Source organism: Phyllobates terribilis, unplaced genomic scaffold (genome assembly GCF_046119375.1).
Source record: "Phyllobates terribilis strain yellow unplaced genomic scaffold, ASM4611937v1 Scaffold_1__5_contigs__length_1240528914, whole genome shotgun sequence".
NCBI classification, from domain to species: domain Eukaryota; kingdom Metazoa; phylum Chordata; class Amphibia; order Anura; family Dendrobatidae; genus Phyllobates; species Phyllobates terribilis.
In genome coordinates this window covers 581,469,486-581,613,664 of record NW_027362761.1, presented here as the reverse complement: position 1 = coordinate 581,613,664, position 144,179 = coordinate 581,469,486, and the positions used below count along the sequence as shown (strand labels likewise).

Genomic DNA, 144,179 nt, shown 5'->3' with positions numbered 1-144,179 from the left:
GATGGAAATAAAGACACAAAGGTACAAGAAAACAATGTTATATTATGTACTGTACAGTCACAATTCCTAAAATATTGCTATCATGGGAATAACCATTCAATGCAGGTAGCCCTGGGATTTGTTTTTTATTGTGAATTTTCTTTATGAAAATAATAAAATAATGATAAAAGAGTATTTCCTTTAAGAAAATTTGTATGAAAAAACAGCGAAGTAGCTATTACTGCAGTCATGTAGTCTGCTATTAGAGGGTTCTTTAATGCTCAGTAACTTCACCATCTGTAAATTCTGCTTTTTTCGCCTGCAGCCGCTCAGATTTCCTGCCGCTTTCCAAGCATATACTGGCAGCTCTGTGCATTGGCCGGCGACTGTGTGTGTTTGTGACATTCCACGGAGGCACGAATCATGAATGAATACATATGAGTCAATGAACACATTTCCTAGGAGGCTTGAAAGGAAAGGATCATGGATGACATTAATGTAATACTGAACATGTATTTAATCTTATGGGGTCCTAAGACCGAGGGCCGGACTAGGACAAAAAGCAGCCCTGCCACACAAACCCAACCAGCCCCCATACTAAAACACTCCCCACCCCCGATCAGTGAGTTTTGCTTTTAGTAATGCCCCTCATCACTCTCTATTGAGGAGCCACATGTGAATGGCGCCACAGTGCGTATGATCGGCCACAACTCCATTTACATGGTGCTCTTCAGATCTCAGATTCTCGGGACCATGGAGCCCCAGCGGTCGGATACTGAACGATTGGAAAGTCATCGCCTATCCAGAGGTTTTCCAAGATCAGTGATACCGGGCAAATGGACGAGAGGCCGCAAATCTCGTCCCCGGCGGCTTTTGATCACCTAGCGCAACATCATCTATGCGTCCTGCTCATCTCTAATTGTGAATTATTTTTTGTTCCAACATTCACAGTCGGAGCCGCCAGAACTTTCTCATCTTTATGTAGCGTCACTATAGACATCGGGGTTCTGGTGTCTGTAAGGCCGTGTTCACACGTTGCAGAAATACTGTGTTTTTTGTTTTCTGCAGATGTCCGCAGCAAACTCCACAAGAACAATCTTCTCCCCTTTATTTGGTGCAGAAGTGAAGCCACATTTTGAATTAGCTTTTTATAGTACAGAAAAGCTTTGATTCTTAATAAAGTAACTGCAGTTTTTTTTACATACTTTGTTTTAGGCTCCAAATAGAAAACAAGAGGCAAAAAACACCAAAACCGCACAGATCAGTGGCGTCTTTAGACCACAGGGGGCGCAGTTCTTGTGAAATCACATCCACTTAGCTTGGACAGTTAAACAGTGGATGTGATTCCACAAAATCTCTGCCCACTGTGGTCTGAAGACGCTGCTGAACTCTGCGGTTTTGGTGCATTTTTTCTCTATAAGCTTCTTCTGAAAAAAAAAAAAAAAAACGCATGAAGAAAAAACGCTGTTGCATTTTTAAGTGCAGAATCAAAGCTTTTCTGTAGTATTAAAAAAGTGTTAAAAATGCGGTTTAACATCTGAACCAAAATTGCATCAAATGTGGGGAAAAAGGCATAAAAGAAAAGCAGCAAACACAATAATCAGAGAAGATTGTTATTGCGTTGTGTGGTGTGGACACCTGCAGAAAGCATGCAGGTGGCTCAATGGTTGTGACGCGCCCCCTGGGGCCATGGGGTACTCAGAAGCTGGGCCGGTCGGTTCTTTTGGGGTAGTCACGGCGGCAGTGATCCGGTCCGTGGCCCAGGGCGGTCAATAATTAAAGAAAAGGGGAATAAAGTTTTGGGGATAAAGTTTGTGACGCCACCCATGGTATGCGGCTATAGATGGCCGTCGCTGCTGTTCAGATCCACTGGAGCTGTTGGTGATGCAGCAAAGAGGGTTCAGCTCTCCACGGGTAGAGCTAGGCCTCAGGGCAGTTAAATGGGAGGATTTAGGATGTTGGTGTTGTGGTGCAAGGCAGGTGACGCAGCTATTAAGTCTAGGACACAGCGGGGTTTAGTCTTCAAGTGTTTACTCGCAGTTATTAAGATGCTCCAGGTAACAACTGCCAGATTATAACAGCCCGCCGAGTCCTGTGTCCTCCGGGGAAGTGATCCAGCCAACTCTCAGATAACTTGGGTGCACTTAATCGGGACCCCCTTCTTATGTAGCTTCCCGGGTCGTCTCTCTGCGCTGGCTCTCGCCCTCCTGCCCTGTGCCTGCCACACAGTGTACCGAGCCAGTGGCCGTGGGGCCTTGTTGGGCGACATCCTTTCTGTCTCCTTTGTCCTATATGGCCACCTTTTCAGCGAATGTGTGTGGTGGTTGGCTACGGCACATGAATATACCGCAACCTCCCGTTTGCTAGTTGAGTCTTGCAGTCCTCCACTAGTCTGGGGCCGGTCTCCTCCTGCGACCTGATCCCTTCATGGTCAGCGTGAACTCGGGCGCACGGGTGGACTCCGCACTTCCCGTGCCCCTAGGATCCTCTCTCTCTCTGGAGTCCTCCTCACTGCTCCGGTGTTCTCCTCACTCTGCTACTGGGCCCTACTCCTCTACGGTCTTCACTTACTGAACTCCTGCTCCAAGGACTGGAACCAGGAATGGCCCCTTCTAGAAGTTTCTACCCTTCTTTTATACTCTTCCTTCAGTGCTCCCCTAAACTACTTCCTCCACCCACCTCCTCTACTTAGTTCCACCTTCCAAACAGGGACCAGGTCTGTGCTCTCCCTCAGGAGCAATCTGGACCTTCCCTACTGGAGTTGTGTAGTGTTGGATGTGAGTGGTTGGGTCCCAGGTAGTGCTCCCTCCTTACCCGAGAGTGGGGTACCACACCCTTGGCTGAGATGCAGTACCTTTGTGGCAACTCGACCCCCAGGGGTGCCACATCCCAATTCCCCCCCCCCCCCGTAAAACACAGCACGTCCGCAGGCTGGAACAGAGTAGAAAACAAGAATTTAAGACATGCAAAATTTTTAGAATGCATTCACATAGAAGACAGTAAAACTTTTTTTTCCTTTATGGGAGGCACTTTCTCTTAAATGGTACATAATACTATGTGTCATATATAAAACAGCATATAAAACCCTTTGATCATATTAAATAACTCTCTTGCAAATATAAACCAATTAAATCAAATTCAGTAGACTTCAGTGAGATCCCTTTCTGGGTGTCCATCTCACTGGTGTAAGTGCAATGTGGGGGACCCGTCCACAAAAAACCCCAATGTAGGCCTTGGGCGTGGCTGCAGGGCACAGCTGATCCACTCGTTGGACCACGTGTTCGGCCACGCCCAAACGTTTTTTTTTTCAGTGGTCAATAAAACCAACAAGGAGCACCTTAAGAAGTGCTAACTTTTTTTACAAGACCAGTTTTTGGGTTGATCACCGTACTAAATCACAGCTTCCTTCTCCTTAACTGGGTACTATAAAAACTTTTCTGTAAATATTTTTACACACAGTACTTACACTAATACCCTTCCGGGTACCTATATACATTTCTTACTGATTATTAATTAGTTCAGTGGTGGTGCTCCCTCCTGGGGAGCATATGGTCACCACTAGATAGCCCTGCCGAGTCATCAGCCTCTGATGGCAGGGGTACGTCCTCCTCCTCCTCCTCTCTGTGCACATTCAGGGTGTACCACCCACATTCTCCACGCTGACGGGTGTGGGTTACCCTATCTCCGGGGTACAGATCCCGTCCCGGGTGTCCCTGTTGTAGGTGGGACTCCACATCACGCCGATTGACAAATAGGTCCATAGCTACCTGAGGCTCCCGGATAAAGCCCCAACCTCCTTCTAGATCGAATTTCACCACGGTACCTTCTGCGCGGATACTCTGCTTGGTGGGCTTAGCTTTGCGGGCCCGGGTCTTGGCCTGCATATTACGGGACTCCATCACCTCCCACTGCACCCGCCGTTCTCGCCGCTCCGCCTCTAGCTTCCTGAGTTGTCGCCGACAGTATTCCTCCCTCTGCAGGGCCTCCGCTTGGGTCTCCCTGGGGAATCCCATGAGGTCGCCCTAATGGTTGTCCCACCTGTACTTCTCTCCTCCGGCGCAGGCAACCCGGGGCGCTGGCGTGGGCACTAAGGGGGCTTTTTGTTGGTCCTTGACCCGTGCGGACCAGTCCCACCTTGCGCGCCCGTATACCCAGCCGGGTGCAGGGGCAGATGGTTCCTCTAGGGGGCCTAGGAGGGTGTCATCGGCGCTCAGGGCAGGGGCGCTGCTGTTACCTGCGCTTGCTGTTGCTCCGTTGCTGCGCGTCTCCTCTGAGCTCAGGATAGGCTCCGCTGGGGCTGAGGTGCTAGTGGCAGGACTGGGCATTGACCGCTGCCGGGTGAGCTCTTCCAACAGCTCGTCCTTCCACTGTGCGACTGCGACCGCCTCCTCCACCCGCCGGCCCAGCTCCTGCACCTCGGTGCGCAGGAACCCCATGTCCTCCGTGGGTAGTTGACTCAGGACCCCCCCCAGGTTAAGGGGGGAGTCTTCTGCCTGTAGGCCATGGGCAGGAGCCTGGTGATCACTTCCTTCCTTGGCGCCGGCCGGATGCATTCTGACTCCTCCGCCTGTGGCCCCGCCCTGTCTCCAAGGTTTTTCTTCTCCTCTCTCCTTTCGGGGGAGGTTCCACTCCAGCTTGCTGTCGGCCACACCAGGGGACGGCTCCCCCAGACTGATGGATATGTCTAAGTACAGTACAGACCAAAAGTTTGGACACACCTTCTCATTTAAAGATTTTTCTGTATTTTCATGACTTTGAAAATTGTACATTCACACTGAAGGCATCAAAACTATGAATTAACACATGTGGAATTATATGCTTAACAAAAAAGTGTGAAACAACTGAAAATATGTCTTATATTCTAGGTTCTTCAAAGTAGCAACCTTTTGCTTTGATGACTGCTTTGCACACTCTTGGCATTCTCTTGATGAGCTTCAAGAGGTAATCACCGGAAATGGTTTTCACTTCACAGGTGTGCCCTGTCAGGTTTAATAAGTGGGATTGCTAACCTTATAAATGGGGTTGGGACCATCAGTTGTGTTGTGCAGAAGTCAGGTGGATACACAGCTGATAGTCCTACTGAATAGACTGTTAGAATTTGTATTATGGCAAGAAAAAAGCAGCTAAGTAAAGAAAAACAAGTGGCCATCATTACTTTAAGAAATAAAGGTCAGTCAGTCCAAAAAATTGGGCAAACTTTGAAAGTGTCCCCAAGTGCAGTTGCAAAAACCATCAAGTGCTACAAAATAACTGGCTCACATGAGGATCGCCCCAGGAAAGGAAGACCAAGAGTCACCTCTGCTTCTAAGGATAAGTTTATCCGAGTCACCAGCCTCAGAAATCGCAGGTTAACAGCAGCTCAGATTAGAGACCAGGTCAATGCCACACAGAGTTCTAGCAGCAGACACATCTCTACAACAACTGTTAGGAGACTTTGTGCAGCAGGCCTTCATGGTAAAATAGCTGCTAGGAAACCACTGCTAAGGACAGGCAACAAGCAGAAGAGACTTGTTTGGGCTAAAGAACACAAGGAATGGACATTAGACCAGTGGAAATCTGTGCTTTGATCTGATGAATCCAAATTTGAGATCTTTGGTTCCAACCACCGTGTCTTTGTGCAACGCTGAAAAGGTGAACGGATGGACTCTACATGCCTGGTTCCCACCGTGAAGCATGGAGGAGGCGGTGTGATGGTATGGGGGTGCTTTGCTGGTGACACTGTTGGGGATTTATTCAAAATTGAAGGCATACTGAACCAGCATGGCTACCACAACATCTTGCAGCGGCATGCTATTCCATCCAGTTTGCGTTTAGTTGGACCATCATTTATTTTTCAACAGGACAATGACCCCAAACACACCTCCAGACTGTGTAAGGGCTATTTGACCAAGAGGGAGAGTGATGGGGTGCTACGCCAGATGACCTGGCCTCCACAGTCACCAGACCTGAACCCAATCGAGATGGTTTGGGGTGAGCTGGACCGCAGAATGAAGGCAAAAGGGCCAACAAGTGCTAAGCATCTCTGGGAACTCCTTCAAGATTGTTGGAAGACCATTTCCGGTGACTACCTCTTGAAGCTCATCAAGAGAATGCCAAGAGTGTGCAAGGCAGTCATCAAAGCAAAAGGTGGCTACTTTGAAGAACCTAGAATATAAGACATATTTTCAGTTGTTTCACACTTTTTTGTTAAGTATATAATTCCACATGTGTTAATTCATAGTTTTGATGCCTTCAGTGTGAATGTACAATTTTCAAAGTCATGAAAATGCAGAAAAATCTTTAAATGAGAAGGTGTGTCCAAACTTTTGGTCTGTACTGTATATGGCCGCAGGTGCATGGAGCATTTTTGGCGCCATTCCGGAACCCGGCCCACGATGGGAGGCTTCTTTTCGTCCTTTAGCACACACATAATGGCACCCGTTCTTCCGGGGCGGAAGCCACTACTCGGTAACAAGCACACTCTATAGGCGCACGAGACCCATTGTAACGGGTCGGTTCATCCTGTTCGTGACGCCAAAGTTGATGCGCCCCCTGGGGCCGTAGGGTACACGGAAGCCGGGCCGGTCGGTTCTTTTAGGGTAGTCATGGCGGCAGTGACCTGGTCCGTGGCCCAGGGCGGTCAATAATTAAAGAAAAGGGGAATAAAGTTTTGGGTATAAAGTTTGTGACGCCACCCGTGGTATGCGACTATAGATGGCCGCCACTGCTGTTCAGATCCTCTGAGGCTGTTGGTGACGTAGCAAAGATGGTTCAGCTCTCCACGGATAGAGCTAGGCCTCAGGGCAGTTAAATGGGAGGATTTAGGATGTTGGTGTTGTGGTGCAAGGCAGGTGATGCAGCAATTAAGTCTAGGACATAGCGGGTTGCAGTCTTCAAGTGTTTACTCACAGTTATTAAGATGCTCAATGCCAGATTATAACAGCCCGCCGAGTCCTGTTTTCTCCCGGAAAGTGATCCAGCCAACTCTCAGATAACTTGGGTGCACTTGATCGGGACCCCCTTCTTATGTAGCTTCCCGGGTCGTCTCTCTGCGCTGGCTCTCATCTTCCTGCCCTGCGCCTGCCACACAGTGTACCGAGCCAGTGGCCGTGGGCCTTGTTGGGCGATGTCCTGTCTTTCCCCTTTTGTCCTATAAGGCCACCTTTTCAGCGAATGTGTGTGGTGTTTGGCTACGGCACGTGAAGATACCGCAACCTCCGGTTTGCTAGCTGAGTCTTGCAGTCCTCCACTAGTCTGGGGCCGTTCCCCTACTGCGACCTGATCCCTTCACGGTCAGTGTGAACTCGGGCGCACAGGTGGACTCCGCACTTCCCGTGCGCCTAGGATCCTCGCTCTCTGGAGCCCTTCTCACCGCTCTGGTGTTCTCTCCTCACTCTGCTACTGGACCTCCATGACTGGGCCCTACTCCTCCACGGTCCTCACTTACTGAACTCCTGCTCCAAGGACTTGAGCCAGGAATGGCCCCTTCTAGATGTTTCTACCCTTCTTTTATACTCTTCCTTCAGTGCTCCCCTAAACTACTTCCTTTACCCACCTCATCTACTTAGTTCCACCTTCCAAACAGGGAACGGGTCTGTGCTCTCCCTCAGGAGCAATCTGGACCTTCCCTACTGGAGTAGTGTACTGTTGGATGTGAGTGTGTGGGTCCCGGGTAGTGCTCCCTCCTTACCTGAGAGTGGGATACCACACCTCTGGCTGAGATGCAGTTCCTTTGTGGCAACTGGACCCGCAGGAGCGCCAGAGTAGTGCTGCTGCTTGTGAGCAACAACTGCGGCTGTGAACGAGTTTGAGTTCCAGGAGACCTGATAGAAAGTAAAGAGAATAAATTTAATTTGATTTATGCACTTCGCAGGGAGGTGCTATGGAAGCAATGAAGATGTCGGAGAGGTAAGAGGGAGAACAGCTGAGACGTGACGGGACGCGGGACTGAGCCCTCAAAGCGGGACAGTCCCGCTGAATACGGGACGGTTGGGAGCTATGCATTAGAGGCTACCCCTGTATAGGATGAGCTCACTGCTTTGCTGTGTAAGCTACAGTAGATACTGTACAGGCTCCATGTACTGCCATACAAGTACTGTGCCAGTGTGTGCATAATATCCACCAGGAGCTTGGAGACATTGAATAAGATCATCTGCACTAAAGGAACATCAGTTCTGGAAGATGAAGCCAAATTGTCCTGAAGATCATTGCCAAATAGTAAGACCACAGGAATTGTTGGCATCACAATGGACGTTTTACAGGATGGAGGAAATGATGCCAAGAAGTCTGGAAAATGACCGAAATGACATAAGAGAAAGTATTAAAGGAAAAGTAGTGAAATAAACCTGAATATTACAAACTACATCCTTCCATATACATCCTGTATGTGGCATTTCCACCTGAGACTCCCTTTTTGCAGTGATCTGGAATCTCTTGGTCTACATTTGCCAATGAACAATGGTGTCTTCCATGTTGCTCTCACTGCAAATGTGAATAGAGGCCTGACTCTTTCCATAACCCCTTTACATCTCTGAGTGAGTCTTGTAGACTTTTACTGCATGAATTTTGTCCAGTCACTTGTACTATTGCCCAGCAGTAAAGGCAAGGTGAATGGTGGGCTAATCATCGTTCAATAGGTAGTTAAAGGGGCTAATGCCTTGGACAATGACCTCAGCAGTCTCTGTGATTTTTGTTGGTGTTTAATTTTTCTATAGCAGCCCCACAGGAGAAACAAAGAATTGCACTTTTCCATCAAGAGTTGTCCAAAAAAACAAAACATAAAATATATCTGCGGGATCTGTGTTAAATGCATGATAAATGGGGGATCTGACCACTGGGACTCCCATCTATCAACAGGAGTTCCAAAATCTCCTGTGTGAAAAGATTGGAAGTGAGCATGTGCGATCACTCCAGAATTCACTGTCTATAGCTTTGGTTGTCAGTCACACATGCTCATACCACTTGATTCATATAGAGCCTCTTGTTCTTGGGATCAAAGGACTTTTAGCAGCCAAGCTTCCAGGAAAGGTGATAATTATTGTTTACGGGACAACCCCTTTAAGATTGCTGGAGAGGGACCAAACTACTATTTTTAAAAAGGGGGTCGCACATTCATTTTTTCAAGTCTATAAAGAAATGTGTCTTCACTCTTCACCACTCCACTCCTTCTTATCTGAATAAGATCACATTAGTCATAGAATTGTGGCACCCCAGGGGTCTGGTTTTCACAGTAACAGCAATGTTATGTCTGAGAGCAGGTGGGAGGTCTCTTGGTCAGGAATCCCATGCATGCCACACCTCCTGCCCAGTCCTGGGAGGGGAAGAACTTCCCCTATATAAACCTGGGGCTGAGGCAGGGTTAGGAAGTTCAGAGGGAGAGTGCAGCCAGGAGGGCTGACAGGGAGCTGTGGCTCCGGCTGGGCCCAGCTCCTGGGCCATGCCAGAAGTAGAGACAGAGAAGAGAAGCAGCTATGGGAAGAAACAACAGGAGCTCTGTGGGAGCAGTGCTACAAGGAGTCAGGGGCTGGCAGCTGCAGAGCTCGCCCTGACTGAGAAGATTTCTTACCGGACCCGGAGTCCGAGGCTGTGGGGACTAACTCCTACCCAGCAGCAGAATCCGTCAGGCAGGGGATTGCAGGTCCTCTGGCCAAGAAACCCGAAGGCACGGTCACACGCATGGGACCAGCACCGCCGTCGTGGAGTGGAAGCTACTAGAAGGCCCCGAGTCACCGGCCATACGGGTGAGCACCACACGGTACACTCAGGGACGTGGGCTACTTATACCCGCCTCTAGCAAGGTAGCCAGAAGAGTACAGTTAGTTTGGGAGGCCTACAACTCCGCCTGGCCAGGGGAGATCCCATCTGCTCAAGGACTGACCAGGCCCCGATCGCTAGCAAGTACTCCGGGAGGGTCTATCTTTGTCACCAGTAAAGACCCTGAACTACACGCATCGTCTCTGAGTGGTTCCTGCTACCCCCATCATCCACGTCGGCTGCCCTGAGGCCATACCCCTCCCGTTGGGGGTTATACCATCCCCGCTGCACCATCCTTCCACCGGCCTCAGCGGTCTGCCCTGCAGCGGCAGCTCCAAAGCTGCATTCAACGGGTGGCGTAGTCATCCAACATCTACTGCTAATAGACTCGCCACTTAGTTTGACTCCCTGGGCACGGACCGGGTCACCGCCACGAGACTACAACCCTCAAGAGATCCGGCTCCGGGTAAGCTCCCGCGTGCGCAACGCAGCGCGACACAGGCCCAGGGGCGCGTCAACTTTTGGCGTAGTCGGCAGGATCTCGTGCCCGCAACCACCGGGTACTGCGTGCCTGAAAAAGACTGTTCAAACTTACCTGTGGTGAAGATTCCCGCCATCCGGCGCCATCTTCCGCTTCCTGCCCGCCATCGGTGGAGTTTTCCCGCCATCCGGCGCCATCTTCAGCCTTCTTCCCGCCACACGTGGAGTTTTCCCGCCATTGGACGCCATCTTGAGGACGCCGCGCGGGAAGAAGAGGGGCGTGGACTCCGAAAGCGCGCGAGAACTGAAGCCCCGCCTCACGTCCGGACGTTGCGTAAGGTCCTGGAAGGAGCCCAGCAGACGCCGACGTCACAGGAGCGCGACGGAAGGTCCTCAACCCTGACGATCCACTGCGGAGCCGCGGCCTACGGAAGAGGATCATCGCAAGGTAGGCCACGGTCCACTAGGGGGGAGAAGGATGTCGGATACGGAGGAGAGTTTCACCGCTTCAACCCCCGCCAGCGCCACCGCTGTTGCGGTCATGCCTTTCACCATGCCCTATATCCCGGGGGCAGCCTGGCTACCCCAGTACTCAGGGGAGTCACATACCCTGCATGACTTTAGAGAAAAGCTGGATAGCCTCTTCCAGGTGTACCCCTTCACAGAGGAGCAAAAAGTGAGCATCCTGGTGGCCCAATTAACCGGGGCAGCCCAAAGGGAGGTAAAGTCCTGGCCACCTGGGAGGAGGACTGTCGCAGAGATACTAACCCAGCTAACCGAGGAGGAGCTGCAGTACTACCAATACGAGGAAAGCCAAGAGGACCCGGACGGGTCTGAGGACTACCCTCAGGAGGGAGCACAAAGAGGACATAGCTACTGAAGGGAAGTAGCGTGAATAAAGAGCTGTAAATAGTTACCCGTAAGGGTACAAGGACTGCTGCTAATTAAAATATGGTCCCCGTTGGGATTAGTGAATTGTTCCCCGTGTGTCCCTATCCCTTACCAGGCTGAGGACTGTGAGCAGCCATCCCCTATCCCTTACCAGGCTGAGGACTGTGAGCAGCCAATCCTTATCCCCACTGGCCGAGGACTGAGAGCGGCCATATCCTGTAAATAATTATGTGTTTCTAGTAATTTATGGGAGTCTTTGGTGGATTTACCGGGAATCCTTTGTACATGGTTGGAGCGTAACCCAGGAATGGACTAAAGACTGTTAAGGACTCGGGGAGGACAGACCCCTACCTGGTTACGTCTCCCTGTTTTGGTGAAATGGACACCTTGCTTTTCTTCAAAGACTGCACCCGGTTGCGGACACGCCGTAACCATCTTTATGTGTTTTTCTTATTGTACTATTATTGTTTATACCTTGTTATGTTTAAAAATATGTTTAGTCCCGGAGTACTAAATTTCACTAGGGGGGAATGTGGCACCCCAGGGGTCTGGTTTTCACAGTAACAGCAATGTTATGTCTGAGAGCAGGTGGGAGGTCTCTTGGTCAGGAATCCCATGCATGCCACACCTCCTGCCCAGTCCTGGGAGGGGAAGAACTTCCCCTATATAAACCTGGGGCTGAGGCAGGGTTAGGAAGTTCAGAGGGAGAGTGCAGCCAGGAGGGCTGACAGGGAGCTGTGGCTCCGGCTGGGCCCAGCTCCTGGGCCATGCCAGAAGTAGAGACAGAGAAGAGAAGCAGCTATGGGAAGAAACAACAGGAGCTCTGTGGGAGCAGTGCTACAAGGAGTCAGGGGCTGGCAGCTGCAGAGCTCGCCCTGACTGAGAAGATTTCTTACCGGACCCGGAGTCCGAGGCTGTGGGGACTAACTCCTACCCAGCAGCAGAATCCATCAGGCAGGGGATTGCAGGTCCTCTGGCCAAGAAACCCGAAGGCACGGTCACACGCATGGGACCAGCACCGCCGTCGTGGAGCGGAAGCTACTAGAAGGCCCCGAGTCACCGGCCATACGGGTGAGCACCACACGGTACACTCAGGGACGTGGGCTACTTATACCCGCCTCTAGCAAGGTAGCCAGAAGAGTACAGTTAGTTTGGGAGGCCTACAACTCCGCCTGGCCAGGGGAGATCCCATCTGCTCAAGGACTGACCAGGCCCCGATCGCTAGCAAGTACTCCGGGAGGGTCTATCTTTGTCACCAGTAAAGACCCTGAACTACACGCATCGTCTCTGAGTGGTTCCTGCTACCCCCATCATCCACGTCGGCTGCCCTGAGGCCATACCCCTCCCGTTGGGGGTTATACCATCCCCGCTGCACCATCCTTCCACCGGCCTCAGCGGTCTGCCCTGCAGCGGCAGCTCCAAAGCTGCATTCAACGGGTGGCGTAGTCATCCAACATCTACTGCTAATAGACTCGCCACTTAGTTTGACTCCCTGGGCACGGACCGGGTCACCGCCACGAGACTACAACCCTCAAGAGATCCGGCTCCGGGTAAGCTCCCGCGTGCGCAACGCAGCGCGACACAGGCCCAGGGGCGCGTCAGAATCATAGAATCATAGAATGGTAGAGTTGGAAGGGACCTCCTGGGTCATCTGGTCCAACCCCCTGCTCAAAGCAGGATTCACTAGATCATCTCAGACAGATGTCTGTCCAGCCTCTGTTTGAAGACGTCCATTGAAGGGGAACTCACCACCTCTCGTGGCAGCCTGTTCCACTCATTAATCACCCTAACTGTCAAAAAGTTTTTTCTAATATCTAATCTGTGTCTCCTCCCATTTAGTTTCATCCCATTGCTTCTAGTCTTTCCTTGTGCAAATGAGAATAAAGATGATCCTTCTACAATGTGACAGCCCTTGACATATTTGTAGACAGCTATTAAGTCTCCTCTCAGTCTTCTTTTTTGCAAGCTAAACATTCCCAAATCCTGCAACCGTTCCTCATAGGACATGGTTTGCAGACCAGTCACCATTCTGGTCGCTCTTCTCTGAACTTGCTCCAGTTTGTCTATGTCTTTTTTAAAATGTGGTGCCCAAAACTGTACACAGTATTCCAGATGAGGTCTGACCAAAGAGGAGTAAAGACCGATAATGACTTCACGTGATCTAGACTGTATGCTTCTGTTAATACATCCCAGAATTGTATTTGCCTTTTTTGCTGCTGCATCACACTGTTGACTCATGTTCAGTCTATGATCTATTAGTATACCTAAGTCTTTTTCACATGTACTGTTGCTTAGCTCTATTCCTCCCATTCTGTATATGTTTTTTTCATTTTTATTGCCCAGATGTAGTACTTTGCATTTTTCCCTGTTAAAAACCATTCTGTTGGTTGCTGCCCACTGCTCCAGTTTATTTAGGTCTTTTTGAATCCTCTCTCTCTCTTCTCTAGTATTAGCTATCCCTCCTAGCTTTGTGTCATCAGCAAATTTAATCAGTTTACCCTCAATTCCTTCATCTAAATCATTGATAAAGATGTTGAACAACACAGGTCCCAGGACGGAGCCCTGTGGTACCCCACTTGAGACATTCATCCAGCTGGATGTGAAGCCATTTACAACCACCCTTTGAGTCCGATCACTAAGCCAGTTATGAATCCACCTAACAGTTGCCTGGTCCATTGCATACTTGGTCAGTTTTTCAATAAGGATGGTGTGAGATACTTTGTCAAATGCTTTGCTGAAGTCAAGATATACTATATCTACAGCATTTCCCTGATCCACCCAGTCAGTGATTCTGTCATAGAAGGAAATTAAGTTAGTCTGACATGACTTGTTAGTTACAAACCCATGCTGACTCTGGTTAATCACTTCATTCTTATCCATGTACTTACATACATGTTGTTTAATAATTTGTTCAAAGATCTTTCCTGGTATAGAAGTCAGACTCACCGGCCTATAGTGTTACATAATGGGGGCTCATTGGGTGAGGTGGATGCTCTAAGCAGCCCAAGGTCTAGGTGAGTGACGCGCCCCCTGGGCCTGTGCTGCTGCTGCTGTGCAGGGGGAATACCCGGAGCCGGATCTGATAGGGGTAGTAGTCCTCGTGGCGGTGACCCGGTCCGTGCCCAGGGTGTCAAACCAAGTGGCAGAACTTAGAATAAGATGTTATATTGTTCGACTACGCCACCCGTTGATTGCGGCTATGAAGCCGCCGCTGCAGGGCAGACCGCTGAGGCCGGTGGTACGGTTGTGCAGCGTGGATAGTATAACCCCCAACGGGAGGAGTATGGCCTCAGGGCAGCGGACGTGGATGATGGGGATGGCAGAATCGCACGCAGGCACTAGGAACCACTCAGAGACGGTGTGGTGTAGTTCAGGGTCTTTACTGGTGGCAAAGGTAGACCCTCCCGGGAGTACTGGCTAGCGATCGGGGCCTGGTCAGTCTGTGAGCAGATAGGATCTACCCTGGCCAGGCGGAGTTGTAGGCCTCCCCAACTTATTGTACTCTCCCTGGCTACCTTGCTAGAAGCGGGTAAAAGTAGCCCACGTCCCTGAGTGTACCGTGTGGTGCTCACCCGTATGGCCGGTGACTCGGGGCCTTCTGGTAGCCTCCGCTCCACAACGGCGGTGCTGGTCCCTTGCGTGTGACCGTGCCTTCGGGTTTCTTGGCCAGAGGACCTGAAATCCCCTGCCGGTCGGTTTCTGCTGCTGGGTATGGATCAGTCCCCACTGCCTCGGACTCCGTGTCCGGTGAGATCTCTTCAGTCAGGACGAGCTCTACAGCTTCCAGTCTCTGACCCCTTTTATCACTGCTCCCACAGAGCTCCTGATCTTGCTCTCCCTGTATCTGCTCCACTCCAGACCAGACTGTGTCTCTGTCTGGGACTCCTCTTCTTCTCCTCTAACCCCGCCTCAGCCCCAGTTTATATAGGGGAAGTTCTTCCCCTCCCAGGACTGGGCAGGAAGTGTTGCATGCTTAGGGTTCCTGACCAGGAAACCTCCCACCTGCTCTCAGACGTAATATTGCTATTACTGTGGTAACCAGACCCCTGGGGTGCCACATTCCCCCCTAGTAAAATTTAGTACTCCGGGACTAAACATATTTTTGAAAACATAACAGGGTATAAACAGGAACAATACAATAAAGAAAAACACGTTAAGGTGGTCACGGCGTGTCCGCAACCGGGTGCAATTTTTGAAACAAAAGGGTGTCCGTTTCACCAAGGAACAGGGAGCCATAACCAGGTGGGGGTCTGTCCTACCCCGAGTCTTTAGCAGTCTTAGTCCATTCCTGGGTTACGCTCCAAACATATATACAAAGAATTCCGGTTAATCCACAAAAGACACCTATAAAATAACTGGAAAAACATAATTATTTACAAGCAACAGTAAACAGGTAAATACCAATAAAACAGTCTGAACACTTTAGATCCTCCAACGTACTGGCAACTGGCCTCTAGTGGCCCTAGTAGACCTACGGAGCTTACTGACCGGTCCTAAGCTACAGGGTGTAGGAGCTGTCAAAGGTAAGCTGGGCAGCTGTCTACGGGTTCTTTGGCTCACTAGGGGCACGGCAGGCTCACTATAAGCAGAGGGTCGATTCTCCTGGTCTGCTTGTGTGGGGTCTTCTGCCTCCTGGACCGGCTGCTCTTCCAGCTCTACCTGTTTTTCCGTAGGCACTTGGGATGCTGGCTGGAGGAAGGTGAGGACGGGTACCACAACAGCGCCATTTACTTGTGTCCAAGACCGAGGGAAGTCTCTGAGTACAGTACTGACCATTTCTTCCCTTTCCTCTGCGGGTCGAGGGTTTTCTTGATCTTCTTCAGGGTTTCGTAGCTGCTCGGGACACTTCTTCAGGTGATCTCGGGAGACAATGGCTGTGGTTTCTCCTCCATCCTTACTGATTGTGCAGATTTTTGGGTTTTCATGGCTTGATGGCAGTACGGTGTACGGGTCCTTCTCCCACTGGTCGTCCAACTTGTGGAGCCGTCTCTTCCTTTTCAAGACCTGCTCTCCAGGTACCAGGGGAACAGCGGGAGCATACTGGTTGTAAGTCTTCTCCTGTCTTTCTCGTGCTTGACAGAGACTTCGCTCAACGCTCTCCTGTACTTTCCGGTACTGCTGCTGCCTCTCTGTGTCCCAGTCTGCTTCTGGTGAAGTGTCCTCGGGTGTCAGGACTCCCATATCCAGATCAACAGGCAGCTTACCAGGTCTTGCTCTCATTAGGTAAGCCGGGGTACAGTTGGTAGAACCTACAGGGATGTGGTTGTATAGGTCCACCAGATCAGGCAGTTTCTCAGGCCACAGACTGCGTTCTTCCAGGGGCAACGTTTTCAGAAGGTCTATCACCACCTGGTTCATCTTCTCGCAGAGTCCATTGGTTTGCGGATGATAGGGTGTTGTTCTTATCTTCCGGCAGCCATACAGAGTGCAGAAATCCTGGAAGACTTCCGCTTCAAAGGCAGGTCCCTGGTCCGTCAGCACCTGCTCTGGGTATCCGTGTGGACGGCAGAAGTGCTGCTGAAAGGCTCTAGCTGCTGTTTGAGCCGTTAAGTCCTTGACGGGGACTACAACCAAGAACCGGGAGTAGTGATCCACGATGGTTAACGCATAGACGTAGCCACTTCTGCTGGGGGTCAGTTTTACATGATCCAAGGCTACCAGTTCCAACGGCTGCCTGGTGACGATGGACTGCAGGGGAGTCTTCTGACTGGCACGGTCCTTCCTTCTTAGGTTGCATGGGCCACAGTCTCTGCACCACCTCTCGATGGTTCCTCTCATGCCTACCCAGTGGAACCGCCCGCGCAGCAGGAACTCCAGCTTCTTCCATCCGAAGTGCCCAGCTCCGTCGTGGTATGCCTCCAGTACCATAGCCGCGTCTCTTCTTGGCACCACTACTTGCCAGATCAGTTCATGCGTCCGGGAGTTAACCATTCTACGGCACAACTTCCCCTTGTAAAGGAACAGTCTACTCTTCTCAGCCCACAGTTGCTTGGTTTCCTCCGGAGCGTCTGGGTCAAGGCGAGCATCTGGCTGAGTCAGCATCTCCTTCACCAGTCGGACGGCGGGGTCACTATCTTGCGTTTCCGCCCAGTTGTAATGAGGTAAGGGGTTGAACGTAGCGGATTGCTTACCCCTTACGCGGTGGGAATACTGGGTATTCCCATGACGGTGGAACGCGAGGAGTTCAACTTCTTCCAGTTCCTCTGGATCTTCCCCTACGTCCGGTAGGTTTGGCATTCTGGACAAGGCATCTGCGTTGGTATTGGAGCGTCCTGCCCGGTATTTGATCGTGAATTCATAGTTGGACAGGCGGGCCATCCATCTCTGCTCCAGGGCACCGAGTCTTGCAGTGTCCAGGTGTGTCAACGGGTTGTTATCCGTGTACACGGTGAACCGGGAAGAGGCGAGGTAGTGCTTAAAGCGTTCGGTGACTGCCCACACCACTGCCAGGAACTCTAGCTTGAATGAGCTGTAATTCTCAGGGTTTCTTTCGGTGGGTCGCAGTTTTCGGCTGGCGTAAGCAATTACCCGTTCTCTCCCCTGCTGGATCTGGGACAGTACGGCTCCTAGCCCAATGTTACTTGCGTCGGTGTAGAGGATAAAGGGCTGGCTGTAATCAGGGTATGCCAGGATTTCATCCCCCGTGAGGGCCATCTTCAGCTGGCGGAAGGACTCTTCTTCCAGCTTCTCCCATCTGAAGGGCGGCTTCTGGTTCTTGGCCTTCCTGGACTGGCCTATCAGGAGGTCCTACATAGGAGCTGCCTTTTTGGTGAAACCGGGAATGAATCTTCGGTAGTAGCCTACCAACCCGAGGAACTGCCGTACTTCCCTTACGCTGGAGGGTCTTGGCCATTCCTTAATCGCGGTGATCTTATCAGGGTCGGGAGCCACTCCGTCAGCACTCACCACGTGTCCCAGGTACTGCACTTTTGGTTTTAGCAGGTGACACTTCGACGGTTTCACCTTCAGACCGTAGTTTGCCAGGGCTTCAAACACTTCCGCCAGGTGTTTCAGGTGGTCCGCGTAGGTTTTGGAGTAAACTATAACATCGTCCAGGTACAGCAGGACCGTCTCAAAGTTCCGGTGTCCCAGACAGCATTCCATCAATCGTTGGAAGGTTCCTGGTGCGTTGCAGAGTCCGAACGGCATGCAGGTAAACTCGCTAAGTCCCATCGGGGTGGTGAATGCGGTCTTCTCCCGGTCCGCCTCTGCTACAGGAACCTGCCAGTACCCGCTAGTGAGATCCAAAGTGGAGAAGAAGTTAGCAGATTTTAAAGCAGCCAAAGACTCCTCTATCCTTGGTAAGGGGTACGCATCTTTGTGTGTGATACGGTTGATTTTCCGGTAGTCTACACACATTCTCATGGTGTTGTCTTTTTTTTTAACCAAGACTAGTGGAGCTGCCCAGGGGCTACAGCTATCCCTGATTACCCCAGCCTCCTTCATGTCTCTAAGCATCCCCTTGGCGTGTTGGTAGTGTGAAGGGGGTACGGGTCAGTATCTCTCCTTTATGGGAGGATGGTCTCCCGTGGGGATGTGGTGTTCTACCCCCTTTACTCGCCCGAAGTCTAACGGGTGTTTACTAAACACTCTCTCGTACTCTTGAACCACCCGATAGACTCCCTGTTTCTGGTGTGAGGGAGTGGAGTCAGTACCCAAATGTAGTTGCTGACACCAGTCCTCCATTTGTTGCTTAGAGCCGTTACCTTCCTCTGGTTGAGATGGAGGCAAGGGTTCCACGGCCTGTACAGAATTCTGGTTTATGGTGAACAATTTGGCTAGCGTGGCATACCGGGGCAGGTGTACTTCTCTCTCCCCGATATTTATGATGCGAACGGGCACCCTCCCATGGCGTACATCGACCACCCCCCGTGCTGTCAAAATGGTGGGCCTACTGTCTGAGTAGACTGGTTCCACCATTGCCTGGTAATCTCTACCTCTCAGACCAATAGCTGCCCGGCACCAAATCATCATTTCACTTTTCGGGGGCATGGCAATAGGGAAAGGGTCACACATTCTCACGCTACCAATCTCACCACCGGAGAGTTCCACCTGTTGCCGTCGCATCAGTGCTCGGATCTCTTTTTGGAGCACTCGCTGCTGGCCGGAACTGGCGTTCTTGGCAACCTGCTGTAAAATGAGAATCACCTCTGCAAGACAATTTTCAATCACATTAGTTCCTAGAGTTATCTTTGGGTGACTCTCGCGCTTGTCAATGTCCACAATGATCAGTCCCTGTGCTGCCAGTTCGACTTTACCGATTTTAATGGTCATCTCTTTAAATCCGATCTGTGGCACGGGCTGACCATTGCTGGCGATGATACTCAAGTCGTCGTCAGGGTAGCGGGTTATATCCGAGTCATTCCAGTACTGCTTGAAGAGCACGTACGGGATGGTGGTGACCTGTGACCCGGTGTCCAGTAGGGCACTCATAGGAATGCCATCCAGTACCACAGGCAAGACTGGACGTCCTCCCACGTATTTGTCACGCCAGTTCGATGGGCCTGGTGATCTTATTCCTGGGGGTTGGCCCTCTACCCCAGGTTGTGCCAGTTTAAAGGACAGTACCTTGCCATATGTCCGGGTTGATTGCAGCGGCGGCAGATGGGTTGTCCGTCCTCGTTGTATCGGTCGCTGGGTTTTCCTCTGGCCGGTGGGGTCCTCCTTGGTCGGTGCCACGGGATGTCCTCCGGTCCGGATGCCAGCTGGATCTTCCCTGGAGTAGAAACCTGTAAAGACTGCACAGTTCGGGTTAGCGCAGCAACGCTTTTAGTTAGCTCTTGGACCTGATGGTGCAGGTCTGTAGCCGGGTCATTGTTTAAAGCCTGCGCATCAGCTCCCACAGGCCCTGCCGACAAGGGCGCCGTCTCCTGGTGGTAAGTGGTAGTAGGGCGTCTGTGGGTCACAGCGCCACCTGGTGCCGGTTCTCGGAGCACCCGGATGGCTCTGTCCTTGAACTGTGCAAAGTCCAGATGAGGGTCCTGTAAGGCCATTGCCCGCAACTGGGTTCGGTGGGCATTGCAATGTAGACCCTCTATAAATTGTTCAGTCAACAGCTTGTCTTCGTTTCCCACGCCGTCAGGGTCGGCCTGCTTAATGGCTCTCAGGGCCTCTTGTAGGTTTAGTGCATAGTCCCTTATATTCTCATGTGCTCGCTGCTTGCACCCGTAGAATCTAAGCTTGATCTCGGCTGAGGTACGGGTATCAAAGGTGTCCTTCAGCCGGGCTAGTATCTCTGCGACAGTCCTCCTCCTCCCGAGTGGCCAGGACTTTACCTCCCTTTGGGCTGCCCCTGTTAATTGAGCCGCCAGGATGCTCACTTTTTGCTCCTCTGTGAGGGGGTACACCTGGAAGAGGCTATCCAGCCTTTCTCTGAAGTCATTTAGGGTATGTGACTCCCCTGAGTACTGGGGTAGCCAGGCTGCCCCCGGGATATAGGGCATAGTGAAAGGCATGACCGCAGCAGCGGTGGCGCTGGCGGTGGCTGTGGCAGTGAAGCTCTCCTCTGTATCCGACATCCTCCTCCCCCCTAGTGGACCGTGGCCTACCTTGCGATGATCCTCTTCCGTAGGCCGCGGCTCCGCAGTGGATCGTCAGGGTTGAGGACCTTCCGTCGCGCTCCTATGACGTCGGCGTCTGCTGGGCTCCTTCCAGGACCTTACGCAACGTTCGGACGTGAGGCGGAGCTTCAGTTCTCGCGCGCTTTCGGAGTCCAGGCCCCTCTTCTTCCCGCGCGGCGTCCTCAAGATGGCGTCCAATGGCGGGAAAACTCCACGGATGGCGGGAAGAAGGCAGAAGATGGCGTCGGATGGCGGGAAAACTCCACGGATAGCGGGAAGAAGGCAGAAGATGGCGTCGGATGGCGGGAATCCTCACCACAGGTAAGTTTAAAAGTCTCTTTTTCAGGCACGCAGTACCCGGTGGTTGCGGGCACGGAATCCTGCCGACTACGCCAAAGTTGACGCGCCCCCTGGGCCTGTGCTGCTGCTGCTGTGCAGGGGGAATACCCGGAGCCGGATCTGATAGGGGTAGTAGGCCTCGTGGCGGTGACCCGGTCCGTGCCCAGGGTGTCAAACCAAGTGGCAGAACTTAGAATAAGATGTTATATTGTTCGACTACGCCACCCGTTGATTGCGGCTATGAAGCCGCCGCTGCAGGGCAGACCGCTGAGGCCGGTGGTACGGTTGTGCAGCGTGGATAGTATAACCCCCAACGGGAGGGGTATGGCCTCAGGGCAGCGGACGTGGATGATGGGGATAGCAGAATCGCACGCAGGCACTAGGAACCACTCAGAGACGGTGCGGTGTAGTTCAGGGTCTTTACTGGTGGCAAAGGTAGACCCTCCCGGGAGTACTGGCTAGCGATCGGGGCCTGGTCAGTCTGTGAGCAGATAGGATCTCCCCCGGCCAGGGGGAGTTGTAGGCCTCCCCAACTTATTGTACTCTCCCTGGCTACCTTGCTAGAAGCGGGTAAAAGTAGCCCACGTCCCTGAGTGTACTGTGTGGTGCTCACCCGTATGGCCGGTGACTCGGGGCCTTCTGGTAGCCTCCACTCCACAACGGCGGTGCTGGTCCCTTGCGTGTGACCGTGCCTTCGGGTTTCTTGGCCAGAGGACCTGAAATCCCCTGCCAGTCGGTTTCTGCTGCTGGGTATGGATCAGTCCCCACTGCCTCGGACTCCGTGTCCGGTGAGATCTCTTCAGTCAGGACGAGCTCTACAGCATCCAGTCTCTGACCCCTTTTATCACTGCTCCCACAGAGCTCCTGATCTTGCTCTCCCTGTATCTGCTCCACTCCAGACCAGACTGTGTCTCTGTCTGGGACTCATCTTCTTCTCCTCTAACCCCGCCTCAGCCCCAGTTTATGTAGGGGAAGTTCTTCCCCTCCCAGGACTGGGCAGGAAGTGTTGCATGCTTAGGGTTCCTGACCAGGAAACCTCCCACCTGCTCTCAGACGTAATATTGCTATTACTGTGGTAACCAGACCCCTGGGGTGCCACATTAGCACATGGGCCATGGCATTGTTATAAATATAATTGCAAATATATAAACCATCGCATAGTTATCATAGTCAATACTGAATCAAAGTTAGCAATTTTTTAAACTTTTTTAAACATTACATAACTCTTAGCTGTGGTTGGGACCACGTAGCTGCCTCGTCTGCAAACAGATAATTAAAGAGGATTTGCTAATGGATAGCAGATGTGAGCCCCATTCCCAGCTTGCCTAGGAATGCAGAGGGTGACAGATTTGTGGCCCTTGCCTGCATGTGTCTCAGAACTGCAAACAGATTGATGTGAGCTTCCTTGTTGCATTCAAATTATTATGGATATTGAGGTTTTTATTAACGGCATAAATATGATAGATATGAAAGTCATATTTTCAGAGTTGTGAAGTGGCGAACATAACGCATTTTCTTACGTCACTGGGCAGTAACCATAACACCTTCCAATTAAATAACGACAGATGAATGATGCTATCCATGCCATGTTTCCTATCTATATAATATCATGGTAGGAAACATGACAATAATATCTCCTGCCTGGGACCTCTAGGGGCGAAAATATCGTAGAATTTGGGAATATCCTAATTTTCTAAGACTAAGCCATATCCTATTGTTTTCTGAAGACCAGCCCTGTTGTGAGTCACCAGAGGGGAGGTATGTGGGCGTAACTTCTGTTAAAGCAAAAGCCAAATTATAATTTTTGCCAGTCCTGAAAGATGCAGTTTTCTGTAGTTCTGTCCGTTACCCCCCCAAAAAACGAAAAACTCCCCTTCATAAAAACCAGAGCCAACCCTGCGATATCAGGTATAGTATATTTCTTCTGTTTATCCTTTTTATTTTATATAATTGTTTATACTGTATTGTTTTGACCTTTTTGCAACATCTTTGTATACTTTCATAAACACTGCCTACTTTTTTCGGATTAAATATATAAAATTTAATAGCTCTGTTCTTCTTTGTCTGGAAACCACACCCCTGAAGCAACACATTATATTAATGGGTGTCCAAGCGATTGGTGGTGGCAGCTAGTTCCTTTTGTTATTGTGGAGGTTGGCAGTGATCGTACCGGGGTATAAATGATGTACTGTACAGTACAGACCAAAAGTTTGGACACACCTTCTCATTTAAAGATTTTTCTGTATTTTCATGACTATGAAAATTGTACATTCACACTGAAGGCATCAAAACTATGAGTTAACACATGTGGAATTATATACTTAACAAAAAAGTGTGAAACAACTGAAAATATGTCTTATATTCTAGGTTCTTCAAAGTAGCCACCTTTTGCTTTGATGACTGCTTTGCACACTCTTGGTGAGCTTCAAGAGGTAGTCACCGGAAATGGTCTTCCAACAATCTTGAAGGAGTTCCCAGAGATGCTTAGCACTTGTTGGCCCTTTTGCCTTCACTCTGCGGTCCAGCCCACCCCAAACCATCTCGATTGGGTTCAGGTCTGGTGACTGGAGGCCAGGTCATCTGGCGTAGCACCCCATCACTCTCCTTCTTGGTCAAATAGCCCTTACACAACCTGGAGGTGTGTTTGAGGTCATTGTCCTGTTGAAAAATAAGTGATGGTCCAACTAAACGCAAAACGGATGGAATAGTATGCCGCTGCAAGATGCTGTGGTAGCCATGCTGGTTCAGTATGCCTTCAATTTTGAATAAATCCCCAACAGTGTCACCAGCAAAGCACCCCCACACCATCACACCTCCTCCTCCATGCTTCACGGTGGGAGCCAGGCATGTAGAGTCCATCCGCTCACCTTTTCTGCGTCGCACAAAGACACGGTGGTTGGAACCAAAGATCTCAAATTTGGACTCATCAGACCAAAGCACAGATTTCCACTGGTCTAATGTCCATTCCTTGTGTTCTTTAGCCCAAACATGTCTCTTCTGCTTGTTGCCTGTCCTTAGCAGTGGTTTCCTAGCAGCTATTTTACTATGAAGGCCTGCTGCACAAAGTCTCCTCTTAACAGTTGTTGTAGAGATGTGTCTGCTGCTAGAACTCTGTGGCATTGACCTGGTCTCTAATCTGAGCTGCTGTTAACCTGCGATTTCTGAGGCTGGTGACTCGGATAAACTTATGCTCAGAAGCAGAGGTGACTCTTGGTCTTCCTTTCCTGGGGCAGTCCTCATGTGAGCCAGTTTCTTTGTAGCGCTTGATGGTTTTTGCAACTGAACTTGGAAACACTTTCAAAATTTTCCCAATTTTTTGGACTGACTGACCTTCATTTCTTAAAGTAATGATGGCCACTCGTGTTTCTTTACTTAGCTGCTTTTTTCTTGCCATAATACAAATTCTAACAGTCTATTCAGTAGACTATCAGATGTGTATCCACCAGACTTTTGCACAACACAACTGATGGTCCCAACCCCATTTATAAGGCAAGAAATCCCACTTATTAAACCTGACAGGGCACACCTGTGAAGTGAAAACCATTTCCGGTGACTACCTCTTGAAGCTCATCAAGAGAATGGCAAGAGTGTGCAAAGCAGTCATCAAAGCAAAAGGTGGCTACTTTGAAGAACCTCGAATATAAGACATATTTTCAGTTGTTTCACACTTTTTTGTTAAGTATATAATTCCACATGTGTTAATTCATAGTTTTGATGCCTTCAGTGTGAATGTACAATTTTCATAGTCATGAAAATACAGAAAAATCTTTAAATGAGAAGGTGTGTCCAAACTTTTGGTCTGTACTGTATATAGTCCTAACGTTGGAATCAGAGCAGTACATACCATACGCTCACTATGAATTCCCCAATAACTGGCCTAGTATTAAAGACATCTGTGACCTTGTCCATCACTCGTCGGTCAATTGCATAATTGTCCTGGAAGTTGGAGGCAGTGGAGTGTCTTCTTTGGCAGGCAGCAAGTGGGTGAGGCACGCAGGACATTGAAAGCAGACAGGAGACCATTAACAGAAGTACTAAAAACCACAGGCAAATTGCAGAGTTACTGAAGACCTCAGACAGACTGCAGAGTTACTGAAGACTGCAGACAAATTACAGAGATATTGAAGACCTCAGACAGATTGCAGAGTTACTAAAGACCGCAAACAGACTGGAGACTCAAGGAATGGAAGATGCAGGCAGACAGGAGGCATCATGGAGACCACAGACAGGTAGCAGACAAAACTCCAGAGTAGCAAGAAAGTCCAAATACTATGGAAGCTGCAGGTGGCCAGGAGACATCCTGGAAATCACCCAATATGCAGCAGAGGTCCTAGAAGACCGCGAACAGGCAGCAAACAAAACTCTAGAGTAACTAGAAAATCTGAAAACCATGGAAGCCGCAAGCAGAAGACGTGGTACTGAAAGTCATGTACTGTAACTCAGGGTCTGGAAACCACTAGGCATTTTGGAGACTGTGGATGGGAACTGTGCACAGACAAATTAAAAAGCTAGAAAGTCTTAATTGGAAGAACCTTGGGATGCCTTATATAAGCCTAAGAAATCAACACATGGGAGCATGCCAGGCTACTTGGAAAGCCCGAGGTGGAGCACAAGAAAGTCAGGAAGGCCGGGGTCAAAGAAGCAATGCATAGATCCGAGACAGGTGTGTAACACTTAGGCTCATCATGAAGGGTGGGTGTTGTGTTCTCTATAAGTCCCTATAGCAGAAGACAGTCTCTAAGGACCATAATACTCAAATAAATGACCTGCCTGAGAAAACATAAAAAAACTGTTTGCTATCCTGATGAAAATTTAAAACAAATATGTAAAAATTTGAGAATAATTGCTCATAATCCAATTATAAAAACTTTCTTATAAAGATATTAAAGAAAAAAAAAACTTCACCCTTGGTTCTGGTTATTTTCAGAAACCTTCACACTTGAGAAAACGCTTTTGAGAAATTCTTGGCCACCATAAAACCCGTCCTTGTTCCATCTCGTCCTTGTACAGACGAAAAAGCCATTCAATCTCCATGTCTAACGAGGGGCAAAAACCCATTTGTTCCATGGTCACAATTTCCCATCTTATGTGTATAAGGAGATGCGACATATCCGGAGAGGTGTGACTCCCATACACGTCCCGAATTATGACCGTGATACTTAGCGAAAGCCGGAGTGAAATCCATTTCCTCGGTCACAGTAGAAGGATGACTAATACTTTCCTTTAGGCTCGGCTGATTTTGCCGTCCTTTTTTTTCCCCCTCTCCAGCTGTCACCAGTATATAACTTGGTAGGAGCAGATTTTTCGGGAACTTTTTGACCCAAGCTTTATGCCTCTGTCTGGATTCTGTACCTGAATGGCTCCAAGGCGTCTTAGCATCTGGTGGCTTCTGGCTTTATTTGCTTTGCCGTGTTGTCTTAGTCAGGATGAAAACATGGAGGTGAGGAGAAGATCTAATAAACCACTGGCCAAAGTAGTTGGGAGTCATCATCAACGGACGGGCATTATATCCGGCAGGGAAGTAGTAGGAGAGCGGAATCTCCACATTGAGACATTTTCCTTTAATTCTGCTGCTCAAAAAGAGTTGGGGACCCCCGAGGTAGATGAGCTAGAGCAACCCTCACACAGAGTCCAGGTACTCTGCTTCCATCTTCTTCACCTCTACCTATCTTAGCTTTTCTAGATTATTTATTACTAGAACACTGGTGATATGTCCTGTTTCCTAGATGTAGCAGAGCCGACTGTGTCGGGGGGCTGCATTATTGGGACCTCCGTTGCCAAATATCAGACTCACCTCCACCACATCTGACAAGCTCCGCTCTGCTACATCTGTAATTTGTTACATTGAATCTGTCGTTGTCTTGCTCTGTTATTTTATGTTTCTTCATTAGGACGGTTACTGTATGTTTAGACGGGTTTCACCTTTTTTTGCTTGAACAGTCCTGAATACAAAGATGGAAATTTCTCATTTTTGCAGATTTGTGCTGATGATGGATTAACATGTGCACTTGGAAAGCGGCTGCTAGAAAGTTTGGTCACATTTGGCAGAGTTGTGTAACTTTTTTGTTATTAGATGCTCCTCATAGCCGTGCAATCTTATGTATTATTATTACTGTAAATGGAGATAGATTTATAGGATCACTGGAATGTAGAGACACCATAATTGTTATTAACAATTTTACTATATATTGTAGCAGTTTTATTTATTCACTATAGTGCACTATTAAAAGACTATTTAGGGATTTGGGTCTTGTAATATTGGCTTCAGCAGCAGAATAGTGAGTGCTGCTCTGGAATATAATACAGGATGTAACTCAGGATCAGTAATGTAATGTATGTACACAGTGACTGCACCAGCAGAATAGTGAGTGCAGCTCTGGAGTATAATACAGGATGTAACTCAGGATCAGTAATGTAATGTATGTACAGTGACTGCACCAGTAGAATAGTGAATGCAGCTCTGGAGTATAATACAGGATGTAACTTAGGATCAGTACAGGATCAGTAATGTAATGTATATACACAGTGACTCCACCAGCAGAATAGTGAGTGCAGCTCTAGAGTATAATACAGGATGTAACTCAGAATCAGGAATGTAATGTATGTAAACAGTGACTGCACCAGTAGAATAGTGAATGAAGCTCTGGAGTATAATACAGAATATAACTCAGGATCAGTACAGGATAAGTAATGTAATGTATGTACACAGTGACTGCACCAGCAGAATAGTGAGTGCAGCTCTGGAGTATAATACAGGATGTAACTCAGGATCAGTACAGGATCAGTAATGTAATGTATGTATACTGTGACTGCAGCAGCAGAATAGTGAGTGCAGCTCTGGAGTATAATACAGGATGTAACTCAGGATCAGTAATGTAATGTATGTACACAGTGACTGCACCAGCAGAATAGTGAGTGCAGCTCTGGAATATAATACAGGGTGTAACTCAAGATCAGTAATGTAATGTATGTACACAGTGACCGCACCAGCAGAATAGTAAGTGCAGCTCTGGAGTATAATATAGGATGTAACTCAGGATCAGTACAGGATCAGTAATTTAATGTATGTATACAGTGACTGCAGCAGCAGAATAGTGAGTGCAGCTCTGGAATATAATACAGGATGTACCTCAGGATCAGTAATGTAATGTATGTACAGTGACTGCACCAGCAGAATAGTGAATACAGCTCTGGAGTATAAAACAGGATGTAACTCAGGATCAGTACAGGATCAGTAATGTAATGTATATACACAGTGACTCCACCAGCAGAATAGTGAGTGCAGCTCTGGAGTATAATACAGGATGTAGCTCAGAATCAGTAATGTAATGTATGTAAACAGTGACTGCACCAGTAGAATAGTGAATGAAGCTCTGGAGTATAATACAGAATATAACTCAGGATCAGTACAGGATAAGTAATGTAATGTATGTACACAGTGACTGCACCAGCAGAATAGTGAGTGCAGCTCTGGAGTATAATACAGGATGTAACTCAGGATCAGTACAGGATCAGTAATGTAATGTATGTACACAGTGACTGCACCAGCAGAATAGTGAGTGCAGCTCTGGAGTATACAGGATGTAACTCAGGATCAGTACAGGTTCAGTGATGTAATATATGTACACAGTGACTGCACCAGCAGAATAGTGAGTGCAGCTCTGGAGTATAATACAGGATGTAACTCAGGATCAGTAATGTAATGTATGTACACAGGGACTGCACCAGCAGAATAGTGAGTGCAGCTCTGGAGTATAATACAGGATGTAACTCAGGATCAGTATAGGATAAGTAATGTAATGTATGTACACAGTGACTGCACCAGCAGAATAGTGAGTGCAGCTCTGGAGTATAATACAGGATGTAACTCAGGATCAGTACAGGATCAGTAATGTAATGTATGTACACAGGGACTGCACCAGCAGAATAGTGAGTGCAGCTCTGGGGTATAATACAGGATGCAACTCAGGATCAGTAATGTAATGTATGTACACAGTGACTGCACCAGCAGAATAGTGAGTGCAGCTCTGGGATATAATACAGTATGTAACTCAGAATCAGTACAGGATCAGTAATGTAATGTATGTACACAGTGACTGCACCAGCAGAATAGTGAGTGCAGCTCTGGAGTATAATACAGGATGTAACTCAGGATCAGTACAGGATCAGTAATGTAATGTATGGACACAGTGACTGCACTAGCAGAATAGTGAGTGCAGCTCTGGAGTATAATACAGGATGTAACTCAGGATCAGTAATGTAATGTATGTAAACAGTGACTGCACCAGCAGAATAGTGAGTGCAGCTCTGGAGTATAATACAGGATGTAACTCAGGATCAGTACAGGATCAGTAATGTAATGTATGTACACAGTGACTGCACCAGCAGAACAGTGAGTGCAGCTCTGGAGTATAATACAGGATGTAACTGAGGATCAGTACAGGATCAGTAATGTAATGTATGTGCACAGTGACTGCACCAGCAGAATAGTGAGTGCAGCTCTGGAGTATAATACAGGATGTAACTCAGGATCAGTACAGGATCAGTAATGTAATGTATGTACACAGTGACTGTAGCAGCAGAAAAGTGAGTGCAGCTCTGGAGTATAATACAGGATGTAACTCAGGATCAGTACAGAATTAGTAATGCAATGTATGTACACAGTGACTGCACCAGCAGAATAGTGAGGGCAGCTCTGGAGTATAATACAGGATGTAACTCTGGATCAGTAATGTAATGTATGTACACATTGACTGCACCAGCAGAATAGTGAGTGCAGCTCTGGAGTATAATACAGGATGTAACTCAGGATCAGTACAGGATCAGTAATGTAATGTATGTACACAGTGATGGCACCAGCAGAACAGTGAGTGCAGCTCTGGAGTATAATACAGGATGTAACTCAGGATCAGTACAGGATCAGTAATGTAATGTATGTGCACAGTGACTGCACCAGCAGAATAGTGAGTGCAGCTCTGGAGTATAATACAGGATGCAACTCAGGATCAGTACAGGATCAGTAATGTATGTACACAGTGTCTCCACCAGCAGAATAGTGAGTGCAGCTCTGGAGTATAATGCAGGATGTAACTCAGGATCAGTACAGGATCAGTAATGTAATGTATGTACACAGTGACTGTAGCAGCAGAATAGTGAGTGCAGCTCTGGAGTATAATGCAGGATGTAACTCAGGATCAGTACAGGATCAGTAATGTAATGTATGTACACAGTGACTGTAGCAGCAGAATAGTGAGTGCAGCTCTGGAGTATAATACAGGATGTAACTCAGGATCAGTACAGAATTAGTAATGTAATGTATGTACACAGTGACTGCACCAGCAGAACAGTGAGTGCAGCTCTGGAGTACAATACAGGATGTAACTCAGGATCAGTACACGATCAGTAATGTAATGTATGTATACTGTGACTGCAGCAGCAGAATAGTGAGTGCAGCTCTGGAGTATAATACAGGATGTAACTCAGGATCAGTAATGTAATGTATGTATACAGTGACTGCAGAAGCAGAATAGTGAGTGCAGCTCTGGAATATAATACAGGATGTAACTCAGGATCAGTAATGTAATGTACAGTACAGACCAAAAGTTTGGACACACCTTCTCATTTAAAGATTTTTCTGTATTTTCATGACTATGAAAATTGTACATTCACACTGAAGGCATCAAAACTATGAATTAACACATGTGGAATTATATACTTAACAAAAAAGTGTGAAACAACTGAAAATATGTCTTATATTCTAGGTTCTTCAAAGTAGCCACCTTTTGCTTTGATGACTGCTTTGCGCACTCTTGGCATTCTCTTGATGAGCTTCAAGAGGTAGTCACCGGAAATGGTCTTCCAACAATCTTGAAGGAGTTCCCAGAGATGCTTAGCACTTGTTGGCCCTTTTGCCTTCACTCTGCGGTCCAGCTCACCCCAAACCATCTGGATTGGGTTCAGGTCTGGTGACTGTGGAGGCCAGGTCATCTGGCGTAGCACCCCATCACTCTCCTTCTTGGTCAAATAGCCCTTACACAGCCTGGAGGTGTGTTTGGGGTCATTGTCCTGTTGAAAAATAAATTATCGTCCAACTAAACGCAAACTGGATGGAATAGCATGCCGCTGCAAGATGCTGTGGTAGCCATGCTGGTTCAGTATGCCTTCAATTTTGAATAAATCCCCAAGTGTCACAAGTAAAGCACCCCCACACCATCACACCTCCTCCTCCATGCTTCACGGTGGGAACCAGGCATGTAGAGTCCATCCGTTCACCTTTTCTGCGTCGCACAAAGACACGGTGGTTGAAACCAAAGATCTCAAATTTGGACTCATCAGACCAAAGCACAGATTTCCACTGGTCTAATGTCCATTCCTTGTGTTCTTTAGCCCAAACAAGTCTCTTCTGCTTGTTGCCTGTCCTTAGCAGTGGTTTCCTAGCAGCTATTTTACCATGAAGGCCTGCTGCACAAAGTCTCCTCTTAACAGTTGTTGAAGAGATGTGTCAGCTGCTAGAACTCTGTGTGGCATTGACCTGGTCTTTAATCTGAGCTGCTGTTAACCTGCAATTTCTGAGGCTGGTGACTCGGATAAACTTATCCTCAGAAGCAGAGGTGACTCTTGGTCTTCCTTTCCTGGGGCGGTCCTCACGTGAGCCAGTTTCTTTGTAGAGCTTGATGGTTTTTGCAACTGCACTTGGGGACACTTTCAAAGTTTGCCTAATTTTTCGGACCTTCATTTCTTAAAGTAATGATTGCCACTTGTTTTTCTTTACTTAGCTGCTTTTTTCTTGCCATAATACAAATTCTAACAGTCTATTCAGTAGGACTATCAGCTGTGTATCCACCTGACTACTGCACAACACAACTGATGGTTCCAACCCCATTTATAAGGCAAGAAATCCCACTTATTAAACCTGACAGGGCACACCTGTGAAGTGAAAACCATTTCCGGTGACTACCTCTAGAAGCTCATCAAGAGAATGCCAAGAGTGTGCAAAGCAGTCATCAAAGCAAAAGGTGGCTACTTTGAAAAACCAAGAATGTGAGACATATTTTCAGTTGTTTCACACTTTTTTGTTAAGTATATAATTCCACATGTGTTAATTCATAGTTTTGATGCCTTCAGTGTGAATGTACAATTTTCATAGTCATGAAAATACAGAAAAATCTTTAAATGAGAAGGTGTGTCCAAACTTTTGGTCTGTACTGTATGTACAGTGACTGCACCAGCAGAATAGTGAGTGCAGCTCTGGAGTATAATACAGGAGGTAACTCAGGATCAGTAATGCAATGTATGTACACAGTGACTGCACCAGCAGAATAGTGAGTGCAGCTCTGGAGTATAATACAGGATGTAACTCAGGATCAGTAATGTAATGTATGTGCACAGTGACTGCACCAGCAGAATAGTGAGTGCAGCTCTGGAGTATAATACAGGATGTAACTCAGGATCAGTAATGTAATGTATGTACACAGGGACTGCACCAGCAGAATAGTGAGTGCAGCTCTGGAGTATAATACAGGATGTAACTCAGGATCAGTAATGTATGTACACAGTGACTGCACCAGTAGAATAGTGAGTGCAGCTCTGGGGTATAATACAGGATGTAACTCAGGATCAGTACAGGATCAGTAATGTAATGTATGTACACAGTGACTGCACCAGCAGAATAGTGAGTGCAGCTCTGGGGTATAATACAGGATGTAACTCAGGATCAGTAATGTATGTACACAGTGACTGCACCAGCAGAATAGTGAGTGCAGCTCTGGAGTATAATACAGGATGTAACTCAGGATCAGTACAGGATCAGTAATGTAATGTATGTACACAGGGACTGCACCAGCAGAATAGTGAGTGCAGCTCTGGAGTATAATACAGGATGTAACTCAGGATCAGTAATTTTATGTATATACACAGTGACTGTAGTTTTTTATGTAATTAATTCACATGTTGCCGTTTACGCTGTCTCGATGTTCTGGACGCAGCTGTCAATGTCTGAAATTCTTCTGATGTCTTCGTTTTGGTTTGTAACAATTCTTCTTTATGTTATTCAGACTCCACAACAACCAGATTGCAGCAGCTGCTGTCGAGGAGAATTTGGATATAGATTTCAGCAACCAATTGCCGGACCACCAGGACTGCCTGGACCACCAGGTATCCCAGGTACTGTAATTATAGCTGAATTTATCGAATTCTGTAAGAACGCTGACAATAAAAGCCATAACACTAAAAAAAAAAAAACTGCTGGAGAAATAATAAATGTTACATGAAGCCTGAAAGAGAAATTCTCTCCCATTCTCTGCACATAATATCACATCGTGATGATATAAAATAGCAGCTCCACTATCAGCCAATATCTTTTCCCAGAATATCCCGTTTAACCCTGATGCTGCTGGGACAATTTTTACGTCTTTGATACACAGAAATAAAACCTGAATTCTAATACAGAATATCATGTTACGCGCTATCCTCGTATATTTTCTGGAAGTAAACACTTGTCGATGTGAGAATGCACTTTACACACATGAACACTTTTAAGCGGTTTTGCATTAAAATGTAGAGTTCTATAAATCATAAAATGTATGTCCATGTCTTTGTGCACATATGTTCATATGTTAATCAAAACTGAATACACAAAAAAATCCCTGATCCAGTTGTCAGTAAATATCTGAGTCAACAAATTGATACAGCTCAAAATAACAGCTCATATTTTGTCCCTTATGTAGAAAAAAAAAATACCTTCGACTGCCGAAACATAGCAGTCATACTGCACATATCCTTGCTACATGTTAGAATGGGTATTAACAGGCACAAAAGTTTCTGTATACCCCCAAGGTGTCACTGAGACCTATGTAGGGGAAAGAATAAAAGGCTGCCACTTGGCAAAAAGGGGATACAATGAAGAAATGATACTAACAGGGAGGTAAGGAGGGTGATACCATGAAGAAAAGCTCCTGAATCTGCCCTTTGGGTTACTGCAGGATGTACAGAAGCACAGATGATACTAAATAGGGTGATAAGGAGGGTGATACCATGAAGAAAAGCTCCTGAATATGCCCTTGGGGTCACTGCAGGCTGTAGAGATGCACAGATGACAAAGTGGTAAGGTGTGTGATGCCACGAAGAAAAGCTCCTTAATATGCCCTTGAAGTTCCTGCAGGCTTTACCGAACCATAGATGATACTAACAGGGTGGTAAGGAGGGTGATACCATGAAGAAAGGCTCCTGAATCTGCCCTTTTGGTTACTGCAGGCTGTTCAACACCTTTTTCCTGATTTTATTGTTTGCATCAAAATTGAGATTTAATAAAAATTTAAGTTTTATGAGATATTTCACTTTCAGTTCTTATTTACTAGGTTATACCTTATACCTGGTTTGTGTGATATATTTCATGTTATTTGAAGTTTTACCCTATGTACAGGCATATACAATTTATGTTAAGACTTTTATGTGATAAGCACGGAATAAATATATATACTCCAGTACGGTCACTGCCAAGCTCTGCAATAACCCAAGTAAACTAGCTGCCTCCACCAATCATTTGTACAAGCCGATTGGACACCCGTTACAGGTAGCGTATGGCTTCAGGAGTGTGGTTCATAGAGCAAGAGGCTATTACATTTTCTATATTTAATCCAAAAAGTAATTGTTTATAAAAATATAGAAAAGATGTTACAAAAGGGGACAAAACAATACAGTATATACAATTACATAAAATAAAAAGCGATAACAAAAGAAAAGTACTAAACCTGATGTCACGGAAATGGCGGAAATCTTGGAGGGAAGCACTCCTTTTAGGAAAATGGTACAGAACCACAGTGAACAGTGTCTTCCAGGACTGACAAAGATTATAATTCAAAATTTGTCTTTATCAGATAAAACAACCAACTAGCAACCACCTGCTTAACATACGGCAGGATACACCTCAGAATCAGAAACCACCAAGTACAGCCTTGAGGATTCTCTAAAACTTAACTTTTACTTGTTATCATAAAATATTGGCCTCAATTGCCATAAACTCAAAAAAACTTAACCAAAATGACCCTACTAAGCTCGGGACATTTAAGAGCTATATATAACAGGCATAGTAAACTCTTATATCTATAAATGTCATATGTTTTCACATGTAATGCCCGGACGGTTAGATATATACATGATCATAAACAAGTGCTCAAAAATAACAAAGAAGGAAAATGTATGGATCTCACCCATTTCGCTGGTATGCATTTCTCAGGGATATGTTCATAAGTTCATAAGTTCTTTTTTCTGGACTATTCTACCCTGTCATGCCCCGGTAATTGCTCCTGTCCTTACAAGGACAGTACCCAAGTATATCTTCAACTTAGTCCCATAAAAACCATCCCGACGCATTTCTTTCTCCTTTCGGAGAAGTCATAAGGGGAGTATGTTAGGCATTTGGGAAGGCATGGGTATTGTATAGAAAATAAGTGACTCTGTGCATAAAAAGTGCAAAAGTGCTTAAAAACGCCAAAAGAGCTTCCTCACGGTGGTGAGTGATCTCTCATAGTGGTGCAGAGTGCTGCCACCACTCTTTCCAGCAAAAAATAATAGGGATATAACCCACACCTATACCTACACTGTTTAAATAGGCTTGTATTCCCTCTTTTTTTTTTTTAGTTAAGTTTTACAGAATCCTCAAGGCTGCATTTGGTGGTTTATCAGATAAAAGTCACGCCCGCATACCTCCACTAGATGACCTGAGATTGGGGCTGGTCAATGGGATGTGCAGAGGTCCCAAAAATTATGGGATCTCTGATTTTCAGGATAGCTTCATACCTGGAGGTCCCAGGCAGGAGATATAAATGACATATTTCCTATCGTGATTTTAGCTTTCCATAGATAAGAAACATGGCATATATGTCATTATCCATCTGTCTGATATTAATTTAGATCTGATACGGTGACCGCCCAGTGATGTAAGTAAATGCGTTATGTTTGTCACTTTATTAAAGCGCCGAATATATCTCTCCCATAACTGTAGGACCTATGCCATTCATAAAAAAAAACCTCAATATTCATAACTGGACTTTGATGCCCTAATGTCTAATATTCTTGGCCAAATGTGGCTTTGAAGAGAGTAAACTTATTTTCCCTGGCGAGAAAACTCACACCTCTCAGCCTATTGTATGCAGTGAGCCCAGGCTTGGTGTCTGCTCTTCAGCAGATAACCCACTTCAATTACCTGTTCACAGCCGGAGCTCATAAACCGAGGTCAGATGCAGTGCTAGCTCTTGTTCCTTTCCCAAGTTATAATTATGCCATGCTTTAATATTCAATATGAGGGTGACATGTCCCCTCTTAAGGTATGGCTTTAAGGTTTTTGATCCAATTTTACGATTACACCTATGACAGGTTGTAATTAGTAAGATGGGTGATACCATCTTGAAAGTTCCTGTACAAGGGACAGATAGAAATTACAGGCTGTAATTTCTATCTGCTGATAATTGATTGTGAGCTGCAGCACAAGGCACAGGCAGGTGTTCTGATGAGCCACTATGTTTGTGCCAACTGAGAGGCCTCGGAGCTCCCTTCATTATACTGAATGCGGGGTGAACTGGAAAACAGCCTTGAGGACTGGAGTTGGGGAACCCTGGTTTAGACTACAGAAAGCAACAATTTCTGGAGGAAATGATGATAAAGTTGCAAGCATATACTACTGTGATGACAACTATATATATGTAACAGAAGTGTCAATCACCCACAGTACATGCTTCCTACATGTGACGTGCAGTGATTTCCCCAGACGCTCAGCAAGAAAATAATCCATTTATTCACTAGCACCTGTTTTGTTTTTATTCCTGCCTGAGACGGTAAAGCTGTTGTGCAGGGTTAAAAAACATAGCTGCTTTTTTTCTATATACAACGCGATGCAGGTAAATTATAACATTCTGTCTGCCTGAAGTCACCACTAGGGGGAGCTGAATGACAGTTGTATACAGTGGGTACGTAAAGTATTCAGACCCCTTTAAATTTTTCACTCTTTGTTTCATTGCAGCCATTTGGTAAATTCTAAAAAGTTCATTTTTTTTTCTCATTAAAGTACGCTCTGCACCCCATCTTGACTGAAAAAAAACAGAAATATCCATATAGTGAGCTCCCACTAGTGGTGGTTGTAGGGAGATAGAATGTTATCCTTTAACTATGGGTGTTTAAAGGGGAGCATAGGATTTAGAATTGGGTCACAAAAAAACACTAAAGAGGGATTGGCAATACTCTACTGCAGTGATGAGCTCCAGAATTGCCAGTATTAAAATACAGGGGGCGATTACAATAGGAAATCAGTAAGGCGCAGCTTCAGCCAATAGTTTCTGAGTAGGAAGTGATGTCAGAGAAAGGGGTGTGGCTTGGCAACCTCTGCTGCACAGTCACTTGCATCAGTAGTTATTATTTCCTCTGCTGCAAGGACCAAAATGTTACACCACCCTAGTAGATGCCTTTTACCAACTATGAATAAAATTTTCATTTTCTTACAAACAATTTTTTTGTGTGTAATGTTTAGGAAACCATGGAAATAATGGCAACAATGGAGGAACTGGGCAAGATGGAGCAAAGGGTGATAAGGGGGACAAAGGAGACCTAGGTCCAAGAGGAGAAAGGGGGAACATAGGCCTCAGAGGAGAAAAAGGCTACCCAGGCGTTCCTCCAGAGCTTCAGGTAAGAGTATGACATCACTTAAAGGGGTTTATCCACATTTTTTCCCTTTTTCTTAAAGGCGTGGTTCAAAACCCAAGGTGATTTTCGTACTAAATGTCCATGTATTTAACTTAATAATCTAATCACCTTTGTAATGAACTACAATTAAAAATTTCCTACCTTTCCCTCTCTGCTCTAACTTCCTGTCTGCTTTTTTTGTTACGTTCCATGATATCCAATTTGAGAATCCGCAGTGCATGCTGGGAAACTCAAATGGGACATCATCAGGGAGCCGGGGTTGCAGTTGCTGCCATAGCTGCTGTTCTCACCTTAAAACGAAGCATCATCGGTAACATCTGTTTTGTAGGCTGATCTCTGCTTCCTGTGTCTTGTTTTTTATAATATGCACTGACAGTGCGCTCTCTTGTCTGCTCGTCACTTCCCTTTAGAGCCGACAATGGAGCGAACTGTCACTGTGCATAACAAGGAATATAGCACTGTGAGCAGGGAGCTCATATTGAGCATGCTCAGTAAAACTGGGACCTGCCCAGCCCCTGAAACAGAGATCACTGATGACGCTTCGTTTCATCTCTTTAAATGCTTATTTTTGGCTTTAACTCTTTCACGACGCAACCAGTTTCCATTTGTATGCTTTTGTTTTTACTTCCCTTCTTTTCAGAGCCATAACTCTTATTTTTCTGCCCACGTAGCTATATGAGGGCTTGTTTTCTGCAGGACAAATTATACTTTTGAATGACACCATTCATTTTACCACATAGTGTGCTGGAAAATGGGGAAAAAATTGTACATGCGCTGAAAATAGCAATTCTGATATTGTTTTTTGAGAATTGTTTTTATGGCACACATTGTGTAGTAAAAATGACTTGAGAATATGATTCTTCTCATCAGACCGATTATGGTGATATCAAACATGTCCAGTTTTTTAAATTAGTTTAGTGGTGAAAAATAAAATCAAAAATTAATTATTTTTTTTTTTTCGCTTGTGTCACCATTTTTCAAGACCCGTCGATGCAGCAGTGTGAAGGCTTATTTTTTGAGGGGTGAGACGATGTTTCTATTGGGATAGATATGACATTTTGATAACTTTTAACAGTATTTTGCGGCAAAAAAACCCGCAATTTGGGTGTTTTAATTTTTTTCTGTTTACGGTGTTTACCGATCGGATTAATTGTTTTTATATTTTGGACTTTTCTGGATGTGTTGATGCCACATAAAGCGGGTGAAATAAGTATTGAACACGTCACCAATTTTCTAAGTAAATATATCTCTAAAGGTGCTATTGACATGAAATTCTCACCAGATGTCGGTAACAATCCACCCAATCCACAAAGACTTAGAAATCACCGTAGATGTCTATAAATTATGTGTAATAATGAGAAATGACACAGGGAAAAAATATTGACCACACTTACTGAAATGTATTTAATACTTTGTGCAAAAGCCTTTGTTGGTGATGACAGCTTCAAAATGCCTCCTGCATGGAGAAACTAGTGACTGGCATTGCTCAGGTATGATTTTGGCCCATTGTTCCACACAAACACTGTTCAAATCCTGTGGGCTCCTTCTATGAACCCTGAGCTTTAGTTCCTTCCATACGTTTTCTATTGAATTCAGGTGATCGGCCCGGCCATTATAGCAGCTTTATTTTATTTCTCTGAAACCAATTGAGAGTTTCCTTGGCTGTGCATTTGGGATCATTGTCTTGCTGAAATTTCCACCCTTGTTTCATCTTCATCACCCTGGTAGATGGCAGATTTTTATCAAGAATGTCTCGGTACATTTGTGCATTAATCCTTCCTTCAATCATATGAAGTTTTCCATTGCCGTATGTTGAAAAACAGCCCCACACCATGATGTTTCCACCATCAAACTTCACTGTTGGTATGGTCTTTTTGGGGTGATATGCAGTGCTTTTTGGCCTCCAAGCATGATGTGTATTATGGCATCCAAAGAGTTCAATTTTGGTCTCATCTGACCAGACTATATTCTCCCAGTATTTCACAGATTTGTCTAAATGTTGTTGAGCAAACTTTAAACTCACTTGAACATGCTTATTGTTCAGCAATGGAGTCTTGCATGGTGAGCATGCATACAGGCCATGGAGGATGTATGCATTGCTTATAGTTTTCTTTGAAACAATTGTACCTGCTGATTCCAGATCTTTTTGTAGATCTCCACAGATGGTTCTTGGGCAATTCTTCCGATAATTCTTTTCACTCCTCTATCTAAAATCTTGTGGGGAGCACCTGGTCGTGGCCGATTTATGGTAAAATTATGTTCTTTCCACTTCCGGATTATGGCCCCAACAGTGCTCACTGGCTCCTTCAGTAGTTTAGAAATTTTTCTGTAACTAATGCCATCAGTATGTTTTGAAACAATAAGGTTGTAAAGGTCTTGAGACAGCTTACTCGTTTTACGAATCATGAGATGTTTCTTGTGTGGCACCTTGGTAATGGGACACCTTTTTATAGGCCATCAGTTGAACCAGCTGATATTATTTTTCACTAAGTGACATGATTGCTTTCTAATTACTGATAGATTTCACCTGGTGTCATGACTTTCCATGGATTTTTTCATCATTCTTTCTTTTTGTGTTCAATACTTTTTCCCTGTGTCATGTCTCATTATTACACATAATTTATGGACATGTATGCTTTGATTTCTTTGCCTGTGTGGATTGGATGGGTTGTTGTTATTGACATCTGGTGAGAATTTAATGTCAATAGCACCTTTAGAAATATATTTACTTAGAAAATTGGTGAAGTGTTTAATACTAATTTCACCCGCTGTATTATTTTTATTTTCTTTATTTTTAAGGGGGGCAATTTGAACTTTATGGATTTTTTTTATATTTTTTAATGCTTTTTTTTTTTTTTTTTTACTCTTCTTGTTAGTGCCCTTGGGGGACTTGAACCTGTGATCATCCGATCGCTTGTTCTAGATACAGGAATATCACAATATTGCCACATATAGTAGAAATCACAGTCTCATTTGAAGGTTTCAAAGGAGCTCCACAATGACAAGCAGTGAGGTCTTCAGCAGATCCCCAGCTGTCATATCAACCCATTGGCGTCCCACAATCATGTGACGGAGGTGCCGATCGGAGCATAGTATGATGAGTCCCCAAGCCGGTGCGATGTTAATGCTGCTGTCACAGTTTGACATCGGCATTCAGGTTAAAGTCGCGGAAGGAGCTCTGTCCTAACTGCGGCTGTTAGAGGCAGTTCCTGGCTGTTTGTCACACTAATCAGCTCCATCAGCTCTGGCGGTTGTCAGATGTAAACAGTGAAATGAACTGAACAGCACAGCTCCATACACCAAATAGTGGCTGTTCTCGGTATTACAACCCCATTGAAATTCATTTCTTAGAGAGAGAGAATTGTGCGACACACATTTCCAGGCAGGAGATTACATTATATATATACAGTACAGACCAAAAGTTTGGACACACCTTCTCATTTAAAGATTTTTCCGTATTTTCTTGACTATGAAAATTGTACATTCACACTGAAGGCATCAAAACTATGAATTAACACATGTGGAATTATATACTTAACAAAAAAGTGTGAAACAACTGAAAATATGTCTTATAGTCTAGGTTCTTCACAGTAGCCACCTTTTGCTTTGATGACTGCTTTGCACACTCTTGGCATTCTCTTGATGAGCTTCAAGAGGTAGTCACCGGAAATGGTCTTCCAACAATCTTGAAGGAGTTCCCAGAGATACTTAGCACTTGTTGGCCCTTTTGCCTTCACTCTGCTGTCCAGCTCACCCCAAACCATCTCGATTGGGTTCAGGTCTGGTGACTGTGGAGGCCAGGTCTTCTGGCGTAGCCCCCCATCACTCTCCTTCTTGGTCAAATAGCCCTTACACAGCCTGGAGGTGTTTGGGGTCATTGTCCTGTTGAAAAATAATTGGTGGTCCAACTAAACGCAAACGGGATGGAATAGCATGCCGCTGGAATATGCTGTGGTAGCCATGCTGGTTCAGTATGCCTTCAATTTTTAATAAATCCACAACAGTGTCACCAGCAAAGCACCCTCACACCATCACACCTCCTCCTCCATGCTTCACGGTGGGAACCAGGCATGTAGAGTCCATCTGTTCACCTTTTCTGCGTCGCACAAAGACATGGTGGTTGGAACCAAAGATCTCAAATTTGGACTCATCAGACCTAAGCACAGATTTCCATTCGTCTAATGTCCATTCCTTGAGTTCTTTAGCCCAAACAAGTCTCTTCTGCTTGTTACCTGTCCTTAGCAGTGGTTTCCTAGCAGCTATTTTACCACGAAGGCCTGCTGCACAAAGTCTCCTCTTAACAGTTGTTGTAGAGATGTGTCTGCTGCTAGAACTCTGTGTGGCATTGACCTGGTCTCTAATCTGAGCTGCTGTTAACCTGCGATTTCTGAGGCTGGTGACTCGGATAAACTTATCCTCAGAAGCAGAGGTGACTCTTGGTCTTCCTTTCCTGGGGCGGTCCTCATGTGAGCCAGTTTCTTTGAAGCGCTTGATGGTTTTTGCAACTGCACTTGGAGACACTTTCAAAGTTTTCCCAATTTTTCGCACTGACTGACCTTCATTTCTTAAAGTAATGATGGCCACTCGTTTTTCTTTACTTAGCTGCATTTTTCTTGCCATAATACAAATTCTAACAGTCTATTCAGTAGGACTATCAGCTGTGTATCCACCAGACTTCTGCACAACACAACTGATGGTCCCAATCCCATTTATAAGGCAAGAAATCCCACTTATTAAACCTGACAGAGCACACCTGTGAAGTGAAAACCATTTCCGGTGACTACCTCTTGAAGCTCATCAAGAGAATGCCAAGAGTGTGCAAAGCAGTCATCAAAGCAAAAGGTGGCTACTTTGAAGAACCTAGAATATAAGACATATTTTCAGTTGTTTCACACTTTATTGTTAAGTATATAATTCCACATGTGTTAATTCATAGTTTTGATGCCTTCAGTGTGAATGTACAATTTTCATAGTCATGAAAATACAGAAAAATCTTTAAATGAGAAGGTGTGTCCAAACTTTTGGTCTGTACTGTATATGTATATAGAAAATTATATATTGTAAGATGGCCGCCGGACAGGTCCTTGAAGGGAGATATGCATCATCGAGGCTGGTAGCTTTGGTGATGTAAACCCGGGAAAGCATGCTCCAGCATGTATAGTGCTGAGAGGCTTAACAGGGCGTATCAGGGCTGTTTTTTACCAGCAGTCATAAGAGATGGGAGGGAATGGCTCATCACATATCCCCACCCCAGGGAGTGTTTTTTGTAAAAAAAAAAAGACCGAGTGTCTCATTCAGTGTCTGTGGCTGGAGGTATGGAGACCTCCAGCGTGTTTGTGCTAAAGGACACTGACCGTGAGTGGATGAACTCACCATATTGTATGGACTGTTAATTTTCTATTTGTTACTCTGTGCCAGACAAGGCTATATTTCATTTACTTCTAGAAGTGCGGTTTATAAAGTTGCAACAAACCTGCCTTGGACTTTTTAAAGAAGCCGCTTCCTGTGCCTACCTCAAAAGCAGCTGAGTGAGTAAAATCTTACAATTGGTGATAGAAGCACGGGCACAAATCCCAGGGGGCAGTGTGACAGCTACAGGAATCCGTTTATATCCTGGATGAAGGCCGCCAGCCAGCAAGGGACGCCCGGCAGCATGGAGGAGCTGATAAAGCAACTGGTGCAGGCAAATCTCCAGCAGCATCAACAGCAGCAGCTGCAGTAGCAACAGCACAAGCAGCGGATGGAGCTTCTACTGAGGTGATCTGTGGCAGGGCAACCACGCCACCCCCAAGTCCAGGTGATGACTCACATGTCAGGAAGACAGTAAGAAGAGCCTTAGAAAAGATGACCCCAGGTGATGACGTCGAGGCGTTCCTGACTATATTTGAAAGGGTAAAAAAGGGTCAAAGTTGCCTCCTAAATTGCTAAGAGTGATTGCTCTAAGACATTAAAACTGCATTACTGCAACAGAAACAGAAGCAGTTTCAATGTCTTAGAGCAATCACTGTTAGCAATTTAGGAGGCAACTTTGACCCTTTTTTATAGTTAGATTTTTTTTAGTTGGCTCCTGTTCACATTAGTTAGGATGTGCTGTCCATTTTCGCTATGTATTTGAAAGGGTGGCGGAATGGGAGCAATTGCCTTCAGAGCAGTGGGCGGAGGTTCTGGTGCCATATTTAACAGGGAAGCCACAGAAGGCCTATTATGAGCTGGCCTTGCAGGACGCAAAGGAGTACGCCAAATTGCAAACAGAGATTTTGGTGCGCTTGGAAGTGACTCTGAAAGTCAGGGCGCAACGGGTGCACCACTGAGCCTATTGCAATGACAAACCTCTCCAGTCCCAAATGTTCGACCTCCTACACCTGGTCCAAAGTGGTTGCAACCTGAATCTTCCTCCCCTGCACAGATAGTGGAGAAAGTTGTCATGGACATGACTCGCCCCCTGGGCCGTGGGGTACCCGGAACCGGGCCTTCTGGTGTACGGTGCTGATGGGGGTAGTAGTGGCAACCCGGTCCCGTGGCTCAGGGTGGTCAGACCAATGTTGTGGCAGTCTATTTATAGATTTGTGAATGTCCGACTACGCCACCCGTGGATTGCGGTCAGGGATAACCGCCGCTGCTAGGCAGACCGCTGAGGCTGGTGTTGGTGTGCAGCTCAAGGGTAGGATAACTCCCCACGGGAGGAGGGTGGCCTCAGGGCAGTGAAGGTGGATGCTGGGGGTGATAGTGCAGGCCGCAATAGTATAAGTTCAGAGCCCGTTTCAAAACAGTTCTGGGTCTTTATTGTAGATGTTATTCATGACCCAACAGTAGTACCGGTAAGGAATGGGCCTGGGTATCTGAGAGCATTCGGGGAAGCCCCACTGGTCAGGGTGAGTGTGTAGGCCTACCGTTCTCTCTATGCTCTTTCTGACTATCCCCCTCTTCGGTGTAATAGCCCACGTCCCTGATCTTGCCGTGTACTTCTCGCCTGTATAGTTTGCGACTCGGGCCTTGGGTACCTTTTGCTTTCTCCTCGCTGTACTGGTCCCTCTATGTGGCGGAGCCTCCAGGCTACTTAGGCCAAGGGACCTGAAATCCCTCGCGGGTTGGTTCTCTGCTGCTGGGAATGATAACCCTGACAGCCTCGGACCCCAATGTCCGGTTGTGTGATTCTCTCAGCCAGAACCGGCTCTCGCCGCCTCTGTCCCTGGCTTGCCGTCTCTCCTCTGCCTCACGGACTCCTCAGCTGCTGCTGACCTGTCCCTTCCTCTAAGAAACCCTTCTGGTCACTTCAGAAGTGGGTTCTGGTCTCTCTAACCCTGTCCCAGTTCCAGCTTTTATAGGGAAGCCAGCTCCCCCTACTGGCCTGGGACAGGAGGTGCTGCATGCTAATTGTCCCTAACTAGGGAACCTCCCTCCTGCTCTCAGACGCAGATTAATCACATTTGTGGCAACCAGGCCTAGGGTGCCACAGACAGGTTCATATACACCCTTCCGAGGTCGGTGCAATCCTGGGTTGCCCAGGGAGATTTGCGTAATGCCGATGACCTGGTGGGGTTGATGGAAAGGTACCAGACAGTAGAGAGTACTGTAGAGGCTGGACAGACATCTGTCTGAGATGATTTAGTGAATCCTGCTTTGAGCAGGGGGTTGGACCAGATGACCCAGGAGGTCCCTTCCAACTCTACCATTCTATGATTCTATGAGTTCCTTAGGGAAGCAAGGGGTCGTAGCATCTCCATATTGAGGTGTGCAAAGGGGGCAGACACCCAAAAAAGGGGAACTAGAGCCACATCTGAGGTGCATCTTAGAGTCCAGGAGAGGTCTGAGTTGCTGCCAAAGGCTTCATGCAATAGTGTAATTTGTTGAAGGTGTCACACACTAGGTCACATAGCTGCCCGTTGCCCCATGACCAATGAGCCAATGGACTGCAGCTCAGGACGGTGCTGCTCGTATTTTTCATATCCTGCCTGCACGGCTGTTCCTCAACGAGCCGAGGGACCTCAAGCATGCCCCGTGTCAGTGAATGGAGTGTCAATGACTGGCCTGTTGGACTCGGAGTTTGGTAGCCCTAGTGAGGGCCACAATTCCTCATCGACTGATTCCAGGGAAAAAGGTCGGCATCTGTTGCATCCATGGGGACGCTAAGGACTACCCTGTGGCCCGAGTGGTCATAGACACAAACTGTGGTGCCGAGTCCCATGAGGTGGGCGTAGTCAAGGATCTGTTGCACCCTGTTATAATAGGGTGGGACTTTGCTTTATTTTGGGACTTGTGGGAGAAAGGAAGGATGCCGGCTTGTTCAGACAACAACCAGGTCACTCCTAAAGACACCTCATCGCAGGCCGCAGCCAATGGGTTTCCTTTTTGTGTGTCTGTTGGGGATGAGGATGAGGCAGCATTCCTGGAGGCCAACATCCCTGAGCTGGAGATGTCCGGGGGAAACTTTTGAACCGCCCAGCTCAGAGACTTAAATCTAAAAGGGGCATTTGATAATGTCACTGTTTTGAATGGTGTTGCTCAAGAGCTGACACCCGATATTCAAACTTTGCCGTCAATGGGGAGATACTATATTGGGTCTCCAACCTCTGGGGAGAGGTAATCGAGCAGTTACTAGTGCCAGGGCTGTACAGGCGCAGTGTGTTAGATATGGCCCCTGCACATGTCTTAGGTGGTCATCTGGGGGTAGAAAAAACCCAGGAAAGGATCCTCCAGAGGTTCTACTGGCCTGGGTGTCACCGAGAGATCATGAATTATTGTAAGCCTTGTCAGCTGACCTCCCCGGTGACTCACTTCCGTAGCCCTTTATTGCCACAGCCTATCATTGAGGTCCCGTTCGATCGCATCGCCATGTATCTAGTGGGACCCCTGGTCAAGTCCGCTAAAGGACGTCAGTATATCGTGGTGGTACTAGACTATGCTACATGGTATCCAGAGGCCGTACCACTATGAATCTACTCCAAGTGTATAGCCCGGCAGTTGGTCCATATCTTTTCCAGGACAGGGTTGCCTAAAGAGATCCTAACGGACCAAGGGACTCCATTTATGTCAAAGGTGATTAGGGAGTTGTGCAAGACCCTGAAAATCACACAGCTCAAGACCTCAGTCTACCACCCACAGACAGATGGCTTGGTGGAGAGGTTTAATTAAACCTTGAAGGCCATGTTGAAGAAGGTCATAGAGAAAGACGGCCGGACTGGGACTGTCTACTGCCATACCTTCTATTCTCTATCAGAGAACTCCCACAGGCCTCTACTGGATTCTCCTCTTTTGAGCTGTTGTATGGCCGACACCCTGCGTACTCCTGGACATAGCAAATGAGACCTGGGAGGCGGAGTCTACACCCTACGGGAGTGTAATCGAACATGTGGCCCAGAAGCAAAAGACGATTGCAGAGGTGATGCCTATTGTAAAGGAACACCTTCTCAAAGCACAAGAGGCACAGTCGAGGATGTACAAGAGGTCGGCGAAGGTGAGACACTTCAACCCTGGGGATCAGGTACTGGTGCTGGTACCTACGGTGGAGAACAAATTTCTGGATAAGTGGCAAGGCCCCTATGAAGTAGTGGAAAAGGTTGGCAATGTTAACTATAAAGTCCACCATCCAGGCAGAAGGAAGCCCTACCAGGTGTAGCAAGTGAACTTGATTAAGCCATGGCGAGATAGGGAGCCCATGGAAGCTCCATGCTTGGGGGCGGAGGCTGAAGCCAACGTAGAAAAGGTCAGGGTGGCTGAGTCATTGTCAAGTGCCCAAAAGCAACAATGCCGAGAGTAGCTACAGCAGAACAGGGACCTGTTTTCCGAACTACCAGGTTGTACCCAGATCATAGAGCATGAGGTTCTTACCGAGTCTCATGTCTGGGTAAACCTGAAGCCGTATCGGATTCTCAAAGCCCGCCTAGAGGTTAACTCGAAAGAAGTGAAGCGGATGCTAAGTCTTGGAGTCATTGAAGAATCCAAGAGTGACTTTTCCAGTCCCATAGTCTTAGTGCCGAAACCAGATGGAGAATGGCGGTTTTACAACGACTATAGGAAACTGAATGAGGTCTCTAAGTTTGATTTGCACCCAATGCCCAGGGTAGATGAACTAATTGAAAGGCTAGGGCTGGTCAGGTACATTACCACCCTTGACCTCACAAAAGGGGTATTGGCAAATTCCTGTGTCCCAAGATGCCAAGAGGGAAGATTGCCTTTTCAACTCCAAATGGGGGTCTCCAGTACACCAAAATGCCGTTTGGGTTGCAAGGAGCTCCAGCTACCTTCCAGAAAGCCATGGACCGGATCCTAGCTCCAGCGTGTTTGTGCTAAAGGACACTGACTGTGAGCGGGTGAACCTGTCATATTGTATGGACGGTTTATTTTCCATTCTTTACTCTGTGCCGGACAAGGCTGTGTTTCGTTTACGTCTCAGAGTGCGGTTTATGAAGTTGCAATAAACCTGCCTTGGACATTTTTAAAGAAACAGCTTCCTGTGCCTACCTCAAAAGCAGCTGAGTGAGTAAAACCTTACTATATATATAAATATATATGTATATTTATTTATTTTTCTTCTTCAGATGATTATTGAATGTGGTTGTTTTCACCCATGAAAGCCTTGACTCTTCCTGTTATCTCTGTAGCCGCCATTACTTTAATAACGCGCAACGTGTTCTCTAAACATCTGACTATATCCTAAGTCCCAATAATTGAGTCCGGGAGAAAGAGGAACGTTTCCATGACGATGTGTCCGTTTTTCTTTCTTCTTTCATTTATCTGTTCTGTATCCTCTCGTTTCCGCATTGTCAAGGAGTTTGTTTTCTTAATTCCTGTAAGAAGTTTACAGCGTTTTTTTTTTTTTTATGGATCTTTAGATTCTTGAGTAAATTGGAGAATAAATAAATGTGGGAATAATTCACTAATAATAATTAGCACAGATGAAAGGATGCCAAACTATGGAAGCGCAGGGTCAGCTTCAGCAAATATTTAACCCGGTGACAGTCAAAAATTCTCTAAAGCAATCAATTTCTACTACAAACTATAGTCTTAAAATAAAAAAATCACAAGGGGGGGTCAATCCGTCAAGTGAGAAGATGGGGGCATTTATCGGAATGGACATTTTTCTATGCTTTTCTAGTGGTGTCTAAATTGTCACAAACTCACTATATAGTTGACGCGTCCCCAGGGCCGTGGGGTACTCGGCAGCCGGGCCTCTGGTTGCCAGTACAGGGCATATCACGGTGGCTGGCCCGGTCCATGGCCCAGGGCGGCCACTCAAAAGGGGGGGATATATATAGGGGATTTGGGGAAATTCGTGACGCCACCTGTGGTGTCTGGTGAGGATCACCAGCGCTGCAACAGTCCTCTGAGTCAGATGTTAGGGCAGCTTGTGATGGAACGGCTCCCCACAGGTGGAGCAGGCCTCAGGGCAGTGTAGTTGAAGAGAGTGGGTCGTGCTGGGCGATGTAGTGCAGGGGGAACGATAGTGCCGATGAAGAATGGACAGAGGCAGTGCAGTGCAGTCATCCAAGATTTTGCTCACAGTTCTTTAGACACTTCACAGGTGCACTGTACATGTAAAGGCCTCCCGCGTCGCGCTGCATTCACCGGGCAGAGGTTCAATCCTTCCTCAGGCAACTTGGAAATGCCTGGCAGAACCCCACTTTCTCGTGTTCCTATTTTGACCATCTTTACTCTGGCCCTTCTCCCTCCTGCTCTGCGCTTCCCACTCTCAATCCCGCTCGGGTGCTCTGGAGTCCTTCCTGTACGTCGGATCCGGTACCTACTTGACCCTCCTAGGGATTAGAGTGCCGCAGCGATCCCTCTGTCTTCTGACAGATGCGGGGCATGCGGGTGCCGTCCTGCACGTGCCGTACCCCCTGGGATCCTTTCTGTAGAACGGAGCCTACTCCCTGCTCCCCACCTGGGCCTCCTGACTTGGCCCTACTTGTGGAGCAGATCTCCTAATGAGACTCTGCTCCCGGACTGTTCCTCTGAACTGTCCCGAGCTGTTCTTCTGAACTGCTCCCACTGACTTAACTGTTCTCTTCAGACTTGAGCCTCACTGGCTAGGCCCGCCTCTGGAGCAGAGCTCCTGCAGAGGCTCTGCTCCTCTCACTCTCCTCCTCTGACTGAACACACTCTCTAAGATGGCTTCCCTATTTATATCTCCTTCTACAAGTGCTTCCTCTAACTACTTCCTCCACTCACACCCACTACTGGTTCCCCCTACCTTTGGTTCCCCCCACTCCAGCCAGGGACAGGGCTCAGCAGAAAACACATTGCATCTTGCCCTTCCAGCCGGCCTGGAGCAGTGTAGTGTTGGATGCAGGTGTTTGGGGTTCCGGGCAGCACTCCCTCCTTACCTGAGAGAAGGGAGACACCACACCTCTGGTTGAGGTGCAGTACCTCGGTGGCGACTGAACCCTCAGGGGCGCCACATTCCCCCCCCCGGAAAAACACAGCATGTCCTCGGGTTGGAACAGAGTAAAACAAGGTATATATGACATGCAAATTTTTGAATGCATTAGCATATAAGACTATAAAACATTTCTTCCCTTTATGGGAGGCACTTCACTTAAATGTTGTAGGTTACATTTTTTTTTTCAAACAGTATAAAACATTTTTCAGCAGTTCAATAATGGTGCTCCCTCCGGGGAAGCACCTGTCCACAATAGGCTGGCCCAGCCGGGTCATCAGCTCTAGGTGGTGAGGGTTTGCTCTCCTCCACCACCCTGTGGACATACGGCAGGGCCATGGGTATCAATGGAGTCACGACCCCTGCTGGTGGAGCGGTCGTTCCGGCCTGTGCAGCACCGGGTGCAAGTTGGGCATCAGGAGCGTTAACCGGTGCTCCGGCGGCTTACTGGTCGTCGGCCATGGTTAGCGAACCGGAGCCTACCCTCTTCACTTCCTTTAACAGGTAGGCCGCAGCTCCGCGGGTGACGGTTTTCTTCCAAGACCTTGCGTCGCTCGCGTCTGACGTCAGAGCGTCCTCAGGGCTCCCTCCAGGACCTGACGCTTCCTGGTTCGACGTCAGGGGCGGGGCGTGTCTTAGGCTTCGTGCGATTTAGCAGTTACGCCTCCCAGATTCTCGCGGTTACGCCCCTCTTCTTCCCGCGCTGCAGCGCGATAATGGCAGCGATCCTCACCGCAGTTTAAAACACAGTTCAGTTCAATAAAGGCGCACAGTACCCGGTGGCAACGGGCACGAAATCCTGTTTGTGACACCAGAAGATGACGCGCCCACAGGGCCGCGGGGTACTCGGCAGCCGGGCCTCTGGTTGCCGGTACAGGGAATATCACGGTGGCTGGCCTGGTCTGTGGCCCAGGGCGGTCACTCAAAAGGGAGGGATATATATAGGGGATTTGGGGAAATTCATGACGCCACCTGTGGTACCTGGTGAGGATCACCAGCGCTGCAACTGTCCTCTGAGGCAGATGTTAGGGCAGTTTGTGATGGGACGGCTCCCCACAGGTGGAGCAGGCCTCAAGGCAGTGTAGTTGTAGTTAGTCCCACCTCTGGAGCAGAGCTCCTGCAGAGGCTCTGCTCCTCACTCCCCTCCTCTGACTGAACATACTCTCTAACATGGCTTCCCTATTTTTATCTCCTTCTACAAGTGCTTCCTCTAACTACTTCCTCCACCCACACCCACTACTGGTTCCCTCTACCTTTGGTTCCCCCTACTCCAGCCAGGGACAGGGCTCAGCAGAAAACACATTGCATCTTGCCCTTCCAGCCGGCCTGGAGCAGTGTAGTGTTGGATGCAGGTGTTTGGGGTTCCGGGCAGCACTCCCTCCTTACCTGAGAGAAGGGAGACACCACACCTCTGGTTGAAGTGAAGTACCTCTGTGGTGACTGAACCCTCAGGGGCGCCACATAGTCAAAAATATTAAAACACCTCCACCAGCTTTCCTGACCTCCTGTTCTACATCCATAGACATTAGAATGGAGTTGTCCCTCTGCAGTTGTAACAGCTTTCATTCTTCTGGGAAGACTTTCTACAAGATTTTGATATTGTTGCCCCTTCATCTATAAAAGCATTTGTTCGGGGAGGCCGGACTCACAATCTCCATTATAGGATGGGGCTGAGGTCCGGGCTCTGTGCGGCCGCTCATGTTCCCCTCCATGTCTGTCTGGAGCTTGTGCACTGGGCACAGTAATGGGGACAGAAAAGGGCGAACCCCAAACTGTTCCCACAAAGCTGAAGCTACAATTATCCACAACATCTTGTGCTGTAGATTAAGATTTCCCTTCACTGGAGCTGAGGGTCCGCGGCCGCCCCCTGATAACAGCCCATAGCATTATCCTCCTCCATCTGTACAGCGGCACAATGCAATCAGGGGGTAACGTCGTCCTGGAATCACCAAACCCAGACTCCTCCATCAGACGCAGATAGAGAAGAGCGATCCATCACTGCACAGAACACGTCTCCTCCAGAGTCCAGTGGTGGTGGATTTACACCACTCCATCCGACGCTCGGCATTGTGCTTGGTGACGTACGGCTGCATGCAGCTGCTCGGCCATGAAGCTCCCAGTACGGGTGCAGGGTTTGTGCTGATATCAGAGGAGGTCTGGGCTCTGCAGTTTTGGGGTCAGCAGAGCGGTGGTGACTTTTCTGCCCTCTGCTCCTCAGCACTCAGCCCCCCGCTCTGTAACATTACGGGATCTCCACTTCGTGGCTGAGTTGCTGCGATTCCTTCCACTTCTCAGTAATATCCCTCACAGGTGATGGGGAAGGACTTAGAAGGAAGAAATGTCATGGGCGGACTTGTTACCTCCGTGGCTCCTATTACAGAACTGCGCTGGTATCAGTGAGCTCTGCCCCGCCGGCCGTTCTGTCAACTTAGTAAAGGCACATGGCATGGCGGAGGGCCGGAGGTTATACACCGGGGGCGAGGGGCAGGATGTTATCCGCCAAGGGCGGGGGGCCGGATGTTCTACACTAGAAGTCAAAAAGCCTTATTGTCATCTGCTGATTGACCGCAATCAAATGGAACCAAGATGCCTTAGGAATGTTGTAGGGGGAACAGATTTGAACATGAGACCCGGTCAGGTGACGTCCAGTGAGGAGCGCGCTAAACCTGAGGTGATTTCGGCGCCAAGCTGCAGAGAGAAGGAGACGTGCGCTGGATGAGCTGAGGAAACGAGACTGACAGGTCGGAGTCAGAGACCTACGAGGCAGCACAGGTGGACGCCGGTGAACAAATGCCGGATTCACCACAGAGGTCCCCCGAGTGCCGCGGCCGCTGAGGAGAGCCGGGATCTGCTTGTGGAACTGAGTGACTTCACAGTACCCGACATTGCCCGTCAACCGACAAGGTCTGGACCCCACTATCCAAGGCGCGAGAGACCGCCTCCAACGGCCGAGCAAAGAGGAGATAAGAGAGAACTGCGTCAGAGATGTCACGCCAGCAGAAACAGAGGAGCTGCATCATTGAACAGGGCAGTCACTTCAAATGATCATCCACGGTATCGGGGGCAGGGGGGTTTAGGATGTCAGGTTGGGAGGGGGATGGCGAAGTGGAAAAAGCCAAACTGGATTTAATTGACTTTGTTAGAAAAAGACTTGCGGCCAAACGGGAATAACCGGTGACCCCCGCTAGGGCCTTTCACAGAGTTAAAGAACTGACGTGGTGACTCCCACGCCAGGACGCATCACATTATTTTGGGAGATTCTTCATTGTTTTTGTAAATTACCTATTCATTCTTGTTACTAACTCCTTGTTTAAAGCCTGGATATATATATATATATATATATATATAAGTTGTTTTTAAACATCTCTGACTGCCCTCAATTCGTTTCTCTGCGCATTGCATTTCTGACACCTGCATTACACATGTGCAATTGTTACCGCCGCAGCTATTCCAGGACATTATACATTTTATCCATTTCATCTAACTTCAGACATGGCCTCTTCTTTCGTAGGTCGCCTTTATGGCCTCCATGGCCACTCACTTCAGCAACATTAACAGTGGGATTATCTTCAGCAGCGTGGAGACAAATGTCGGTAACTTTTTCGACGTCATGACTGGAAGGTTTTCAGCCCCCGTAGCAGGTATGTAATTATAGGTAATGTTGTTTACTCTGATGATAGTTATTAGGCCTTCTTGAGTCAATGGTCTTTATATACTTGGCTTTGAATTCATGCTCTAAAATTAAGGCAAAGCCGATATGGACTGAACTAGGGATTTTTACATTTTGTGATTAGAGTAAATTTTGATTTGACTTTGTGAGAAGAAAGCAATAAAAGAAGATGGCCAATATGGTCACAGAGATCCACCGAGTCAAAAGGGACATTCATTTTAGACCAATTATTACTAAAGGCCAAAACAAGATTCAAAGCAACTAAACTAAAGGACCAAGTAAAGATTTTACCAAGAAAGTTGTTATAAATCCATAATAATGAATGTGACTCGCCCAGGGGGATGGGGACGACTCGGTACCCGGGCCTTTGCCTGGCCTTTGGGGATGTCGCGGTGGTCAGCTCCCAGGCCCGTACCCTGGGGTCAGCTTTTAAAAGGGGATTGTTTGTTAATTTTATGAAAGTTCGTGACGCCACCTGTGGTTTCTGGTGAGAATCACCAGCGCTGCGGCAGTCCACTGAGGCCGGTGATAAGGCAGCTCAATGGTATAGCTCCCCACAGGTGGAGCTAGGCTTCAGGGCAGCGTACGGAGAGGGAGATGCAGGACAGGCGAGACCCAGCCGGGTCAGAGCAAGAACGGGAACGGACACGGTAGTCACTTCAGTACCTTTTACTGTTGGAAATTCAGGCACGTCCCGGAGCACTGTAGGGTGAAGGGTGCATATCAGGAGCCTCCCCAATGAGCGGATGTAGGGCCTCCTGTTTCTTACCTCTGCGTAGTAAGTTTCTGACCTGCCTGGAGCTAGGCCTAACTTTATCTCTGTCCTGCACCGGCTGACGTTGTGGTAGGGCCTTCTCTTGGAGTGCACGCTCCCAGCTTACGGGGCCTATGCGTCTCCTGGCTCTGTTACGTATCAGCTGTCTGGTGAACCTGGGACCTGTAGTTCTCCAGGGATTCCGGTTATGCCTTACTGGGTCGTAGAGATCCCGGTAAGCTCGGACCCGGTGTCCGGTATATGTTTCGAGGTGAGCTGGGTAAGCTCCTCTGCCCCCACTGCTACTCACTTTCCACTCACCTTCGGCCACGCTCGGGCCATCACCAGGCTACTCACACTAACGGCAGCTTGCCGCGCTTCACCGCTCTTATGGCGTTAGCACACCTTAAGCTCTAACTGAGCTCCCTGAATCTAACTTGGCCTACCTCTGCAGACCGACTTCTGCAGGAACCGAACTGAGAACTCTGTCCCTCTCTGGCTGTGAGCAGGAACTCTGTTCTGGCTAGACTGAGCTGCCTAGCTCCACCTTCCCTATTTATATCCCTAACGGGCTCCCTCTGCTGGTCTGAGGTGGAAGGTGGATATGTGTGAATGTTTATGGGGGCCTCTTGTGGAGGATTCCATCAATACACCCTTCTAGGATCTGTGGTACCAAGCGCAGCTGGGCGCCACAAATGTAACATTAGATGTACAGTAACTATAAAAAAAAGTTCAGTTCTGCAAGTTTCTTTCTAACACCTTAAGTAACGTTACGATGACTGGTGTAATGAAAACTTTGGATACTTTGATGCAATTTTACTATACTGTTAACAAATGATGCAAAGTTTATGAAGAAAGAACACAGTCCACAAATTAATGGCAAGTGATAAACTTAAGAAGTGAAATAGAGGGAACCTGTCAGCCTGATCTTACTATTAGTGGTGTTGTCGGTACACCAGGTGCCCTCAATGCCATAAGGTTTTTCTGTCATAACTTGTATTTACTAACTTCACTGCTTTTTTTTTGTCCAATCCAAACTCTCAGTCGACAATAAAGAGTTCTGTCCATCTTTCCAGCGTTGTTCAACATTTATATAAATGATCTAGATAAGGGAACTGAAGGTAAACTAATCAAATTTGCAGACAATGCAAAGCTAGGTGGGATAGCTAAAAGCCCCCGTCTCACATAGCGAGATCGCTGCTGTGTCATGGTTTTGGTGACGCAACAGCGACCTCACCAGCGATGTCGCTATGTGTGACACTTTGCAGCGATCAGGCCCCTGCTGTGAGGTCGCTGATCGCTGCAAAGTGTCCTGGACCATTTTTTGGTCGTTGCCCTCCCGCTGGTCAGCACACATCACTGTGTGTGACCAGCGGGAGCAGCGATCAGGCTGGTAACCATGATAAACATCGGGTTACTAGGGGCACACGCGCACCTAGTAACCCGTTGTTTATCATGGTTACGAGCCTGCTAAAGTGAGCGGTAACCTCCCGCTCACTGTAGCAGAGTGGTAACCATGATAAACAACGGGTTACTAGGTGCGCGTGTGCCCCTAGTAACCCGATGTTTATCATGGTTACCAGCCTGCTCCTGCTTCAGCAGGCTGGTAACCAGGAGCAGGACATCGTGGAAAGATTCTTTCCACGATGTCGCTACTCCCCTGATCGTTGGTGAGCCTGCCTGTTTGACAGCTCACCAGCGACCACATAGCGAGGCAGCAACGATCCCTGACAGGTCGTATCGTTGTCGGGATCGTTACAGCGTCGCTAAGTGTGACGGGGCCTTAACACTAGAGAAGACAGAGAAAGGATTCAGAAGGATCCTAACAAGCTTGAACAATGGGCAGCGACTAAAAGAATGTTATTTAACAGGGAGAAATGCAAGATTCTATATCTGGGCAAGAAAATTACATCTACTAAGACTGTGTGCCCATGATGTGCTTTTAATGCGCTTTCGCAGCTGTGGAAACGCATTAAAAATGCATGGTAGAAGGGCAGCAATGTTCCCCAATGATAATCCGCATGTGCTGTGCACATGCTGCGGAAATTTCCGCTCCGTATTATCATTGCTGAAAAAAACGCAGCACTACCAATTATTTTGCGGAAATGCTGCATTTTCGCCGCCAATGACTTACATTAGAACGCCCAATTCCGCAAGACTGCATCTGTACTTGCGTAATTGGCGCGTTCTAATGTGCGGAGCGGATGGTACCCGGGTGTAGAGGAGAGGAGAGTCTCATCCACACCCAGGTACCCTTAAAAAATCTGTAAAAAAAGAATAAAATAAAAAATAAATGTATATTTACCTTCCAGCGGCCCACGCTGCACTCCTCCTTGCTTCCCGGCACTTTGCAGTGGATTGAAGGACCTGCGCTGACGTCAGAGTCATGTGACGGGTCACGCGACGCTGACGTCGGCAGGTCTTTCAATCCACCGCTGCCGGCACCGAGCGAAGCAAGACAGCGCGGGCCATCGGAGGGTAAGTATATTTTTATTTTTTTATTTTCAACCACTCTCTCGGGTCACACTATATAAATCCATGCCGTTTGCATGGATTTATATAGTGTGACCTAGTTGTCACAAGCACTTTCCAAGTGATGCTAATCGCTTGTAAAGCACTTGTCAATCCGCATGCGGAAATGTCAGTGAATAACGCTCCATTTCCGCATGTCCCTGGCAGGAAAACGCATGTACAATCCGCATGCGTTTTTTCTGCCAGGGAGATGCAGAAACGCTCAGGAAAAAATCCTGAGCATTTCAGCATCGTGGGCACATAGTCTAATGGGAGGAATTAAGCAACAGCACGTGTGAAAAAGACTTGCGTGTATTAATAGATCACAGACTGCACATGAGTCAACAGTGTGATGCAGCAGCAAAAGAGACAAATACAGCTCTGAGATGCATTTAGAGTCTAGATCACGTGAAGTAATTATCCCCCTCTAGTCCTCCTTGGTCAGACCTCATCTGGAATATTGTGTCCAGTTCTGGGCTCCACATTTTAAAAAAAGACATCGAAAAACTTCAGCAAGTTCAGAGAAGAGGTAGCAGGATGGTGACTGGTCTGCAAACTACAAAAGTCATTATCTCAGTAAATTAGAATAATTAACAAAAAATACCTGCCAAGGCTTCCTACATGTTTAAAAATGTCCCTTAGTCTGTTTCAGTAGGCTCCACAATCATGTGGAAGACTGCTGACTTGACAGATATCCAGAAGGCAGTCATTGACACACTCCGCAAGGAGGTTAAGGCAAAAAAGGTCATTGCTAAAAAAGCTGGCTGTTCACAGAGTGCTGTATCCAAGCATATTAATGGAAAGTTGAGTGGACGGAAAAAGTGTGGTAGAAAAAGGTGCACAAGCAACCGGGATAACTGCAGCCTTGAAAGGATTGTTAGGAAAAGGTCATTAAAAAATTTGGGAGAGATTTACAAGGAGTGGACTGCTGCTGGAGTCATTGCTTCAAGAGCCACCACACACAGACGTATCCAGGACATGGGCTACAAGTGTCGCATTACTTGTGTCAAGCCACTCATGACCAATAGACAACGCCAGAAGCGTCTTACCTGGACTGTTCTCAGTGGTCCAAGGTGTTGTTTTCAGATGAAAGTAAATTTTGCATTTCATTTGGACATCAAGGTCCCAGAGTCTGGAGGAAGAGTGGAGAGGCCACAATGCAAGCTGCTGGAGGTCTAGTGTGAAGTTTCCACAATCAGTGATGGTTTGGGGAGCCATGTCATCTGCTGGTGTAGGTCCACTGTGTTTTATCAAGACCAAAGTCAGCGCAGCCGTCTACCAGGACATGTTAGAGCACTTCATGCTTCCCTCTGCCGACAAGCTTTTTGGAGATGGAAATTTCATTCTCCAGCAGGACTTGGCCCCTGTCCACACTGCCAAAAGTACCAATACCTGGTTTACACACAACAGTATCACTATGCTTGATTGGCAGCAAACTCGCCTGACCTTAACCCCATAGAGAATCTATTATAGAGGATCTATGAGGTATTGTCAAGAGGAAGATGAGAGACCCCAGACCCCACAATGCAGATGAGCTGAAGGCTGCTATCAAAGCCACCTGGGCTTCCATAACACCTCAGCAGTGCCACAGGCTGATCGCCTCCATGCCACATTGCCGCATTGATGCAGTAATTGATGCAAAAGGAGCCCGACCAAGTATTGAGGACATTTACTGAACATAAAATCATTTTACAAGCTGCTGTTATAAAGTATTCTAATTTACTGAGATAATGACTTTTGTGTTTTCATTGGCTGTAAGCCATAATCATCAACATTAACAGAAATAAACACGTGAAATAGATCCCTCTGTGTGTAATGACTCTATATAATATAGCCTATATTATATAGAGTCATTACGCACAGATTGATCTATTTTTATTATATATGAGTTTCACTTTTTGTATTGAAGAACTGAAATTAACTTTTTGATGATATTCTAATTTAGTGAGAAACACTTGTATGTCCTGCAAGGAACGGTTAAAGGATCCGGGAATGTTTAGCTTGCAAAAAAGAAGGCTAAGAGGAGACTTAATAGCTGTCTACAAATATCTGAAGGGCTGTCACACTGTAGAGGGATCATCCTTATTTGCTCATGGAAACACGAGAAGCAATGGGATGAAACTGAAAGGGAGAAGATACAGATTAGATATTAGAAAAAACTTTTTGACAGTGAGGAGATCAATGAGTGGAACAGGCGGCCTCGAGAGGTGGTGAGTTCTCCTTCAGTGGAAGTCTTCACACAGAAGCTGGACAGACATCTGTCTGAGATGGTTTAGTGAATCCTGCATTCAGCAGGGGGGTTGGACTAGATGACCCTGGAGGTCCCTTGCAACTCTAACATTCTATGATTCTGTTAAGGTGTCGCCTATGGGTATCTGGACTAAGAATACATCTCTGCCCTTTCACTTGTTCTGTCTTTTCGCTGGTTCAGCTACTTGTCTCTGCTGCCCCAACTTCTGACTACTCATTGGAGAAACACAACCATTCCTCTGCCATCTTTTCAGATCCTTTTTCACAAGCCACCTTTTGAAGGTTGCACTAGGACCTCGTCTTTGCTTTGCACTTGTGGTAGAAACAACCGCTATATCCTCCAAAAAAAATGGGCAACCATAGGGGTCATAAACCTTTTAGTCCCAGTTTTGGTGCAGATTATGAAGAGTCTTGTGCAATTCTCCAACCAAGTGTCATTTATAATATTAGTACCTTCCTATGTAGTATAGGGAGCTGGGATGCGACTGCTACCAGTGCACCCCCATGCTCAGAGCTAAGCACAGATTTAGGAGAACTTACAGCCATGGGGGTATAATTGGTAGATAGGTAATTTCTGTTTTCCCATTAAGCACTTATGAATATTTCCGTATAATGTTATTATATTATATTCTGTAATGAACATTTGCTGTAATTATTTTCTTCTTCTTTACTTTTGGAGCATTAATTTAGCGCTTTTGGGCATTTTCAGTTTGCTTAGCCTCGTGCTAATTGTTTGACCCAGCGCGGCTCGCACAGGAAGAGGAACCTCGGAGGCCGTCACCTCCTCACCCGTCTCGTACGTCTCACAGTCCGCCATTCACAAAATCCTTTTAAAATGTTAAAGGAAAATGCGGCTGAAAAGCTCAAACCCATTAATAGCTTGACATTTAGTAGTGCCTTACTCTGTACAATGGGTTTTCTAATTATTTTTCTTGTGAGTTGTAAAATATTCATCTACAAATCTGTATCACTTAATCCCTTCCCTCCACCGCAATTTTTTTTTTTCATTTTACTGCACTTTTTTCACTCCTTTCTTCCAGGAGCCATATCTTTTTTTATTTGCCCGTCGATATATCCATATTAGGGCTTGTTTTTTTCATGTGAAATGAGTTGAAGTTTTGAGTACAAAATCCCAAATGTGGTGAAAAAAAAATCCCACAATTCAGCTATTACTTTTTGTATTTAGTTTTTACAGCGTTCATCGTGCTGTAAAAATGACCTGACAATGTAATTTTTCAGGTCAATGCGATTACAGTCATACTGAACTTGTCTAGTTTTATTTTTATATCTCATTGGTTAAAAAATTCAGAACTTTGCAAAAAAAAAAGAGAGTTTATGTCGACATTTTCTGAGACCCATAACTTTTTTATTTTTACGTCAATGGAGCCAAGATAGGACTTTAATTTTTTTTATTGATCTGACATTTTTTTATTGATACCATAATAGGGTACATACGATGTTTTGATAGCTTTTAATTTCAATTTTTGGGTAGGTGCAGTGACTGAAAAACAACAATTCTGGTGTCTCAATTTTTTTTCTCTCACAATAATTTTATATTTTCATACCTTGGACTTTTACAGAGAAAGCAATACTATTTTATTCTTTTATTTTAAAATTGGAAAAAGAAGGGTGAATTAAATTTTTTTTTTTTGCATATTTTTGAAAACTTTTCTTTTAATTTTCACTTTATTTTTTAGTCTTTTTTTAGGGAACTTGAACCTGTATGTATGTCAGGAAGAGGTGAAAAGTGTTACGCTCCTAGGTGGCGCATGTGGTTTGTGGACCCACTGTGCCACTTACCGGACCTACCCTGGAGGGGCGTAACGAAGCAGCTACCTTTGTGCTCACTGGAGCCTCTAGTGGTGAGGTCAGGCTTGTGCAGCAGTTACCACTCCAGGGTGGCGTCCAGCTGTTAATGCTGACCCCAAAGGGCAGAGACGTACTTCAGATTCTCAATAGGGCAGGATGGCCACTTGGGACAAGTTCAGACTGTACTGGCAGGATGACCACTGGGATAGGTTCACACTGTGCAGGCAGGAAGGCCACTGGGACAGATTCTGGCTATGCCAACAAGCCCCTCCAGGTTGTGGAGGGTTCCTTTTTTACAAGATGTCTCCCAGCTATATGCTGGGAGACACCTTGCAAGTGGACCCACATTTAACTAAATGCAAATGCTGTTGCTGGGAGCATTTACCATGTGCGCGCTGCCTCTTTAAGAATAGGGGAGTGAGCACACACGCACCCTAGGTACACCTCCGAGACAGTGCATCGTGCATACAGGAACTGACAGGAGGCAGGAGCATGCCAGGGGCTGATCCGAGGGCCAGGGCGGTATGTAAGCTGGTGTCCCTGCATGGAGGTTGAAGGGGAACACCATGCAGAGGCACCAGCGGTGGAATATCTCGGCCAAGCATGCTGTATATGGGGAAGCTGGGATAGGTAACTGTCAACCCACTGATCATAATCTAATCTATAAGGGCCTTTAATTGAGTTGTTCATAATATAATAAGACCATTGAAGGGCTGTGTAGGGGTGGGGTAATGTACGTGGGCACCCCATGCAGATACGGTAAACTGCATCACCTTGCCACATTTACATAGGTCTGTCCAAACATTGTTTCTTTTTGAATAGCAAGTAGCAGTGGCATACTGCTAATATCAGCAAACCACGCGGCCACTATAGGCCCGGTGAGTTTAGCGGGTCTGGTGCCAGTGCTGGGCCCCCCCACCCAGCATCATACTTTTAACTGTACCGACACTCTTGATGCTAATACAGTTTATAGCAATGATGGAAGAGGGAGATGTCAGCTCCCTCCTTCATCATTCTCTCTGTGTGTCTGAGCTCAGACATCTCAGCAGGCGCGATGACGTCACTACATCGCACCTGCTGTGCAAAGCTATAGACAACATGCTGCCAACATGGGAGCAGCGGGGGAATGGAAAGAGTGACCGAACTAGAGCCCTATAAGCACCAGTGCAAAATTTGGACATGGGCACCCACCTGCATGTTGATCAGAAATATTGCCCATTGTAGCCTTCTAAATCTTATAAAGTAGGCAAAAAACTACCACTTGAGCTCAAGTGGTTGAACCTTTTCTTGTCAGATCAAAATAAAATATTATACTAGTTTAATGTCCTCATTTTGGTATAATGTCCCTCCTCCTGGTATTATGGCCATAATATTGTTTGCAGGGCTATGTGTGGTCCATTATACATTGTCCAGGGCTATGTGCGGACCTTTATACAGTGTACAGGCATAAGTATGGTCCTTTATACAATGTGCAGGACTATGTGTGGGTCATAATACAATTTGGAGGGCTATGCGTGTGCCTTTATACAGCGTGCAGGTCTATGTGGGGGCCTTTATGCAGTTTTGCAGGTCTATGTGGTGGTCATTATACTATTTGGAGGGCTATGTGGGGGCCATTATACTGTTTGGAGAGCTATGTGGGGACCATTATAGTGTTTGAATAGCCAGTGGGGGCCATTATACTGTGTGTGTGCCGTTATACATTGTGGAGGGTTGTGTTGGGGCCACCGTACTATGTGGAGAACTGTGTGGGTGCCATTATACTGTGCGGAGAGACATTATACTGTATGTAAGGGTGTGTTGGGGCCATCATACTGTGTTGGAATCACTGTGGGAGGATCATACTTTGCAGGGGGAGGGGGGTACTGTAGCATCATCATACTGTGTCTGAGAAGGCTACTGTGTAGGATATCATTGTGGGGGTATCATACTTGCTTGAGGGCACTCTTGTTGGCATCATACAATATGGGGCCCATATATATATATACATACATATACATATGTATGTATTTATTTATGTATTTTTTTTGGGGGGGGGGGCTTAGGAGAAGTCTTAATGTCCCCTCCCCCAACAAAAAATGTGGTCCTTACGTAGTAATTTTCCTTTTGGGGCTCCAATTAGAACTTCTGTTAGGGGGCTCCCCATGATTTTTGTGTATGCCCCTGACAAGTAGTGACCATAAGTCCTTCATTGCACACCGAAATTAGTGTTTCCCAGACTTAGACCCTAAAATGAATGTAAACTCTCTACAAATTCCAGAACCATACCTAAGCACAAAACAAATACAGTCTTCAGAGCACAGAGCAAATATAGACCGAAGACCACACGCCAACAATTACCAACACCGGACTAAATAGCAACCCCTGACCCTAGAACAAAATACAGTCCTCATAGACATTTTTACAGTCTTCGCGCCAACCCCCCTAAAAGAAATGGAATAAAACCTCATAGATAGAGACCTCAGAACAGACCGCCTCAACTAAAACAGATCTCTGAAAGCTACGCACCTAGTTTCTCTCTTCCTTTGTAAATCCACATTGCTGTTCTGCTGTCCGGATTCAGGATCAGCACATGACGCACCCCTGGGCCTGTGTCGCGCAGCGTTGCGCACGCGGGAGCTTACCCGGAGCCGGATCTGTTGAGGGTTGTAGTCTCGTGGCGGTGATCCGGTCCGTGCCCAGGGAGTCAGACTAAGTGGCGCTGTATCAGCGGTAGATGTTGGACGACTACGCCACCCGTTGAATGCAGCTATGGAGCTGCCGCTGCAGGACAGTCCGCTGAGGCCGGTGGATGGATGGTGCAGCGTAGATGGTATAACCCCCAACGGGAGGGGTATGGCCTCAGGGCAGCAGATGTGGATGATGGGGGTAGCAGGAACCACTCGGAGACGGTACGGTGTAGTTCAGGGTCTTTACTGGTGACAAAGATAGACCCTCCCGGAGTACTGGCTAGCGATTGGGGCCTGGTCAGTCCTTGAGCAGATGGGATCTCCCCTGGCCAGGCGGAGTTGTAGGCCTCCCAAACTAACTGTACTCTTCTGGCTACCTTGCTAGAGGCGGGTATAAGTAGCCCACGTCCCTGAGTGTACCGTGTGGTGCTCACCCGTATGGCCGGTGACTCGGGGCCTTCTAGTAGCTTCCGCTCCACGACGGCGGTGCTGGTCCCATGCGTGTGACCGTGCCTTCGGGTTTCTTGGCCAGAGGACCTGAAATCCCCTGCCTGACGGATTCTGCTGCTGGGTAGGAGTTAGTCCCCACAGCCTCGGACTCCGGGTCCGGTAAGAAATCTTCTCAGTCAGGGCGAGCTCTGCAGCTGCCAGCCCCTGACTCCTTGTAACACTGCTCCCACAGAGCTCCTGTTGTTTCTTCCCATAGCTGCTTCTCTTCTCTGTCTCTACTTCTGGCATGGCCCAGGAGCTGGGCCCAGCCGGAGCCACAGCTCCCTGTCAGCCCTCCTGGCTGCACTCTCCCTCTGAACTCTCTAACCCTGCCTCAGCCCCAGGTTTATATAGGGGAAGTTCTTCCCCTCCCAGGACTGGGCAGGAGGTGTGGCATGCATAGGATTCCTGACCAAGAGACCTCCCACCTGCTCTCAGACATAACATTGCCGTTACTGTGGAAACCAGACCCCTGGGGTGCCACATTCCCCCCTAGTGAAATTTAGTACTCCGGGACTAAACATATTTTTAGAAAAACATAACAAGGTATAAACAATAATAATACAATAAGAAAAACACATAAAGATGGTTACGGCGTGTCCGCAACCGGGTGCAGTTTTGAAGAAAACAAAGGTGTCCATTTCACCAAAACAGGGAGACGTAACCAGGTAGGGGTCTGTCCTGCCCCGAGTCCTTAACAGTCTTTAGTCTGTCCTGGGTTACGCTCCAACTATACACAAAGGATTCCCGGTAAATCCACCAAGGACTCCTATAAATAACTAGAAACACATAATTATTTACAGGATATGGCCGCTCTCAGTCCTCGGCCAGGTAGAGGGAAAGAACGACCGCTCTCAGTCCTCGGTCAGTGGGGATAAGGAATGGCTGCTCACAGTCCTCAGCCTGGTTTAAGATAGGGGCACATGGGGAACAATTCACTAATCCCAACGGGGACCATATTTTAATTAGCAGCAGTCCTTGTACCCTTACGGGTAACTATTTACAGCTCTTTATTCACGCTACTTCCCTTCAGTAGCTATGTCCTCTTTGTGCTCCCTCCTGAGGGTAGTCCTCAGACCCGTCCGGGTCCTCTTGGCTTTCCTCGTATTGGTAGTACTGCAGCTCCTCCTCGGTTAGCTGGGTTAGTATCTCTGCGACAGTCCTCCTCCCAGGTGGCCAGGACTTTACCTCCCCCTGGGCTGCCCCGGTTAATTGGGCCACCAGGATGCTCACTTTTTGCTCCTCTGTGAGGGGGTACACCTGGAAGAGGCTATCCAGCTTTTCTCTAAAGTCATGCAGGGTATGTGACTCCCCTGAGTACTGGGGTAGCCAGGCTGCCCCCAGGATATAGGGCATGGTGAAAGGCATGACCGCAACAGCGGTGGTGCTGGCGGGGGTTGAAGCGGTGAAGCTCTCCTCCGTATCCGGCATCCTTCTCCCCCCTAGTGGACCGTGGCCTACCTTGCGATGATCCTCTTCCGTAGGCCGCGGCTCCGCAGTGGATCGTCAGGGTTGAGGACCTTCCGTCGCGCTCCTGTGACGTCGGCGTCTGCTGGGCTCCTTCCAGGACCTTACGCAACGTCCGGACGTGAGGCGGGGCTTCAGTTTCTCGCGCGCTTTCGGAGTCCACGCCCCTCTTCTTCCCGCGCGGCGTCCTCAAGATGGCGTCCAATGGCGGGAAAACTCCACGTATGGTGGGAAGAAGGCTGAAGATGGCGCCGGATGGCGGGAAAACTCCACCGATGGCGGGAAGGAAGCGGAAGATGGCGCCGGATGGCGGGAATCTTCACCACAGGTAAGTTTGAACAGTCTTTTTCAGGCACGCAGTACCCGGTGGTTGCGGGCACGAAATCCTGCCGACTACGCCAAAAGTTGACGCACCCCTGGGCCTGTGTCGCGCAGCGTTGCGCACGCGGGAGCTTACCCGGAGCCGGATCTGTTGAGGGTTGTAGTCTCGTGGCGGTGATCCGGTCCGTGCCCAGGGAGTCAGACTATGTGGCGCTGTATCAGCGGTAGATGTTGGACGACTACGCCACCCGTTGAATGCAGCTATGGAGCTGCCGCTGCAGGACAGTCCGCTGAGGCCGGTGGATGGATGGTGCAGCGTAGATGGTATAACCCCCAATGGGAGGGGTATGGCCTCAGGGCAGCAGATGTGGATGATGGGGGTAGCAGGAACCACTCGGAGACGGTACGGTGTAGTTCAGGGTCTTTACTGGTGACAAAGATAGACCCTCCCGGAGTACTGGCTAGCGATTGGGGCCTGGTCAGTCCTTGAGCAGATGGGATCTCCCCTGGCCAGGCGGAGTTGTAGGCCTCCCAAACTAACTGTACTCTTCTGGCTACCTTGCTAGAGGCGGGTATAAGTAGCCCACGTCCCTGAGTGTACCGTGTGGTGCTCACCCGTATGGCCGGTGACTCGGGGCCTTCTAGTAGCTTCCTCTCCACGACGGCGGTGCTGGTCCCATGCGTGTGACCGTGCCTTCGGGTTTCTTGGCCAGAGGACCTGAAATCCCCTGCCTGACGGATTCTGCTGCTGGGTAGGAGTTAGTCCCCACAGCCTCGGACTCCGGGTCCGGTAAGAAATCTTCTCAGTCAGGGCGAGCTCTGCAGCTGCCAGCCCCTGACTCCTTGTAACACTGCTCCCACAGAGCTCCTGTTGTTTCTTCCCATAGCTGCTTCTCTTCTCTGTCTCTACTTCTGGCATGGCCCAGGAGCTGGGCCCAGCCGGAGCCACAGCTCCCTGTCAGCCCTCCTGGCTGCACTCTCCCTCTGAACTCTCTAACCCTGCCTCAGCCCCAGGTTTATATAGGGGAAGTTCTTCCCCTCCCAGGACTGGGCAGGAGGTGTGGCATGCATAGGATTCCTGACCAAGAGACCTCCCACCTGCTCTCAGACATAACATTGCCGTTACTGTGGAAACCAGACCCCTGGGGTGCCACACACACGTACGGTCAAGTGACAATATCTGTGCAGGTCCCTAGGCAGTACCAGTTCCTCCAGACATTTTTTGGCTTCAGGTATTATTGAATATTATTTTTTTATCACAATCCATCAACTAAGTAACTTATTGATATTAAATTTCACCCCTGAATCTCTATTATGAAGTGACACCATAGTAGCAGATCTACTTTTTCACTTGTTCCTATTACCCAAATTTTTATATAAGGCTTCCCTTTGGCCTATTGTAAATTGTACATTTTAGTAATTATTTTACAAAACACTATTATGCTACCTTGACCGGTGTTTCCCAGACACGGTTCCGTGAAACTTGACTAATCTAGCCAACTTTTAATATACTTTGATCAAGTTAGTTTCGTGGAGCTTGATTAACCAAGGTTAAATGGCGTTTGCTCAACAAGGTTTCAAAGGACTTTCATCAACCAGGTTTCAATGGAGCTTGGTCAAATAAGGTTCAAAGATACTTGATTCAACCAGGTTTTAATGGAACTTGATCATCCACAGTTTAATGGAGCTTGATCAACAATAATTCAGTGGAGATTGATCATCTAGATCTCAAGGGAGCTTTTTCAGCCAAGGTTTTATGCAGCATGGTCGACCAGGTTTCAATGGGGCTTGATCATCCAGCATTTACGTAACTTGATCAACCAAAATTCAAAGGAGCTAAGTCATTCAAACTTCAATGAAGATTGATCATCAAGGATTCAGTAGAGGTTGATTATCTAGAGCTCAATGATGGTTGATCAACCAAGATTTTATGCAGCTTGGTCCACGAGGTTTCAACGGGGCTTGATCATCCAGAGTTTACCCAAATTGATCAACCAACTTAAAATGAGGTAGATCATTCAAAGTTCAATGAAGATTGATCATCAAGGATTCAGTAGAGGTTGATTATCTAGAGCTCAATGATGGTTTATCAAAGAAAGGTTTTATGCAGCTTGGTCAACCAGGTTTCAACGGGGCTTGATCATCCAGCGTTTACGTAGCTTGATCAACCAAGGTTCAAAGGAGCTAGATCATTCAAAGTTCAATAATAATATTTTTACTTATTTAACCCCTTTCCGATGATGTCAGTAATGGTACGTAGCTGTGCCCTGGGACTTATGGACCAGCTACATACTATTACGCGTGCGGCGATCGCGCTCGCACACAAGCGTTGCGGGGCGATCGCCGCCGGGTGTCAGCTGATTGTCACAGCTGACACCCGGTGCTATGTGCAGGGAGTGGTCCCGCACCGCTCCCTGCACATTAACCCCTGCAATGCTGCAATGGAAGTCGATCGCAGCATTGCGGTGGCAAGGGGGGAGGTGATCGCTATACTCACCTCTCCTGCTGGCGTCCCGCTGTGTCTACGGCTGCTTGCGGATGTTGTCATGACGATCCGGGTCACCAGGAGGCAGGACGTTACTTTGGTCATGCGCAGTGCATGACCAAAGTAATGTCTCCCCTGTGTGCAGCGCTGACAGGCTGCATGGCATAGGGAGCTGCTGCTCTCTATGCTATACAGCCGATCAGGCTGCAAAAAGTGAAAGTCCCATAGTGGGACATAGTGTAAAAGTTAAAAAAAAAAGTAGAAAAGTGAAAAAAATAAATAAATAAAATTGTAAAAAAATGAAAAAAATAATCCCCAAAAAATAAAAATATATTGAACCCATAATATTTATTTATTATGAAAAAAAAAGAAACCAATAAAAGTACACATATTTGGTATTGCCGCGTCCAGAACAACCTGACCTATAAAAAGTAAAAAACAATGCTTTATCATCATACCACCAAACAAAAAATGGAATAACATGCGATCAAAAAGACGAATGTAAATAAAGACGACCGCTGAAAAGGTAATCTTGTCCCGCAAAAAACAAGCCGCCATACAGCTCCATCATCCGAAAAATAAAAAAGTTATAGCTCTCAGAATAAAGCGATACAAAAAATTATTTTTTCTTGAAAATAGTTTTTATTGTGTAAAAGCGCCAAAACATAAAAAAAAACTATATAAATGCAGTACCGATGTAAACGTACTGACCCGAAGAATAAATCTGCCTTATCAATTTTACCACACGTGGAGTGGCATAAAAAAACCCATAAAAACCATTCCGGATTGCTGTTTTTTGTTTATTCTGCCTCCCAAAAATCGGAATAGAAAGAGATCAAAAATGTCACATGCCCGAAAATGGTACCAATAAAAACGTCAACTTGTACCGCAAAAAACAAGCCATCACATGACTCTGTCGGCCAAAATATGGAAAAATTATAGCTCACAAAATATGGCGACGCAAAAACTAGTCTTTGCAAAAAAAAGCGTCTTTTAGTGTGTGACAGCTGTCAGTCATAAAAACCTGATATGATTCTGGTATCGCTGTAATCGCACCAACCTGAAGAATAAATTAATCTAATCACTTATACCGCATGAGGAACAGCGTAAAAAAATAAAGTTTAGGGTTGTATTAGGGTTAGGGTTGTATTAGGGTTTGGGCTAGGGTTGTGTTAGGGTTAGGGTTGTGCTAGGGTTAGGGTTGTGCTAGGGTTAGGGTTAGGGTTGGGCTAGGGTTGGGTTAGGGTTGGGCTAGGGTTAGGGTTGGGGCTAGGGTTGGGGTTGGGCTAGGGTTGGGGTTAGGGTAGGGTTGGGGATGAGGTTGGGGTTAGGGTTGGGGGTGGGGTTAGGGTTGGGTTGGGGTTAGGGTTGGGTTGGGGTTAGGGTTGGGGTTGGGCTAGGGTTGGGGTTAGGGTAGGGTTGGGGATGAGGTTGGGGTTAGGGTTGGGGATGGGGTTAGGGTTGGGTTGGGGTTAGGGTTGGGTTGGGGTTAGGGTTGGGTTGGGGTTAGGGTTGGGTTGGGGTTAGGGTTGGGGTTAGGGTTGGGTTTGGGCTAGGGTTAGGGTTGGGGTTGGGCTAGGGTTAGGGTTGGGGTTGGGCTAGGGTTGGGGTTAGTGTTAGGGTTAGGGTTGGGGTTAGTGTTAGGGTTAGGGTTAGGGTTGGGGTTGGGCTATGGTTAAAAAAAAAGTTAAATTGTTTTATTTTCACGGCTTCATGTTATAAACTTCTGTGAAGCACCTGGGGGTTAAGGGTGCTCACCACATCTATATAAGTTATAATCTACAAAGAATATAGAGTATCTTCCCAAACAGAACAATTCTGAGACAATACATAAATTGTATTAAAACATCAAAATTTATTAGATCATTTAAAAGACATATCAGTGCAGATAAAAATAGCAGGCCATTCGGGTTGAAATACACAAGGAGAGAGCAGCAAACATAAGTAAGTCCTCATGGGATAATCTGACCATAGATAAAACAGGCTTGCAAAATAGTGTATATAAGTATACTAATTCAGACCATCAATCCGTTACATACATGTATTAAAGACTGAATATATATAGGTTGTAAAGCCACCAAAGCAAAAACCTACAAAAAATCAAATGTCAGCTAAGGCCTCACTAAGTAACAATTGTCACGTGATCATATGTACGATCACAAGAAAAAAGTGAGGCTCACCCATGAAAACTGTCGGAACCAGTTGCGACGCTGAAGCACTGACGCGCGTTTCGCGTTGCTTCTTCGGGGGGCTGTGGTTGTGGACATCAATAGCCACCATTATATACATTCCCGGAAGTAGGTGTCACCGCTGATAAATGCGGCGCATGCGCAGTGATCAATGTCTCCTCTGCCGCGTCATGTCCGGCCAATTCCCGACGGTCGAGCGGGTAGGAACAATGCGTTCCAGTGACGTCATTAACCCGCGCCACCGTCAATACGGAAGCCCCACAGGACGCGGCCTGGTAAGGATCACACCGCGCACGCGCAGCACAGCGGCGATCTTATCAGATACAGGACACAACGTGGGCAATGATTGTTATAAACACACAGTGGGACATGACTGGGGGACCAGGTATACAACAAGGGAACAGTCCTTAGACCCTCGTGACAGAGGCAACATCAACTACATGACACGTATAATAATTTCCCAAAGTAGAGTATCAAAGGTAAGTATATAGTCCTGGAGATATACTGTGTCTTGTGATGTTGCCTTAGAATCGGTCCCATACACGTCCATAAGGTGTTTGTCCACAATGCGTCCAAAAATCCTGAATATTGTCCAGTAATGTGTAACAATGATGGCACCAACATGAAGATGCTAAAACAAAATATGATAGAAATCAGTTAAAATCCACATTAAAAACAAGGGAAGAAGAGAGATCTACAGAAATGAGGCAAAGCTATTCCCTGAGGGGTCTAGTATCTAAAATGGTGTCACTTGTGGGGGGTTTCCACTGTTTAGGCACATCAGGGGCACATCCGCTAATTATTCAAGCAAATTTTACATCCAAAAAGTCAAATAGCGCTCCTTCCCTTCCGAAACCTGCCATACGCCCAAGCAGTGGTTTTTCCCCACATATGGGGTATCAGCTTATTCAGGACAGATTGCACAACAAGTTGCATGGTGCAATTTCTCCTGTTACCCTTATGATAATGCAAAACTGGGGGCTGAAAAACATTTTTGTTTTTTATTTTCACGGCTCCATGTTATAAACTTCTGTGATGCACCTGGGGGTTCAGGGTGCTCACCACACATCTAGATAAGTTCCCTGAGGGGTCTAGTTTCTAAAATGGTATCACTTTTGGGGGTTTCCACTGTTTAGGAACATCAGGGGCTCTCTAAACAAAACATGGCATCCGCTAATTTTTCAAGCAAATTTTACATTCAAAAAGTCAAATGGCGCTCCTTCCCTTCTGAGCCCTGCCGTGCGCCCTAACAATGTTTTTTTTCCCCACATATGGGGTATCTGCGTGCTCAGGAGAATTTGCACAACAAATTTTGGGGTCCATTTTATCCTGTTACCCCTGCAAAAATAAAAAATTGGGGTCTAAAGTAACATTTTTGACAAAAAAGTTAAATGTTCATTTTTTTCTTCCCCATTCCAAAAATTCCTCTGAAGCACCTGAAGGGTTAATAAAGTTCTTGAATGTGGTTTTGAGCACCTTGAGGGGTGCAGTTTTTAGAATGGTGTCATTTTGGGGTATTTTCTGTCATAAGGGCCCCCTCAAAGTCACTTCAAATGTATGTGGTCCCTAAAAAAATGGTTTTGCAAATTTTGTTGTAAAATTGAGAAATCGCTGGTCAACTTTTAACCCTTATAGCTCCCTAATAAAAAAAAAATTTGGTTCCAAAATTGTGTTGATGTAAAGTAGACATGTGGGAAATGTTATTTATTAACTATTTTGTGTGACATATCGCTCTGATTTAAGGGCATAAAAATTCAAATTTTGAAAATTGCAAAATTTTAAAAATTTTCGCCAAATTTCCGATTTTTTTTTTACAAATAAACGCAAGTGATATCGAAGAAATTTTACCACAATCATGAAGTACAATATGTCACGAAAAAACAATCTCAGAATCAGGGGGATCCGTTGAAGCGTTCCAGAGTAATTACCCCATAAAGTGACAGTGGTCAGAATTTAAAAAATTGACCGGGTCATTAACGTGCAAACCACCCTCGGGGGTAAAGGGGTTAACACTGTTTTTATTTATATAGCGCCAACATATTCCACGGCGCTTTACAATTCAAACAATTTTACCGACATTATGGGCACTGTCCCCATTGGGGCTCACAATCTACATTCCCTATCAGTATGTCTTTGGAGTGTGGGAGGAAACCGGAGAACCCGGGGGAAACCCACGCAAACACGGGGAGAACATACAAACTCTGTGCAGATGTTGTCCTTGGTGGGATTTGAACCCAGGACCCCAATGAAGATTGATCATCAAGGATTCAGCAGAGGTTGATCATCTTAAGCTCAATGATGGTTTATCAAAGAAAGGTTTTATGCAGCTTGGTCAACCTTGATTTCAATGGGGCTTGATCATCCAGAGTTAACCCAAATTGATCAACCAAGGTTCAAAGGAGCTAGATCATTCAAAGTTTAATGAAGATTGATCATCAAGGATTCAGTAAAGGTTGATGATCATCTACAGCTCAATGATGGTTTATCAACCAAGGTTTTATGCACAGAATTCAATGAATGTTACCTGTGAGGTTTTTTTTTGGAACATTTAATGATTATTTGCAACTTTTCCTCCCCTAGTTAAAGAGCACCTCTCACGTTGTACATGCAGGAAAGAAGCTGAGCAGAATTATAGACAGGTCTGTTGGAAAAGATTCTGGATAACTTGTAGTTTATTCATTGAAATTCCTGGTGTTTGTATGTATGAGTCCAGTGGGTGGTCCTACTAGTGATTGATAGCTATCTCTGCATGCATAGTTATACAGAGAAAGCTGTCCATCACTGAATAGGACCTCCCACTGGTGTCATCTGCATACAAACACTAGAGAAGTAAGTTTTACTGAAACTTCCCTACAATAATGTACATCAATCTGCTCCGCTCCCCCTGCTCTACACCATCCTGCCTGCAGCTTAGAGACCATTTTCAACATGACAGGTTCCCTTTACTAATGTTTGAGCACAATTGTGATTTTATGCGTTCACGTAGACAACATTGTATCGTAGTCTGGCCATAGTGGAAAATACTGCAATTTGCTTTGTTTTTCTTTAGGTTTTAATCATAATAGTGACTCTGATCCTTTCTTTCAGGTGTATACTTTTTTACTTTCAGCATGTTGAAGCATGAAGAGGTGGAAGACGTATATGTGTACCTTATGCATAATGGCAATACCATAGTCAGCATGTTCAGGTAAGTGACCCAGACATCGACGAATGGGTCCACCTCAATAGCTACAACTACTCTGAAGTCAATGGAGAGAGGGACATTGACGTTGCATGAGGCATATACTTTTTTCCCCAGTAGAAAGCACCATTCTTCGTTGCAGAGTGATTCTGGTTTTGGAGCTCAGCTGAATACAATTGCCGTTATTTACCGAAAAAAAACAACTAGAAATTAGGGTTGGTAACTCGGAAGAATGAAGGGATGAAGTCAGAGTTAAAACCATATGGGGTATTCTCACCAGGAACATCTATCAGGCACCAGGTGGAGACCCATCCACAGCAACGCACTCCAATAGATTTGTATGTAATGGCATTAAGTATGATCCTCCTGATGGTGGAGAAAGATGGGGTCCCCAGTTTTCTAGATTAGGGGGTCCCAACCTATATAAGGAATAGGTGACGAACCTATACCTAGAATATTAGTTTACGTTTCTTACCGTCCTTGTTTTCCAAGCGATCGAGAGGATTCAACGCAGTTCCCTTCCTCCTTATGTTTTCCTGTAAGGTTCCCGTAGTGTTTGCTCATATTACTAGGCAGTCAGCACCGACTTTCTCAATGGAGCCTTATCACCAGCGCCCAGAGAAGTGCGCCGCTGCTTATCTCCACTCCGCAAATATAGTTATGGACAGATGTCAATTACAAACACTCACAGGCGGCAATCAATTTGTCTCAAGAAGCCCGGCGGCTGTCTAATCCCACACACCGCCGGCCGCCTGCAAGACAAATCCAATCCCATGGGCTTTCTGAAGGTGCAAAGAGGAACGGAAAATAATATATTAGATCTCATAGAGAATATGTGGTTTGTAGATATTTGCCAACATGGTATTTACCAGCCTTATGTTATAAAAAAGGGTAATCCCAAGACTGGAGAATACCCCAATTACACAAAAGCCCGGAGGGGCACTAAAAACACAGCAGGACCTGCTGATTGTGCTAAGGTCATGAGCAAGGACAAAAACAGGACTCTTAATGGTGGATGTGAAAATACATTGATGTCCACAGAGAAGATGGCAAAATCTCCCCAAAGAAAAGTATTTATTATTGTCTAGATGTGGTCTAGTGAAGATAAAGAGTTAATGGCAATGTATATTATATTCCAGGGTGGCTATAGGTTAATGTTTATATCTCTGTTAGTAGTTTGATTGATTTTATATTTATTTTAAGTTTATAGTTTAATAACTTATTCTGACAGTTTTCCCCACTAGGGGGAGCTCATTATATACAGATTTATACAGTAAAAACTAGGAGATTTCACTGCACACAGATTTATACAGCCACCACTAGGGGGATCCCACTACATATAGATGAATACAGCCACCACTAGGGGGAGCTCACTGTATACATATTTATACAGTCACCACTAGATGGAGCTCACTACATACAGATTTATACAGTCACCACTAGATGGAGCTCACTACATACAGATTTATACAGTCACCACTAGATGGAGCTCACTACATACAGATTTATACAGCCACCACTAGGGGGAGCTCACTATATACATATTTATACAGTCACCACTAGATGGAGCTCACTACATACAGATTTATACAGCCACCACTATAGGAAGCTCACAACATACACATTACACAGTCACCACTATGACGAGTTCACTACATACAGATTTGTACAGCCACCACTGGGGGAGGTCATTATAATTTCCACAAACGTATGCGTATTAGAATGCCAATGAAGCCGCTATCAAAAATCTAATGTAATTTCTTTAGCAAAAATGTTTTGATTCTCGTTATTTTCACTTGCCTGCTCATTTATCAAATCATATCTGCCCCTCTTTTATTAAGCCCTGCTCTCCTGCCCACATTTTCTGTGTCTGCCCATATCAGCCTGGCATCCACCTAGAACATGGAAGAGAGAGACCCCCGGCTGCTGCCAGCACTTGTTGTGACATCAGCATATGTCAGAGCCGGCTGCAGCCGGGGGTCACGTGATGCCTGTGAGCGGCCAGTGATAGCGCCGCTCACAGGCAGTATCTGCAACGTAAGGTAATTACAAAAATCCTTAGGGGCCCCGGGAGGATACATTGGGGGGGGGGGGGGGGGTAATATAAAGGTCTTGTGAGATCTGCAATTTAAACTCCTCACCATTTTTCTGATATATACTTGCTGTCAGTGAATGAGGACACTTGTTTCCATTCAGAGGCAGTAATCCTGTACAGTGCTGTATCCAGGGCAGACAATGCTCTGTGAGCTAAACACATCAGCAGCAGCCGCACAGATCTCTGCTGGATTGTTACAATGTATCCAGTGTAGACAATGCTCTGTGAGCCAAACACATCAGCAGCAGCTGCACAGATCTCTGCTGGATTGTTACAATGTATCCAGTGCAGACAATGCTCTGTGAGCTAAACACATCAGCTGCAGCTGCACAGATCTCTGCTGGATTGTTACAATGTATCCAGTGTAGACAATGCTCTGTGAGCTAAACACATCAGCAGCAGCCGCACAGATCTCTGCTGGATTGTTACAATGTATCCAGTGTAGACAACGCTCTGTGAGCCAAACACATCAGCAGCAGCCGCACAGATCTCTGCTGGATTGTTACAATGTATCCAGGGCAGACAACGCTCTGTGAGCCAAACACATCAGCAGCAGCTGCACAGATCTCTGCTGGATTGTTACAATGTATCCAGGGCAGACAATGCTCTGTGAGCTAAACACATCAGCAGCAGCTGCACAGATCTCTGCTGGATTGTTACAATGTATCCAGTGTAGACAATGCTCTGTGAGCTAAACACATCAGCAGCAGCTGCACAGATCTCAGCTGGATTGTTACAATGTGTCCAGTGTAGACAATGCTCTGTGAGCTAAACACATCAGCAGCAGCTGCACAGATCTCTGCTGGATTGTTACAATATATCCAGTGTAGACAATGCTCTGTGAGCTAAACACATCAGCAGCAGCTGCACAGATCTCTGCTGGATTGTTACAATGTATCCAGTGCAGACAATGCTCTGTGCGCTAAACACATCAGCAGCAGCTGCACAGATCTCTGCTGGATTGTTACAATGTATCCAGTGTAGACAACGCTCTGTGACCAAACACATCAGCAGCAGCCGCACAGATCTCTGCTGGATTGTTACAATGTATCCAGGGCAGACAACGCTCTGTGAGCCAAACACATCAGCAGCAGCTGCACAGATCTCTGCTGGATTGTTACAATGTATCCAGTGCAGACAATGCTCTGTGAGCTAAACACATCAGCAGCAGCTGCACAGATCTCTGCTGGATTGTTACAATGTATCCAGTGTAGACAATGCTCTGTGAGCTAAACACATCAGCAGCAGCTGCACAGATCTCAGCTGGATTGTTACAATGTGTCCAGTGTAGACAATGCTCTGTGAGCTAAACACATCAGCAGCAGCTGCACAGATCTCTGCTGGATTGTTACAATATATCCAGTGTAGACAATGCTCTGTGAGCTAAACACATCAGCAGCAGCTGCACAGATCTCTGCTGGATTGTTACAATGTATCCAGTGCGGACAATGCTCTGTGAGCCAAACACATCAGCAGCAGCTGCACAGATCTCCGCTGGATTGTTACACTGTATCCAGTTTAGACAATGCTCTGTGAGCTAAACACATCAGCAGCAGCTGCACAGATCTCTGCTGGATTGTTACAAAGTATCCGGTGCAGACAATGCTCTGTGAGCTAAACACATCAACAGCAGCAGCACAGATCTCTGCTGGATTGTTACAATGTATCCAGTGTAGACAATGCTCTGTGAGCCAAACACATCAGCAGCAGCTGCACAGATCTCTGCTGGATTGTTACAATGTACCCAGTGTAGACAATGCTCTGTGAGCTAAACACATCATCAGCAGCTGCACAGGTCTCTGCTGGATTGTTACAATGTATCCAGTGCAGACAATGCTCTGTGAGCTAAACACATCAGCAGCAGCTGCACAGATCTCTGCTGGATTGTTACAATGTATCCAGTGCAGACAATGCTCTGTGAGCTAAACACATCATCAGCAGCTGCACAGATCTCTGCTGGATTGTTACAATGTATCCAGTGCAGACAATGCTCTGTGAGCTAAACACACCAGGAGCTGCACAGATCTCTGCTGGATTGTTACAATGTATCCAGTGTAGACAATGCTCTGTGAGCTAAACACATCAGCAGCAGCTGCACAGATCTCTGCTGGATTGTTACAATGTATCCAGTGCAGACAATGCTCTGTGAGCTAAACACATCAGCAGCAGCTGCACAGATCTCTGCTGGATTGTTACAATGTATCCAGTGTAGACAATGCTCTGTGAGCTAAACACATCATCAGCAGCTGCACAGGTCTCTGCTGGATTATTACAATGTATCCAGGGCAGACAATGCTCTGTGAGCTAAACACATCAGCAGCAGCTGCACAGATCTCTGCTGGATTGTTACAATGTATCCAGTGCAGACAATGCTCTGTGAGCTAAACACATCATCAGCAGCTGCACAGATCTCTGCTGGATTGTTACAATGTATCCAGTGTAGACAATGCTCTGTGAGCTAAACACATCAGCAGCAGCTGCACAGATCTCTGCTGGATTGTTACAATGTATCCAGTGCAGACAATGCTCTGTGAGCTAAACACATCAGCAGCAGCTGCACAGATCTCTGCTGATTTGTTACAATGTATGCAGTGTAGACAATGCTCTGTGAGCTAAACACAACAGCAGCAGCCACACAGGTCTCTGCTGGATTGTTACAATGTATCCAGTGTAGACAATGCTCTGTGAGCGAAACACATCAGCAGCAGCCGCACAGATCTCTGCTGGATTGTTACAATGTATCCAGTGTAGACAATGCTCTGTGAGCTAAACACATCATCAGCAGCTGCACAGATCTCTGCTGGATTGTTACAATGTATCCAGTGCAGACAATGCTCTGTGAGCTTAACACATCAGCAGCAGCTGCACAGATCTCTGTTGGATTGTTACAATGTATCCAGTTTAGACAATGCTCTGTGAGCTAAACACATCAACAGCAGCTGCACAGAACTCTGCTGGATTGTTACAAAGTATCCGGTGAAGACAATGCTCTGTGAGCTAAACACATCAACAGCAGCAGCACAGATCTCTGCTGGATTGTTACAATGTATCCAGTGTAGACAATGCTCTGTGAGCCAAACACATCAGCAGCAGCTGCACAAATCTCTGCTGGATTGTTACAATGTATCCAGTGTAGACAATGCTCTGTGAGCTAAACACATCATCAGCAGCTGCACAGGACTCTGCTGGATTGTTACAATGTATCCAGTGCAGACAATGCTCTGTGAGCTAAACACATCAACAGCAGCAGCACAGATCTCTGCTGGATTGTTACAATGTATCCAGTGTAGACAATGCTCTGTGAGCTAAACACATCAGCAGCAGCTGCACAGATCTCTGCTGGATTGTTACAATGTATCCAGTGCAGACAATGCTCTGTGAGCTAAACACATCATCAGCAGCTGCACAGATCTCTGCTGGATTGTTACAATGTATCCAGTGCAGACAATGCTCTGTGAGCTAAACACACCAGGAGCTGCACAGATCTCTGCTGGATTGTTACAATGTATCCAGTGCAGACAATGCTCTGTGAGCTAAACACACCAGGAGCTGCACAGATCTCTGCTGGATTGTTACAATGTATCCAGTGCAGACAATGCTCTGTGAGCTAAACACATCAGCAGCAGCTGCACAGATCTCTGCTGGATTGTTACAATGTATCCAGTGCAGACAATGCTCTGTGAGCTAAACACATCAGCAGCAGCTGCACAGATCTCTGCTGGATTGTTACAATGTATCCAGTGTAGACAATGCTCTGTGAGCTAAACACATCATCAGCAGCTGCACAGGTCTCTGCTGGATTGTTACAATGTATCCAGTGCAGACAATGCTCTGTGAGCTAAACACATCAGCAGCAGCTGCACAGATCTCTGCTGGATTGTTACAATGTATCCAGTGCAGACAATGCTCTGTGAGCTAAACACATCATCAGCAGCTGCACAGATCTCTGCTGGATTGTTACAATGTATCCAGTGCAGACAATGCTCTGTGAGCTAAACACACCAGGAGCTGCACAGATCTCTGCTGGATTGTTACAATGTATCCAGTGTAGACAATGCTCTGTGAGCTAAACACATCAGCAGCAGCTGCACAGATCTCTGCTGGATTGTTACAATGTATGCAGTGCAGACAATGCTCTGTGAGCTAAACACATCAGCAGCAGCTGCACAGATCTCTGCTGGATTGTTACAATGTATCCAGTGTAGACAATGCTCTGTGAGCTAAACACAACAGCAGCAGCCACAGAGGTCTCTGCTGGATTGTTACAATGTATCCAGTGTAGACAATGCTCTGTGAGCGAAACACATCAGCAGCAGCCGCACAGATCTCTGCTGGATTGTTACAATGTATCCAGTGTAGACAATGCTCTGTGAGCTAAACACATCATCAGCAGCTGCACAGATCTCTGCTGGATTGTTACAATGTATCCAGTGCAGACAATGCTCTGTGAGCTAAACACATCAGCAGCAGCTGCACAGATCTCTGCTGGATTGTTACAATGTATCCAGTTTAGACAATGCTCTGTGAGCTAAACACATCAACAGCAGCTGCACAGATCTCTGCTGGATTGTTACAAAGTATCCGGTGCAGACAATGCTCTGTGAGCTAAACACATCAACAGCAGCTGCACAGATCTCTGCTGGATTGTTACAATGTATCCAGTGTAGAAAATGCTCTGTGAGCTAAACACATCATCAGCAGCTGCACAGGTCTCTGCTGGATTGTTACAATGTATCCAGTGCAGACAATGCTCTGTGAGCTAAACACATCAGCAGCAGCTGCACAGATCTCTGCTGGATTGTTACAATGTATCCAGTGCAGACAATGCTCTGTGAGCTAAACACATCAGGAGCTGCACAGATCTCTGCTGGATTGTTACAATGTATCCAGTGTAGACAATGCTCTGTGAGCTAAACACATCAGCAGCAGCTGCACAGATCTCTGCTGGATTGTTACAATGTATCCAGTGCAGACAATGCTCTGTGAGCTAAACACATCAGCAGCAGCTGCACAGATCTCTGCTGGATTGTTACAATGTATGCAGTGTAGACAATGCTCTGTGAGCCAAACACATCATCACCAGCTGCACAGGTCTCTGCTGGATTGTTACAATGTATCCAGTGCAGACAATGCTCTGTGAGCTAAACACATCAGCAGCAGCTGCACAGATCTCTGCTGGATTGTTACAATGTATCCAGTGCAGACAATGCTCTGTGAGCTAAACACATCATCAGCAGCTGCACAGATCTCTGCTGGATTGTTACAATGTATCCAGTGCAGACAATGCTCTGTGAGCTAAACACATCAGCAGCAGCTGCACAGATCTCTGCTGGATTGTTACAATGTATCCAGTGGAGACAATGCTCTGTGAGCTAAACACAACAGCAGCAGCCACACAGGTCTCTGTTGGATTGTTACAATGTATCCAGTGTAGACAATGCTCTGTGAGCGAAACACATCAGCAGCAGCCGCACAGATCTCTGCTGGATTGTTACAATGTATCCAGTGTAGACAATGCTCTGTGAGCTAAACACATCAGCAGCAGCCGCACAGATCTCTGTTGGATTGTTACAATGTATCCAGTGCAGACAATGCTCTGTGAGCTAAACACATCAGCAGCAGCTGCACAGATCTCTGCTGGATTGTTCCAATGTAGCCAGTGCAGACAATGCTCTGTGAGCCAAACACATCAGCAGCAGCTGCGCAGATCTCTGCTGGATTGTTACAATGTATCCAGTGCAGACAATGCTCTGTGAGCTAAACACATCAGCAGCAGCTGCACAGATCTCTGCTGGATTGTTACAATGTATCCAGTGCAGACAATGCTCTGTGAGCTAAACACATCATCAGCAGCTGCACAGATCTCTGCTGGATTGTTACAATGTATCCAGTGCAGACAATGCTCTGTGAGCTAAACACATCAGCAGCAGCTGCACAGGTCTCTGCTGGATTGTTACAATGTATCCAGTGCAGACAATGCTCTGTGAGCTAAACACGTCATCAGCAGCTGCACAGGTCTCTGCTGGATTGTTACAATGTATCCAGTGCAGACAATGCTCTGTGAGCTAAACACATCAGCAGCAGCTGCACAGATCTCTGCTGGATTGTTACAATGTATCCAGTGCAGACAATGCTCTGTGATCGAAACACATCAGCAGCAGCTGCACAGATCTCTGCTGGATTGTTACAATGTATCCAGTGCAGACAATGCTCTGTGCGCTAAACACATCAGCAGCAGCTGCACAGATCTCTGCTGGATTGTTACAATGTATCCAGTGTAGACAACGCTCTGTGAGCCAAACACATCAGCAGCAGCCGCACAGATCTCTGCTGGATTGTTACAATGTATCCAGGGCAGACAACGCTCTGTGAGCCAAACACATCAGCAGCAGCTGCACAGATCTCTGCTGGATTGTTACAATGTATCCAGTGCAGACAATGCTCTGTGAGCTAAACACATCAGCAGCAGCTGCACAGATCTCTGCTGGATTGTTACAATGTATCCAGTGCAGACAATGCTCTGTGAGCTAAACACATCAGCAGCAGCTGCACAGATCTCTGCTGGATTGTTACAATGTATCCAGTGGAGACAATGCTCTGTGAGCTAAACACAACAGCAGCAGCCACACAGGTCTCTGTTGGATTGTTACAATGTATCCAGTGTAGACAATGCTCTGTGAGCGAAACACATCAGCAGCAGCCGCACAGATCTCTGCTGGATTGTTACAATGTATCCAGTGTAGACAATGCTCTGTGAGCTAAACACATCAGCAGCAGCCGCACAGATCTCTGTTGGATTGTTACAATGTATCCAGTGCAGACAATGCTCTGTGAGCTAAACACATCAGCAGCAGCTGCACAGATCTCTGCTGGATTGTTCCAATGTAGCCAGTGCAGACAATGCTCTGTGAGCCAAACACATCAGCAGCAGCTGCGCAGATCTCTGCTGGATTGTTACAATGTATCCAGTGCAGACAATGCTCTGTGAGCTAAACACATCAGCAGCAGCTGCACAGATCTCTGCTGGATTGTTACAATGTATCCAGTGCAGACAATGCTCTGTGAGCTAAACACATCATCAGCAGCTGCACAGATCTCTGCTGGATTGTTACAATGTATCCAGTGCAGACAATGCTCTGTGAGCTAAACACATCAGCAGCAGCTGCACAGGTCTCTGCTGGATTGTTACAATGTATCCAGTGCAGACAATGCTCTGTGAGCTAAACACGTCATCAGCAGCTGCACAGGTCTCTGCTGGATTGTTACAATGTATCCAGTGCAGACAATGCTCTGTGAGCTAAACACATCAGCAGCAGCTGCACAGATCTCTGCTGGATTGTTACAATGTATCCAGTGCAGACAATGCTCTGTGATCGAAACACATCAGCAGCAGCTGCACAGATCTCTGCTGGATTGTTACAATGTATCCAGTGCAGACAATGCTCTGTGCGCTAAACACATCAGCAGCAGCTGCACAGATCTCTGCTGGATTGTTACAATGTATCCAGTGTAGACAACGCTCTGTGAGCCAAACACATCAGCAGCAGCCGCACAGATCTCTGCTGGATTGTTACAATGTATCCAGGGCAGACAACGCTCTGTGAGCCAAACACATCAGCAGCAGCTGCACAGATCTCTGCTGGATTGTTACAATGTATCCAGTGCAGACAATGCTCTGTGAGCTAAACACATCAGCAGCAGCTGCACAGATCTCTGCTGGATTGTTACAATGTATCCAGTGCAGACAATGCTCTGTGAGCCAAACACATCAGCAGCAGCTGCGCAGATCTCTGCTGGATTGTTACAATGTATCCAGTGCAGACAATGCTCTGTGAGCTAAACACATCAGCAGCAGCTGCACAGATCTCTGCTGGATTGTTACAATGTATCCAGTGCAGACAATGCTCTGTGAGCTAAACACATCATCAGCAGCTGCACAGATCTCTGCTGGATTGTTACAATGTATCCAGTGCAGACAATGCTCTGTGAGCTAAACACATCAGCAGCAGCTGCACAGGTCTCTGCTGGATTGTTACAATGTATCCAGTGCAGACAATGCTCTGTGAGCTAAACACATCATCAGCAGCTGCACAGGTCTCTGCTGGATTGTTACAATGTATCCAGTGCAGACAATGCTCTGTGAGCTAAACACATCAGCAGCAGCTGCACAGATCTCTGCTGGATTGTTACAATGTATCCAGTGCAGACAATGCTCTGTGATCGAAACACATCAGCAGCAGCTGCACAGATCTCTGCTGGATTGTTACAATGTATCCAGTGCAGACAATGCTCTGTGATCGAAACACATCAGCAGCAGCTGCACAGATCTCTGCTGGATTGTTACAATGTATCCAGTGCAGACAATGCTCTGTGCGCTAAACACATCAGCAGCAGCTGCACAGATCTCTGCTGGATTGTTACAATGTATCCAGTGTAGACAACGCTCTGTGAGCCAAACACATCAGCAGCAGCCGCACAGATCTCTGCTGGATTGTTACAATGTATCCAGGGCAGACAACGCTCTGTGAGCCAAACACATCAGCAGCAGCTGCACAGATCTCTGCTGGATTGTTACAATGTATCCAGTGCAGACAATGCTCTGTGAGCTAAACACATCAGCAGCAGCTGCACAGATCTCTGCTGGATTGTTACAGTGTATCCAGTGTAGACAATGCTCTGTGAGCTAAACACATCAGCAGCAGCTGCACAGATCTCAGCTGGATTGTTACAATGTGTCCAGTGTAGACAATGCTCTGTGAGCTAAACACATCAGCAGCAGCTGCACAGATCTCTGCTGGATTGTTACAATATATCCAGTGTAGACAATGCTCTGTGAGCTAAACACATCAGCAGCAGCTGCACAGATCTCTGCTGGATTGTTACAATGTATCCAGTGCGGACAATGCTCTGTGAGCCAAACACATCAGCAGCAGCTGCACAGATCTCCGCTGGATTGTTACAATGTATCCAGTTTAGACAATGCTCTGTGAGCTAAACACATCAGCAGCAGCTGCACAGATCTCTGCTGGATTGTTACAAAGTATCCGGTGCAGACAATGCTCTGTGAGCTAAACACATCAACAGCAGCAGCACAGATCTCTGCTGGATTGTTACAATGTATCCAGTGTAGACAATGCTCTGTGAGCCAAACACATTAGCAGCAGCTGCACAGATCTCTGCTGGATTGTTACAATGTACCCAGTGTAGACAATGCTCTGTGAGCTAAACACATCATCAGCAGCTGCACAGGTCTCTGCTGGATTGTTACAATGTATCCAGTGCAGACAATGCTCTGTGAGCTAAACACATCAGCAGCAGCTGCACAGATCTCTGCTGGATTGTTACAATGTATCCAGTGCAGACAATGCTCTGTGAGCTAAACACATCATCAGCAGCTGCACAGATCTCTGCTGGATTGTTACAACGTATCCAGTGCAGACAATGCTCTGTGAGCTAAACACACCAGGAGCTGCACAGATCTCTGCTGGATTGTTACAATGTATCCAGTGTAGACAATGCTCTGTGAGCTAAACACATCAGCAGCAGCTGCACAGATCTCTGCTGGATTGTTACAATGTATCCAGTGCAGACAATGCTCTGTGAGCTAAACACATCAGCAGCAGCTGCACAGATCTCTGCTGGATTGTTACAATGTATCCAGTGTAGACAATGCTCTGTGAGCTAAACACATCATCAGCAGCTGCACAGGTCTCTGCTGGATTATTACAATGTATCCAGTGCAGACAATGCTCTGTGAGCTAAACACATCAGCAGCAGCTGCACAGATCTCTGCTGGATTGTTACAATGTATCCAGTGCAGACAATGCTCTGTGAGCTAAACACATCATCAGCAGCTGCACAGATCTCTGCTGGATTGTTACAATGTATCCAGTGCAGACAATGCTCTGTGAGCTAAACACACCAGGAGCTGCACAGATCTCTGCTGGATTGTTACAATGTATCCAGTGTAGACAATGCTCTGTGAGCTAAACACATCAGCAGCAGCTGCACAGATCTCTGCTGGATTGTTACAATGTATCCAGTGCAGACAATGCTCTGTGAGCTAAACACATCAGCAGCAGCTGCACAGATCTCTGCTGATTTGTTACAATGTATCCAGTGTAGACAATGCTCTGTGAGCTAAACACAACAGCAGCAGCCACACAGGTCTCTGCTGGATTGTTACAATGTATCCAGTGTAGACAATGCTCTGTGAGCGAAACACATCAGCAGCAGCCGCACAGATCTCTGCTGGATTGTTACAATGTATCCAGTGTAGACAATGCTCTGTGAGCTAAACACATCATCAGCAGCTGCACAGATCTCTGTTGGATTGTTACAATGTATCCAGTGCAGACAATGCTCTGTGAGCTAAACACATCAGCAGCAGCTGCACAGATCTCTGCTGGATTGTTACAATGTATCCAGTTTAGACAATGCTCTGTGAGCTAAACACATCAACAGCAGCTGCACAGAACTCTGCTGGATTGTTACAAAGTATCCGGTGCAGACAATGCTCTGTGAGCTAAACACATCAACAGCAGCAGCACAGATCTCTGCTGGATTGTTACAATGTATCCAGTGTAGACAATGCTCTGTGAGCCAAACACATCAGCAACAGCTGCACAGATCTCTGCTGGATTGTTACAATGTATCCAGTGTAGACAATGCTCTGTGAGCTAAACACATCATCAGCAGCTGCACAGGTCTCTGCTGGATTGTTACAATGTATCCAGTGCAGACAATGCTCTGTGAGCTAAACACATCAGCAGCAGCTGCACAGATCTCTGCTGGATTGTTACAATGTATCCAGGGCAGACAATGCTCTGTGAGCTAAACACATCAGCAGCAGCTGCACAGATCTCTGCTGGATTGTTACAATGTATCCAGTGCAGACAATGCTCTGTGAGCTAAACACACCAGGAGCTGCACAGATCTCTGCTGGATTGTTACAATGTATCCAGTGTAGACAATGCTCTGTGAGCTAAACACATCAGCAGCAGCTGCACAGATCTCTGCTGGATTGTTACAATGTATCCAGTGCAGACAATGCTCTGTGAGCTAAACACATCAGCAGCAGCTGCACAGATCTCTGCTGGATTGTTACAATGTATCCAGTGTAGACAATGCTCTGTGAGCTAAACACATCATCAGCAGCTGCACAGGTCTCTGCTGGATTGTTACAATGTATCCAGTGCAGACAATGCTCTGTGAGCTAAACACATCAGCAGCAGCTGCACAGATCTCTGCTGGATTGTTACAATGTATCCAGTGCAGACAATGCTCTGTGAGCTAAACACATCATCAGCAGCTGCACAGATCTCTGCTGGATTGTTACAATGTATCCAGTGCAGACAATGCTCTGTGAGCTAAACACACAGGAGCTGCACAGATCTCTGCTGGATTGTTACAATGTATCCAGTGTAGACAATGCTCTGTGAGCTAAACACATCAGCAGCAGCTGCACAGATCTCTGCTGTATTGTTACAATGTATCCAGTGCAGACAATGCTCTGTGAGCTAAACACATCAGCAGCAGCTGCACAGATCTCTGCTGGATTGTTACAATGTATCCAGTGTAGACAATGCTCTGTGAGCTAAACACAACAGCAGCAGCCAGCACAGGTCTCTGCTGGATTGTTACAATGTATCCAGTGTAGACAATGCTCTGTGAGCGAAACACATCAGCAGCAGCCTGCACAGATCTCTGCTGGATTGTTACAATGTATCCAGTGTAGACAATGCTCTGTGAGCTAAACACATCATCAGCAGCTGCACAGATCTCTGCTGGATTGTTACAATGTATCCAGTGCAGACAATGCTCTGTGAGCTAAACACATCAGCAGCAGCTGCACAGATCTCTGCTGGATTGTTTACAATGTATCCAGTGCAGACAATGCTCTGTGAGCTAAACACATCATCAGCAGCTGCACAGATCTCTGCTGGATTGTTACAATGTATCCAGTTAGACAATGCTCTGTGAGCTAAACACATCAACAGCAGCTGCACAGATCTCTGCTGGATTGTTACAAAGTATCCGGTGCAGACAATGCTCTGTGAGCTAAACAACATCAACAGCAGCAGCACAGATCTCTGCTGGATTGATACAATGTATCCAGTGTAGACAATGCTCTGTGAGCCAAACACATCAGCAGCAGCTGCACAGATCTCTGCTGGATTGTTACAATGTATCCAGTGTAGACAATGCTCTGTGAGCTAAACACATCATCAGCAGCTGCACAGGTCTCTGCTGGATTGTTACAATGTATCCAGTGCAGACAATGCTCTGTGAGCTAAACACATCAGCAGCAGCTGCACAGATCTCTGCTGGATTGTTACAATGTATCCAGTGCAGACAATGCTCTGTGAGCTAAACACACCAGGAGCTGCACAGATCTCTGCTGGATTGTTACAATGTATCCAGTGTAGACAATGCTCTGTGAGCTAAACACATCAGCAGCAGCTGCACAGATCTCTGCTGGATTGTTACAATGTATCCAGTGCAGACAATGCTCTGTGAGCTAAACACATCAGCAGCAGCTGCACAGATCTCTGCTGGATTGTTACAATGTATGCAGTGTAGACAATGCTCTGTGAGCCAAACACATCATCAGCAGCTGCACAGGTCTCTGCTGGATTGTTACAATGTATCCAGTGCAGACAATGCTCTGTGAGCTAAACACATCAGCAGCAGCTGCACAGATCTCTGCTGGATTGTTACAATGTATCCAGTGCAGACAATGCTCTGTGAGCTAAACACATCAGCAGCAGCTGCACAGATCTCTGCTGGATTGTTACAATGTATCCAGTGTAAGACAATGCTCTGTGAGCTAAACACAACAGCAGCAGCCACACAGGTCTCTGCTGGATTGTTACAATGTATCCAGTGTAGACAATGCTCTGTGAGCGAAACACATCAGCAGCAGCCGCACAGATCTCTGCTGGATTGTTACAATGTATCCAGTGTAGACAATGCTCTGTGAGCTAAACACATCATCAGCAGCCGCACAGATCTCTGTTGGATTGTTACAATGTATCCAGTGCAGACAATGCTCTGTGAGCTAAACACATCAGCAGCAGCTGCACAGATCTCTGCTGGATTGTTACAATGTATCCAGTGCAGACAATGCTCTGTGAGCCAAACACATCAGCAGCAGCTGCGCAGATCTCTGCTGGATTGTTACAATGTATCCAGTGCAGACAATGCTCTGTGAGCTAAACACATCAGCAGCAGCTGCACAGATCTCTGCTGGATTGTACAATGTATCCAGTGCAGACAATGCTCTGTGAGCTAAACACATCATCAGCAGCTGCACAGATCTCTGCTAGATTGTTACAATGTATCCAGTGCAGACAATGCTCTGTGAGCTAAACACATCAGCAGCAGCTGCACAGGTCTCTACTGGATTGTTACAATGTATCCAGTGCAGACAATGCTTTGTGAGCTAAACACATCATCAGCAGCTGCACAGGTCTCTGCTGGATTGTTACAATGTATCCAGTGCAGACAATGCTCTGTGAGCTAAACACATCAGCAGCAGCTGCACAGATCTCTGCTGGATTGTTACAATGTATCCAGTGCAGACAATGCTCTGTGATCGAAACACATCAGCAGCAGCTGCACAGATCTCTGCTGGATTGTTACAATGTATCCAGTGCAGACAATGCTCTGTGAGCTAAGCACACCAGGAGCTGCACAGATCTCTGCTGGATTGTTGCAATGTATCAAGTGCAGACAATGCTCTGTGAGCTAAACACATCAGCAGCAGCTGTACAGATCTCTGCTGGATTGATACAATGTATCCAGTGTAGACAATGCTCTGTGAGCGAAACACATCAGCAGCTGTACAGATCTCTGCTGGATTGTTACAATGTATCCAGTGTAGACAATGCTCTGTGAGCTAAACACATCAGCAGCAGCTGTACAGATCTCTGCTGGATTGTTACAATGTATCCAGTGTAGACAATGCTTTGTGAGCTAAACACATCAGCAGCAGCTGCACAGATCTCTGCTGGATTGTTACAATGTATCCAGTGCAGACAATGCTCTGTGATCGAAACACATCAGCAGCAGCTGTACAGATCTCTGCTCGATTGTTACAATGTATCCAGTGTAGACAATGCTTTGTGAGCTAAACACATCAGCAGCAGCTGCACAGATCTCTGCTGGATTGTTACAATGTATCAAGTGCAGACAATGCTCTGTGAGCTAAACACATTAGCAGCAGCTGTACAGATCTCTGCTGGATTGATACTATGTATCCATTGTAGACAATGCTCTGTGATCAAAACACATCAGCAGCAGCTGCACAGATCTCTGCTGGTTTGTTACAATGTATCCAGGGCAGACAATGCTCTGTGAGCGAAACACATCAGCAGCAGCACAGATCTCTGCTGGATTGTTACAATGTATCCAGGGCAGACAATGCTATGTGAGCGAAACACATCAGCAGCAGCTGCACAGATCTCTGCTGCATTGTTACAATGTATCCAATGTAGACAATGCTCTGTGATCGAAACACATCAGCAGCAGCTGCACAGATCTCTGCTGGATTGATACAATGTATCCAGTGTAGACAATGCTCTGTGAGCCAAACACATCAGCAGCAACTGTACAGATCTCTGCTGGATTGTTACAATGTATCCAGTGCAGACAATGCTCTGTGAGCTAAACACACCAGGAGCTGCACAGATCTCTGCTGGATTGTTACAATGTATCCAGTGTAGACAATGCTCTGTGAGCTAAACACATCAGCAGCAGCTGCACAGATCTCTGCTGGATTGTTACAATGTATCCAGTGTAGACAATGCTCTGTGAGCTAAACACAACAGCAGCAGCAGCACAGGTCTCTGCTGGATTGTTACAATGTATCCAGTGTAGACAATGCTCTGTGAGCTAAACACATCATCAGCAGCTGCACAGATCTCTGCTGGATTGTTACAATGTATCCAGTGCAGACAATGCTCTGTGAGCTAAACACATCAGCAGCAGCTGCACAGATCTCTGCTGGATTGTTACAATGTATCCAGTTTAGACAATGCTCTGTGAGCTAAACACATCAACAGCAGCTGCACAGATCTCTGCTGGATTGTTACAAAGTATCCGGTGCAGACAATGCTCTGTGAGCTAAACACATCAACAGCAGCAGCACAGATCTCTGCTGGATTGATACAATGTATCCAGTGTAGACAATGCTCTGTGAGCCAAACACATCAGCAGCAGCTGCACAGATCTCTGCTGGATTGTTACAATGTATCCAGTGTAGACAATGCTCTGTGAGCTAAACACATCATCAGCAGCTGCACAGGTCTCTGCTGGATTGTTACAATGTATCCAGTGCAGACAATGCTCTGTGAGCTAAACACATCAGCAGCAGCTGCACAGATCTCTGCTGGATTGTTACAATGTATCCAGTGCAGACAATGCTCTGTGAGCTAAACACACCAGGAGCTGCACAGATCTCTGCTGGATTGTTACAATGTATCCAGTGTAGACAATGCTCTGTGAGCTAAACACATCAGCAGCAGCTGCACAGATCTCTGCTGGATTGTTACAATGTATCCAGTGCAGACAATGCTCTGTGAGCTAAACACATCAGCAGCAGCTGCACAGATCTCTGCTGGATTGTTACAATGTATGCAGTGTAAACAATGCTCTGTGAGCCAAACACATCATCAGCAGCTGCACAGGTCTCTGCTGGATTGTTACAATGTATCCAGTGCAGACAATGCTCTGTGAGCTAAACACATCAGCAGCAGCTGCACAGATCTCTGCTGGATTGTTACAATGTATCCAGTGCAGACAATGCTCTGTGAGCTAAACACACCAGGAGCTGCACAGATCTCTGCTGGATTGTTACAATGTATCCAGTGTAGACAATGCTCTGTGAGCTAAACACATCAGCAGCAGCTGCACAGATCTCTGCTGGATTGTTACAATGTATCCAGTGCAGACAATGCTCTGTGAGCTAAACACATCAGCAGCAGCTGCACAGATCTCTGCTGGATTGTTACAATGTATCCAGTGTAGACAATGCTCTGTGAGCTAAACACAACAGCAGCAGCCACACAGGTCTCTGCTGGATTGTTACAATGTATCCAGTGTAGACAATGCTCTGTGAGCGAAACACATCAGCAGCAGCCGCACAGATCTCTGCTGGATTGTTACAATGTATCCAGTGTAGACAATGCTCTGTGAGCTAAACACATCATCAGCAGCCGCACAGATCTCTGTTGGATTGTTACAATGTATCCAGTGCAGACAATGCTCTGTGAGCTAAACACATCAGCAGCAGCTGCACAGATCTCTGCTGGATTGTTACAATGTATCCAGTGCAGACAATGCTCTGTGAGCCAAACACATCAGCAGCAGCTGCGCAGATCTCTGCTGGATTGTTACAATGTATCCAGTGCAGACAATGCTCTGTGAGCTAAACACATCAGCAGCAGCTGCACAGATCTCTCCTGGATTGTTACAATGTATCCAGTGCAGACAATGCTCTGTGAGCTAAACACATCATCAGCAGCTGCACAGATCTCTGCTAGATTGTTACAATGTATCCAGTGCAGACAATGCTCTGTGAACTAAACACATCAGCAGCAGCTGCACAGGTCTCTACTGGATTGTTACAATGTATCCAGTGCAGACAATGCTTTGTGAGCTAAACACATCATCAGCAGCTGCACAGGTCTCTGCTGGATTGTTACAATGTATCCAGTGCAGACAATGCTCTGTGAGCTAAACACATCAGCAGCAGCTGCACAGATCTCTGCTGGATTGTTACAATGTATCCAGTGCAGACAATGCTCTGTGATCGAAACACATCAGCAGCAGCTGCACAGATCTCTGCTGGATTGTTACAATGTATCCAGTGCAGACAATGCTCTGTGAGCTAAACACATCATCAGCAGCTGCACAGATCTCTGCTGGATTGTTACAATGTATCCAGTGCAAACAATGCTCTGTGAGCTAAACACACCAGGAGCTGCACAGATCTCTGCTGGATTGTTACAATGTATCCAGTGTAGACAATGCTCTGTGAGCTAAACACATCAGCAGCAGCTGCACAGATCTCTGCTGGATTGTTACAATGTATCCAGTGCAGACAGTGCTCTGTGAACTAAACACATCAGCAGCAGCTGCACAGATCTCTGCTGGATTGTTACAATGTATCCAGTGTAGACAATGCTCTGTGAGCTAAACACAACAGCAGCAGCCGCACAGGTCTCTGCTGGATTGTTACAATGTATCCAGTGTAGACAATGCTCTGTGAGCGAAACACATCAGCAGCAGCCGCACAGATCTCTGCTGGATTGTTACAATGTATCCAGTGTAGACAATGCTCTGTGAGTTAAACACATCATCAGCAGCTGCACAGATCTCTGCTGGATTGTTACAATGTATCCAGTGCAGAAATGCTCTGTGAGCTAAACACATCAGCAGCAGCTGCACAGATCTCTGCTGGATTGTTACAATGTATCCAGTGCAGACAATGCTCTGTGAGCTAAACACATCATCAGCAGCTGCACAGGTCTCTGCTGGATTGTTACAATGTATCCAGTGCAGACAATGCTCTGTGAGCTAAACACATCAGCAGCAGCTGCACAGGTCTCTGCTGGATTGTTACAATGTATCCAGTGCAGACAATGCTCTGTGAGCTAAACACATCATCAGCAGCTGCACAGGTCTCTGCTGGATTGTTACAATGTATCCAGTGCAGACAATGCTCTGTGAGCTAAACACATCAGCAGCAGCTGCACAGATCTCTGCTGGATTGTTACAATGTATCCAGTGCAGACAATGCTCTGTGATCGAAACACATCAGCAGCAGCTGCACAGATCTCTGCTGGATTGTTACAATTTATCCAGTGCAGACAATGCTCTGTGAGCTAAACACACCAGGAGCTGCACAGATCTCTGCTGGATTGTTACAATGTATCCAGTGTAGACAATGCTCTGTGAGCTAAACACATCAGCAGCAGCTGCACAGATCTCTGCTGGATTGTTACAATGTATCCAGTGCAGACAATGCTCTGTGAGCTAAACACATTAGCAGCAGCTGCACAGATCTCTGCTGGATTGTTACAATGTATCCAGTGTAGACAATGCTCTGTGAGCTAAACACAACAGCAGCAGCCACACAGGTCTCTGCTGGATTGTTACAATGTATCCAGTGTAGACAATGCTCTGTGAGCGAAACACATCAGCAGCAGCCGCACAGATCTCTGCTGGATTGTTACAATGTATCCAGTGTAGACAATGCTCTGTGAGCTAAACACATCATCAGCAGCTGCACAGATCTCTGCTGGATTGTTACAATGTATCCAGTGCAGACAATGCTCTGTGAGCTAAACACATCAGCAGCAGCTGTACAGATCTCTGCTGGATTGTTACAATGTATCCAATGTAGAGAATGCTCTGTGAGCTAAACACATCAGCAGCAGCTGCACAGATCTCTGCTGGATTGTTACAATGTATCCAGTGTAGACAATGCTCTGTGAGCGAAACACATCAGCAGCAGCTGTACAGATCTCTGCTGGATTGTTACAATGTATCCAGTGTAGACAATGCTCTGTGAGCTAAACACATCAGCAGCAGCTGCACAGATCTCTGCTGGATTGTTACAATGTATCCAGTGTAGACAATGCTCTGTGAGCGAAACACATCAGCAGCAGCTGCACAGATCTCTGCTGGATTGTTACAATGTATCCAGTGTAGACAATGCTCTGTGAGCTAAACACATCAGCAGCAGCTGCACAGATCTCTGCTGGATTGTTACAATGTATCCAGTGTAGACAATGCTCTGTGAACTAAACGCATCAGCAGCAGCTGCACAGATCTCTGCTGGATTGTTACAATGTATCCAGTGTAGACAATGCTCTGTGAGCGAAACACATCAGCAGCAGCTGTACAGATCTCTGCTGGATTGTTACAATGTATCCAGTGTAGACAATGCTCTGTGAGCTAAACACATCAGCAGCAGCTGCACAGATCTCTGCTGGATTGTTACAATGTATCCAGTGTAGACAATGCTCTGTGAGCGAAACACATCAGCAGCAGCTGCACAGATCTCTGCTGGATTGTTACAATGTATCCAGTGTAGACAATGCTCTGTGAGCTAAACACCTCAGCAGCAGCTGCACAGATCTCTGCTGGATTGTTACAATGTATCCAGTGTAGACAATGCTCTGTGAGCTAAACACATCAGCAGCAGCTGCACAGATCTCTGCTGGATTGTTACAATATATCCAGTGCAGACAATGCTCTGTGAGCTAAACACATCAGCAGCAGCTGCACAGATCTCTGCTGGATTGTTACAATGTATCCAGTGCAGACAATGCTCTGTGAGCTAAACACATCATCAGCAACTGCACAGGTCTCTGCTGGATTGTTACAATGTATCCAGTGCAGACAATGCTCTGTGAGCTAAACACATCAGCAGCAGCTGCACAGATCTCTGCTGGATTGTTACAATGTATCCAGTGCAGACAATGCTCTGTGAGCTAAACACTTCATCAGCAGCTGCACAGATCTCTGCTGGATTGTTACAATGTATCCAGTGCAGACAATGCTCTGTGATCGAAACACATCAGCAGCAGCTGTACAGATCTCTGCTGGATTGTTACAATGTATCCAGTGCAGACAATGCTCTGTGAGCTAAACACACCAGGAGCTGCACAGATCTCTGCTGGATTGTTACAATGTATACAGTGTAGACAATGCTCTGTGAGCTAAACACATCAGCAGCAGCTGCACAGATCTCTGCTGGATTGTTACAATGTATCCAGTGCAGACAATGCTCTGTGAGCTAAACACAACAGCAGCAGCCGCACAGGTCTCTGCTGGATTGTTACAATGTATCCAGTGTAGACAATGCTCTGTGAGCGAAACACATCAGCAGCAGCTGCACAGATCTCTGCTGGATTGTTACAATGTATCCAGTGTAGACAATGCTCTGTGAGCTAAACACATCATCAGCAGCTGCACAGGTCTCTGCTGGATTGTTACAATGTATCCAGGGCAGACAATGCTCTGTGAGCTAAACACATCAGCAACAGCTGCACAGATCTCTGCTGGATTGTTACAATGTATCCAGTGCAGACAATGCTCTGTGATCGAAACACATCAGCAGCAGCTGCACAGATCTCTGCTGGATTGTTACAATGTATCCAGTGCAGACAATGCTCTGTGAGCTAAGCACACCAGGAGCTGCACAGATCTCTGCTGGATTGTTGCAATGTATCAAGTGCAGACAATGCTCTGTGAGCTAAACACATCAGCAGCAGCTGTACAGATCTCTGCTGGATTGATACAATGTATCCAGTGTAGACAATGCTCTGTGAGCGAAACACATCAGCAGCTGTACAGATCTCTGCTGGATTGTTACAATGTATCCAGTGTAGACAATGCTCTGTGAGCTAAACACATCAGCAGCAGCTGTACAGATCTCTGCTGGATTGTTACAATGTATCCAGTGTAGACAATGCTTTGTGAGCTAAACACATCAGCAGCAGCTGCACAGATCTCTGCTGGATTGTTACAATGTATCAAGTGCAGACAATGCTCTGTGAGCTAAACACATCAGCAGCAGCTGTACAGATCTCTGCTGGATTGATACAATGTATCCATTGTAGACAATGCTCTGTGATCAAAACACATCAGCAGCAGCTGCACAGATCTCTGCTGGTTTGTTACAATGTATCCAGGGCAGACAATGCTCTGTGAGCGAAACACATCAGCAGCAGCACAGATCTCTGCTGGATTGTTACAATGTATCCAGGGCAGACAATGCTATGTGAGCGAAACACATCAGCAGCAGCTGCACAGATCTCTGCTGGATTGTTACAATGTATCAAGTGCAGACAATGCTCTGTGAGCTAAACACATCAGCAGCAGCTGTACAGATCTCTGCTGGATTGATACAATGTATCCATTGTAGACAATGCTCTGTGATCAAAACACATCAGCAGCAGCTGCACAGATCTCTGCTGGTTTGTTACAATGTATCCAGGGCAGACAATGCTCTGTGAGCGAAACACATCAGCAGCAGCACAGATCTCTGCTGGATTGTTACAATGTATCCAGGGCAGACAATGCTATGTGAGCGAAACACATCAGCAGCAGCTGCACAGATCTCTGCTGGATTGTTACAATGTATCCAATGTAGACAATGCTCTGTGATCGAAACACATCAGCAGCAGCTGCACAGATCTCTGCTGGATTGATACAATGTATTCAGTGTAGACAATGCTCTGTGAGCCAAACACATCAGCAGCAACTGTACAGATCTCTGCTGGATTGTTACAATGTATCCAGTGCAGACAATGCTATGTGAGCTAAACACACCAGGAGCTGCACAGATCTCTGCTGGATTGTTACAATGTATCCAGTGTAGACAATGCTCTGTGAGCTAAACACATCAGCAGCAGCTGCACAGATCTCTGCTGGATTGTTACAATGTATCCAGTGTAGACAATGCTCTGTGAGCTAAACACAACAGCAGCAGCCGCACAGGTCTCTGCTGGATTGTTACAATGTATCCAGTGTAGACAATGCTCTGTGAGCGAAACACATCAGCAGCAGCCGCACAGATCTCTGCTGGATTGTTACAATGTATCCAGTGTAGACAATGCTCTGTGAGCTAAACACATCATCAGCAGCTGCACAGATCTCTGCTGGATTGTTACATTGTATCCAGTGCAGACAATGCTCTGTGAGCTAAACACATCAGCAGCAGCTGCACAGATCTCTGCTGGATTGTTACAATGTATCCAGTGTAGACAATGCTCTGTGAGCGAAACACATCAGCAGCAGCTGTACAGATCTCTGCTGGATTGTTACAATGTATCCAGTGTAGACAATGCTCTGTGAGCTAAACACATCAGCAGCAGCTGCACAGATCTCTGCTGGATTGTTACAATGTATCCAGTGTAGACAATGCTCTGTGAGCGAAACACATCAGCAGCAGCTGCACAGATCTCTGCTGGATTGTTACAATGTATCCAGTGTAGACAATGCTCTGTGAGCTAAACACCTCAGCAGCAGCTGCACAGATCTCTGCTGGATTGTTACAATGTATCCAGTGTAGACAATGCTCTGTGAGCTAAACACATCAGCAGCAGCTGCACAGATCTCTGCTGGATTGTTACAATATATCCAGTGCAGACAATGCTCTGTGAGCTAAACACATCAGCAGCAGCTGCACAGATCTCTGCTGGATTGTTACAATGTATCCAGTGCAGACAATGCTCTGTGAGCTAAACACATCATCAGCAGCTGCACAGGTCTCTGCTGGATTGTTACAATGTATCCAGTGCAGACAATGCTCTGTGAGCTAAACACATCAGCAGCAGCTGCACAGATCTCTGCTGGATTGTTACAATGTATCCAGTGCAGACAATGCTCTGTGAGCTAAACACTTCATCAGCAGCTGCACAGATCTCTGCTGGATTGTTACAATGTATCCAGTGCAGACAATGCTCTGTGATCGAAACACATCAGCAGCAGCTGTACAGATCTCTGCTGGATTGTTACAATGTATCCAGTGCAGACAATGCTCTGTGAGCTAAACACACCAGGAGCTGCACAGATCTCTGCTGGATTGTTACAATGTATACAGTGTAGACAATGCTCTGTGAGCTAAACACATCAGCAGCAGCTGCACAGATCTCTGCTGGATTGTTACAATGTATCCAGTGCAGACAATGCTCTGTGAGCTAAACACAACAGCAGCAGCCGCACAGGACTCTGCTGGATTGTTACAATGTATCCAGTGTAGACAATGCTCTGTGAGCGAAACACATCAGCAGCAGCTGCACAGATCTCTGCTGGATTGTTACAATGTATAAAGTGTAGACAATGCTCTGTGAGCTAAACACATCATCAGCAGCTGCACAGGTCTCTGCTGGATTGTTACAATGTATCCAGGGCAGACAATGCTCTGTGAGCTAAACACATCAGCAGCAGCTGCACAGATCTCTGCTGGATTGTTACAATGTATCCAGTGCAGACAATGCTCTGTGATCGAAACACATCAGCAGCAGCTGCACAGATCTCTGCTGGATTGTTACAATGTATCCAGTGCAGACAATGCTCTGTGAGCTAAGCACACCAGGAGCTGCACAGATCTCTGCTGGATTGTTGCAATGTATCAAGTGCAGACAATGCTCTGTGAGCTGAACACATCAGCAGCAGCTGTACAGATCTCTGCTGGATTGATACAATGTATCCAGTGTAGACAATGCTCTGTGAGCGAAACACATCAGCAGCTGTACAGATCTCTGCTGGATTGTTTCAATGTATCCAGTGTAGACAATGCTCTGTGAGCTAAACACATCAGCAGCAGCTGTACAGATCTCTGTTGGATTGTTACAATGTATCCAGTGTAGACAATGCTTTTTGAGCTAAACACATCAGCAGCAGCTGCACAGATCTCTGCTGGATTGTTACAATGTATCCAGTGCAGACAATGCTCTGTGATCGAAACACATCAGCAGCAGCTGTACAGATCTCTGCTCGATTGTTACAATGTATCCAGTGTAGACAATGCTTTGTGAGCTAAACACATCAGCAGCAGCTGCACAGATCTCTGCTGGATTGATACAATGTATCCATTGTAGACAATGCTCTGTGATCAAAACACATCAGCAGCAGCCGCACAGATCTCTGCTGGATTGTTACAATGTATCCAGGGCAGACAATGCTCTGTGAGCGAAACACATCAGCAGCAGCCGCACAGATCTCTGCTGGATTGTTACAATGTATCCAGGGCAGACAATGCTATGTGAGCGAAACACATCAGCAGCAGCTGCACAGATCTCTGCTGGATTGTTACAATGTATCTAATGTAGACAATGCTCTGTGATCGAAACACATCAGCAGCAGCTGCACAGATCTCTGCTGGATTGATACAATGTATCCAGTGTAGACAATGCTCTGTGAGCCAAACACATCAGCAGCAACTGTACAGATCTCTGCTGGATTGTTACAATGTATCCAGTGCAGACAATGCTCTGTGAGCTAAACACACCAGGAGCTGCACAGATCTCTGCTGGATTGTTACAATGTATCCAGTGTAGACAATGCTCTGTGAGCTAAACACATCAGCAGCAGCTGCACAGATCTCTGCTGGATTGTTACAATGTATCCAGTGTAGACAATGCTCTGTGAGCTAAACACAACAGCAGCAGCCGCACAGGTCTCTGCTGGATTGTTACAATGTATCCAGTGTAGACAATGCTCTGTGATCGAAACACATCAGCAGCAGCTGTACAGATCTCTGCTGGATTTTTACAATGTATCCAGTGTAGACAATGCTGTGTGAGCTAAACACATCAGCAGCAGCTGCACAGATCTCTGCTGGATTGTTACAATGTATCCAGTGCAGACAATGCTCTGTGATCGAAACACATCAGCAGCAGTTGTACAGATCTCTGCTGGATTGATACAATGTATCCAGTGTAGACAATGCTCTGTGATCGAAACACATCAGCAGCAGCTGTACAGATCTCTGCTGGATTGTTACAATGTATCCAGTGTAGACAATGCTCTGTGAGCTAAACACATCAGCAGCAGCTGCACAGATCTCTGCTGGATTGTTACAATGTATCCAGTGCAGACAATGCATTGTGATCGAAACACATCAGCAGCAGCTGTACAGATCTCTGCTGGATTGTTACAATGTATCCAATGTAGACAATGCTCTGTGAGCTAAACACATCAGCAGCAGCTGCACAGATCTCTGCTGGATTGTTACAATGTATCCAGTGTAGACAATGCTCTGTGAGCGAAACACATCAGCAGCAGCTGCACAGATCTCTGCTGGATTGTTACAATGTATCCAGTGTAGACAATGCTCTGTGAGCGAAACACATCAGCAGCAGCTGCACAGATCTTTGCTGGATTGTTACAATGTATCCAGTGTAGACAATGCTCTGTGAGCTAAACACATCAGCAGCAGCTGCACAGATCTCTGCTGGATTGTTACAATGTATCCAGTGTAGACAATGCTCTGTGAACTAAACGCATCAGCAGCAGCTGCACAGATCTCTGCTGGATTGTTACAATGTATCCAGTGCAGACAATGCTCTGTGAGCCAAACACAGCAGCAGCAGCTGCACAGATCTCTGCTGGATTGTTACAATGTATCCAGTGTAGACAATGCTCTGTGAGCGAAACACATCAGCAGCAGCTGTACAGATCTCTGCTGGATTGTTACAATGTATCCAGTGTAGACAATGCTCTGTGAGCTAAACACATCAGCAGCAGCTGCACAGATCTCTACTGGATTGTTACAATGTATCCAGTCTAGACAATGCTCTGTGAGCGAAACACATCAGCAGCAGCTGCACAGATCTCTGCTGGATTGTTACAATATATCCAGTGCAGACAATGCTCTGTGAGCTAAACACATCAGCAGCAGCTGCACAGATCTCTGCTGGATTGTTACAATGTATCCAGTGCAGACAATGCTCTGTGAGCTAAACACATCAGCAGCAGCTGCACAGATCTCTGCTGGATTGTTACAATGTATCCAGTGCAGACAATGCTCTGTGAGCCAAACACATCATCAGCAGTTGCACAGATCTCTGCTGGATTGTTACAATGTATCCAGTGTAGACAATGCTCTGTGATCGAAACACATCAGCAGCAGCTGTACAGATCTCTGCTGGATTGTTACAATGTATCCAGTGCAGGCAATGCTCTGTGAGCTAAACACACCAGGAGCTGCACAGATCTCTGCTGGATTGTTACAATGTATACAGTGTAGACAATGCTCTGTGAGCTAAACACATCAGCAGCAGCTGCACAGATCTCTGCTGGATTGTTACAATGTATCCAGTGCAGACAATGCTCTGTGAGCTAAACGCAACAGCAGCAGCCGCACAGGTCTCTGCTGGATTGTTACAATGTATCCAGTGTAGACAATGCTCTGTGAGCGAAACACATCAACAGCAGCTGCAGAGATCTCTGCTGGATTTTTAAAATGTATCCAGTGTAGACAATGCTCTGTGAGCTAAGCACACCAGGAGCTGCACAGATCTCTGCTGGATTGTTGCAATGTATCAAGTGCAGACAATGCTCTGTGAGCTAAACACATCAGCAGCAGCTGTACAGATCTCTGCTGGATTGTTACAATGTATCCAGTGTAGACAATGCTTTGTGAGCTAAACACATCAGCAGCAGCTGCACAGATCTCTGCTGGATTGTTACAATGTATCCAGTGTAGACAATGCTCTGTGAGCGAAACACATCAGCAGCAGCTGCACAGATCTCTGCTGGATTGTTACAATGTATCCTGTGTAGACCATGCTCTGTGATCGAAACACATCAGCAGCAGCTGTACAGATCTCTGCTGGATTGTTACAATGTATCCAGTGCAGACAATTCTTTGTGAGCTAAACACACCAGGAGCTGCACAGATCTCTGCTGGATTGATACAATGTATCCATTGTAGACAATGCTCTGTGATCAAAACACATCAGCAGCAGCTGCACAGATCTCTGCTGGTTTGTTACAATGTATCCAGGGCAGACAATGCTCTGTGAGCGAAACACATCAGCAGCAGCACAGATCTCTGCTGGATTGTTACAATGTATCCAGGGCAGACAATGCTATGTGAGCGAAACACATCAGCAGCAGCTGCACAGATCTCTGCTGGATTGTTACAATGTATCCAATGTAGACAATGCTCTGTGATCGAAACACATCAGCAGCAGCTGCACAGATCTCTGCTGGATTGATACAATGTATCCAGTGTAGACAATGCTCTGTGAGCCAAACACATCAGCAGCAACTGTACAGATCTCTGCTGGATTATTACAATGTATCCAGTGCAGACAATGCTCTGTGAGCTAAACACATCAGCAGCAGCTGCACAAATCTCTGCTGGATTGTTACAATGTATCCAGTGTAGACAATGCTCTGTGAGCTAAACACAACAGCAGCAGCCGCACAGGTCTCTGCTGGATTGTTACAATGTATCCAGTGTAGACAATGCTCTGTGAGCGAAACACATCAGCAGCAGCCGCACAGATCTCTGCTGGATTGTTACAATGTATCCAGTGTAGACAATGCTCTGTGAGCTAAACACATCATCAGCAGCTGCACGGGTCTCTGCTGGATTGTTACAATGTATCCAGTGTAGACAATGCTCTGTGAGCTAAACACAACAGCAGCAGCCGCACAGGTCTCTGCTGGATTGTTACAATGTATCCAGTGCAGACAATGCTCTGTGAGCTAAACACATCATCAGCAGCCGCACAGATCTCTGCTGGATTGTTACAATGTATCCAGTGCAGACAATGCTCTGTGAGCTAAACACATCAGCAGCAGCCACACAGATCTCTGCTGGATTGTAACAATGTATCTAGTACAGACAGTGCTCTGTGAGCTAAACACAACAGCAGCAGCCGCACAGGTCTCTGCTGGATTGTTACAAAGTATCCAGTGCAGACAATGCTCTGTGAGCGAAACACATCAGCAGCAGCTGCACAGATCTCTGCTGGATTGTTAAAATGTATCCAGTGTAGACAATGCTCTGTGAGCTAAACACATCAGCAGCAGCCGCACAGATCTCTACTGGATTGTTAAAATATATCCAGTGTAGACAATGCTCTGTGAGCTAAACACATCAACAGCAGCCGCACAGATCTCTGCTGGATTGTTACAATGTATCCAGTGTAGACAATGCTCTGTGAGCTAAACACATCATCAGCAGCCGCACAGGTCTCTGCTGGATTGTTACAATGTATCCAGTGCAGACAATGCTCTGTGAGCTAAACACATCAGCAGCAGCTGCACAGATCTCTGCTGGATTGTTACAATGTACCAGTGCAGACAATGCTCTGTGAGCTAAACACATCATCAGCAGCTGCACAGATCTCTGCTGGATTGTTACAATGTATCGAGTGCAGACAATGCTCTGTGATCGAAACACATCAGCAGCAGCTGCACAGATCTCTGCTGGATTGTTACAATGTATCCAGTGCAGACAATGCTCTGTGAGCTAAACACACCAGGAGCTGCACAGATCTCTGCTGGATTGTTACAATGTATCCAGTGTAGACAACGCTCTGTGAGCTAAACACATCAGCAGCAGCTGCACAGATCTCTGCTGGATTGATACAATGTATCCAGTGCAGATAATGCTCTGTGAGCTAAACAAATCATCAGCAGCCGCACAGATCTCTGCTGGATTATTACAATGTATCCAGTGCAGACAATGCTCTGTGAGCGAAACACATCAGCAGCAGCCGCACAGATCTCTGCTTGATTGTTACAATGTATCCAGTGTAGATAATGCTCTGTGAGCTAAACACATCATCAGCAGCTGCACAGGTCTCTGCTGGATTGTTACAATGTATCCAGTGTAGACAATGCTCTGTGAGCTAAACACAACAGCAGCAGCCGCACAGGTCTCTGCTGGATTGTTACAATGTATCCAGTGCAGACAATGCTCTGTGAGCCAACCACATCAGCAGCAGCCGCACAGATCTCTGCTGGGTTGTTACAATGTATCCAGTGCAGACAATGCTCTGTGAGCCAACCACATCAGCTGCAGCCGCACAGATCTCTGCTGGGTTGTTACAATGTTTCCAGCGCAGACAATGCTCTTTGAGCCAACCACATCAGCAGCAGCTGCACAGATCTCTGCTGGGTTGTTACAATGTTTCCAGCGCAGACAATGCTCTTTGAGCCAACCACATCAGCAGCAGCTGCACAGATCTCTGCTGGGTTGTTACAATGTTTCCAGCGCAGACAATGCTCTTTGAGCCAAACACAGCAGCAGCAGCTGCACAGATCTCTGCTGGGTTGTTCCAATGTTTCCAGCGCAGACAATGCTCTTTGAGCCAAACACATCAGCAGCAGCTGCACAGATCTCTGCTGGGTTGTTCCAATGTTTCCAGCGCAGACAATGCTCTTTGAGCCAAACACATCAGCAGCAGCTGCACAGATCTCTGCTGGGTTGTTCCAATGTTTCCAGCGCAGACAATGCTCTTTGAGCCAAACACATCAGCAGCAGCTGCACAGATCTCTGCTGGGTTGTTCCAATGTTTCCAGCGCAGACAATGCTCTTTGAGCCAAACATATCAGCAGCAGCTGCACAGATCTCTGCTGGGTTGTTCCAATGTTTCCAGCGCAGACAATGCTCTTTGAGCCAAACACATCAGCAGCAGCTGCACAGATCTCTGCTGGGTTGTTCCAATGTTTCCAGCGCAGACAATGCTCTTTGAGCCGAACACATCAGCAGCAGCTGCACAGATCTCTGCTGGGTTGTTCCAATGTTTCCAGCGCAGACAATGCTCTTTGAGCCAAACACATCAGCAGCAGCTGCACAGATCTCTGCTGGGTTGTTCCAATGTTTCCAGCTCAGACAATGCTCTTTGAGCCAAACACATCAGCAGCAGCTGCACAGATCTCTGCTGGGTTGTTACAATGTTTCCAGCGCAGACAATGCTCTTTGAGCCAAACACATCATCAGCAGCTGCACAGATCTCTGCTGGGTTGTTACAATGTTTCCAGCGCAGACAATGCTCTTTGAGCCAAACACATCAGCAGCAGCTGCACAGATCTCTGCTGGGTTGTTACAATGTTTGCAGCGCAGACAATGCTCTTTGAGCCAAACACATCAGCAGCAGCTGCACAGATTTCTGCTGGGTTGTTACAATGTTTCCAGCGCAGACAATGCTCTTTGAGCCAAACACATCAGCAGCAGCTGCACAGATCTCTGCTGGGTTGTTACAATATTTCCAGCGCAGACAATGCTCTTTGAGCCAAACACATCAGCAGTAGCTGCTCAGATCTCTGCTGGGTTGTTACAATGTTTCCAGCGCAGACAATGCTCTTTGAGCCAAACACATCAGCAGCAGCTGCACAGATCTCTGCTGGGTTGTTACAATGTTTCCAGCGCAGACAATGCTCTTTGAGCCATACACAGCAGCAGCAGCTGCACAGATCTCTGCTGGGTTGTTACAATGTTTCCAGCGCAGACAATGCTCTTTGAGCCAAACACAGCAGCAGCAGCTGCACAGATCTCTGCTGTGTTGTTACAATGTTTCCAGCGCAGACAATGCTCTTTGAGCCAAACACAGCAGCAGCAGCTGCACAGATCTCTGCTGGATTGATACAATGCTTCCAGCGCAGACAATGCTCTGTGAGCCAAACACAGCAGCAGCAGCTGCACAGACCTCTGCTGGGTTGTTACAATGTATCCAGTGTAGACAATGCTCTGTGAGCTAAACGCAACAGCAGCAGCCGCACAGGTCTCTGCTGGATTGTTACAATGTATCCAGTGTAGACAATGCTCTGTGAGCGAAACACATCAGCGGCAGCCGCACAGATCTCTGCTGGATTGTTACAATGTATCCAGTGTAGACAATGCTCTGTGAGCTAAACACATCATCAGCAGCTGCACAGGTCTCTGCTGGATTGTTACAATGTATCCAGTGTAGACAATGCTCTGTGAGCTAAACACAACAGCAGCAGCCGCACAGGTCTCTGCTGGATTGTTACAATGTATCCAGTGCAGACAATGCTCTGTGAGCTAAACACATCATCAGCAGCCGCACAGATCTCTGCTGGATTGTTACAATGTATCCAGTGCATACAATGCTCTGTGAGCTAAACACATCAGCAGCAGCCACACAGATCTCTGCTGGATTGTAACAATGTATCAAGTACAGACAATGCTCTGTGAGCTAAACACAACAGCAGCAGCCGCACAGGTCTCTGCTGGATTGTTACAAAGTATCCAATGCAGACAATGCTCTGTGAGCGAAACACATCAGCAGCAGCCGCACAGATATCTGCTGGATTATTAAAATGTATCCAGTGTAGACAATGCTCTGTGAGCTAAACACATCAGCAGCAGCCGCACAGATCTCTAATGGATTGTTAAAATGTATCCAGTGTAGACAATGCTCTGTGAGCTAAACACATCAGCAGCAGCCGCACAGATCTCTGCTGGATTGTTACAATGTATCCAGTGTAGACAATGCTCTGTGAGCTAAACACATCATCAGCAGCCGCACAGGTCTCTGCTGGATTGTTACAATGTATCCAGTGCAGACAATGCTCTGTGAGCTAAACACATCAGCAGCAGCTGCACAGATCTCTGCTGGATTGTTACAATGTATCCAGTGCAGACAATGCTCTGTGAGCTAAACACATCATCAGCAGCTGCACAGATCTCTGCTGGATTGTTACAATGTATCCAGTGCAGACAATGCTCTGTGATCGAAACACATCAGCAGCAGCTGTACAGATCTCTGCTGGGTTGTTACAACGTTTCCAGCGCAGACAATGCTCTTTGAGCCAAACACAGCAGCAGCAGCTGCACAGATCTCTGCTGGGTTGTTACTATGTTTCCAGCGCAGACAATGCTCTGTGAGCCAAACACATCAGCAGCAGCTGCACAGATCTCTGCTGGGTTGTTACAATGTTTCCAGCGCAGACAATGCACTGTGAGCGAAACACATCAACAGCAGCTGCACAGATCTCTGCTGGATTGTTACAATGTATCCAGTGTAGACAATGCTCTGTGAGCCGAACACATCAGCAGCTGCAGAGATCTCTGCTGGATTGTTACAATGTATCCAGTGCAGACAATGCTCTGTGAGCTAAACACATCAGCAGCAGCTGCACAAATCGCTGCTGGATTGTTACAATGTATCCAGTGTAGACAATGCTCTGTGAGCTAAACACAACAGCAGCAGCCGCACAGGTCTCTGCTGGATTGTTACAATGTATCCAGTGTAGACAATGCTCTGTGAGCAAAACATATCAGCAGCAGCCGCACAGATCTCTGCTGGATTGTTACAATGTATCCAGTGTAGACAATGCTCTGTGAGCTAAACACATCATCAGCAGCTGCACAGTTCTCTGCTGGATTGTTACAATGTATCCAGTGTAGACAATGCTCTGTGAGCTAAACACAACAGCAGCAGCCGCACAGGTCTCTGCTGGATTGTTACAATGTATCCAGTGCAGACAATGCTCTGTGAGCTAAACACATCATCAGCAGCCGCACAGATCTCTGCTGGATTGTTACAATGTATCCAGTGCAGACAATGCTCTGTGAGCTAAACACATCAGCAGCAGCCACACAGATCTCTGCTGGATTGTAACAATGTATCCAGTACAGACAATGCTCTGTGAGCTAAACACAACAGCAGTAGCCGCACAGGTCTCTGCTGGATTGTTACAAAGTATCCAGTGCAGACAATGCTCTGTGAGCGAAACACATCAGCAGCAGCCACACAGATCTCTGCTGGATTATTAAAATGTATCCAGTGTAGACAATGCTCTGTGAGCTAAACACATCAGCAGCAGCCGCACAGATCTCTAATGGATTGTTAAAATGTATCCAGTGTAGACAATGCTCTGTGAGCTAAACACATCAGCAGCAGCCGCACAGATCTCTGCTGGATTGTTACAATGTATCCAGTGTAGACAATGCTCTGTGAGCTAAACACATCATCAGCAGCCGCACAGGTCTCTGCTGGATTGTTACAATGTATCCAGTGCAGACAATGCTCTGTGAGCTAAACACATCAGCAGCAGCTGCACAGATCTCTGCTGGATTGTTACAATGTATCCAGTGCAGACAATGCTCTGTGAGCTAAACACATCATCAGCAGCTGCACAGATCTCTGCTGGATTGTTACAATGTATCCAGTGCAGACAATGCTCTGTGATCGAAACACATCAGCAGCAGCTGCACAGATCTCTGCTGGGTTGTTACAATGTTTCCAGCGCAGACAATGCTCTGTGAGCTAAACAAATCATCAGCAGCCGCACAGATCTCTGCTGGATTATTACAATGTATCCAGTGCAGACAATGCTCTGTGAGCTAAACACATCAGCAGCAGCTGCACAAATCGCTGCTGGATTGTTACAATGTATCCAGTGTAGACAATGCTCTGTGAGCTAAACACAACAGCAGCAGCCGCACAGGTCTCTGCTGGATTGTTACAATGTATCCAGTGTAGACAATGCTCTGTGAGCGAAACACATCAGCAGCAGCCGAACAGATCTCTGCTGGATTGTTACAATGTATCCAGTGTAGACAATGCTCTGTGAGCTAAACACATCATCAGCAGCTGCACAGGTCTCTGCTGGATTGTTACAATGTATCCAGTGCAGACAATGCTCTGTGAGCTAAACACATCATCAGCAGCCGCACAGATCTCTGCTGGATTGTTACAATGTATCCAGTGCAGACAATGCTCTGTGAGCTAAACACATCAGCAGCAGCCACAGAGATCTCTGCTGGATTGTAACAATGTATCCAGTACAGACAATGCTCTGTGAGCTAAACACAACAGCAGCAGCCGCACAGGTCTCTGCTGGATTGTTACAAAGTATCCAGTGCAGACAATGCTCTGTGAGCGAAACACATCAACAGCAGCCGCACAGATCTCTGCTGGATTGTTAAAATGTATCCAGTGTAGACAATGCTCTGTGAGCTAAACACATCAGCAGCAGCCGCACAGATCTCTACTGGATTGTTAAAATGTATCCAGTGTAGACAATGCTCTGTGAGCTAAACACATCAGCAGCAGCCGCACAGATCTCTGCTGGATTGTTACAATGTATCCAGTGTAGACAATGCTCTGTGAGCTAAACACATCATCAGCAGCCGCACAGGTCTCTGCTGGATTGTTACAATGTATCCAGTGCAGACAATGCTCTGTGAGCTAAACACATCAGCAGCAGCTGTACAGATCTCTGCTGGATGGTTACAATGTATCCAGTGCAGACAATGCTCTGTGAGCTAAACACATCATCAGCAGCTGCACAGATCTCTGCTGGATTGTTGCAATGTATCCAGTGCAGACAATGCTCTGTGATCGAAACACATCAGCAGCAGCTGTACAGATCTCTGCTGGATTGTTACAATGTATCCAGTTTAGACAATGCTCTGTGAGCTAAACACACCAGGAGCTGCACAGATCTCTGCTGGATTGTTACAATGTATCCAGTGTAGACAATGCTCTGTGAGCTAAACACATCAGCAGCAGCTGCACAGATCTCTGCTGGATTGATATAATGTATCCAGTGCAGATAATGCTCTGTGAGCGAAACAAATCATCAGCAGCCGCACAGATCTCTGCTGGATTATTACAATGTATCCAGTGCAGACAATGCTCTGTGAGCTAAACACATAAGCAGCAGCTGCACAAATCTCTGCTGGATTGTTACAATGTATCCAGTGTAGACAATGCTCTGTGAGCTAAACACAACAGCAGCAGCCGCACAGGTCTCTGCTGGATTGTTACAATGTATCCAGTGTAGACAATGCTCTGTGAGCGAAACACATCAGCAGCAGCCGCACAGATCTCTGCTGGATTGTTACAATGTATCCAGTGTAGACAATGCTCTGTGAGCTAAACACATCATCAGCAGCTGCACAGGTCTCTCCTGGATTGTTACAATGTATCCAGTGTAGACAATGCTCTGTGAGCTAAACACAACAGCAGCAGCCACACAGGTCTCTGCTGGATTGTTACAATGTATCCAGTGCAGACAATGCTCTGTGAGCCAACCACATCAGCAGCAGCCGCACAGATCTCTGCTGGGTTGTTACAATGTATCCAGTGCAGACAATGCTCTGTGAGCCAACCACATCAGCAGCAGCCGCACAGATCTCTGCTGGATTGTTACAATGTTTCCAGCGCAGACAATGCTCTTTGAGCCAACCACATCAGCAGCAGCCGCACAGATCTCTGCTGGGTTGTTACAATGTTTCCAGCGCAGACAATGCTCTTTGAGCCAACCACATCAGCAGCAGCTGCACAGATCTCTGCTGGGTTGTTACAATGTTTCCAGCGCAGACAATGCTCTTTGAGCCAACCACATCAGCAGCAGCTGCACAGATCTCTGCTGGGTTGTTACAATGTTTCCAGCGCAGACAATGCTCTTTGAGCCAAACACATCAGCAGCAGCTGCACAGATCTCTGCTGGGTTGTTCCAATGTTTTCAGCGCAGACAATGCTCTTTGAGCCAAACACATCAGCAGCAGCTGCACAGATCTCTGCTGGGTTGTTCCAATGTTTCCAGCGCAGACAATGCTCTTTGAGCCAAACACATCAGCAGCAGCTGCACAGATCGCTGCTGGATTGTTACAATGTATCCAGTGTAGACAATGCTCTGTGAGCTAAACACAACAGCAGCAGCCGCACAGGTCTCTGCTGGATTGTTACAATGTATCCAGTGTAGACAATGCTCTGTGAGCAAAACACATCAGCAGCAGCCGCACAGATCTCTGCTGGATTGTTACAATGTATCCAGTGTAGACAATGCTCTGTGAGCTAAACACATCATCAGCAGCTGCACAGGTCTCTGCTGGATTGTTACAATGTATCCAGTGTAGACAATGCTCTGTGAGCTAAACACAACAGCAGCAGCCGCACAGGTCTCTGCTGGATTGTTACAATGTATCCAGTGCAGACAATGCTCTGTGAGCTAAACACATCATCAGCAGCCGCACAGATCTCTGCTGGATTGTTACAATGTATCCAGTGCAGACAATGCTCTGTGAGCTAAACACATCAGCAGCAGCCACACAGATCTCTGCTGGATTGTAACAATGTATCCAGTACAGACAATGCTCTGTGAGCTAAACACAACAGCAGCAGCCGCACAGGTCTCTGCTGGATTGTTACAAAGTATCCAGTGCAGACAATGCTCTGTGAGCGAAACACATCAGCAGCAGCCGCACAGATCTCTGCTGGATTATTAAAATGTATCCAGTGTAGACAATGCTCTGTGAGCTAAACACATCAGCAGCAGCCGCACAGATCTCTAATGGATTGTTAAAATGTATCCAGTGTAGACAATGCTCTGTGAGCTAAACACATCAGCAGCAGCCGCACAGATCTCTGCTGGATTGTTACAATGTATCCAGTGTAGACAATGCTCTGTGAGCTAAACACATCATCAGCAGCCGCACAGGTCTCTGCTGGATTGTTACAATGTATCCAGTGCAGACAATGCTCTGTGAGCTAAACACATCAGCAGCAGCTGCACAGATCTCTGCTGGATTGTTACAATGTATCCAGTGCAGACAATGCTCTGTGAGCTAAACACATCATCAGCAGCTGCACAGATCTCTGCTGGATTGTTACAATGTATCCAGTGCAGACAATGCTCTGTGATCGAAACACATCAGCAGCAGCTGTACAGATCTCTGCTGGGTTGTTACAATGTTTCCAGCGCAGACAATGCTCTTTGAGCCAAACACAGCAGCAGCAGCTGCACAGATCTCTGCTGGGTTGTTACTATGTTTCCAGCGCAGACAATGCTCTGTGAGCCAAACACATCAGCAGCAGCTGCACAGATCTCTGCTGGGTTGTTACAATGTTTCCAGCGCAGACAATGCTCTGTGAGCTAAACAAATCATCAGCAGCCGCACAGATCTCTGCTGGATTATTACAATGTATACAGTGCAGACAATGCTCTGTGAGCTAAACACATCAGCAGCAGCTGCACAAATCGCTGCTGGATTGTTACAATGTATCTAGTGTAGACAATGCTCTGTGAGCTAAACACAACAGCAGCAGCCGCACAGGTCTCTGCTGGATTGTTACAATGTATCCAGTGTAGACAATGCTCTGTGAGCGAAACACATCAGCAGCAGCCGAACAGATCTCTGCTGGATTGTTACAATGTATCCAGTGTAGACAATGCTCTGTGAGCTAAACACATCATCAGCAGCTGCACAGGTCTCTGCTGGATTGTTACAATGTATCCAGTGCAGACAATGCTCTGTGAGCTAAACACATCATCAGCAGCCGCACAGATCTCTGCTGGATTGTTACAATGTATCCAGTGCAGACAATGCTCTGTGAGCTAAACACATCATCAGCAGCCACAGAGATCTCTGCTGGATTGTAACAATGTATCCAGTACAGAGAATGCTCTGTGAGCTAAACACAACAGCAGCAGCCGCACAGGTCTCTGCTGGATTGTTACAAAGTATCCAGTGCAGACAATGCTCTGTGAGCGAAACACATCAGCAGCAGCCGCACAGATCTCTGCTGGATTGTTAAAATGTATCCAGTGTAGACAATGCTCTGTGAGCTAAACACATCAGCAGCAGCCGCACAGATCTCTACTGGATTGTTAAAATGTATCCAGTGTAGACAATGCTCTGTGAGCTAAACACATCAGCAGCAGCCGCACAGATCTCTGCTGGATTGTTACAATGTATCCAGTGTAGACAATGCTCTGTGAGCTAAACACATCATCAGCAGCCGCACAGGTCTCTGCTGGATTGTTACAATGTATCCAGTGCAGACAATGCTCTGTGAGCTAAACACATCAGCAGCAGCTGCACAGATCTCTGCTGGATGGTTACAATGTATCCAGTGCAGACAATGCTCTGTGAGCTAAACACATCATCAGCAGCTGCACAGATCTCTGCTGGATTGTTGCAATGTATCCAGTGCAGACAATGCTCTGTGATCGAAACACATCAGCAGCAGCTGTACAGATCTCTGCTGGATTGTTACAATGTATCCAGTGCAGACAATGCTCTGTGAGCTAAACACACCAGGAGCTGCACAGATCTCTGCTGGATTGTTACAATGTATCCAGTGTAGACAATGCTCTGTGAGCTAAACACATCAGCAGCAGCTGCACAGATCTCTGCTGGATTGATACAATGTATCCAGTGCAGATAATGCTCTGTGAGCGAAACAAATCATCAGCAGCCGCACAGATCTCTGCTGGATTATTACAATGTATCCAGTGCAGACAATGCTCTGTGAGCTAAACACATAAGCAGCAGCTGCACAAATCTCTGCTGGATTGTTACAATGTATCCAGTGTAGACAATGCTCTGTGAGCTAAACACAACAGCAGCAGCCGCACAGGTCTCTGCTGGATTGTTACAATGTATCCAGTGTAGACAATGCTCTGTGAGCGAAACACATCAGCAGCAGCCGCACAGATCTCTGCTGGATTGTTACAATGTATCCAGTGGAGACAATGCTCTGTGAGCTAAACACATCATCAGCAGCTGCACAGGTCTCTGCTGGATTGTTACAATGTATCCAGTGTAGACAATGCTCTGTGAGCTAAACACAACAGCAGCAGCCACACAGGTCTCTGCTGGATTGTTACAATGTATCCAGTGCAGACAATGCTCTGTGAGCCAACCACATCAGCAGCAGCCGCACAGATCTCTGCTGGGTTGTTACAATGTATCCAGTGCAGACAATGCTCTGTGAGCCAACCACATCAGCAGCAGCCGCACAGATCTCTGCTGGATTGTTACAATGTTTCCAGCGCAGACAATGCTCTTTGAGCCAACCACATCAGCAGCAGCCGCACAGATCTCTGCTGGGTTGTTACAATGTTTCCAGCGCAGACAATGCTCTTTGAGCCAACCACATCAGCAGCAGCTGCACAGGTCTCTGCTGGGTTGTTACAATGTTTCCAGCGCAGACAATGCTCTTTGAGCCAACCACATCAGCAGCAGCTGCACAGATCTCTGCTGGGTTGTTACAATGTTTCCAGCGCAGACAATGCTCTTTGAGCCAAACACATCAGCAGCAGCTGCACAGATCTCTGCTGGGTTGTTCCAATGTTTTCAGCGCAGACAATGCTCTTTGAGCCAAACACATCAGCAGCAGCTGCACAGATCTCTGCTGGGTTGTTCCAATGTTTCCAGCGCAGACAATGCTCTTTGAGCCAAACACATCAGCAGCAGCTGCACAGATCTCTGCTGGGTTGTTCCAATGTTTCCAGCGCAGACAATGCTCTTTGAGCAAAACACATCAGCAGCAGCTTCACAGATCTCTGCTGGGTTGTTCCAATGTTTCCAGCGCAGACAATGCTCTTTGAGCCAAACATATCAGCAGCAGCTGCACAGATCTCTGCTGGGTTGTTCCAATGTTTCCAGCGCAGACAATGCTGTTTGAGCCAAACACATCAGCAGCAGCTGCACAGATCTCTGCTGGGTTGTTCCAATGTTTCCAGCGCAGACAATGCTCTTTGAGCCAAACACATCAGCAGCAGCTGCACAGATCTCTGCTGGGTTGTTCCAATGTTTCCAGCGCAGACAATGCTCTTTGAGCCAAACACATCATCAGCAGCTGCACAGATCTCTGCTGGGTTGTTACAATGTTTCCAGCGCAGACAATGCTCTTTGAGCCAAACACATCAGCAGCAGCTGCACAGATCTCTGCTGGGTTGTTACAATGTTTCCAGCGCAGACAATGCTCTTTGAGTGAAACACATCAGCAGCAGCCTCACAGATCTCTGCTGGGTTGTTACAATGTTTCCAGCGCAGACAATGCTCTTTGAGCCAAACACATCAGCAGCAGCTGCACAGATCTCTGCTGGGTTGTTACAATGTTTCCAGCGCAGACAATGCTCTTTGAGCCAAACACATCAGCAGCAGCTGCACAGATCTCTGCTGGGTTGTTACAATGTTTCCAGCGCAGACAATGCTATTTGAGCCAAACACATCAGCAGCAGCTGCACAGATCCCTGCTGGGTTGTTACAATGTTTCCAGCGCAGACAATGCTCTTTGAGCCAAACACATCAGCAGCAGCTGCACAGATCTCTGCTGGGTTGTTCCAATGTTTCCAGCGCAGACAATGCTCTTTGAGCCAAACACAGCAGCAGCAGCTGCACAGATCTCTGCTGGGTTGTTACAATGTTTCCAGCGCAGACAATGCTCTTTGGGCCATACACAGCAGCAGCAGCAGCTGCACAGATCTCTGCTGGGTTGTTACAATGTTTCCAGCGCAGACAATGCTCTTTGAGCCAAACACATCAGCAGCAGCTGCACAGATCTCTGCTAGGTTGTTACAATGTTTCCAGCGCAGACAATGCTCTTTGAGCCAAACACATCAGCAGCAGCTGCACAGATCTCTGCTGGGTTGTTACAATGTTTCCAGCCCAGACAATGCTCTTTGAGCCAAACACATCAGCAGCAGCTGCACAGATCTCTGCTGGGTTGTTACAATGTTTCCAGCGCAGACAATGCTCTTTGAGCCAAACACATCAGCAGCAGCTGCACAGATCTCTGCTGGGTTGTTACAATGTTTCCAGCGCAGACAATGCTCTTTGAGCCAAACACATCAGCAGCAGCTGCACAGATCTCTGCTGGGTTGTTACAATGTTTCCAGCGCAGACAATGCTCTTTGAGCCATACACAGCAGCAGCACCTGCACAGATCTCTGCTGGGTTCTTACAATGTTTCCAGCGCAGACAATGCTCTTTGAGCCAAACACAGCAGCAGCAGCTGCACAGATCTCTGCTGGGTTCTTACAATGTTTCCAGCGCAGACAATGCTATTTGAGCCAAACACAGCAGCAGCAGCTGCACAGATCTCTGCTGGATTGATACAATGCTTCCAGCGCAGACAATGCTCTGTGAGCCAAACACAGCAGCAGCAGCTGCACAGACCTCTGCTGGGTTGTTACAATGCATCCAGCGCAGACAATGCTCTGTGAGCCAAACACATCAGCAGCAGCTGCACAGATCTCTGCTGGGTTGTTACAATGTTTCCAGTGCTGACAATGCTCTGTGAGCCAAACACATCAGCAGCTGCTGCACAGATCTCTGCTGGGTTGTTACAATGTTTCCAGCGCAGACAATGCTCTGTGAGCCAAACACATCAGCAGCAGCTGCACAGATCTCTGCTGGGTTGTTACAATGTTTCCAGCGCAGACAATGCTCTGTGAGCCAAACACATCAGCAGCAGCTGCACAGATCTCTGCTGGGTTGTTACAATGTTTCCAGCGCAGACAATGCTCTGTGAGCCAAACACATCAGCAGCAGCTGCACAGATCTCTGCTGGGTTGTTACAATGCTTCCAGCGCAGACAATGCTCTGTGAGCCAAACACATAAGCAGCAGCTGCACAGATCTCTGCTGGGTTGTTACAATGTTTCCAGCGCAGACAATGCTCTTTTAGCCAAACACATCAGCAGCAGCTGCACAGATCTCAGCTGGGTTGTTACAATGTTTCCAGCGCAGACAATGCTCTTTGAGCCAAACACATCAGCAGCAGCTGCACAGATCTCTGCTGGGTTGTTACAATGTTTCCAGCGCAGATAATGCTCTTTGAGCCAAACACATCAGCAGCAGCTGCACAGATCTCTGCTGGGTTGTTACAATGTTTCCAGCGCAGACAATGCTCTTTGAGCCAAACACATCAGCAGCAGCTGCACAGATCTCTGCTGGGTTGTTACAATGTTTCCAGCCCAGACAATGCTCTTTGAGCCAAACACATCAGCAGCAGCTGCACAGATCTCTGCTGGGTTGTTACAATGTTTCCAGCGCAGACAATGCTCTTTGAGCCAAACACATCAGCAGCAGATGCACAGATCTCTGCTGGGTTGTTACAATGTTTCCAGCGCAGACAATGCTCTTTGAGCCAAACACATCAGCAGCAGCTGCACAGATCTCTGCTGGGTTGTTACAATGTTTCCAGCGCAGACAATGCTCTTTGAGCTATACACAGCAGCAGCAGCTGCACAGATCTCTGCTGGGTTGTTACAATGTTTCCAGCGCAGACAATGCTCTTTGAGCCAAACACAGCAGCAGCAGCTGCACAGATCTCTGCTGGGTTGTTACAATGTTTCCAGCGCAGACAATGGTCTTTGAGCCAAACACAGCAGCAGCAGCTGCACAGATCTCTGCTGGATTGATACAATGCTTCCAGCGCAGACAATGCTCTGTGAGCCAAACACAGCAGCAGCAGCTGCACAGACCTCTGCTGGGTTGTTACAATGCACCCAGCGCAGACAATGCTCTGTGAGCCAAACACATCAGCAGCAGCTGCACAGATCTCTGCTGGGTTGTTACAATGTTTCCAGTGCAGACAATGCTCTGTGAGACAAACACATCGGCAGCTGCTGCACAGATCTCTGCTGGGTTGTTACAATGTTTCCAGTGCAGACAGTGCTCTGTGAGACAAACTCATCAGCAGCAGCTGCACAGATCTCTGCTGGGTTGTTATAATGTTTCCAGCGCAGACAATGCTCTGTGAGCCAAACACATCAGCAGCAGCTGCACAGATCTCTGCTGGGTTGTTACAATGTTTCCAGCGCAGACAATGCTCTGTGAGCCAAACACATCAGCAGCAGCTGCACAGATCTCTGCTGGGTTGTTACAATGCTTCCAGCGCAGACAATGCTCTGTGAGCCAAACACATCAGCAGCAGCTGCACAGATCTCTGCTGGGTTGTTACAATGCTTCCAGCGCAGACAATGCTCTTTGAGCCAAACACATCAGCAGCAGCTGCACAGATCTCTGCTGGGTTGTTACAATGTTTCCAGCGCAGACAATGCTCTTTGAGTCAAACACATCAGCAGCAGCTGCACAGATCTCTGCTGGGTTGTTACAATGTTTCCAGGGCAGACAATGCTCTGTGAGCCAAACACATCAGCAGCAGCTGCACAGATCTCTGCTGGGTTGTTACAATGTATCCAGTGTAGACAATGCTCTGTGAGCTAAACACATCAGCAGCAGCTGCACAGATCTCTGCTGGATTGTTACAATGTATCTAGTGTAGACAATGCTCTGTGAGCCAAACACATCAGCAGCAGCTGCACATATCTCTGCTGGGTTGTTACAATGTATCCAGTGTAGACAATGCTCTGTGAGCCAAACACATCAGCAGCAGCTGCAAAGATCTCTGCTGGATTGTTACAATGTATCCAGTGCAGACAATGCTCTGTGAGCCAAACACATCAGCAGCAGCTGCACACGTCTCTGCTGGATTGTTACAATGTATCCAGTGCAGACAATGCTCTGTGAGCCAAATACATCAGCAGCAGCTGCACAGGTCTCTGCTGGATTGTTACAATGTATCCAGTGCAGACAATGCTCTGTGAGCCAAACACATCAGCAGCAGCTGCACAGATCTCTGCTGGATTGTTACAATGTATCCAGTGCAGACAATGCTCTGTGAGCCAAACACATCAGCAGCAGCTGCACAGATCTCTGCTGGATTGTTACAATGTATCCAGTGCAGACAATGCTCTGTGAGCCAAACACATCAGCAGCAGCTGCACAGATCTCTGCTGGATTGTTACAATGTATCCAGTGCAGACAATGCTCTGTGAGCCAAACACATCAGCAGCAGCTGCACAGATCTCTGCTGGATTGTTACAATGTATCCAGTGCAGACAATGCTCTGTGAGCCAAACACATCAGCAGCAGCTGCACACGTCTCTGCTGGATTGTTACAATGTATCCAGTGCAGACAATGCTCTGTGAGCCAAATACATCAGCAGCAGCTGCACAGGTCTCTGCTGGATTGTTACAATGTATCCAGTGCAGACAATGCTCTGTGAGCCAAACACATCAGCAGCAGCTGCACAGATCTCTGCTGGATTGTTACAATGTATCCAGTGCAGACAATGCTCTGTGAGCCAAACACATCAGCAGCAGCTGCACAGATCTCTGCTGGATTGTTACAATGTATCCAGTGCAGACAATGCTCTGTGAGCCAAACACATCAGCAGCAGCTGCACAGATCTCTGCTGGATTGTTACAATGTATCCAGTGCAGACAATGCTCTGTGAGCCAAACACATCAGCAGCAGCTGCACAGATCTCTGCTGGATTGTTACAATGTATCCAGTGCAGACAGTGCTCAGTGAGCCAAACACATCAGCAGCAGCTGCACAGATCTCTGCTGGATTGTTACAATGTATCCAGTGCAGACAATGCTCTGTGAGCCAAACACATCAGCAGCAGCTGCACAGATCTCAGCTGGATTGTTCCAATGTATCCAGTGCAGACAATGCTCTGTGAGCCAAACACATCAGCTGCTGCTGCACAGATCTCTGCTGAATTGATACAATGTATCCAGTGCAGACAATGCTCTGTGAGCCAACACATCAGCAGCAGCTGCACAGATCTCTGCTGGATTGTTACAATGTATCCAGCGCAGACAATGCTCTGTGAGCCAAACACGTCAGCAGCAGCTTCACAGATTTCTGCTGGATTGTTACAATGTATCCAGTGCAGACAATGCTCTGTGATCTAAACACGTCAGCAGCAGCTGCACAGATCTCTGCTGGATTGTTACAATGTATCCAGTGTAGACAATACACTGTGAGCCAAACACGTCAGCAGCAGCTGCACAGATCTCTGCTGGATTGTTACAGTGTATCCAGTGTAGACGATGCTCTGTGAGCCAAACACGTCAGCAGCAGCTGCACAGATCTCTGCTGGATTGTTACAATGTATCCAGTGTAGACGATGCTCTGTGAGCTAAACACGTCAGCAGCAGCTGCACAGATCTCTGCTGGATTGATACAATGTATCCAGTGTAGACGATGCTCTGTGAGCTAAAAACGTCAGCAGCAGCTGCACAGATCTCTGCTGGATTGTTACAATGTATCCAGTGCAGACGATGCTCTGTGAGCTTAACACGTCAGCAGCAGCCGCACAGATCTCTGCTGGATTGTTACAATGTATCCAGTGCAGACGATGCTCTGTGAGCTAAACACGTCAGCAGCAGCCGCACAGACCTCTGCTGGATTGTTACAATGTATCCAGTGCAGGCAATGCTCTGTGAGCCAAACACGTCAGCAGCAGCCGCACAGATCTCTGCTGGATTGTTACAATGTATCCAGTGTAGACAATGCTCTGTGAGCGAAACACATCAGCAGCAGCCGCACAGATCTCTGCTGGATTGTTACAATGTATCCAGTGTAGACAATGCTCTGTGAGCGAAACACATCAGCAGCAGCTGCACAGATCTCTGCTGGATTGTTACAATGTATCCAGTGTAGAAAATGCTCTGTGAGCGAAACACATCAGCAGCAGCTACACAGATCTCTGCTGGATTGATACAATGTATCCAGTGTAGACAATGCTCTGTGAGCGAAACACATCAGCAGCTGCTGCACAGATCTCTGCTGGATTGTTACAATGTATTAAGTGTAGACAATCCTCTGTGAGCGAAACACATCAGCAGCAGCTGCACAGATCTCTGCTGGATTGTTACAATGTATCCAGTGTAGACAATGCTCTTTGAGCCAAACACATCAGCAGCAGCTGCACAGATCTCTGCTGGGTTGTTACAATGTTTCCAGCGCAGACAATGCTCTGTGAGCCAAACACATCAGCAGCAGCTGCACAGATCTCTGCTGGGTTGTTACAATGTTTCCAGCGCAGACAATGCTCTGTGAGCCAAACACATCAGCAGCAGCTGCACAGATCTCTGCTGGGTTGTTACAATGTTTCCAGCGCAGACAATGCTCTGTGAGCCAAACACATCAGCAGCAGCTGCACAGTTCTCTGCTGGGTTGTTACAATGTTTCCAGCGCAGACAATGCTCTGTGAGCCAAACACATCAGCAGCAGCTGCACAGATCTCTGCTGGGTTGTTACAATGCTTCCAGCGCAGACAATGCTCTGTGAGCCAAACACATCAGCAGCAGCTGCACAGATCTCTGCTGGGTTGTTACAATGCTTCCAGCGCAGACAATGCTCTGTGAGCCAAACACATAAGCAGCAGCTGCACAGATCTCTGCTGGGTTGTTACAATGTTTCCAGCGCAGACAATGCTCTTTGAGCCAAACACATCAGCAGCAGCTGCACAGATCTCAGCTGGGTTGTTACAATGTTTCCAGCGCAGACAATGCTCTTTGAGCCAAACACATCAGCAGCAGCTGTACAGATCTCTGCTGGGTTGTTACAATGTTTCCAGCGCAGATAATGCTCTTTGAGCCAAACACATCAGCAGCAGCTGCACAGATCTCTGCTGGGTTGTTACAATGTTTCCAGCGCAGACAATGCTCTTTGAGCCAAACACATCAGCAGCAGCTGCACAGATCTCTGCTGGGTTGTTACAATGTTTCCAGCCCAGACAATGCTCTTTGAGCCAAACACATCAGCAGCAGCTGCACAGATCACTGCTGGGTTGTTACAATGTTTCCAGCGCAGACAATGCTCTTTGAGCCAAACACATCAGCAGCAGCTGCACAGATCTCTGCTGGGTTGTTACAATGTTTCCAGCGCAGACAATGCTCTTTGAGCCAAACACAGCAGCAGCAGCTGCACAGATCTCTGCTGGGTTGTTACAATGTTTCCAGCGCAGACAATGCTCTTTGAGCCAAACACAGCAGCAGCAGCTGCATAGGTCTCTGCTGGGTTGTTACAATGTTTCCAGCGCAGACAATGCTCTTTGAGCCAAACACAGCAGCAGCAGCTGCACAGATCTCTGCTGGATTGATACAATGCTTCCAGCGCAGACAATGCTCTGTGAGCCAAACAAAGCAGCAGCAGCTGCACAGACCTCTGCTGGGTTGTTACAATGCATCCAGCGCAGACAATGCTCTGTGAGCCAAACACATCAGCAGCAGCTGCACAGATCTCTGCTGGGTTGTTACAATGCTTCCAGCGCAGACAATGCTCTGTGAGCCAAACACATAAGCAGCAGCTGCACAGATCTCTGCTGGGTTGTTACAATGTTTCCAGCGCAGACAATGCTCTTTGAGCCAAACACATCAGCAGCAGCTGCACAGATCTCAGCTGGGTTGTTACAATGTTTCCAGCGCAGACAATGCTCTTTGAGCCAAACACATCAGCAGCAGCTGCACATATCTCTGCTGGGTTGTTACAATGTTTCCAGCGCAGACAATGCTCTTTGAGCCAAACACATCAGCAGCAGCTGCACAGATCTCTGCTGGGTTGTTACAATGTTTCCAGCGCACACAATGCTCTTTGAGCCAAACACATCAGCAGCAGCTGCACAGATCTCTGCTGGGTTGTTACAATGTTTCCAGCGCACACAATGCTCTTTGAGCCAAACACATCAGCAGCAGCTGCACAGATCTCTGCTGGGTTGTTACAATGGTTCCAGCGCAGACAATGCTCTTTGAGCCAAACACATCAGCAGCAGCTGCACAGAGCTCTGCTGGGTTGTTACAATGTTTCCAGCGCAGACAATGCTCTTTGAGCCAAACACATCAGCAGCAGCTGCACAGATCTCTGCTGGGTTGTTACAATGTTTCCAGCGCAGACAATGCTCTTTGAGCCAAACACATCAGCAGCAGCTGCACAGATCTCTGCTGGGTTGTTACAATGTTTCCAGCGCAGACAATGCTCTTTGAGCCATACACAGCAGCAGCAGCTGCATAGATCTTTGCTGGGTTGTTACAATGTTTCCAGTGCAGACAATGCTCTTTGAGCCAAACACAGCAGCAGCAGCTGCACAGATCTCTCCTGGTTTGTTACAATGTTTCCAGCGCAGACAATGCTCTTTGAGCCAAACACAGCAGCAGCAGCTGCACAGATCTCTGCTGGATTGATACAATGCTTCCAGCGCAGACAATGCTCTGTGAGCCAAACACATCAGCAGCAGCTGCACAGATCTCTGCTGGGTTGTTACAATGCATCCAGCGCAGACAATGCTCTGTGAGCCAAACACATCAGCAGCAGCTGCACAGATCTCTGCTGGGTTGTTACAATGTTTCCAGCGCAGACAATGCTCTTTGAGCCAAACACATCAGCAGCAGCTGCACAGATCTCTGCTGGGTTGTTACAATGTTTCCAGCGCAGACAATGCTCTTTGAGCCAAACACATCAGCAGCAGCTGCACAGATCTCTGCTGGGTTGTTACAATGTTTCCAGCGCAGACAATGCTCTTTGAGCCAAACACATCAGCAGCAGCTGCACAGATCTCTGCTGGGTTGTTACAATGTTTCCAGCGCAGACAATGCTCTTTGAGCCATACACAGCAGCAGCAGCTGCACAGATCTCAGCTGGGTTGTTACAATGTTTCCAGCGCAGACAATGCTCTTTGAGCCAAACACATCAGCAGCAGCTGTACAGATCTCTGCTGGGTTGTTACAATGTTTCCAGCGCAGATAATGCTCTTTGAGCCAAACACATCAGCAGCAGCTGCACAGATCTCTGCTGGGTTGTTACAATGTTTCCAGCGCAGACAATGCTCTTTGAGGGAAACACATCAGCAGCAGCTGCACAGATCTCTGCTGGGTTGTTACAATGTTTCCAGCCCAGACAATGCTCTTTGAGCCAAACACATCAGCAGCAGCTGCACAGATCTCTGCTGGGTTGTTACAATGTTTCCAGCGCAGACAATGCTCTTTGAGCCAAACACATCAGCAGCAGCTGCACAGATCTCTGCTGGGTTGTTACAATGTTTCCAGCGCAGACAATGCTCTTTGAGCCAAACACAGCAGCAGCAGCTGCACAGATCTCTGCTGGGTTGTTACAATGTTTCCAGCGCAGACAATGCTCTTTGAGCCAAACACAGCAGCAGCAGCTGCACAGATCTCTGCTGGGTTGTTACAATGTTTCCAGCGCAGACAATGCTCTTTGAGCCAAACACAGCAGCAGCAGCTGCACAGATCTCTGCTGGATTGATACAATGCTTCCAGCGCAGACAATGCTCTGTGAGCCAAACAAAGCAGCAGCAGCTGCACAGACCTCTGCTGGGTTGTTACAATGCATCCAGCGCAGACAATGCTCTGTGAGCCAAACACATCAGCAGCAGCTGCACAGATCTCTGCTGGGTTGTTACAATGCTTCCAGCGCAGACAATGCTCTGTGAGCCAAACACATAAGCAGCAGCTGCACAGATCTCTGCTGGGTTGTTACAATGTTTCCAGCGCAGACAATGCTCTTTGAGCCAAACACATCAGCAGCAGCTGCACAGATCTCAGCTGGGTTGTTACAATGTTTCCAGCGCAGACAATGCTCTTTGAGCCAAACACATCAGCAGCAGCTGCACATATCTCTGCTGGGTTGTTACAATGTTTCCAGCGCAGACAATGCTCTTTGAGCCAAACACATCAGCAGCAGCTGCACAGATCTCTGCTGGGTTGTTACAATGTTTCCAGCGCACACAATGCTCTTTGAGCCAAACACATCAGCAGCAGCTGCACAGATCTCTGCTGGGTTGTTACAATGTTTCCAGCGCACACAATGCTCTTTGAGCCAAACACATCAGCAGCAGCTGCACAGATCTCTGCTGGGTTGTTACAATGGTTCCAGCGCAGACAATGCTCTTTGAGCCAAACACATCAGCAGCAGCTGCACAGAGCTCTGCTGGGTTGTTACAATGTTTCCAGCGCAGACAATGCTCTTTGAGCCAAACACATCAGCAGCAGCTGCACAGATCTCTGCTGGGTTGTTACAATGTTTCCAGCGCAGACAATGCTCTTTGAGCCAAACACATCAGCAGCAGCTGCACAGATCTCTGCTGGGTTGTTACAATGTTTCCAGCGCAGACAATGCTCTTTGAGCCATACACAGCAGCAGCAGCTGCATATATCTTTGCTGGGTTGTTACAATGTTTCCAGTGCAGACAATGCTCTTTGAGCCAAACACAGCAGCAGCAGCTGCACAGATCTCTGCTGGTTTGTTACAATGTTTCCAGCGCAGACAATGCTCTTTGAGCCAAACACAGCAGCAGCAGCTGCACAGATCTCTGCTGGATTGATACAATGCTTCCAGCGCAGACAATGCTCTGTGAGCCAAACACATCAGCAGCAGCTGCACAGATCTCTGCTGGGTTGTTACAATGCATCCAGCGCAGACAATGCTCTGTGAGCCAAACACATAAGCAGCAGCTGCACAGATCTCTGCTGGGTTGTTACAATGTTTCCAGCGCAGACAATGCTCTTTGAGCCAAACACATCAGCAGCAGCTGCACAGATCTCTGCTGGGTTGTTACAATGTTTCCAGCGCAGACAATGCTCTTTGAGCCAAACACATCAGCAGCAGCTGCACAGATCTCTGCTGGGTTGTTACAATGTTTCCAGCGCAGACAATGCTCTTTGAGCCAAACACATCAGCAGCAGCTGCACAGATCTCTGCTGGGTTGTTACAATGTTTCCAGCGCAGACAATGCTCTTTGAGCCATACACAGCAGCAGCAGCTGCATAGATCTTTGCTGGGCTGTTACAATGTTTCCAGTGCAGACAATGCTCTTTGAGCCAAACACAGCAGCAGCAGCTGCACAGATCTCTGCTGGTTTGTTACAATGTTTCCAGCGCAGACAATGCTCTTTGAGCCAAACACAGCAGCAGCAGCTGCACAGATCTCTGCTGGATTGATACAATGCTTCCAGCGCAGACAATGCTCTGTGAGCCAAACACATCAGCAGCAGCTGCACAGATCTCTGCTGGGTTGTTACAATGCATCCAGCGCAGACAATGCTCTGTGAGCCAAACACATCAGCAGCAGCTGCACAGATCTCTGCTGGATTGTTACAATGTATCCAGTGCAGACAATGCTCTGTGAGCTAAACACATCAGCAGCAGCTGCACAGATCTCTGCTGGATTGTTACAATGTATCCAGTGTAGACAATGCTCTGTGAGCTAAACACATCAGCAGCAGCTGCACAGATCTCTGCTGTATTGTTACAATGTATCCAGTGTAGACAATGCTCTGTGAGCGAAACACATCAGCAGCAGCTGCACAGATCTCTGCTGGATTGTTACAATGTATCCAGTGTAGACAATGCTCTGTGAGCGAAACACATCAGCAGCAGCTGCACAGATCTCTGCTGCATTGTTACAATGTATCCAGTGTAGACAATGCTCTGTGAGCGAAACACATCAGCAGCAGCTGCACAGATCTCTGCTGGATTGATACAATGTATCCAGTGTAGACAATGCTCTGTGAGCGAAACACATCAGCAGCTGCTGCACAGATCTCTGCTGCATTGTTACAATGTATCCAGTGTAGACAATGCTCTGTGTGCGAAACACATCAGCAGCAGCTGCACAGATCTCTGCTGGATTGTTACAATGTATCCAGTGTAGACAATGCTCTGTGAGCTAACACATCAGCAGCAGCTACACAGATCTCTGCTGGATTGTTACAATGTATCCAGTGTAGACAATGCTCTGTGAGCCAAACACATCAGCAGCTGCACAGATCTCTGCTGGATTGTTACAATGTATCCAGTGTAGACAATGCTCTGTGAGCTAAACACATCAGCAGCAGCTGCACAGATCTCTGCTGGATTGTTACAATGTATCCAGTGCTGACAATGCTCTGTGAGCTAAACACATCAGCAGCAGCTACACAGATCTCTGCTGGATTGTTACAATGTATCCAGTGCTGACAATGCTCTGTGAGCCAAACACATCAGCAGCAGCTGCACAGATCTCTGCTGGATTGTTACAATGTATCCAGTGCAGACAATGCTCTGTGAGCGAAATACATCAGCAGCAGCTGCACAGATCTCTGCTGGATTGTTACAATGTATCCAGTGTAGACAATGCTCTGTGAGCTAAACACATCAGCAGCAGCTGCACAGATCTCTGCTGGATTGTTACAATGTATCCAGTGCAGACAATGCTCTGTGAGCTAAACACATCATCAGCAGCTGCACAGATCTCTGCTGGATTGTTACAATGTATCCAGTGCAGACAATGCTCTGTGAGCTAAACACATCAGCAGCAGCTGCACAGATCTATGCTGGATTGTTACAATGTATCCAGTGTAGACAATGCTCTGTGAGCTAAACACATCAGCAGCAGCTGCACAGATCTCTGCTGGATTGTTACAATGTATCCAGTGTAGACAATGCTCTGTGAGCGAAACACATCAGCAGCTGCACTGATCTCTGCTGGATTGATACAATGTATCCAGTGTAGACAATGCTCTGTGAGCGAAACACATCAGCAGCTGCTGCACAGATCTCTGCTGGATTGTTACAATGTATCCAGTGTAGACAATGCTCTGTGAGCGAAACACATCAGCAGCAGCTGCACAGATCTCTGCTGGATTGTTACAATGTATCCAGTGTAGACAATGCTCTGTGAGCTAACACATCAGCAGCAGCTGCACAGGTCTCTGCTGGATTGTTACAATGTATCCAGTGTAGACAATGCTCTGTGAGCTAAACACATCAGCAGCAGCTGCACAGATCTCTGCTGGATTGTTACAATGTATCCAGTGTAGACAATGCTCTGTGAGCTAAACACATCAGCAGCAGCTGCACAGATCTCTGCTGGATTGTTACAATGTATCCAGTGTAGACAATGCTGTGTGAGCCAAACACATCAGCAGCAGCTGCACAGATTTCTGCTGGATTGTTACAATGTATCCAGTGCTGACAATGCTCTGTGAGCCAAACACATCAGCAGCAGCTGCACAAATCTCTGCTGGATTGTTACACTGTATCCAGTGCAGACAATGCTCTGTGAGCTAAACACATCAGCAGCAGCTGCACAGATCTCTCTGCTGGATTGTTACAATGTATCCAGTGCAGACAATGCTCTGTGAGCGAAACACATCAGCAGCAGGTGCACAGATCTCTGCTGGATTGTTACAATGTATCCAGTGTAGACAATGCTCTGTGAGCGAAAAACATCAGCAGCAGGTGCACAGATCTCTGCTGGATTGTTACAATGTATCCAGGGCAGCAGGGGCGGACACAGACTGTAGTGGGCCCCTGTGCAAGAATTTTTGGGGCCCCCCCCTTGCCCTTTATAGGGGGCATGAAGGCCCCCCCCCGTGCATCTCTCGTCCCCCCGTGCATCTCTGATTCCCCCCCACTCCTAGTTAATTAATTGTATTTAAAAAAAAATAAAACTTGTTATACTTACCCCCAGGGATGGCTCCAGGTTTTCGTGGGCTGCGGGCGACAGAGTCTCATTGGGCCCCTTTAACACATACCATGATTCATGATGCACAGATAGCACAGAGAAATATATATATATATATATATATATATATATATATATATATATATATATATATATAGTACAAGGCCAAGGATTTCACTTACTACATGACATGAGCGATATCTATTGTAAATTCTACAATAGCTCAGAAACCGGCGAATCCTCACAGCGCACAGTGCAGACCGGACAGTATAGTCCTCCATACAGTATTATGGGCACCATATAATGCTCCATACAGGATACTGACCCCCTTATAATGCTCCATACAGGATACTGGTCCCCATATAAAGCTCCATACAGGATACTGGTCCCCATATAACGCTCCATACAGAATACTGGCCCCCATATAACACTCCATACAGAATACTGACCCCCATAAAATGCTCCATACAGAATACTGACCCCCATATAACGCTCCATACAGAATACTGGCCCCATATAACGCTCCATACAGAATACTGGCCCCCATATAACGCTCTATACAGAATACTGGCCCCCATATAATGCTCCATACAGTATACTGGTCCCCATATAATGCTCCATACAGGATACTGGTCCCCATATAACACTGCATACAGAATACTGGCCCCCATATAACGCTCCATACAGAATACTGTCCCCCATATAACGCTCCATACAGAATTCTGACCCCCATATAACGCTCCATACTGAATATTGGCTCCCTATAACGCTCCATGCCGGCTGTTCCCCCCTTATAATGCCCCATTACAGGAGCGATATCTATTGTAAATTCTACAATAGCTCAGAAACCGGCGAATCCTCACAGCGCACAGTGTAGACCGGACAGTATAGTCCTCCATACAGTATTATGGGCACCATATAATGCTCTATACAGGACACTGACCCCCTTATAATGCTCCATACAGGATACTGGTCCCCATATAATGCTCCATACAGGATACTGGTCCCCATATAACGCTCCATACAGGATACTGTCCCCCATATAACACTCCATACAGAATATTGGCCCCCATGTAACGCTCCATGCTGGCTGTTCCCCCCTTATAATGCTCCATGCAGGATGACACCCCCCTTTTAATGCCCTATGCAGGATGTCACCTCTACCCCCCATAAAATGCCCCATGCAGGATGTCACCCTCCCCCCATATAATGCCCCTTGCAGGATGTCACTTCCCCCCTTTTCAATGCCCCATGCAGTATGTCAGACCACCCCCTCCCTTATAATGCCCCATGCAGGAGGTCACACCCCCCCTCCTTATAATGCCCCATGCAGTATGTCACACACACACCCTCCTTATAATGCCCCATGCAGGATGCCAATTCCCCCCTCCCCCTCTTATAATGCCCCATGCAGGATGTCAATTCACCCCTCCCCCTCTTATAATGCCCCATGCAGGATGTCAACCCCCCCATATAATGCCCCATGCAGTATGTCACTTCCCCCCTTCCCCTCTTATAATGCCCCATGCAGGATGTCACGCCCACTCTCCCCCCACCATATAATGCCCCATGCGGTATGTCACCCCCTCCCATATAATGCCCCATGTAGTATGTCACACACACCCCATATAATGCCCCATGTAGTATGTCACACACACCCCATATAATGCCCCATGTAGTATGTCACACACACCCCATATAATGCCCCATGCGGTATGTCACCCCCCCATATAATGCCCCATGGAGGACGTCACACCCACTCTCCCCCCACCATATAATGCCCCATGCGGTATGTCACCCCCCCCATATAATGCCCCATGCAGTATGTCACTTCCCCCCTTCCCCTCTTATAATGCCCCATGCAGGATGTCACGCCCACTCTCCCCCCACCATATAATGCCCCATGCGGTATGTCACCCCCCCCATATAATGCCCCATGTAGTATGTCACACACACCCCATATAATGCCCCATGTAGTATGTCACACACACCCCATATAATGCCCCATGTAGTATGTCACACACACCCCATATAATGCCCCATGCGGTATGTCACCCCCCCATATAATGCCCCATGCAGGACGTCACACCCACTCTCCCCCCACCATATAATGCCCCATGCGGTATGTCACCCCCCCCATATAATGCCCCATGCCCCCATTCATAAAAAAAAAAATCAAATACTCACCTCACTTCTTACCTGATGCTGATCCGGACTCCTCAGCATCGCCCGCGTCTTCCCGCTGTGACAGCTCAGGAGAGATCGCGCGCGCTGTAAACATATCACCGCGCCCTCTGACCTGAGACGTCACAGTCAGAGGACGCGGAAGATGCTGCGGAGGCACGGGGAGGGGTAAGTATTGTGCCGGCGCCGTCACATGACCGAAGATGTCCCTGCGCTCAGCATTGGGCCGGGGGCCCATGCTGAGCGCAGGGACATCTCCGGTCATGTGACGGCGGGGGGTCCTGCGGGGGGGCCCCATGAGGAGACGCACAAGATGGGGGCACCAACGGGGCTCCGAGGGGGCCCCGACAGCCCGGGCCCCATGCTGGAGTCAGGGCAGTCATGCCCGGATGGCGGCCCTGCTGGAGGCTGGAGGGGCCCCCTCTCCCTCGGGGCCCCGTTCAATGAACCGGCTGCACGGGCGGTAGGTCCTCCCCTGCAGGGCAGACAATACTCTGTGAGCCAAACACATCAGCAGCAGCTGCACAGATCTCTGCTGGATTGTTACAATATATCCAGTGTAGACAATGCTCTGTGAGCTAAACACATCAGCAGCAGCTGCACAGATCTCTGCTGGATTTTTACAATGTATCCAGTGCAGACAATGCTCTGTGAGCTAAACACATCATCAGCAGCTGCACAGATCTCTGCTGGATTGTTACAATGTATCCAGTGTAGACAATGCTCTGTGAGCTGAACACATCAGCAGCAGCTGCACAGATCTCAGCTGGATTGTTACAATATATCCAGTGTAGACAATGCTCTGTGAGCTAAACACATCAGGAGCAGCTGCACAGATCTCTGCTGGATTGTTACAATGTATCCAGTGCAGACAATGCTCTGTGAGCTAAACACATCATCAGCAGCTGCACAGATCTCTGCTGGATTGTTACAATGTATCCAGTGCAGACAATGCTCTGTGAGCTAAACACATCAGCAGCAGCTGCACAGATCTATGCTGGATTGTTACAATGTATCCAGTGTAGACAATGCTCTGTGAGCTAAACACATCAGCAGCAGCTGCACAGATCTCTGCTGGATTGTTACAATGTATCCAGTGTAGACAATGCTCTGTGAGCGAAACACATCAGCAGCTGCACTGATCTCTGCTGGATTGATACAATGTATCCAGTGTAGACAATGCTCTGTGAGCGAAACACATCAGCAGCTGCTGCACAGATCTCTGCTGGATTGTTACAATGTATCCAGTGTAGACAATGCTCTGTGAGCGAAACACATCAGCAGCAGCTGCACAGATCTCTGCTGGATTGTTACAATGTATCCAGTGTAGACAATGCTCTGTGAGCTAACACATCAGCAGCAGCTGCACAGGTCTCTGCTGGATTGTTACAATGTATCCAGTGTAGACAATGCTCTGTGAGCTAAACACATCAGCAGCAGCTGCACAGATCTCTGCTGGATTGTTACAATGTATCCAGTGTAGACAATGCTCTGTGAGCTAAACACATCAGCAGCAGCTGCACAGATCTCTGCTGGATTGTTACAATGTATCCAGTGTAGACAATGCTGTGTGAGCCAAACACATCAGCAGCAGCTGCACAGATTTCTGCTGGATTGTTACAATGTATCCAGTGCTGACAATGCTCTGTGAGCCAAACACATCAGCAGCAGCTGCACAAATCTCTGCTGGATTGTTACACTGTATCCAGTGCAGACAATGCTCTGTGAGCTAAACACATCAGCAGCAGCTGCACAGATCTCTCTGCTGGATTGTTACAATGTATCCAGTGCAGACAATGCTCTGTGAGCGAAACACATCAGCAGCAGGTGCACAGATCTCTGCTGGATTGTTACAATGTATCCAGTGTAGACAATGCTCTGTGAGCGAAAAACATCAGCAGCAGGTGCACAGATCTCTGCTGGATTGTTACAATGTATCCAGGGCAGCAGGGGCGGACACAGACTGTAGTGGGCCCCTGTGCAAGAATTTTTGGGGCCCCCCCCTTGCCCTTTATAGGGGGCATGAAGGCCCCCCCCCGTGCATCTCTCGTCCCCCCGTGCATCTCTGATTCCCCCCACTCCTAGTTAATTAATTGTATTTAAAAAAAAATAAAACTTGTTATACTTACCCCCAGGGATGGCTCCAGGTTTTCGTGGGCTGCGGGCGACAGAGTCTCATTGGGCCCCTTTAACACATACCATGATTCATGATGCACAGATAGCACAGAGAAATATATATATATATATATATATATATATATATATATATATATATATATATATATATATATAGTACAAGGCCAAGGATTTCACTTACTACATGACATGAGCGATATCTATTGTAAATTCTACAATAGCTCAGAAACCGGCGAATCCTCACAGCGCACAGTGCAGACCGGACAGTATAGTCCTCCATACAGTATTATGGGCACCATATAATGCTCCATACAGGATACTGACCCCCTTATAATGCTCCATACAGGATACTGGTCCCCATATAAAGCTCCATACAGGATACTGGTCCCCATATAACGCTCCATACAGAATACTGGCCCCCATATAACACTCCATACAGAATACTGACCCCCATAAAATGCTCCATACAGAATACTGACCCCCATATAACGCTCCATACAGAATACTGGCCCCATATAACGCTCCATACAGAATACTGGCCCCCATATAACGCTCTATACAGAATACTGGCCCCCATATAATGCTCCATACAGTATACTGGTCCCCATATAATGCTCCATACAGGATACTGGTCCCCATATAACACTGCATACAGAATACTGGCCCCCATATAACGCTCCATACAGAATACTGTCCCCCATATAACGCTCCATACAGAATTCTGACCCCCATATAACGCTCCATACTGAATATTGGCTCCCTATAACGCTCCATGCCGGCTGTTCCCCCCTTATAATGCCCCATTACAGGAGCGATATCTATTGTAAATTCTACAATAGCTCAGAAACCGGCGAATCCTCACAGCGCACAGTGTAGACCGGACAGTATAGTCCTCCATACAGTATTATGGGCACCATATAATGCTCTATACAGGACACTGACCCCCTTATAATGCTCCATACAGGATACTGGTCCCCATATAATGCTCCATACAGGATACTGGTCCCCATATAACGCTCCATACAGGATACTGTCCCCCATATAACACTCCATACAGAATATTGGCCCCCATGTAACGCTCCATGCTGGCTGTTCCCCCCTTATAATGCTCCATGCAGGATGACACCCCCCTTTTAATGCCCTATGCAGGATGTCACCTCTACCCCCCATAAAATGCCCCATGCAGGATGTCACCCTCCCCCCATATAATGCCCCTTGCAGGATGTCACTTCCCCCCTTTTCAATGCCCCATGCAGTATGTCAGACCACCCCCTCCCTTATAATGCCCCATGCAGGAGGTCACACCCCCCCTCCTTATAATGCCCCATGCAGTATGTCACACACACACCCTCCTTATAATGCCCCATGCAGGATGCCAATTCCCCCCTCCCCCTCTTATAATGCCCCATGCAGGATGTCAATTCACCCCTCCCCCTCTTATAATGCCCCATGCAGGATGTCAACCCCCCCATATAATGCCCCATGCAGTATGTCACTTCCCCCCTTCCCCTCTTATAATGCCCCATGCAGGATGTCACGCCCACTCTCCCCCCACCATATAATGCCCCATGCGGTATGTCACCCCCTCCCATATAATGCCCCATGTAGTATGTCACACACACCCCATATAATGCCCCATGTAGTATGTCACACACACCCCATATAATGCCCCATGTAGTATGTCACACACACCCCATATAATGCCCCATGCGGTATGTCACCCCCCCATATAATGCCCCATGGAGGACGTCACACCCACTCTCCCCCCACCATATAATGCCCCATGCGGTATGTCACCCCCCCCATATAATGCCCCATGCAGTATGTCACTTCCCCCCTTCCCCTCTTATAATGCCCCATGCAGGATGTCACGCCCACTCTCCCCCCACCATATAATGCCCCATGCGGTATGTCACCCCCCCCATATAATGCCCCATGTAGTATGTCACACACACCCCATATAATGCCCCATGTAGTATGTCACACACACCCCATATAATGCCCCATGTAGTATGTCACACACACCCCATATAATGCCCCATGCGGTATGTCACCCCCCCATATAATGCCCCATGCAGGACGTCACACCCACTCTCCCCCCACCATATAATGCCCCATGCGGTATGTCACCCCCCCCATATAATGCCCCATGCCCCCATTCATAAAAAAAAAAATCAAATACTCACCTCACTTCTTACCTGATGCTGATCCGGACTCCTCAGCATCGCCCGCGTCTTCCCGCTGTGACAGCTCAGGAGAGATCGCGCGCGCTGTAAACATATCACCGCGCCCTCTGACCTGAGACGTCACAGTCAGAGGACGCGGAAGATGCTGCGGAGGCACGGGGAGGGGTAAGTATTGTGCCGGCGCCGTCACATGACCGAAGATGTCCCTGCGCTCAGCATTGGGCCGGGGGCCCATGCTGAGCGCAGGGACATCTCCGGTCATGTGACGGCGGGGGGTCCTGCGGGGGGGCCCCATGAGGAGACGCACAAGATGGGGGCACCAACGGGGCTCCGAGGGGGCCCCGACAGCCCGGGCCCCATGCTGGAGTCAGGGCAGTCATGCCCGGATGGCGGCCCTGCTGGAGGCTGGAGGGGCCCCCTCTCCCTCGGGGCCCCGTTCAATGAACCGGCTGCACGGGCGGTAGGTCCTCCCCTGCAGGGCAGACAATACTCTGTGAGCCAAACACATCAGCAGCAGCTGCACAGATCTCTGCTGGATTGTTACAATATATCCAGTGTAGACAATGCTCTGTGAGCTAAACACATCAGCAGCAGCTGCACAGATCTCTGCTGGATTTTTACAATGTATCCAGTGCAGACAATGCTCTGTGAGCTAAACACATCATCAGCAGCTGCACAGATCTCTGCTGGATTGTTACAATGTATCCAGTGTAGACAATGCTCTGTGAGCTGAACACATCAGCAGCAGCTGCACAGATCTCAGCTGGATTGTTACAATATATCCAGTGTAGACAATGCTCTGTGAGCTAAACACATCAGGAGCAGCTGCACAGATCTCTGCTGGATTGTTACAATGTATCCAGTGTAGACAATGCTCTGTGAGCGAAACACATCAGCTGCAACTGCACAGATCTCTGCTGGATTTTTACAATGTATCCAGTGCAGACAATGCTCTGTGAGCCAAACACATCAGCAGCAGCTGCACAGATCTCTGCTGGATTGTTACAATGTATCCAGTGTAGACAATGCTTTGTGAGCTAAACACATCAGCAGCAGCTGCACAGATCTCTGCTGGATTGTTACAATGTATCCAGTGTAGACAATGCTCTGTGAGCGAAACACATCAGCAGCAGCTGCACAGATCTCTGCTGGATTGTTACAATGTATTCAGTGCAGACAATGCTCTGTGAGCGAAACACATCAGCAGCAGCTGCACAGATCTCTGCTGGATTGTTATAATGTATCCAGTGCAGACAATGCTCTGTGAGCTAAACACATCAGCAGCAGCTGCACAGATCTCTGCTGGATTGTTACAATGTATCCAGTGTAGACAATGCTCTGTGAGCGAAACACATCAGCAGCAGCTGCACAGATCTCTGCTGGATTGTTACAATGTATTCAGTGCAGACAATGCTCTGTGAGCGAAACACATCAGCAGCAGCTGCACAGATCTCTGCTGGATTGTTACAATATATTCAGTGCAGACAATGCTCTGTGAGCGAAACACATCAGCAGCAGCTGCACAGATCTCTGCTGGATTGTTACAATATATTCAGTGTAGACAATGCTCTGTGAGCGAAACACATCAGCAGCAGAGGCACAGATCTCTGCTGGATTGTTACAATGTATCTAGTGTAGACAATGCTCTGTGAGCTAAACACATCAGCAGCAGCTGCACAGATCTCTGCTGGATTGTTACAATGTATCCAGTGTAGACAATGCTCTGTGAGCCAAACACATCCGCAGCAGCTACACAGATCTCTGCTGGATTGTTACAATGTATCTAGTGTAGACAATGCTCTGTGAGCGAAACACATCAGCAGCAGCTGCACAGATCTCTGCAGGATTGTTACAATGTATCCAGTGCAGAAAATGCTCTGTGAGCGAAACACATCAGCAGCAGCAGCACAGATCTCTGCTGGATTGTTACAATGTATCCAGTGCAGACAATGCTCTATGAGCGAAACACATCAGCAGCAGCTGCACTGATCTCTGCTGGATTGTTACAATGTATTCAGTGCAGACAATGCTCTGTGAGCGAAACACATCAGCAGCAGCTGCACAGATCTCTGCTGGATTGTTACAATGTATCCAGTGCAGAAAATGCTCTGTGAGCGAAACACATCAGCAGCAGCAGCACAGATCTCTGCTGGATTGTTACAATGTATCCAGTGTAGACAATGCTCTGTGAGCGAAACACATCAGCAGCAGCTGCACTGATCTCTGCTGGATTGTTACAATGTATTCAGTGCAGACAATGCTCTGTGAGCGAAACACATCAACAGCAGCTGCACAGATCTCTGCTGGATTGTTACAATATATTCAGTGCAGACAATGCTCTGTGAGCGAAACACATCAGCAGCAGCTGCACAGATCTCTGCTGGATTGTTACAATGTATTCAGTGCAGACAATGCTCTGTGAGCGAAACACATCAGCAGCAGCGGCACAGATCTCTGCTGGATTGTTACAATGTATCTAGTGTAGACAATGCTCTGTGAGCTAAACACATCATCAGCAGCTGCACAGATCTCTGCTGGATTGTTACAATGTATCTAGTGTAGACAATGCTCTGTGAGTGAAACACATCAGCAGCAGCTGCACAGATCTCTGCTGGATTGTTACAATGTATTCAGTGCAGACAATGCTCTGTGAGCGAAACACATCAGCAGCAGCAGCAGCACAGATCTCTGCTGGATTGTTACAATGTATCCAGTGTAGACAATGCTCTGTGAGCGAAACACATCAGCAGCAGCTGCACTGATCTCTGCTGGATTGTTACAATGTATTCAGTGCAGACAATGCTCTGTGAGCGAAACACATCAACAGCAGCTGCACAGATCTCTGCTGGATTGTTACAATGTATTCAGTGCAGACAATGCTCTGTGAGCGAAACACATCAGCAGCAGCTGCACAGATCTCTGCTGGATTGTTACAATGTATTCAGTGCAGACAATGCTCTGTGAGCGAAACACATCAGCAGCAGCGGCACAGATCTCTGCTGGATTGTTACAATGTATCTAGTGTAGACAATGCTCTGTGAGCTAAACACATCAGCAGCAGCTGCACAGATCTCTGATGGATTGTTACAATATATCCAGTGTAGACAATGCTCTGTGAGCCAAACACATCCGCAGCAGCTGCACAGATCTCTGCTGGATTGTTACAATGTATCTAGTGTAGACAATGCTCTGTGAGTGAAACACATCAGCAGCAGCTGCACAGATCTCTGCTGGATTGTTACAATGTATCTAGTGCAGACAATGCTCTGTGAGCTAAACACATCAGCAGCAGCTGCACAGATCTCTGCTGGATTGTTACAATGTATCCAGTGCAGACAATGCTCTGTGAGCGAAACACATCAGCAGCAGCTGCACAGATCTCTGCTGGATTGTTACAATGTATCCAGTGCAGACAATGCTCTGTGAGTGAAACACATCAGCAGCAGCTGCACAGATCTCTGCTGGATTGTTACAATGTATTCAGTGCAGACAATGCTCTGTGAGCGAAACACATCAGCAGCAGCGGCACAGATCTCTGCTGGATTGTTACAATGTATCTAGTGTAGACAATGCTCTGTGAGCTAAACACATCAGCAGCAGCTGCACAGATCTCTGATGGATTGTTACAATATATCCAGTGTAGACAATGCTCTGTGAGCCAAACACATCCGCAGCAGCTGCACAGATCTCTGCTGGATTGTTACAATGTATCTAGTGTAGACAATGCTCTGTGAGTGAAACACATCAGCAGCAGCTGCACAGATCTCTGCTGGATTGTTACAATGTATCTAGTGCAGACAATGCTCTGTGAGCTAAACACATCAGCAGCAGCTGCACAGATCTCTGCTGGATTGTTACAATGTATCCAGTGCAGACAATGCTCTGTGAGCGAAACACATCAGCAGCAGCTGCACAGATCTCTGCTGGATTGTTACAATGTATCCAGTGCAGACAATGCTCTGTGAGCTAAACACATCAGCAGCAGCCGCACAGATCTCTGCTGGATTGTTACAATGTATCCAGTGTAGACAATGCTTTGTGAGCCAAACACATCAGGAGCAGCTGCACTGATCTCTGCTGGATTGTTACAATGTATCCAGTGCAGACAATGCTCTGTGAGCTAAACACATCAGCAACAGCTGCACAGATCTCTGCTGGATTGTTACAATGTATCTAGTGTAGACAATGCTCTGTGAGCGAAACACATCAGCAGCAGCTGCACAGATCTCTGCTGGATTGTTACAATGTATCTAGTGTAGACAATGCTTTGTGAGCCAAACACATCAGCAGCAGCTGCACTGATCTCTGCTGGATTGTTACAATGTATCCAGTGCAGACAATGCTCTGTGAGCGAAACACATCAGCAGCAGCTGCACAGATCTCTGCTGGATTGTTACAATGTATCCAGTGCAGACAATGCTCTGTGAGCGAAACACATCAGCAGCAGCTGCACAGATCTCTGCTGGATTGTTACAATGTATCCAGTGTAGACAATGCTTTGTGAGCCAAACACATCAGGAGCAGCTGCACTGATCTCTGCTGGATTGTTACAATGTATCCAGCGCAGACAATGCTCTGTGAGCTAAACACATCAGCAGCAGCTGCACAGATCTCTGCTGGATTGTTACAATGTATCTAGTGTAGACAATGCTCTGTGAGCGAAACACATCAGCAGCAGCTGCACAGATCTCTGCTGGATTGTTACAATGTATCCAGTGCAGACAATGCTCTGTGAGCCAAACACATCAGGAGCAGCTGCACTGATCTCTGCTGGATTGTTACAATGTATCCAGTGCAGACAATGCTTTGTGAGCCAAACACATCTGCAGGAGCTGCACAGATCTCTGCTGGATTGTTACAATGTATCCAGTGTAGACAATGCTCTGTGAGCCAAACACATCAGCAGCAGCTGCACAGATCTCTGCTGGATTGTTACAATGTATCTAGTGTAGACAATGCTCTGTGAGCCAAACACATCAGGAGCAGCTGCACTGATCTCTGCTGGATTGTTACAATGTATCCAGTGCAGACAATGCTTTGTGAGCCAAACACATCTGCAGCAGCTGCACAGATCTCTGCTGGATTGTTACAATGTATCCAGTGCAGACAATGCTCTGTGATCTAAACACATCAGCAGCAGCTGCACAGATCTCTGCTGGATTGTTACAATGTATCCAGTGCAGACAATGCTCTGTGAGCGAAACACATCAGCAGCAGCTGTACAGATCTCTGCTGGATTGTTACAATGTATCAGTCCGGTATCCAGGACATTTAGCTCACAGAGCATTGTCTACATCCTGTAGTCAATGCTCTGTGAGCTAAACACCCTGGATTCCTGTAGGCTTTTCAGTAAAGAGCCCTGGTAAGGAATAGGCGCAATTACACATAAAGTAAGAAAGTAACCGAACAATTAGGTGTTCAACCCCCTTAAGTTATGTGCTCCATAAAACCTGTTGTTTCATTGTTGCTGTCATTTGCAGCAGGTGATGGGTTAATTTATCATTTCAGTTGATCAGTCAATAACCCATCGAGCTGCAGATGAGTCTCCCGCTGTCATTTCTTCATCTCAGCCTGGATTTATCGCGCGGCTTTTAATTCTCCAGCAGAGAGACGCTGCCACAACGACTTGTCTCAAAATGCACTAAATGCTGCTCTATATAAAGGCTGATTAAGTATCTGGGATTATTTACCCCCTACTGCAAAGTATATGAGCTCCAGATATGATATTGGTATTACATATTACTGAGCCAATACCCCACAATGAGATAAGATGAATGCATTCATACGTGTCAAGGAAACCTGGCATCACCTCTGTTCGTGCGGAGCTCCGCTGTATCTGCCGCAGGTGTTGCTTTGTTATGTAGTAACATTGTGTTCTAAGAGGATCCCACTGAATGGAAACTTTACCCAAAGGATTCCTTTATGTTTGATTTAAAGAGATGGAATTGTGGACATATAATGTTATGGCAACATGTGGTGTATCTATAGGGGTTAATAAACCCCTAGTGGTCCAGAGCCATTTTCTATGTGTCACCTCAATATTGAGAGGTGACAAGCGCTGACGATGTTGGGTTGACAGGTTTGTCTAGAATACTTACACAGTCCATTTGCCCATTTTTCACCACATATGGGCATCACTCTCGAATTGTCTTAGCTTCGGGCAGCTGAAAGTAAACCCACAGGCACACAATTCTGATGGTAAGTCAGTTGTATTACCACGTACACCTTTATGAAGATTGAGCTCCTTTCAGCTTGTTATGACCACATCAAGGTTCAGCAAAACTTTGATGAGGTCTGTGACCATAAATTAGTATAGAGGAGTTTAGAAGAAAAAGACAAACTCCCTTTTGAACTCTCCTTTAGGCTTCATTCACACATCATTATTTTTGATCAGTATCAGTATTACTGTCATGATTTCTAGGGACTCAGTGGGTGACAGCTCTGCCGCCCTATAGACTCAGGGGCGTGCTGGGCTGTCAGTATTGTGAGTGACCACACAGCTGCTTAATCTGGCCGGGCTTCCTGGGTTTCCTCCCTGTGTCGCCTGTTCTAAGTGATTACCTGGCTATTTAGCCGGCTGACAATTGTCAGACCATTGGCAGTCATAGCTTTGCTCGGTGGTGTGTGCGCCTTGTGCTCTGTGTTCAGCTATTTAGATCTTTGCTGCCTGACCTCGGCCTTTGCCTTTTGCCCATTCTTTTGTATTACTCCTCTGCCTTTGATATACTCTGACCTTTGTTTCCTGACCTCGGCCTTTTGACCATTTTTTTGTATTACCCCTCTGCCTTTAATGTACTCTGACCTTTGTTGACTGACCTCAGACTTTGCCTTTTGACCATTCTTTTGTATTACCCCTTTGCCTTTAATGTACTCTGACCTTTGTTGCCTGACCTCGGACTTTGCCTTTTGACCATTCTTTTGTATTCCCCCTTTGCCTTTAATGTACTCTGACCTTTGTTGTCTGACCTTGGACTTTGCCTTTTGACCATTGTTTTGTATTACCCCTTTACCTTTGATGTACTCTGACCTTTGTTGTCTGACCTTGGACTTTGCCTTTTGACCATTCTTTTGTATTACCCCTTTGCCTTTGATGTACTCTGACCTTTGTTGTCTGACCTTGGACTTTGCCTTTTGACCATACTTTTGTCTTTGACGCTCTCTCCTGGTATCTGAACCCGAACTCTTTGACTTCCGTCTTGTGGCTTGTCCCTAAGAAGTGACTCAGTGTCACAATTACTATGCCAAAACCAGGAGTGTCTCCAAAATACAGGAAAGGTGTAAATCTTTCAATTATAGTTTTTCTCTGTAAGTTCCACTCCTGGTTTTGGCTTACAATCACTGATGAAAAATACTGACCAAATACTGATGTGTGAATGAGGACAAGCTCATTCCTGGATACTTAGTTAACTCATTTTGTAGCCAACATTTTTTTTCAAGGAAACAAAGAACCTATAAAAGCCAAATGATGCAACGAAGCCCAACAGAAAAAAATATTTTTTAACCAAAAATACATTCATTTATGCAAAATATTTCCCCCAGAAGGTATTTTTTTTTTTTATAAATCAGCATTTCCATTAAGGTCTCCACTTCTTATTTTTAAAGTTCAATATATTATGTTGATATGCTGGCAAAGTCCTCAACTGGCTGCAAATCACATCACTACCATTGCTGGCCTCATATAGACACATATAGCATAAACATCTCCCAACAGAATATCATAAATTATTATTTTTTATTAATATCAGAATAGTGGTCCAACTGCAGTGCCCCCTCATTGTTTGCTTAGACATAGTGATATTTTTTATATTGCCTGTGCCTGGTACAGTCCATGAAATGTGACTGAGCTGCAGTACCAGATACAGCCACTACTATATGTATGGCACTGTGGTTAGAGAGGGGTCAAAGTGCAAACGTCCCTATGTTCGGCTGACCATTGGGGGTGCAGATTCAGATCCGAATTAATCTGATGTTTATGAAAATTTATTGCAATCTTTTATTTTTTTTTTTACACTTTCTACAGTGAAAAATATTACATTTTCCTGGAAATTCTCTCTCAGTTTGTGTTCTCTTTCTTTTTCCACGTCATTGTTATCAAGCATTATAATTCACCCCAGGCAATATATTCATGTCTCTGAACTGAGATATACATTAGGATCCATTGCATCTAGAAACAATATTCTGCACACATTTCATATGTGACCTTTTAAGAACGCGCTTCTACAATCTATATGCATTTCCTTGTTATTTCTTCCGTTGAGTGATTTTTTTTTTTAGCACGCGCCATGGTAAAAATAAAGACAGGCATTCAGTATATAGGCAAATAGATTCCATTTTCCCCAACCAAGTTCTAAAAAATTGGAAACAGATTTTTTTTTTTACAGATATTTGTTGATAATAATGAACATTTTTTTTTAAATTGCAGTTACGAGTCCAAGGGGAAGCAAGACACGTCGGGAAACAGCGCGGTGTTAAAACTGGTCAAGGACGATGAGGTGTGGCTCAGGATGGGAACCGGCGCCCTCCATGGAGATCATCAACGTTACTGCACCTTCTGCGGGTTCCTGCTCTTCGAGACCAAATAAAGACGTTAGATTGTTTTGATTCTTCTGTTTGTTCGCCGAGTTATCTGCAAATTTATGAAGACGAACTAGAATATGAAATGAAAGGATCTGAAACCATAAAAATGCAAAAAATAAAATGAATTTTTTTTTTTATAAAAATATATGAACATCCTATACTTTACTCCTATTCCTCATTCCCCGTGGCACTACAACTCAAATCACCTGAGCTGGGGCACAACTATAGGTATACTTGCCAATTTTTTGAAATAATTGCCATTTTGTGTACATAATCCCACAGCACACACCCCTTACACAATCCAGTTTCTCTTTACCCAAATACAGTTATATGAAAAAGTTTGGGCACCCCTATTAATCTTAAGCTTAATGTTTTATAAAAATTGGTGTTTTTGCAACAGCTATTTCAGTTTGATATATGTAATAACTGTTGGACACAGCAATGTTTCTGCCTTGAAATGAGGTTTATTGTACTAACAGAAAACGTGCAATCTGCATTCAAACAAAATTTGACAGGTGCATAAGTATGGGCACCTCACCAGAAAAGTGACATTAATATTTAGTAGATCCTCCTTTTGCAAAAATAACAGC

The 144,179-nt window shown here is 46.9% G+C and overlaps 1 protein-coding gene across 2 annotated transcripts; it reads left to right on the top strand.

The window, feature by feature from the left end:
* The first annotated feature begins 26,191 nt into the window (after positions 1–26,191).
* On the top strand, positions 26,192–143,693 carry C1QTNF3 (C1q and TNF related 3). Of its 2 annotated transcripts, none has more exons than XM_073655102.1 (6): positions 26,192–26,616; positions 33,035–33,143; positions 37,501–37,655; positions 53,561–53,690; positions 73,751–73,850; positions 143,435–143,693. In XM_073655102.1, the coding sequence occupies exons 1-6, from the start codon at positions 26,338–26,340 to the stop codon at positions 143,592–143,594; spliced, it is 933 nt and encodes a 310-aa protein (XP_073511203.1). In that variant the 5' UTR covers positions 26,192–26,337; the 3' UTR covers positions 143,595–143,693. The 2 variants fall into 2 exon arrangements, with proteins under 2 accessions (XP_073511203.1, XP_073511204.1); XM_073655103.1 differs by having other exon boundaries at positions 26,208–26,421; positions 143,435–143,685.
* The last annotated feature ends 486 nt before the right edge of the window (positions 143,694–144,179 follow it).

What these genes read in the sequence shown, in the direction of transcription:
- C1QTNF3 (XM_073655102.1), top strand. Translation starts at nt 26,338, where the DNA reads ATGGCTCCAAGGCGTCTTAGCATCTGGTGGCTTCTGGCTTTATTTGCT. An exon ending in AACCCTCACACAGAGTCCAG is followed by an intron (nt 26,617 to 33,034) that starts GTACTCTGCTTC and finishes TATGTTATTCAG; the next exon opens with ACTCCACAACAACCAGATTG. An exon ending in ACCATAGTCAGCATGTTCAG is followed by an intron (nt 73,851 to 143,434) that starts GTAAGTGACCCA and finishes TTTAAATTGCAG; the next exon opens with TTACGAGTCCAAGGGGAAGC.